Here is a 106,087-nt window from a genome sequence, read left to right as displayed (position 1 = left end):
TATGATCCCAATTTTTTTCAGTGCTCTGTGTGCCTGTGTCATAGAAATGACAAATAATAATGATGCATGCCCAGGCCATATCTGCTCATATACCACTGCTTCACTTTTCTATATTTACATGTGATTTTTCAGAGACTGCTGCACGGTGGATGCTATTGATGGCAGATCACTGCCAAGGTTCATTTCTTTATGCGCATGCTGCATCCTCGCTTCTCCACCCTCCCTCCTGCCCGGGGCAATTAGCTGGTTTTCGGTGTTCAGGAGGCAGGGGAGGGAGGGGGGGCCTGCGCACTGAGTCCTCCCTCCTCCCCCCTCCCTCCTAAACGCTGCAAGCCAGCTAATTGCCTCCAACAGGAGGCAGGGGGAGGAGGGAGCAGGCGCTGATCTGCGGAGTCTGCCGGTAGGTGGGAGGCCCCGGGGGGAAGGGGGCAGCATAGGGATGCTGACAGCTGTGGAGAAAGCAGGCAGCCAAACAACGTAATAGTGGAGCATTGCACAACTTTAAAGGAGCATGTTCCCTAATTGATCATCAACGTAACAATGTTAATCGGGACGACTTTCAGTGAGGAATTACTGTATTTGTAAGAAATACAATCATTGTGCCAAAGTCTGCAACCACGTTCAGCAACTGCGGAAGAGGAAGCGAAGCCTGTATGCTTATGCAAGTAATCCAGAAAGAGAGCACAGGCAACGTCTCAGGAGTTCTATCTAGGGAGCTGTATCTGAAGAGGAAGGAAGAGATGAACGGGCAATTTCCTTAGACACCAATGGGACTCATATAACCTACAAATTGTGCACTGATGCTCAGGCGAATGTTGTTTCAGGTACTACTTTTAAAAGGTTGGAAAAAACTCAGGGAACATGGTGAGCAACAGGTCAAACTGAAAGCTTATAATGGGGGAAAACTCATTCCTACATGTGTACTAGCAGTGACAGTAAAAGATCAAACAGAATTGTTGGACTTTGAGATGCAAGGGAATAAAACATGTACATTGGATTTAAAAACATGCCCAGCCCTTGGGCTGATACAAAGAGTGCACGTGGGAGAGAAAGTAAGGGACACATTATCCAGAACATTTGATAAAACTGTAATAGAAACGGGGGTGGAGTCAGACAGTGCACATCAGACGGATAAAAAAAGAATTGTCCAGACAGGAAGTGGAAAGAATTTTCTCGGGCTACAGCTAATGGTGAGACTTTACAGAGGGTATTAAGGCTGTTACTACAGGGTGGCCAGGACATTATATACCATGTCCCTATTTACAGTTTAAAGCAGAACGATCTGTTATTGATGGCATGTTGTTTAGAGGAAATAGGAGAGTAGTACCTAAGATGTTACAAGCTGACATGCTCACTAGTATACAGGAAGGGTACTTGGGTATAGCAAAAGGTAAATACAGAGCCAGAGAAAGACTGTATTGGCCACAAATGAACAATCAGAGACAAAACTGTTAAAATGTGTTAAATGTGTCAAAAATACCAACGAAAAAGAAAAAAGATCCCAGGTTTTTACACAATGAACAGTTAAGAGCATGGTATGAAATTGTCATGGATTTAGTTACCTATGCTGGTAAAAACAATGTTTTGATGGTCAGGGCCGGCTCCAGACCCCAGCGCGCCAAGTGCGCGCTTGTGGCAGCATTTTGCCGGCAGGGCGGCAGGCGGCTCCGGCGGACCTTCTGCACTCATGCCTACGGGAGGTCCACCGGAGCCGCGGGACCAGCGGACCTCCCGCAGGCATGACTGCGGAGGGTTCGGTGGTCCCGCGGCTCCGGTGGACCTCCTGCAGGCATGACTGCGGAGGGTTCAGTGGTCCCGCGGCTCCGGTGGACCTCCCGCAGGCATGCCTGCGGATGCTCCACCAAAGTCGTGGGACCGGTGACCGGCAACGCACCCCCTGCGGCATGCCGCCGTGCTTGGGGCAGCCAAATTCCTAGAGCCGCCCCTGTTGATGGTGGATTGTTATTCTCATTGGCTTCAGTGAGGATGCTGGTGTTAACGCAGTGATCTTCTCACTTGATGTGAAGGATCTTCCGGAGGCGTCATTGGTGGTACCTCTCCAGACTCTTGAGTTGCTGTCAATAGATCACCCAGGTTTTGCATCCATGAAAGAGCATGGGGGAAAGTGCAGCAGCGGTCAGCTCCCTTGGCCCCGAGTCATAGGTTTATTCCCCACTTTGAACTTTAGCATCCACAAGATGGGGACCTGCATGGACTCCTCTAAACTTAAATCCTAGTTTAGATCTGGTAAAGCTGCCACCAGCTAGAAATTCCAGTGTCTAGCACAATCCCTGTTCCCCCAAACTTTCCCCGGGGAACACAGATCCCAACTTCCTTGGATCTTAACACAAAGGGAAATCATCCATCCCCCCCACCTCCCCCTCCCTTAGCCGTCGGGAGAGATCACCTTGATTCAAACTCCTTGAATCAAAACAAAGAGGGACTCACCTTCCCCCTCCCTCCTCCTCTTCCTCTGAGATTCCAAACAAGGGAAGAAATCAATCAGGTTCTAAAAAGAAAAGATTTTATTAAAAGAAAAAAAAGAAAGTACACGATCTCTGTAACACCAGGCTGAAAAATATACAGGGTCTAGCTTATAAACTTCGAGAGACTTCCTCCCCCCACTCCTTTCTCAGAATAATCAAAGTAACAGCAAATAAAAATAAAGATATTTCTCCAGCAAACACACAATTGCAAATGTAGAAATTAATTATAAGACTAAACCGCCTTTCTAATACTCACTATACTAAATAGAAGAAAATACTTCACGGAACTTGGAGAGCCTGGAAATACGTCTGGCCCCTCTTAGATCCAAAGAGAGAACAAAACCCCAAACAAAGAACACAGACAAAGACTTCCCTCCACAGAGATTTGAAATTATCTTGTCCCCTGATTGGTCCTCTGGTCAGGTGTCCGTCAGGTTACTGAGCTTGTTAACCCTTTACAGGTAAAAGAGACCTTAACCCTTAACTATCTGTTTATGACACCCCGGGATGCAGCAAGAACTGCTGCCTGGTGGCTGTAACACTCCCTGCCATGAAGCAGCGAGCCACTTGCCCACCAGGCTTTCCCAGCCGACCCAGAGCTGGTCACAGCACACCGTCTTGGTGGAAATGTGCCCGACTGGGACAGGGCCGTCCAAGCAGCTCTTCCCTTCTGACACCCGCTGGAGGGAAGGGGGATCTGTTGTCCCGGGTCAGCTGCCTGAACCTGCCAGGTTGAATCCTCCGGGCAGACTGCGTGGACCCCACCCATTTACCTCTTAACAGTTTCATGCCCTCTGAACTCTCTCTTCAAAGTTCTTTTCAACTTTCCCTTATGGTACTTCTTGACTATCAGTCTTGTGCCAGTATTTAGCCTTAGATGGAGTTTACCACCTGCTTTGGGCTGCATTCCCAAGCAACCTGACTCCAAGAAGACCCGGTCCCGGAATGCCAGGGGCCACCACTGGTCTCACACTATCCACAGGCTGTTCCTTGATCAGAAGGACTTAAGCACCCGAAAGCGGCACTAGGGAGTGGGTCATCTGTACACCACATTTCCCTCAGCCCATTGCAGGATGGGGATTCGGTGCTGGGCTCTTTCCTGTTCACTCACCATTACTGAGTGACAAGAGTTCGCCGGGGCTCGACCCTCTCCGGGGCGGTGGGGAGCCACACCGGCTCACTACACCCTGTTAGTTCTGGGAAATTAGTCTGGCCAGGGGGTCTCCCCTCGGTAGCCCTTGCTGTAGCCGGCCGAAATGCGGTTAGCCCGGCCCTAGGTCAGGGCGGGGCAGCAAACGCTGAGTCAGGGGGCTCAGGCCCTCAGGCAGGGCTGAGCAGTAACAACAGGCTCCAGCCTCCTCAGGCCAGGGGGAGGGGGAGATGCCACCCAGGAGTTGGGTGGCAGGGGGGACGCAGGCCCTCCCACTCCACTGCGTCCCAGCCCGGGGCCCTAGCAGCAGCAGAAGACCCGCTGCTTAGTCAGTGGGGATCCTGGCCACAACATACCGACATGGGCTCTGGTAGTGCTGCAGTCAGACTGGGATCGGCTGCCCCCGGGCTACTTCCACGCTCCCCCTCGGGCCCTAACTGGGTCCTGGTGTTGGCCTCTGGGGGATCCAGGAGCATGGGTTCGTCGGGGCAGGGGTTGGTCGGCAGGCTCGGCAACTCCTCGGGATAACGGGCACAGGGTAGGTCCGGTAACTCCTCCGGATAGCAGGTGCAGGCCCGGCCATTCTGGGCAACTGCCTCGAGCCATGGGAGCTTCCCAGTCGCGGGCTCCACTAGGGACATCTGCTCTCTCCAGCGGCTGGGCTCCTACTGAGCGCCGAGGCCCGGCCTTTATAGTTCCGGGTCGCCGCCTGACCCTCTGAGGGGTGGGCTCAGAGCTCCCTAGCTCCGCTCACTCTGGCCTCCAGATGGGCTCTTCCTCCTCCGGGGCAGTGGGGAGCCGCACCGCCTCACTACACACACCTCCCCCTCAAGTCTGGCTCCCACTCTTCGGGGCCAAGCTCTTCCATCCCTCCGAAGCAGGACAGGAAGTCTGCGTTCACATGCTCCTTGCCAGCCCTATGCTGGATGGTGAACGCATAGGGCTGTAAGGCCAGATACCATCGCAGTAATCGGTCATTGTTATTTTTCATTTTCATCAACCATCGGAGGGGGGCATGGTCCGTGACTAGCGTGAACGGAGCCCCAAGGAGATAGTAGGGTAGGGCGTCACAGGCCCACTTTATGGCCAGTGCTTCTTTCTCAACCATGGCGCAGTTCTTCTCCCAGGAAAATAATTTACGGCTGAGGTATAGAACCGGATGGTCCTCTCCATCAACTTCTTGGGACAGGACGGCCCCCAGCCCCACCTCTGAGGCATCCGTCTGCAAGATGAACCCCCGGCGGAAGTCCGGGCTGTATAGGACCGGCTCCTGGCAGAGACACGTCTGGAGTGTCTGGAAGGCATTTTCACAGTCTGGGGATCACCGCACCTGCCAAGGACTATTCTTAATCAACAGTCCTGTTAAGGGCACTGCGATGGAAGCAAACTGGGGGATGAACCGCCGATTGTTCCCGATGAGCCCCAGGAACTGTCGGACATGGCGTTTCGTGGTGGGCATTGGGCAGGCTGCCAAGGCTTGCACTTTCCCGACGAGGGGTTCACTCATCCTCCCCCAATAGTGTATCCTAGGTACGTGGTCTCCTGCCATCCGATGCGGCACTTTTTTGGGTTGGCTGTCAGTCCTGCCTGCCGCAGGGACCTCAGGACCGCTGCTACCTGTTCCAGGTGTTCTTCCCAGTGGCGGCTATAGACCATGACATCATCCAGATAAGCTGCCGCATAGTCTCGATGGGGCCGTAGTAGGCGATCCATTAGCTGCTGGAAAGTCGCCGGGGCCCCATGGAGGCCAAAAGGCATTCGCGTAAACTGGTAGAGTCCCGTCGGAGTGGCGAACGCCATCTTTTCCTTAGAGGGGTCATCGAGCGGGATCTGCCAGTACCCTTTACTGAGGTAGAGGGTGGTGATGAGCCGTGCCTCCCCAAGGCAGCCAAGCAGCTCGTCCACACGGGGCATAGGATAGGCGTCGAACCGTGAGATGGCATACACCCGCCGGAATTCTATACAAAACCGGCGGGTGCCGTCGGGCTTGGGTACCAAGACCACTGGGCTACGTCACTCACTCTGAGACGGCTCGATGACTCCTAAGGCCAGCATGGCCTGTACCTCTTCCTCCGCCTCTTGTCGCATCTGGTACGGCAGTGGCCTGGTCATTTCCCGGATTACTTTCCCTGGCTCGGTCTGGATAGAGTGATAGACCAGGGTCATGTATCCAGGTAGGGCCGTGAAGCTTCCTTGGAAAGCCTGCAGGAGACATTTGGCCTGCTTGCGCTGCTCTTCCATAAGAGTGTCGCCAAGCAGAGGAGCAGCGGGGTCCTCTGTCTGGGGCGCGCGGGGACCCAATTCAGGCTCTGGCGAGTAAGGGTTAATTAACAGGCCCTCCCGCTCCTGCCATGGTTTCAGCAGCTTCACGTGGTATCGCTGGGTCTTCTTGCGCCGGTCGGGTTGGTGGATCTCGTAAGTGACGGGCCCAACCTCCCGAGCTACCTCGTAGGGTCCCTGCCAACGGGCCAGTAGCTTCAACTCGCTCGAGGGCAGGAGGAACAGGACCCGATCTCTGGGTTCAAAGTCACGCACCTGCAGCTCCTGGTTATAAGGTTGTTCCTGCCTGTCCTGGACAGCCTTTAAGTTTCCACGAGCCAGGGCCCCAGCCTGAGCAAAGTACTCCTGCAGCTGGAAGACATACTTCAGGAGCCCCTGGGTTGGAGAGGGGGATTGCTCCCAAGTTTCCCGCATTAAGTCCAACAGGCCCCACGGACGGCGCCCATACAACAGCTCAATGGGGAAAACTTGGTTGATGACTGAGGTACCTCACGGATGGCTAGCAGCAGGGGAGGGAGCAACTGGTCCCACCGGCGTAACTCCTCCAGGGGAAACTTCCGCAGCATCTCCTTGAGGGTCCAGTTGAATCGTTCCACCAGCTCGTCCGTCTGTGGGTGGTAGACGGAGGCGCGTAATTGTTTAACCCCCAGGAGCTTGCAGACCTGCTGTAACAACCTGGAGGTGAAATTGGTGCCTTGATCTGTTAAGAGTTCTCAGGGCAGGCCCACCCGAGCAAAGACCTTCACCAGTTCTCCGGCGATGGTCTGGGCAGTGGTGCTCCGCAATGGAATGGGAAACGGGTGCCTCGGGGAAACGGGTGGCGTAGTCAACGATGACCAGGACATACTGGAACCCTGAAGCACTTTTGGGGAGTGGGCCCACCAGGTCCATGGCCACTCGTTCAAAAGGCGTCTCTATTATAGGCATGGGGACAAGGGGTGCCCTGGGCACTCGCGGGGGAGCGGCTAACTGGCACTCCAGGCAGGAGCTACAATAGTTCCTCACCTCCTGGTGAATGCCGGGCCAGAAGAACCATGTCAAAATCTGGGTGAGGGTCTTCTCATGGCCCAGATGCCCGGCAGCTGGGATGTCATGCGCCAGCTTCATCACAGTTCGCCGGTGACACCGCGGTACCAGCAGCTGTGTTTGGAGTTCCTTCGTGCAGGGGTCACGGTCGATCCGGTAAAGGCAGTCCCAGCATAGTTCGAAGTGGGGCCACTGGGTTGCGCGCTGGGGGTCAATGATGGTCCCATCAACTGCCACTAGCTGTTCATAGGCCCGGCTAAGGGTAGGGTTAGCTCTCTGGTCATGGCAAAAATCAGTATGGAGGAGGGGTTCGACTGCGGGTCCCAGCAGAAGATTATCAGTTTCTTTAGACCCTGCTTTGGTTCCTGGGGTCCCGCACTCCTCTTCCGGTAGGGCCTCCTGGCACTCCCCCTCCAGCTCCGGGTCGACCGGAGGACCTCCTCAAAGGCGGGCCAGTCCCGCCCCAGGATCACCCGGGTACGCCAGTCGAGGGGCTAAGCGAAAAACAATTCGTCGGGTGACACCAGCCACTGTTAACGGGACCAAAGCACTAGGGTAAGGCCGGACATCCCCATGGATGCATTGCAGGTGAATTGTTCCCAGGTGGGGGTCCGCCCGGGGTCCCAAAGCCTGGCGAATCAGTGTCTGGCCGCAGCCAGAGTCGATCAAAGCCTGGGTGGCATGCTCCCCAACCACTACCGGGACCGTGATTTTGGGAGCCTGTGGTAGCCGAGCCCTGGTGTCCCCTGCACAGACCTGCCTGAAGCTGCAGTCCATTTCCGTGCAGTCCCGCTGCAAGTGTCCTGATTTCCCACAACGGAAACAGGGTCCAAGTTCAGAGCGACCACCCCAGGAGGGGGCTCCCCTCGGACTCCTAGGGGGACTCCAGTGGACCCTCGTGACACTCGGCACGGGGGACACCGGTCCAGGCCAAGGGGAAGATTCCGTACATCTGAGCCGAGGTCCAGGGCAGGCCTCCTGCCCGCAGCCAAGGCTCCGTGGCATGGTCGGGGCATCCCCTTTTCTTTCAGCATTAGGGCGTTTGGGTCTGGGGGTTTGAGTTGGAAAGGCGGGCCCCACGTGCATTTCGGCCGCGGGAAAGTCCTCCATCAGCGTGATGGCCGCAGCTAATGTCGCCGGCTGCTGGCGGAGCACCCAGGCCCATCCTCGGGATGGGAGGATGTGCACAAACTGTTCCAGGATGATTTGCTATGTAACCTCCTCTGCCGTCCTCGTCTCGGGCCATAGCCACTGCTTACATGCCTCCTTCAGGGCTTGGGCCACCAGCTGGGGTCTGGTACCCGTGGGGTACATCTGGCTCCGGAACCGCTGCTGAAAATTCTCTGGGCTGACATCTTAGGCATCCAGGATTGCGGCCTTTACCCGGCTGTAATCCCCTGCCTCTTCCATTCCCAGCCCCGGGATGCCGTCTGGGCAGTCCCTGTTAGGTATGGGGCCAAAAGGGTGGCCCATTGGTCCTGGGGCCACCCAGCAACCAGTGCCACCCGTTCGAACGTTACCAAGAATGGCTCGGGGTCATCGTTGGGACCCATCTTGGTTAGTCGCACTGGGGCGGCCGGGCGTGGTGATGAAGCCCGTCCCCTGGCTGCGGGTCTACGGTGTGTGATAATGCTGTCACCAGCTGTTGCAGCTGGGCTCCGACCTGCTGAATGAGCTGCTGCTGCTGCTGGAGTTGGGCGGCCTGCTGCCACTCTGGACTCTCCATCAGCAGCTTAAACAGTCGCTCCATCTCCATGGTTCTCTGGGGGTGGCTCTCCCCCTCCGGCCCCTTCTCACAGGGGTCAAGGGATCAAATCCCCACTTCTGGTACCACGTATACAAGAGTTCACCGGGGCTCAACCCTCTCCGGGGCGGTGGGGAGCCACACCGGCTTACTACACCCCGTTAGTTCTGGGGAATTAGTTTGGCCAGGGGGTCTCCCTCGGTAGCCCTTGCTGTAGCTGGCCGAAATGCGGTTAGTCCAGCCCTAGGTCAGGGCGGGGCAGCAAACGCTGAGTCAGGGGGCTCAGGCCCTCAGGCAGGGCTGAGCAGTAACAACAGGATCCAGCCTCCTCAGGCCAGGGGGAGGGGGAGATGCCACCCAGGAGTTGGGTGGCAGGGGGGACGCAGGCCCTCTCACTCCACTGCGTCCCAGCCCGGGGCCCTAGCAGCAGCAGAAGACCCGCTGCTTAGTCAGTGGGGTTCCTGGCCGCAACACACCGACATGGGCTCTGGTAGTGCTGCAGCCAGACTGGGATCGGCTGCCCCTGGGCTACTTCCACATTCCCTCTGAGGCCCTATCTGGGTCCTGGTGTTGGTCCCTGGGGGATCCAGGAGCATGGGTTCGTCGGGGCAGGAGTTGGTCGGCAGGTCCGGCAACTCCTCCGGGTAACGGGGGCGGGGCAGGTCCGGCAACTCCTCTGGTAGCGGGCACAGGGCAGGTCCGGCAACTCCTCCTGATAGTGGGCGCGGGGCAGGTCCGGCAACTCCTCCAGATAGTGGGCGCGGGGCAGGTCCGGCAACTCCTCCAGATAGCGGGCGCGGGGCAGGTCCGGCAACTCCTCCGTATAGCGGGCGCAGGGCAGGTCCGGCAACTCCTCCGTATAGCGGGTGCAGGGCATGTCCGGCCAGTCTGGGCGACCGCTTCGGGCCATGGGAGCTTCCCAGTCGCGGGCTCCACTAGGGATGTCTGCTCTCTCTGGCGGCTGGGCTCCTGCTGAGCTTTGAGTTCTGGCCCATATAGTTCCGGGTCGCTGCCTGACCTTCTGAGGGGCGGGCTCAGAGCTCCCTAGCTCCGCCTACTCCAGCCTCCGGATGGGCTCTTCCTCCTCTGGGGCGGTGGGGAGCCGCACCGCCTCACTACACTGAGGGAATCCTGATCAGTTTATTTTTCTCCACTGAGTAATATGCTTAAATTCAGCAGGTCGCCACGTCTAATCTGAGGTCACAGTCGGATAGGGATCCAGGGGCAGTTCTCATGTCTGATAATGTTCCACGGTTTGATGGAAACAAATTTAAATAACTGGCTCGAGAAAAAAATAATCAGAGATATGGTATTTGTTGCTTTGATTCTATGAGCTCCGTTCTGTACAGGCCCTGCCCTGCTTTGAGGCAGCGTGGAGCCCTGCCCTCGTGGGAGCTCCCCCTTCCCTCCCCAGGGGCCGCAGGGATATGCTGGCTGCTTCTGGGAGCAGTGTGTGGAGGGGGAAGCGCGCGGAGCCACCTAACCCCGCTTACCTCAGGAGGCTCCCGGTCAGCGGTGTGCAGCGGGGCTAAGGCAGTTTTCCCTTCCTGCCATGAAAAATGGAGGTTTGTAGAAAAAACATGAAACTAGCCATTTGGCATCTCACTTTCATAGATAAAACTGAATCTTGAAAGTGCGTTTTGTCAGTTGGGACTGTCAAACCTATTTTAACAGGAAGATTCCTTTGGCCTGCTTCATTACTGACTTACTCATCGATAAGATCTTAGGTTTTGCTCCTTTCAAGATCATCTACAGCCGTGGTTCTCAACCAGGGGTCTGGCTGGGCCCCTGGGGGGCTGCGAGCTGGTTTTGGGGGTTCCGCCAACATGGCTGGCGTTAGACTCGCTAGGGCCCAGGGCAGAAGGCTGGAGCCTCACTGTGCAGGACTGCAGCCCGGGGCCCTGAGCTCCAGCCGCTGGAGCTGAAACTGAAGCCTGAGCAACTTCGTTTTGTGGTGCCTCCCTTGGTGTGGGCCCCCGGGCAATTGCCTTGCTTCCTACCCCTTAATGTCAGCCATAGATTTTATATGGAGAAAAACAATTGTTGTGGTACAGGTGGGCCATGGAGTTTTCAAAGCATGCGGGCGGGGGCTCAGACAGAAAAAGGTTGAGAACCCCTCATCTTCAGGGTCTTTGGGTTTTATTTGATTGTAAGATCATTTATGGGGTCTCTCACTTTGTTGGTTTGTAGCTCATCTGGTCTTCTGGTGTGCTAGTTTCAAGCAAAGTTTCCCTGGACATAACAGCTACTACCACAGCAGCAACTTGTGTGGTATTGCACAAATGGTTTTCCTGACTTAAACCTTTCCACAATGACAGACTCATCTGCCCTGAATTGAGATGCAGCTCTCACATTTCTACTTTAGACTCCAGGGATTGATCAGGCAGTTTACAAAATGAGAGTTTCTGCTTCTTAGGAGCTTTGGAGGCCGTTTGAAATAACAAAACATCACTTTGTCTTTTTGTTCTCTAAAATCAGACCCGTCTTTTTATTTATGGCTTTCATTTTCAGACCCCATCCAGAATGAGAATAACTAAGCCGGCAGCGTAGGCCTAAATGAAGTGCATTTTTGTGCTGCTTAATTTATCCTTGATTGTGGGGGGGAAATCCTAAAAAAAAAAAAAAAAAAAAAAAAAAAGTTGATTTTCCGTGCAGAAGCTAGCAGAGCTAAGCAAAGCTGGAGTGGGGCTGGGGAGAGGCCGCAGCAGGCAGACACATGCCTCTCAGTGTCCCACTGCATGTGAAGGCTCTAGACACAACACATCCCACCAGCAGCTCCGCCGGCACTGGCGCATACCCAGGGGCTGCGACCCCCTGCAGGATGGGAAAGGAAACGTCTACTCGCAGCAACCATTGCTGGGCATGCCCAGACGCTGTGGAGTTTTCAAAGGCCTTGCAGGGCAGGTGGCTCTGGGTCCCCTGGGAGCAGCGTCGATATGTAGGGGGCTCATGTGAGGCCAAGTGCCCCCCTCCCCCGCCTGGCCTGCCGAGTGATGGGGGAGAGGGGCCCTGTCCTCCTGCTGCGCCTGCCCACCCGGCAGGCTTGGCACCTGTCCCTGGCAGCAGGGCCCAGGCAGGGGGGAACCCGCCGCTGCTGCTACCTGCCCAGCCAAGCTCTCTCAGGCAGCTGCTGTGCTGCAGGGAATAGCGACCTGGAGTGGCCGGCTTCAGCCGGCGTGAGAAGTGGTTCCATCCCGCTCTCCACCCGGCCTGGCTGCCAGGGAGAGTGACTGAACATGCCAGGGGGAGGCACAGTGGGAGGACAGAGCCTCCCATCCCCCACCCTCACCCCAGAGATAATATGGGGCGGGGAAAGCATGGCGGCTGGAACTCCTAGGACAAGCCATCCTGAGCCCCACAGCCCACATTTGAGTTTGCCCAAGGAGGGGGGACTCCAAAAGGATGGCTCTGCCGTGCACTCTGGTGAATGGGACTGCACATGGCAGAGCCTTCATTTCCCTCCCCTCCCGCTGCCTCCTAGAAGCTCCGACTCCAACTCTGCTGGCAGCAGCAGCTGTGGTTTGCGGCTCTGATACCCGCGGCAGCAGGTCTGGCTTTGGGAAGAGCAGTGGTGATGGTTTTTGCAGCAGCAGTGCTGGTGCAGGGCATGGAACCAGGTGGGAGCAGAGCAGGAGGTGCAGAGGCAGCGATGGGAGGGGGTGAGTGAGGGAAGTGAGAACGTGGGACTTAGAATCATAAAATAGAATCATAGAATATCAGGGTTGGAAGGGACCTCAGGAGGTATCTAGTCCAACCCACTGCTCAAAGCAGGACCAATCCCCAACTAAATCATCCCAGCCAGGGCTCTGTCGAGCCTGACCTTAAAAACCTCTAAGGAAGGAGATTCCACCACCTCCCTAGGGAACCCATTCCAATGCTTCACCACCCTCCTAGTGAAAAAGCTTTTCCTAATATCCAACCTAAACCTCCCCCACTGCAACTTGAGACCATTGCTCCTTGTTCTGCCATCAGGTACCACTGAGAACAGTCTAGATCCATCCTCTTTGGAACTCCCTTTCAGGTAGTTGAAAGCAGCTATCAAATCCCCCCTCATACTTCCCTTCTGCAGATTAAACAATCCCAGTTCCCTCAGCCCCTCCTCATAAGTCATGTGCTCCAGCCCCCTAATCATTTTTGTTACCCTCCACTGGACTCTTTCCAATTTTTCCACGTCCTTCTTGTAGTGTGGGGCCCAAAACTGGACACAGTACGCCAGATGAGGCCTCACCAATGTCAAATAGAAGGGAATGATCATGTCCCTTGAGCTGCTGGCAATGCCCCTACTTATACAGCCCAAAATGCCGTTAGCCTTCTTGGCAACAAAGGCACACTGTTGACTCATATCCAGCTTCTCATCCACTGTAACCCCTAGGTCCTTTTCTGCAGAACTGCTGCCTAGCCACTCGGTCTCTAGTCTGTAGCTATGTTTGGGATTCTTCCATCCTAAGTGCAGGACTCTGCAGTTGTCCTTGTTGAACCTCATCAGGTTTCTTTTGGCCCAGCCCTCTAATTTGTCTAGGTCCCTCTGTATCCTATCCCTACCCTCCAGCGTATCTACCACTCCTCCCAGTTTAGTGTCATCTGCAAACTTGCTGAGGGTGCAGTCCACGCCATCCTCCAGATCGTTAATGAAAATATTGAACAAAACCGGCCAAAGGACCAACCCTTGGGGCACTCCACCTGAAACCGGCTACCAACTAAACATGGAGCCATCGATCACTACCCCTTGAGCCCGATGATGTAGCCAGCTTTCTATCCATCCTATAGTCCATTCATCCAGCCCATACTTCTTGAACTTGCTGGCAAGAATACTGTGGGAGACCGTATCAAAAGCTTTGCTAAAGTCAAGGAATAACACATCTACTGCTTTCCCCTCATCCACAGAGCCAGTTATCTCCTCATAGAAGGCAATTAGGTTAGTCAGGCATCACTTGCCCTTGGTGAATCCATGCTGACTGTTCCTGATCACTTCCTTCTCCTCTAAGTGCTTCAGAATTGATGGGCAGAGTGCACAGAGTGTTCCTCTGCCCCAGCACAGGGAGAGGGAGATGGGGGAGTGGGTGGGACTTGCTGGTTGTTAAATCTTCCACTGGGACTCATACCAGCACAAAGAGGGGAGATTGTGGCCTGTTCTGCCTCACAAGGCACAAGCAGGCATGGGCTGAGCGATGGGACTTTCTAGTGCAGGTTTAGCCTGAGATCGTCTCAGTGCTCTTCTGTTTGCACCATCACCCTATTTAGACATGCCCCTTCTGCAGCCACAGCACTGCTGGCAGAGGGAGCGCCCCTCTCTTGTACTCCCCAGGGGAGCCAGACCAATAATGTGCCCGCTGTCCAGGGTGCACTCTGCCCACAGTGTTCACAACGCAGGGCCAGGCACATTTGGGCTTTAATGCTATTGAACTGGCTTGTGTGTACAAACAAATCTGAGACGTGAACTCATTGAGCAGCCTTTGCTTTATTGACAGAGGGGAAGGTTCTCCAGAGGCAGAGGCAGCATCTGAGGGTAGTGAGTCACTAACACCACAGGAAGAATTGCATGGCAGCGGTAGGAGCTGTCTGTGGTGCTTCTGGGAATGGAATCAAGCGAATCAAGTGGTTTGAACTGCAAACCACTTTAAAATTCAATCTTTTCCCCACAAAACTATTCTTATGGTTTTTTTTACCAGCTCTAGTCCTTGTGCCCTGCGCTGGATAAGTGTGTACGATGATGTCTGCCCCCTGGTGGCGGGTGGATAAAGAAAAGATCTTTATTGTCATCTGCAGATTAATGTTCATTATGACAGGCCTATAATTGCTTTATAAGAGCTAAGTATAATTATTACAATTGCCTCCCTGATTAGCTACACGGGCCTCATTTTCATCTCTGCCCTCTTGTAGGAATACGAGTACCCTTTGCCTGTCTGCCAGTTCACCCCATCAGCATAGCTTTCATGGGCTCCTTTCAGATATAATCCGTTCAGGTTGGCCGAATGACATCCTCGGTACCACCAGGCCCCTTTATAGGCTACAGCACAGTTAATCTCAGATATGTCATTGTCCTGGTCGTGGGTTGAAAACATCATGCCGTTGTGGTTAGTTAAGGAATCCCCTGTGGAAACAATTGGGTTTATTTATTACATGTTTTTACAGACACAAGGTGGGTGAGATAATCTCTTACTGTTTATTTTTTACATTTTTACAGTTCAGTTCTCACAGCCTGGTGGTTCTGGAGTGGGGTTTCTAAATTTCTCCCTTTACCAGGCAGCAGAAATCTCCCTGGGGTCCGGAGAGAGACTGCAGTTCTTTTTCCAGAGAGGGACATTTTTCATCAGGCCATATTCTGACTGTATCTCCACACAAGATCACATAGGAAACTCTTCAGCCTGTCATGACTTAAGTCAAAGACCAAAGTCAAAAAGGTGCTAATCAGGGAACTTCTATTCGCTGATGATGCTTCCCTCAGACCCCACAATGAAGATCTATTAAGAACTCATGGACAGCCTTTAAAGTACCTGTCAGGCATTTGCTCTCACCATCAGCATCAATAAAATGGTTGTATTAGGACAGGAGGGTTCAGAAGATCCTTCAATCACCTTAAATGCCAACCAGCTAGATGTCGTCCAAAAAGTTCAGCTATTTAGGTTCTACAGTGACCACAAACCTCTCACTGGATGAAAAACGAAATGTTTCCATTGGAAAGTCTGCCACCTCCTTCAGCAGACTAACTAAAAGAGCATGGAACAACTCACAGCTGACCATCAAGACCAAAATGCTAATGTATCAAACCTGCTTCCTCAGCACTCTCATGTATGGTGGGGAAACATGGACAACTTATGCTCATCAGGAGAAAAGGTTAAACAGTTTCCACTTAGGCTGTTTACGCTGCATACTCAACACCAAATGGGAAGATAAAGTCACCAATGCAAAGGTTCTTCGAAGGGCAAATTTACCAAGTATGACAAGCAAAGATGACTGCACTGGCTGGGCCATATGAGTAGGTTGGAAGATGGACGCATACCCAAGGACATGCTATAAGGGGAGCTATCAGAGGGAACAAGAACAACAGGACGTCCCAAGCTTCGCTATAAAGACAAGCAAACAAGATATGAAAGAATTGGAGTTAATCCTGACCTATAAGGAATCTTAGCAAGTGATTGTAACAATTGGCACCACTGTTTCCATCAGGGTTTCAAAGTCCATGACAGAAGCTGGCTCCTACAGCTTGAAGAGAAAAGAGCCCATAGGAAGCAAGCAGCTCCCAACCAAGATAGATACATTTGCAAAAACTACCAAAGATCATGCAGATCTTGTATTGGACTATTCAGTGACATGAGACATTGCAAACCATCTATATCATAGGCTGCAATTCCCACCATCTCTTGTAGATGAAAGGATGCCAAAAAATGATAGTCTCATCTCAGTTACACCACTATAAATCCAGAGTAACTCATTGCCGACAATGTGCTCAGTCCTTGGGCATCCTGAAATCAGTTTCCACCATTGTGATGGTGTAACGTGAGCCCAATGTGCTCCTAACCTAATAGCTTAGCCTGGAGCCTGCTGTAGATTCAGGATCATAGAATCACAGAAATGTCTCTCTGGAAGGGACCTTGAGCAGTCATCAAGTGCAACCCTCTAGGCTGAGGCAGCACCAAGTAAATCTAGAGCATCCCTGCCAGGTGTTTGCTTAACCTGTTCTTTAAAGCTTCCATTGATGCAGATTTCACAACCTCTGTTAGAAGTCTGTTCCAGAGCTTAACAACCCTTATACTTAGAAATGTAATTCTAATATCTAACCTAGATCTCCTTATCACAGATTAAGCTGGTCACTTCTTGTCCTACCTTCAATGAACATTGATCATAATTGTCTTGGGTCCTGCTAGTGAAGGCACGGGACTGGACTCAATGACCTTTCAAGGTCCCTTCCAGTTCTATGAGATAGGTATATCTCTTTATAACAGTCCTTAACATATTTGAAGACTGTTACCAGATTCCCCCTACCCCCACCCACCAGTTTTTTTTAACTTTTCCTCATAGGTCAGGTTTTCTAAACCTTTTATCATTTTTCTTGCTCTCTTCAGAACTGTCTTCAGGTTTGTCCACATCATTCCTAAAGTGTGGTGCCCAGAATTGGACACTGTTCTCTCTGTGAGGCCTCACCTCTGCTGAGTAGACCAGGACAAGTATCTACTGTTCCTTACATGCCACAGTCTTGTAAACACACCCAGAATGATATTAGCTTTTTGTGAAACTACATCACATTGTTGACTCATATTCAATTTGCGATCCACTCTAAACCCCAATTCTTTTTCAGCAGTACTACCACCAAGCCAGTTATTCCCCATTCTGAAGTTGTGCATTTGATTAGTCTTTCTTAAGTGAATCACTTGCATTTGTCTTTGCTGGATTTCATCTTGCTGAATTCAGATCAGTTCTCCAATTTGCCAAGGTCATTTTGCATTTTAATCCTGTCCTCCAAAGTGCTTACAAACCCTCCCAGCTTCGTGCCATCTGCAGATTTATAAGCATATGCTCCACTCAATTATCCAACTCGTTAATGAAAATATTGACTACTACCAGACTCAGGACTGACCCCTGCAGAACTCCATTAGATACACACTCCCAGCTTACCATTGATAACTACTCTTTGAGCACAGTCTTTCAACCAGTTGTGTACCCACCTTATAGTAATTGCACCCAAACTGCATTTCCCTAGTTTGCTTATTGAGAATGCCATGTGGGATTTTTGTCAAAAGTCTTACTAAAATCAAAATATATCATGTCTACTGCTTTCCCCTTATCCACTAAGCCAATAACCCTGTCAAAGAAGGAAATTAGGCAGGGTTGACATGATTTGTTCATGAGTACTCCATGGTGGATATTGCTAATTAAGCCTACTGTCCTCTAGGTGTTTACAACTTCATTGTTTAATAATTTGAGTGAGTATTTTTCCAGGTATCAAAGTTAGGCTGACTGGCTTAAAGTTCCCCAGGTCCTGTTTGTTTCTCTTTTTAAAGCTAGGTACTATGTTTGCCCTTCTCCAGTGCTCTGGGACCTCACCCATCCTCCAGGAGTTCTCCAGATAATTATTAATGGTTCTGAGATTGTTTCAGCTAGCTATTTTATTCCCTTAGGATGAGTTTTGCCAGGCCCTCCCAACTTGAATATATCTAACTTATCTAAATATTGTTTAACTTTTCCCCCCATTATTTGGGCTTGTTGTTAATAGTGTGTTGAGTATGTCATCACCAGTAACCTTTTGAGTGAAGATTGAAACACACTAGTCACGAAACACCCAAGCCTTCTTGATGTCATCAGTTACTAGCTCTCCATTCCTGTTAAGTAAGGAACTACACTTGCTTTCATCTTTCTCTTACTGCTAATATGTGTAAAGAACCCCTTCCTATGGATTTTTCTGTTCCTTCTTAGGTGTAACTTATTTTGTGCCTTAATCTTTTTGATTTTGTCTCTACATGGATATGCTACTCTTTTGTACTTCTCCTTAACAGTTTGTCCATGCTTCCACTCCTTCCTTTCCCTAGAATAAAGAAATCTGTGATTTCATGATCACTTTCACCCAAATTGTCTTCTGCCTTCAGATTCACTCCCAATTCCTCCTTGTTGATCAGAATTAAGTCTAAAATGGCTGGTCCCCCTGGTTACTTCCTCAACAAAATGGTGTCCCCATTACATTCCAAGGGCTTATCAGAATTTTTTTGTTTTTCTTTATTACTTTTCCAACAAACATCTGGGTAGTTAAAGTCCCTCATTACTATAGTACACCTGTATCAAGAGATCACGTCTATTTATTATGCTTTTTTTCTTTCCTCAGAGACTGTCAGTTGGTCTGCCTCTCGCCTCCTCCTGGAGCAGAGAACAAGTGTATTTACCCTGGGTGTATAATTCAACACCTCCTCCCATTTACCTTGCCTGTCCCACCTAAACAAGCTGTACCCCACTATACCAATAGTCCAGTAATGAGACTCATCCCACCAAGTTTCGGTGATGCCACTTAAGTAGCAAATTTACTATTGTACTAATCCTTCCAGCTCTTCCTATTTATTCCCCATCTGCCTTGCATTTATGTATCGGTATCTGAGATATGCCTCTACTGGTTACTCTCTTCTTCCTCCTCTGACCCTACATGTCCCCGCCCCCCAAAAATCTGGCCCTCTGTTAAGGTGGCCCTTTTTTATGCTTAGCTGTTGGCTTTTGTCCCCTGCCCCTTTTAAACCTAGATACAAGCCCTTCTCCCTAGTTGCCTTGGGGGTCTGCCTAAGCAATCCTGCGGTGATGTGTAGAAGACTCTGCATGGCACAAACTATTTCTGTCTCTGGTATGCGGGGATCTGGATGCATAGTTTGCATGAAATGGGGCATATGTAACCACTCAATGACTTGTACCAATCCTGATGTGCCTATGTAGTTTAATTCAGCTATTTCTATGGGGCATTAAGATCTAACTTAGGAAAGCAACCGGCAGTAGCTGTGCCTACCTCGGCTCATTATTCTGCTTTCACACCTCCTCTAGGCAGGATATCCATATTATACTATATGTTTTGTTGTCACTAAACCTTGTGTTTTTCCTTTAATAGTTCAGCAGGAGAATAACTGGTGTTTCCTGACACATCACTTCCACAGATTACATTGCCTTTTGCTTCTGCCATAGAATACTCTGCATCACTTTTGCTTTCCATTTTTCCATCTGCCACAAAGGGAAAAGGATGAGCTGAGAATCTACCTGCAGTGCCATTAACAAAGGGTCCAGTGAACAGTGTGTAATTCGAAGTCTCTCCTGCAACTCTGAATGACGAGAAGGAAGCAAATTCATAGTTGTTGTCAAAATCTCTGAGATCGATGCGAAGCTCCTGGGGACCTATAGAAAACAATTTGAAAGCAAAATGTTCAGCACCTTCCATTAGTTTTTATTACTATTATTGATTGTTTTTATTGCAGAAGCCCCTGAAGACTCTAAACACGAATCAGGCTCTATTATGCTGGGACCATTATGATCATCTAGTTTAAATTTCCTGCATTACACACATCATAGAATCTCACCCACTGATTCTCGCATCAAACCAATATCTTCATATCGACCTTTATCAATTCAATTTCTGCCCACCAACCTAACCTCCCTATTAAAAACCTGCTCCGTGTTATGCTTTGCTAAGGTAGTTCAGAATCTATGACCTCATCCACGCTGTAACATCCCTTATTGCTGTACTGTGGGCGAACCACCAAAAGACCAAATGCTGCTCCATGAATCATGACTGGAGCCAGCCCAGCTACCACAGCATTCTTGGTTTCAATAGCTTTGTGTGGCAGGACTGGGCTGTAAGGAACAGGAAGGGGTGTCTGGAGCGGACGGGTTACCTCTACCGATAATACAACTTTATACCCTGTATACATGGCTAAAATGTGGGAACAAACCCTGGTGGAGAAGGTTGCTGTAAGGAAAAGAATGCATCAGTGATGTCTTTACCAAGGGATGATAACAGGTGGATATTGTCGTTCCCCAGCCAGAATTCTGACAGCTGGCTGCCAAAACCCCTTTTGTATGAATTCCAGTCACGGTAAAAATCCACAGAACCATCCACCCGTCTCTGGAACACCTGCAGGGAAACAGGAGGTTCTTAGCTGGGAAATCCCACATTGGTTTCCATCCTACGTTGAACAGGAGGCCAGAAACTCTGAGACTGTAAATCACTGGATGAGATTTAATGGGGTCAGATCTATTTCAGCCTCAGGTGACTGTCACGGATGGAGGCTTGTCCCACAGGATCATATTGAATCTTGGCAGCAACTGCACTAGATTAAAGGATCACATGGTCTGAAATCTATAGCACTGGTCTGGCAATCAGGAGACATGGGTTCTATACCGAGTTCTGCCATTTGGGCAAGTCACATCACCTCTGCTTTCTGTCTGGCCGTTTCTCTGCCTTGTCTTTGGAGACTGAGCTGTAAGGGACAGGGGCTGTCTCTCAGTGTGTGTGTTCAGCACTCAGCACAATGGGACCCTGATCTTCATCACATTCTCTAGGCACGACTGGGATATAAATAAGCAGAATAATAAATTGGAAGGTTTGTGAGGTACATACAGGGTTCAAACCCCTCATCTCAGCTCCCTAGAACGCTCTCTCCTCTCAACTGTTTGTTGTTCATGAAAAAATATCCAATGAGTTTCATTATGCTCAGTTCTTACAATCCATCCTCCACCATCTGTCTCCATGTCACACAGCACGGTCATGGCATTACAGTCATGGGGGTAGATGGTGTACCAGCCGCTCATGATGTTCCCTCTGGCTAGCAGTTCCTTGCAGTTCTTTGCTCCTGGTTGAAAGAGAAATTGAAATATGTAAATTGGTTGTATAACTCTCCTTGTACAGGGATTCACAGGCTGCTTTCTGTTGCACTGAGGGTCAGATCAATTGCAGATTTAGGTAACTGGAAAACAATCTTTGAGCCACCATCTCCTCTCCTCCCCACCGTAGTGTTTGGGAATTGGGTAGTATCCCTTTCAATAGTTTGTGGTCCCTTTGTGTTCTATCTTTGGAAACCTACCACGACATCAGCGTATGTACCCATCTAGGCTTGGCATGCTCTCTGTAGTTAGCAAACCAAATTATTTAAACTCCAATGTGCCAGTGTGGTTGTATGAAGTTTGTTTTCAAGAGGAAAAGACACAACCACCTGCCCAACCCCCTGAGTTCTGTGTGAGACCAGCTCAACCTGTTTGCAAGTGAACCCATCAGCTGAGGGAGAAAGATTCACTGGCCAATTGCTAACAGCAAACACCTTCATTTTAAAAGATCCAAGTCTCTTTGCAGATAGTTTGAGAACAGCAAATGTGGTAAATCACAGATGTATTTTTTTGCAATTTGTCTATCTCTAGTGGGTTTTCATGTTTGGGTCTCTGGATGGAATGAGATGACATTTAGTGGTTATAAGAAACACTCACCTTTCTTACACCGTATGTCTTCCAGGTCTTCCTCCACTGGTCATGAAAAGAAACACAATAGAAAGTGAAATGGAACCAGAAAATGTTTTACTGTCTTTTAAACTATGTAATTGGCCAACAGTAGCAGCTGGGATAGCAAAGTATTAGTTATCTTGAAAATGCTCTAGACAGGCTTTTAATTGTGAAAACCAAATGCTAATGGATTCACACACATCTACAGCGAGACAGCTCTCATTATGTAGCCAACACTATTTTGTAACCTTCTCATGAGGCTCCTACTTGCACGGCTAAGAATTGGTCCTTAATAGACTAAATTAATTGCTGGTCAATAACTAGAAGCAATGCCCACCGAGTCAGGGGAGCTGCATATGCTTACACTAGTTGTGAATATGACTCAATATTAAAAAAAAAAAATTCCAAGTGACAATGGCAGAATATCAGTTAAATAAAGTACTGGTAGAAAAGGGGTCATTCCTCTAACGGGACATATAAATAGGATCCATTTCTTGTGGTTCATACTCCCCACTCCCAGTATGTATGAAATATAAGGAGGGATAGGAGAAAGAAGCCTTCTCTAGGATACACATCCAGATCTACAGATTTCACTTACATTTCTACTATTCTCTCTCATACCAAAAGTCATCTGGCTAGCGTTGTTCCAGACATTACAACACATGGATGGGCACCTGTGTTTGTAGGTGGGGCTATTTCTCTTTTTGTAGAGTCCAAAACTTACAGGAGGATTGATATAGATATTGTGGACATGGGGTGGACATGGTAACTATTCAAGTTTTCTAAGCCACTTAATTGTTAGTGCTGCAAAATAAAACTGAAAGGACGTGCTCAGTACAAAGGCGAGTGCAGAGGGTCTCACCAGCTGTTCCAGGGGCTCCCGTAGCTCCCAGGACTCCTTTATCTCCTAAAAAAAGAACTCAGAATAAAATCCTTGTTTTGCCTGTAGCTCAGCTACATAATTCAACATCTCACTACAACAATCGCTTGGGTTTTATTGTGTGGAGGGGCTAGTTCAAGGTCTATGCACCACCTAAACTCTGCACAATCTGTTAAAGTTGGCGTTTTGTGGGACTTAAGTGATGTATGTTGCCAGCTCTCATGATTTTGTCATGACTCTCATGATAATTATTCTTTTCCTTAAAGCCCAAGCTCCTGGGGTCAAGTGCATATGACATAATTACAGCCATCAGCCTCAAAAAAAAGGTAAGCTTCTAACCCTCAAAGCTACGGCAAAAGCTTCAAAATGTGACCCCAGTGCACCCTAAATACTCAAAAAGGCAAATAAAAAGAACACCACATCCAGGGCCGACTCCAGACCCCAGCGTGCCAAGCGCGCGCTTGGGGCGGCATTTTGCCGGCAGGGCGGCAGGCGGCTCCGGCGGACCATCCGCAGTCATGCCGGCGGGAGGTCCACCGGAGCCGCGGGACCAGCGGACCTCCCGCAGGCATGACTGCAAGAGGTCCCCCGGAGCCGCGGGACCGGTGACCGGCAGCACGCCCCCAGTGGCATGCCACCGTGCTTGGGGCGGCCGGATTCCTAGAGCCGCCCCTGACCACATCTATTATTTTTACATAATCTCATGATTCTAAAACCAGTCTCCTGATTTTTGATGAACCTGACTGAAATTTTTCAGAGATTTGGGGCTGGTAGTACTGCATTTATCTCATCTTGTCTTTTGCATTGGCTGACATGAAATAGGCTTCGGCTACGACTCCACTGCAGTTGAGATCTTTTTCCTGTGGCTGCATAGGACTCGTGGCATATCAGACATTATAATTAGAGCTGGGTGAAATTTTTCAGGCTAATATTTTATTCACAAGTTTGAAATGTTCCAACTCCTCATTTCAGAACAACGTTTTGTTTTGTCATTTGTCTATTAAACAAAAACAAAAAGGGGACACTTCTTGTTTAACCGGAACCAATTTCATTTCAGCTTTTTTGTTTGGCAAGAATCTGGAAGGAAAAATTGTACAATGAAACAGGGCGAGAGCCTGGATAGTTGCTCCTAGTTTCTCTATCGCCATGAATAGAACCAAAAAGGGCTCTGCAGTGAGAAGAATCATCCGAGGTCTCTCACCTTTCACTCCAGGGGCGCCAGCAGGACCTCTTTCTCCTGATTGAACAAAAAATAAGATAGTAAAGACTGATCACAGATACCGACATCTTGACAGTGGATCAGAACTGAAGTTCTTTTGCAATAATAAATCCTTTATTGTCAAATATAGAGTGAAGGGAAGCTATGGTGGTTTTTCGAGCCCAGATATTAGAGGAATTGGTGTTTTATAACTAGCTCTAATTGATATTTGATTAAAAACTTATTTCCTGTTCTTAGGTCACCTGTAGGAAAACACAGTTCTCTGCCCTTTGTTACCTTACCTTTTGAGCCAGTTAGTCCCGCCTTTCCAGGGATCCCCCAAGGTCCCAGTTGTCCTGCAAACACAGAAAACTGACTGAATAGTTTCCAAGGTAGCACAAATATTGAGTACATAATCTCCACCCACTACCCCAACCTGGAATTACAATAACCCATCTGTGTCGAAATTCACATAATGTCTCCGCATCTGGCTTGCTGAGTCCCTGATCTCACATCAGGATCCCCTAGCATGGACTCTTGCATGGAGGCCCATTGAAGTCAAAGGGACAAGCACATCTTGCTGCCAGGTGAGAACAGATCAATGAAATGTGCCTCAGATTCTCATTCAGTGCCTGAGAACGTACCTCGCGTTCCTGGATTTCCTGAGTCTCCTCTGGGTCCTGTGGCACCTGGAATTCCAGGGCAGCCTTGGAGAATGGAGAGTTTATCGGTACTGTTGAAACCCTCTAAGCTCACGTCTGGGGAAAGAAATGAACCCATAATCAATTATTGTTAGGTTCTCAGGATCTGAAACATTCTGCAGAAATCCAGAGGGAGAACCCCAGCAAATGAAAGCCTAGATAGTTCCTTGGTTTTCTTTTCTCTATTAGTGACAAATCCAACATTTTCTTCAGTTCAGAGACAATGCCCTAATATGAAAAGTTGGGGGTTATTACTATTAGTCTTTGTTTTAAGTTATTGTGAAAACAAAAGTTAAAAAGAAATGATTAAATATGTGTATTTAAAAGAAATCATTGCAAAGTTCATTTTGATGTACACATCCGTCTGCAATGTTTGCAACCCAATCCTTGCAGCTTGTGTCAGTTCATGAGAATCTTTTAACGAAATTAACTACACAGAAAAAAAAGTGGAATGAAACGCAGAGGAAGAACAAATAGCTGCCATTCAGTGAAGAAATTGTGCAAAAGTAAAATAATTTTAAAAACAGTTGCTCTTAGAAACTCAGGAAATACATTTTAAAGAACTAAATATGTTTTTAACCTAACAGTCCCCTCTCTATATTATACACATTGTGAGATTTAAAATTATTTATAGGGACATCACTGGAGAAAAATAGGGACATGCCTGTTAACTCCATTGAGCTCTATTGATGTGGAAATTTTTGAGGTAAACAAAATGTGGGTGGACATGGTTAATATTCCCAGTGACATAGGAACTCTACCTCCAAATATGGAACATTTGGGCATAAACTGTACATAGCAAATGATTTTCAAAATGATCATGAATGTAAGGAGATGAAACGAGACAGCAATACTGCTCTGAAATAATATATTAATTTATGCATAAGATGGCAAAGCCTGTATTCAATCCTTATTTAGCAAACGACACATTTCCTTCAAAGAGACCATTTGCCTGAATGATGTCTGCACAAATTTGACTAAATCTTGCATAAGGATTTCCAGGATTTCATGATGAACTTCAAATGCTGCTGGATTCTCAGTGTGAATGTGTTGACATTGAAAGAGTTGTGTAGTGGATTTGTGGTGATAGATACACAACAGTTGCGATTTTACAAATAATCATCTTAATTTGGTCAACGTGAATTTTAAAAAGCAGAGGGATCTGAAATCATAGGCTGACTCTGAGCTTTGTAGATTGAGATTTAATTTTCCAGAATTTAGGTCATCTGCCTGTGTGGGTTGGTCAGTCGCCAGATTGGAAATGCTTTGGCCCCAATATGGAGAGGAGATGGGAGCTTTAGACAGAGAGATTCCAGCAGCAACGTAGAGAGGTTAGAAGACAGTAAATGAACATGAGGGAGAGGAGGTCAAGTCAATTTTTGAAGATTCTCAATAAAGACAAGAAACAACAATTTCACAACATTTTTTGCAAAAACTGTGTCCTTTTTTTGAACACCTCTAATCTGTGATGGGCACTTCTGCAATATAGAGTAATTTCTACAAAGGAATTTTGTACAGAGAAGCTGTTCTTTTTAGTATTTAAAAAGCACCATAAGCAAGCAAAGCACTTTATAGACATGTAGGACAAGAAACATTCCTGAACAGTTCCCAGTTCCCCAGGGTCCAGGTTGGCAAGAACCACACTATGAAACGCAGTTGGGAACAGGATTGTCTTTCACTCACCTGGGCAGGTGTCCTGAGCCTGACAAACCGCTGCTGCTAGACAGAGTAAAGAGAGGAGGGTTTTCTGGGCAGCTCTCCCCATGGCTAGTGCTGGGCTCTGCAATGGCAGCTCCACTTGTCTTCTCCCCACCTCCTCCTCTACTTTAGTATTTCAGTCCCTGTAAGCCTTTTATATGCAATAACGAAGAGCCTACAGCAAATAAAGCTCTCTGCCTCCGGCATCTCAGCGCCTCCTTCCCACTCTCCACATTCCAGCAGTTTCCGCTGAGATGTTTATGCTGCAGCGGGCACAACTGTAGCTGATAAAATGGCCTGATAGGACATGTTCAGTACTGGACTGGCAGCCGTTGCTTCCCCGCACAGCAAACATGGTATCGTGCAATGACGATTATTGAACGGAGCCAGTCTGAACCTTTGCTCGCAAAGTTAAGTCATGTGAATGTGTCTTCTGAAATATTAAAATACGGTGCCAAATAATGAGCCCAAGCTGACTTTCTCCTTCCCTTCAAAGCCCCGTGTTGGCTTCAGTGGGAACCTTTGGGTGAACAAGGAGAGCAGGATTGGGTGAATTTACTAGCCAAATACTCTGTTATTATTATTTGTATGACAGTAGCTACAAGAGACCTCGCGTCAGATTGGACCCCTCTCTGCAAACCCATAGTAGGAGACAGTAATAGAGGGATAGGTTCCAAGACCAGAAGTGACCATTGTGATCATCTTGTTTCACCTCCTCTATAACACAGGCCACAGCACTTCCGAAAAATAATTCCTAGGGCAGAGCATTTAGAAAAACATCCAATCTAGATTTTAAAATGGTCAGTGATGGAGAATCCACCAAAACCTTGGGAAATGGCTCCAGTGGTTAATCACGCTCACCGTTAAATATTTACAACTTCATTTCCAGTCTCAATGTGTCCAGCTTCAACTTCCAGCCATCTCTTTCCCAAACACCTTACAAACTAAATAGCCAAGACAAGTGAAGGGTGGGAGAAAAGAATTATGATCCCAATTTTTTTCAGTGCTCTGTGTGCCTGTGTCATAGAAATGACAAATAATAATGATGCATGCCCAGGCCATATCTGCTCATATACCACTGCTGCAATTTTCTATATTTACATGTGATTTTTCAGTGACTGCTGCACGGCGGATGCTATTGATGGCAGATCACTGCCGAGGTTCATTTCTTTATGCGCATTCTGCATCCTCGCTTCTCCACCCTCCCTCCTGCCCGGGGCAATCAGCTGGTTTGCGGTGTTCAGGAGGCAGGGGAGGGAGGGGGGGCCTGCGCAGGGGAGGGGGGGGGCCTGCGCACTGAGTCCTCCCTCCTCCCCCCTCCCTCCTAAATGCTGCAAGCCAGCTAATTGCCTCCGACAGGAGGAAGGGGGAGGAGGGGGCAGGCGCTGATCGGCGGAGTCTGCCGGTAGGTGGGAGGCCCTGGGGGGAAGGGGGCAGCATAGGGATGCTGACAGCTGTGGAGAAAGCAGGCAGCCAAACAACGTAATAGTGGAGCATTGCACAACTTTAAAGGAGCATGTTCCCTAATTGATCAGCAACGTAACAATGTTAACCTGGACGACTTTCAGTGAGGAATTACTGTTTTTGTAAGAAATACAATCATTGTGCCAAAGTCTGCAACCACGTTCAGCAACTGCGGAAGACGAAGCGAAGCCTGTATGCTTATGCAAGTAATCCAGGAAGAGAGCCCAGGCAACGTCTCAGGAGTTCTATCTAGGGAGCTGTATCTGAAGAGGAAGGAAGAGATGAACGGGCAATTTCCTTAGACACCAATGGGACTCATATAACCTATAAATTGTGCACTGATGCTCAGGCGAATGTTGTTTCAGGAATAACTGTTAAAAGGTTGGAAAAAACTCAGGGAACATGGTGAGCAAACAGGTCAAACTGAAAGCTTATAGTGGGGGAAAACTCATTCCTACATGTGTACTAGCAGTGACAGTAAAAGATCAAACAGAATTGTTGGACTTTGAGGGAATAAAACATGTACATTGGATTTAAAAACATGCCCAGCCCTTGGGCTGATACAAAGAGTGCACGTGGGAGAGAAAGTAAGGGACACATTATCCAGAACATTTGATACAACTGTAATAGAAACGGGGGTGGAGTCAGACAGTGCACATCAGACGGATAAAAAAAGAATTGTCCAGCCTCAGACAGGAAGTGGAAAGAATTTTCTCGGGCTACAGCTAATGGTGAGACTTTACAGAGGGTATTAAGGCTGTTACTACAGGGTGGCCAGGACATTATATACCATGTCCCTATTTACAGTTTAAAGCAGAACGATCTGTTATTGATGGCATGTTGTTTAGAGGAAATAGGAGAGTAGTACCTAAGATGTTACAAGCTGACATGCTCACTAGTATACAGGAAGGGTACTTGGGTATAGCAAAAGGTAAATTCAGAGCCAGAGAAAGACTGTATTGGCCACAAATGAACAATCAGAGACAAAACTGTTAAAATGTGTTAAATGTGTCAAAAATACCAATGAAAAAGAAAAAAGATCCCAGGTTTTTACACAATGAACAGTTAAGAGCATGGTATGAAATTGTCATGGGTTTAGTTACCTATGCTGGTAAAAACAATGTTTTGATGGTCAGGGCCGGCTCCAGACCCCAGCGCGCCAAGCGCGCGCTTGGGGCGGCATTTTGCCGGGAGGGCGGTAGGCGGCTCTGACGGAGCTTCCGCAGTCATGCCTGCGGGAGGTCCACCGGAGCCGCGGGACCAGCGGACCTCCCGCAGGCATGACTGCGGAGGGTTCAGTGGTCCCGCGGCTCCGGTGGACCTCCCTGTGGCATGCCGCCGTGCTTGGGGCAGCCAAATTCCTAGAGCCGCCCGTGTTGATGGTGGATTGTTATTCTCATTGGCTTCAGTGAGGATGCTGGTGTTAACGCAGTGATCTTCTCACTTGATGTGAAGGATCTTCCGGAGGCGTCATTGGTGGTACCTCTCCAGACTCTTGAGTTGCTGTCGATAGATCACCCAGGTTTTGCATCCATGAAAGAGCATGGGGGAAAGTGCAGCAGCGGTCATCTCCCTTGGCCCCGTGTCATAGGTTTATTCCCCACTTTGAACTTTAGCGTCCACAAGATGGGGACCTGCATGGACTCCTCTAAACTTAAATCCTAGTTTAGATCTGGTAAAGCTGCGACCAGCTAGAAATTCCAGTGTCTAGCACACTCCCTGTTCCCCCAAACTTTCCCTGGGGAACACAGATCCCAACTTCCTTGGATCTTAACACAAAGGGAAATAATCCATTCCCCCCACCTCCCCCTCCCTTAGCCGTCAGGAGAGATCACCTTGATTCAAACTCCTTGAATCAAAACAAGGAGGGACTCACCTTCCCCCTCCCTCCTCCTCTTCCTCTGAGATTCCAAACAAGGGAAGAAATCAATCAGGTTCTAAAAAGAAAAGATTTTATTAAAAGAAAAAAAAGAAAGTACACTATCTCTGTAACACCAGGCTGAAAAATATACAGGGTCTAGCTTATAAACTTGGAGACACTTCCTCCCCCCACTCCTTTTTCAGAATAATCAAAGTAACAGCAAATAAAAATAAAGATATTTCTCCAGCAAACACACAATTGCAAATGTAGAAATTAATTATAAGACTAAACCGCCTTTCTAATACTCACTATACTAAATAGAAGAAAATACTTCACGGAACTTGGAGAGCCTGGAAATACGTCTGGCCCCTCTTAGATCCAAAGAGAGAACAAAACCCCAAACAAAGAACACAGACAAAGACTTCCCTCCACAGAGATTTGAAATTATCTTGTCCCCTGATTGGTCCTCTGGTCAGGTGTCCGTCAGGTTACTGAGCTTGTTAACCCTTTACCGGTAAAAGAGACCTTAACCCTTAACTATCTGTTTATGACACCCCGGGACGCAGCAAGAACTGCTGCCTGGTGGCTGTAACACTCCCTGCCATGAAGCAGCAAGCCACTTGCCCACCAGGCTTTCCCAGCCGACCCAGAGCTGGTCACGGCACACCGTCTTGGTGGAAATGTGCCCGACTGGGACAGGGCCGTCCAAGCAGCTCTTCCCTTCTGACACCCGCTGGAGAGAAGGGGGATCTGTTGTCCCGGGTCAGCTGCCTGAACCTGCCAGGTTGAATCCTCCGGGCAGACTGCGTGGACCCCACCCATTTACCTCTTAACAGTTTCATGCCCTCTGAACTCTCTCTTCAAAGTTCTTTTCAACTTTCCCTTATGGTACTTCTTGACTATCAGTCTTGTGCCAGTATTTAGCCTTAGATGGAGTTTACCACCTGCTTTGGGCTGCATTCCCAAGCAACCTGACTCCAAGAAGACCCGGTCCCGGAATGCCAGGGGCCACCACTGGTCTCACACTATCCACAGGCTGTTCCTTGATCAGAAGGACTTAAGCACCCGAGAGCGGCACTAGGGAGTGGGTCATCTGTACACCACATTTCCCTCAGCCCATTGCAGGATGGGGATTCGGTGCTGAGCTCTTTCCTGTTCACTCACCATTACTAAGTGACAAGAGTTCGCCGGGGCTCGACCCTCTCCAGGGCGGTGGGGAGCCACACCGGCTCACTACACCCTGTTAGTTCTGGGGAATTAGTCTGGCCAGGGGGTCTCCCCTCGGTAGCCCTTGCTGTAGCCGGCCGAAATGCGGTTAGCCCAGCCCTAGGTCAGGGCGGAACAGCAAACACTGAGTCAGGGGGCTCAGGCCCTCAGGCAGGGCTGAGCAGTAACAACAGGCTCCAGCCTCCTCAGGCCTGGGAGAGGGGGAGATGCCACCCATGAGTGGGGTGGCAGGGGGGACGCAGGCCCTCCCACTCCACTGCGTCCCAGCCCGGGGCCCTGGCAGCAGCTGAAGATCCGCTACTTAGTCAGTGGGGATCCTGGCTGCAACACACCGACATGGGCTCTGGTAGTGCTGCAGCCAGACTGGGGTTGGCTGCCCCCGGCTACTTCCACACTCCCCCTCGGGCCCGACCTGGGTCCTGGTGTTGGCCTCTGGGGGATCCAGGAGCATGGGTTCGTCGGGGCAGGGGTTGGTCGGCAGGCTCGGCAACTCCTCGGGATAACGGGCACAGGGTAGGTCCGGTAACTCCTCTGGATAGCAGGCGCAGGCCCGGCCATTCTGGGCGACTGCCTCGAGCCATGGGAGCTTCCCAGTCGCGGGCTCCACTAGGGACGTCTGCTCTCTTCAGCGGCTGGGCTCCTACTGAGCGCCGAGGCCCGGCCTTTATAGTTCCGGGTCGCCGCCTGACCCTCTGAGGGGTGGGCTCAGAGCTCCCTAGCTCCGCTCACTCTGGCCTCCAGATGGGCTCTTCCTCCTCCGGGGCAGTGGGGAGCCGCACCGCCTCACTACACACACCTCCCCCTCAAGTCTGGCTCCCGCTCGTCAGGGCCAGGCTCTTCCATCCCTCCGAAGCAGGACAGGAAGTCTGCATTCACATGCTCCTTGCCAGCCCTATGCTGGATGGTGAACGCATAGAGCTGTAAGGCCAGATACCATCGCAGTAATCGGTCGTTGTTATTTTTCATTTTCATCAACCATCGGAGGGGGCATGGTCCGTGACTAGCGTGAATGGAGCCCCAAGGAGGTAGTAGGGTAGGGCGTCACAGGCCCACTTTATGGCCAGTGCTTCTTTCTCAACCACGGCGCAGTTCTTCTCCCAGGAAAATAATTTACGGCTGAGGTATAGAACCGGGTGGTCCTCTCCATCAACTTCTTGGGACAGGACGGACCCCAGCCCCACCTCTGAGGCATCCGTCTGCAAGATGAACCCCCGGCGGAAGTCCGGGCTGTATAGGACCGGCTCCTGGCAGAGACGCGTCTGGAGTGTCTGGAAGGCATTTTCACAGTCTGGGGATCACCGCACCTGCCAAGGACTATTCTTCGTCAACAGTCCTGTTAAGGGCACTGCGATGGAAGCAAACTGGGGGATGAACCGCCGATTGTTCCCGATGAGCCCCAGGAACTGTCGGACATGGCGTTTCGTGGTGGGCGTTGGGCAGGCTGCCAAGGCTTGCACTTTCCCGACGAGGGGTTCACTCATCCTCCCCCAATAGTGTATCCTAGGTACGTGGTCTCCTGCCATCCGATGCGGCACTTTTTTGGGTTGGCTGTCAGTCTCGCCTGCCGCAGGGACATCAGGACCGCTGCTACCTGTTCCAGGTGTTCTTCCCAGTGGCGGCTATAGACCATGACATCATCCAGATAAGCTGCCGCATAGTCTCGATGGGGCCGCCGTAGTAGGCGATCCATTAGCTGCTGGAAAGTCGCCGGGGCCCCATGGAGGCCAAAAGGCATTCGCGTAAACTGGTAGAGTCCCGTCGGAGTGGCGAACGCCATCTTTTCCTTAGAAGGGTCATCGAGCGGGATCTGCCAGTACCCTTTACTGAGGTAGAGGGTGGTGATGAACCGTGCCTCCCCAAGGCGGCCAAGCAGGTCGTCCACACGGGGCATAGGATAGGCGTCAAACCGTGAGATGGCATACACCCGCCGGAATTCTATACAAAACCGGCGGGTGCCGTCGTGCTTGGGTACCAAGACCACTGGGCTACGTCACTCACTCTGAGACGGCTCGATGACTCCTAAGGCCAGCATGGCCTGTACCTCTTCCTCCGCCTCTTGTCACATCTGGTACGGCAGTGGCCTGGTCATTTCCCGGATTACTTTCCCTGGCTCGGTCTGGATAGAGTGATAGACCAGGGTCGTGTATCCAGGTAGGGCCGTGAAGCTTCCTTGGAAAGCCTGCAGGAGACATTTGGCCAGCTTGCGCTGCTCTTCCATAAGAGTGTCGCCAAGCAGGGGAGCAGCGGGGTCCTCTGTCTGGGGCGCGCGGGAACCCAATTCACTCTCTGGCAGGTAAGGGTTAATTAACAGGCCCTCCCGCTCCTGCCACGATTTCAGCAGATTCACGTGGTATCGCTGGGTCTTCTTGCGCCGGTCGGGTTGGTGGATCTCGTAAGTGACGGGCCCAACCTTCTGAGCTACCTTGTAGGGTCCCTGCCAACTGGCCAGTAGCTTCAACTCGCTCAAGGGCAGGAGGAACAGGACCCGATCTCTGGGTTCAAAGTCACGCACCTGCAGCTCCTGGTTATAAGGTTGTTCCTGCCTGTCCTGGACAGCCTTTAAGTTTCCACGAGCCAGGGCCCCAGCCTGAGCAAAGTACTCCTGCAGCTGGAAGACATACTTCAGGAGCCCCTGGGTTGGAGAGGGGGATTGCTCCCAAGTTTCCCGCTCACAGACCTGCTGTAAAAACCTGGAGGTGAAATTGGTGCCTTGATCTGTTAAGATTTCTCAGGGCAGGCCCCACAGACGGCGCCCATACAACAGCTCAATGGGGAAAACTTGGTTGATGACTGAGGTACCTCACGGATGGCTAGCAGCAGGGGAGGGAGCAACTGGTCCCACCGGCATAGCTCCTCCAGGGGAAACTTCCGCAGCATCTCCTTGAGGGTCCGGTTGAATCGTTCCACCAGCCCGTCCGTCTGTGGGTGGTAGACGGAGGCGCGTAATTGTTTAACCCCCAGGAGCTCGCAGACCTGCTGTAACAACCTGGAGGTGAAATTGGTGCCTTCATCTGTTAAGATTTCTCAGGGCAGGCCCACCCGAGCAAAGACCTTCACCAGTTCTCCGGCGATGGTCTGGGCAGTGGTGCTCCGCAATGGAATGGCCTCGGGGAAACGGGTGGTGTAGTCAACGATGACCAGGACATACTGGAACCCTGAAGCACTTTTGGGGAGCGGGCCCACCAGGTCCATGGCCACTCGTTCAAAAGGCATCTCTATTATAGGCATGGGGACAAGGGGTGCCCTGGGCACTCGCGGGGGAGCGGCTAACTGGCACTCCAGGCAGGAGCTACAATAGTTCCTCACCTCCTGGTGAACGCCGGGCCAGAAGAAGCATGTCAAAATCCGGGCGAGGGTCTTCTCATGGCCCAGATGCCCGGCAGCTGGGATGTCATGCGCCAGCTTCATCACAGTTCGCCGGTGACACCGCGGTACCAGCAGCTGTGTTTGGGGTTCCTTCGTGCAGGGGTCACGGTCGATCCGGTAAAGGCAGTCCCGGCATAGTTCGAAGTGGGGCCACTGGGTTGCACGCTGGGGGTCAATGATGGTCCCATCAACTGCCGCTAGCTGTTCATAGGCCCGGGTAGGGTTAGCTCTCTGGTCATGGCAAAAATCAGTATGGAGGAGGGGTTCGACTGCGGGTCCCAGCAGAAGATTATCAGTTTCTTTAGACCCTGCTTTGGTTCCTGGGGTCCCGCACTCCTCTTCCGGTAGGGCCTCCTGGCACTCCCCCTCCAGTGCCTGGGTCGACTGGAGGACCTCCTCAAAGGCGGGCCAGTTCCGCCCCAGGATCACCCGGGTACGCCAGTCGAGGGGCTAAGCCAAAAACGATTCGTCGGGTGACACCAGCCACTGTTAACGGGACCAATGCACTAGGGTAAGGCCGGACATCCCCATGGATGCATTGCAGGTGAATTGTTCCCAGGTGGGGGTCCGCCCGGGGTCCCAAAGCCTGGCGAATCAGTGTCTGGCCGCAGGCAGAGTCGATCAAAGCCTGGGTGGTCCAGGGCAGGCCTCCTGCCCACAGCCAAGGCTCCGCGGCCTGGTCGGGGCATCCCCTTTTCTTTCAGCATTAGGGCGTTTGGGTCCGGGGGTTTGAATTGGGAAGGCAGGCCCCACGGGCGTTTCGGCCGCAAGAAAGTCCTCCATCAGCATGATGGCCGCAGCTAATGTCGCCGGCTGATGGCGGAGCACCCAGGCCCATCCTTGGGCCGGGAGGATGTGCACAAACTGTTCCAGGATGACTTGCTCCGTAACCTCCTCTGCCGTCCTCGTCTCTGGCCATAGCCACTGCCTACATGCCTCCTTCAGGGCTTGGGCCACCAGCTGGGGTCTGGTACCCGTGGGGTACATCTGGCTCTGGAACCGCTGCTGAAAAGTCTCTGGGCTGACATCTAAGGCATCCAGGATTGCGGCCTTTACCCGGCTATAATCCCTTGCCTCTTCCATTGCCAGCCCTGGGATGCCGTCTGGGCAGTCCCTGTTAGGTATGGGGCCAAAAGGGTGACCCATTGGTCCTGGGGCCACCCAGCAACCAGTGCCACCCGTTCAAACGTTACCAAGAATGCCTCGGGGTCATCGTTGAGACCCATCTTGGTTAGTCGCACTGGGGCGGCCGAGCGTGGTGACCAAGCCCGTCCCCTGGCTGCAGGTCTACGGTGTGTGATAATGCTGTCACCAGCTGTTGCAGCTGGGATCCGACCTGCTGAATGAGCTGCTGCTGCTGCTGCTGGAGTTGGGCGGCCAGCTGCCACTCTGGACTCTCCATCAGCAGCTTAAACAGTCGCTCCATCTCCATGGTTCTCTGGGGGTGGCTCTCCCCCTCCGGCCCCTTCTCACAGGGGTCAAGGGATCAAATCCCCACTTCTGATACCACGTTTTCAAGAGTTCACCGGGGCTCAACCCTCTCCGGGGTGGTGGGGAGCCACACCGGCTCACTACACCCCGTTAGTTCTGGGGAATTAGTTTGGCCAGGGGGTCTCCCTCGGTAGACCTTGCTGTAGCCGGCCGAAATGCGGTTAGCCCGGCCCTAGGTCAGGGCAGGGCAACAAACGCTGGGTCAGGGGGCTCAGGCCCTCAGGCAGGGCTGAGCAGTAACAACAGGCTCCAGCCTCCTCAGGCCTGGGAGAGGGGGAGATGCCACCCAGGAGTTGGGTGGCAGGGGGGACGCAGGCCCTCCCACTCCACTGCGTCCCAGCCCGGGGCCCTAGCAGCAGCAGAAGACCCGCTGCTTAGTCAGTGGGGATCCTGGCTGCAACACACCGACATGGGCTCTGGTAGTGCTGCAGTCAGACTGGGATCGGCTGCCCCCGGGCTACTTCCACGCTCCCCCTCGGGCCCTTCCTGGGTCCTGGTGTTGGCCTCTGGGGGATCCAGGAGCATGGGTTCGTCGGGGCAGGGGTTGGTCGGCAGGTCCGGCAACTCCTCCGGGTAACGGGCGCGGGGCAGGTCCGGCAGCTCCTCCGGATAGCGGGCGCGGGACAGGTCCGGCAACTCCTCCTGATACTGGGCGCAGGGCAGGTCCGGCAATTCCTCCGAATAGTGGGCGCAGGGTAGGCCCGGCCAGTCTGGGCGACCGCTTTGGGCCATGGGAGCTTCCCAGTCGCGGGCTCCACTAGGGACGTCTGCTCTCTCCGGCGGCTGGGCTCCTGCTGAGCTTTGAGGCCCGGCCTTTATAGTTCCGGGTCGCTGCCTGACCTTCTGAGGGGCGGGCTCAGAGCTCCCTAGCTCCGCCTACTCCGGCCTCCGGATGGGCTCTTCCTCCTCTGGGGCGGTGGGGAGCCGCACCGCCTCACTACACTGAGGGAATCCTGATCAGTTTATTTTTCTCCACTGAGTAATATGCTTAAATTCAGCAGGTCGCCACGTCTGATCTGAGGTCACAGTCGGATAGGGACCCAGGGGCAGTTCTCATGTCTGATAATGTTCCAGAGTTTGATGGAAACAAATTTAAATAATTGGCTCGAGAAAAAAATAATCAGAGATATGGTATTTGTTGCTTTGATTCTATGAGCTCCGTTCTGTATAGGCCCTGCCCTGCTTTGAGGCAGCGTGGAGCCCTGCCCTCGTGGGAGCTCCCTGCATATCAGGGAAGTGCAGGGCCCCAGAGATTTTTAAGAGTCCACTTGCTCTTACACACATGAAGGTGACACAACATGTCCCTGCGGCCCTTGGGGGAGGGTGGGGGCAGGGGTCTCCCTGCATTGCCCGAGCGCCAATTCTGCAGCTTCCATTGGCTGGGAACTGTGTCCATGGGAACTGTGGGGGCGGTGCCTGCAGTCAGGGGCTGCGTACGGAACCCCCTTCCCTCCCCAGGGGCTGCAGGGACATGCTGGCTGCTTCTGGGAGCAGTGCATGGAGGGGAAGCGCGCGGAGCCACCTAACCCCGCTTACCTCAGGAGGCTCCCGGCCAGCGGTGTGCAGCGGGGCTAAGGCAGGTTCCCTTCCTGCCATGAAAAATGGAGGTTTGTAGAAAAAACATGAAACTAGCCATTTGGTATCTCACTTTCATTGATAAAACTGAAACTTGAAAGTGCGTTTTGTCAGTTGGGACCTTCAAACCTATTTTAACAGGAAGATTCCTCTGGCCTGCTTCATTACTGACTTACTCATCTATAAGATCTTAGGTTTTGCTCCTTTCAAGGTCATCTACAACAGTGGTTCTCAACCAGGGGTCTGGTTGGGCCCCTGGGGGGCTGTGAGCTAGTTTTGGGGGTTCCACCATCATTGCTGGCATTAGACTCGCTACGGCCCAGGGCAGCAGGCTGGAGCCTCACTGTGCAGGACTGCAGCCCGGGGCCCTGAGCTCCAGCAGCTGGAGCTGAAACTGAAGCCTGAGCAACTTAGTTTTGTGGTGCCTCCCTTGGTGTGGGGCCCCCGGGCAATTGCCTTGCTTCCTACCCCTTAATGCCAGCCATAGATTTTATATGGAGAAAAACAATTGTTGTGGTACAGGTGGGCCATGGAGTTTTCAAAGCATGGGCGGGGGCTCAGAAAGAAAAAGGTTGAGAACCCCTCATCTACAGGGTCTTTGGGTTTTATTTGATTGTAAGATCATTTATGGGATCTCTCACTTTGTTGGTTTGTAGCTCATCTGGTCTTCTGGTGTGCTAGTTTCAAGCAAAGTTTCTCTGGACATATCAGCTACTACCACAGCAGCAACTTGTGTGGTATTGCACAAATGGTTTTCCTGACTTAAACCTTTCCACAATGACAGACTCATCTGCCCTGAATTGAGATGCAGCTCACACATTTCTACTTTAGACTCCAGGGATTGATCAGGCAGTTTAGAAAATGAGAGTTTCAGCTTCTTAGGAGCTTTGGAGGCCATTTGAAATAACAAAACATCACTTTTTCTTTTTGTTCTCTAAAATCAGACCCATCTTTTTATTTATGGCTTTCATTTTCAGACCCCATCCAGAATGAGAATAACTAAGCCGGCAGCGTAGGCCTAAATGAAGTGCATTTTTGTGCTGCTTAATTTATCCTTGATTGTGGGGGGGAAATCCAAAAAAAAAAAAAAAAAGTTGATTTTCCGTGCAGAAGCTAGCAGAGCTAAGCAAAGCTGGAGTGGGGCTGAGGAGAGGCCGCAGCAGGCAGACACATACCTCTCAGTGTCCCACCCATGAGAAGGCTCTAGACACAACACATCCCACCAGCAGCTCCGCCGGCACTGGCGCATACCCAGGGGCTGCGACCCCCTGCAGGATGGGAAAGGAAACATCTACTCGCAGCAGCCATCGCTGGGCATGCCCAGACGCTGTGGAGTTTTCAAAGGCCTTGCAGGGCAGGTGGCTCTGGGTGCCCTGGGAGCAGCGGCGATATGTAGGGGGCTCATGTGAGGCCAAGTGTCCCCCTCCCCCGCCTGGCCTGCCGAGTGATGGGGGAGAGGGGCCCTGTCCTCCTGCTGCGCCTGCCCACCCGGCAGGCTTGGCGCCTGTCCCTGGCAGCAGGGCCCGGGCAGGGGGGAACCTGCCGCTGCTGCCACCTGCCCAGCCAAGCTCTCTCAGGCAGCTGCTGTGCTGCATGGAATAGCGACCTGGAGCGGCCAGCTTCAGCCGGCGTGAGAAGTGGTTCCATCCCGCTCTCCACCCGGCCTGGCTGCCAGGGGGAGGCACAGTGGGAGGACAGAGCCTCCCGTCCCCCACCCTCACCCCAGAGATGATATGGGGTGGGGAAAGCATGGCGGCCCCGCGCTGGGCATAGGAAAATGGGGGCGTTCACTTGACAGAGATGATACGTGGGGCGGTCACGTGTCCTCCCCTTTAGGTTGTGCCCCCCCCACTGTGGGGGAGGAGCATAGGCGGCAAGTTATAGGGGTCTGTGGTGCCCGTGCTCCACCAATATTTGAGAATGTGGGCCTGGCTCCACCAATGTTTGGGCTTCAGGGGAATGTGGGGTCCAGGGCAGTGTGGGGGATTAGGAGGGGGCGTGGCACTGGCAGCAGCAAAAGACCCAGCCCCAGCCTGCCTCTGCTCCACTCTGTCCCACCCAGTGTCTCTTGGGGGAGGGGATGGAAGCCGGAAAGAGGTGGGGCAGGGGCTTGCGGGAAGGGGTGGAATGTGGGGGTGGGGAGGGAGTGGAGCAGGGGCAGGTTGGGGCCGGATCACTCGCTGCTGCCGGCACCAGGCTCCCCACTAATCTCTCATGTCGCCCTGAACCCCGTGTTCCCTGGAAGCACAGGGCCTCTCAAAGCACAAGGCAGTTGGCCTGGTCCGTCCTATGGATGGGACGGCTCTGCTTGGACCTGTTCTGGGCACCACCAAAAATTATATAAACTTGATGCCCATGGGAAGGAGCATGAGTTGTCTGTGCCTGGGAGCCCATTAAGAATTGGGCTGACTGCCGGGGATGGGGTTAGACACGTGCAACCCATGCAATTGCCTCAACCCTGAGCCAGCAAAGGGGCCCCCTGCCACGGTGACTGAGAGGGGTACTTGTGAAGGTGGGTGCAGGAATCAAGCAGGAGAAGGTAGACCACAGGGGCAGAAGAATAGCTGGTGCAGGCTCAGGGCTGCTTGGCCGTACAACATATGTCCAGCGCAGGTCACAGCTGTTGTTTGGGGCCTGCTGGAAACCCTAGGAAAAGCCAGACTGAGCCCCACAGCCCACATTTGAGTTTGCTCAGGGAGGGGAGACTCCAAAAAGTATGGCTCTGCCATGCACTCTGCTGAATGGGACCGCCCATGGCAGCGCCTTCAATTAGGTTGGAGACCCCCCCACCTCCTCCCTCCCCCCCTGCTGCCTCCTAGAAGCTCGGACTGCAACTCTGCTGGCAGCAGCAGCTGTGGTTTGTGGCTCTGACTCCCGTGGCAGCAGGTCTGGCTTTGGCAGGAGCAGTGGTGATGGCTCTTGCAGCAGCAGTGCTGGTGCAGGGCATGGAATTGGGTGGGAGCAGAGCAGGAGGTGCAGAGGCAGCGATGGGAGGGGGTGAGTGAGGGAAGTGAGAATGTGGGACTTAGAATCATAGAATAGAATCATAGAATATCAGGGTTGGAAGGGACCTCAGGAGGTATCTAGTCCAACCCACTGCTCAAAGCAGGACCAATCATAAGATCCCAGCCAGGGCTCTGTCAAGCCTGACCTAAAAACCTCTAAGGAAGAGGATTCCACCACCTCCCTAGGTAACCCATTCCAGTGCTTCACCACCCTCCTAGTGAAAAGGTTTTTCCTAATAGCCAACCTAAACCTCCCCCACTGCAACTTGAGACCATTGCTCCTTGTTCTGCCATCAGGTACCACTGAGAACAGTCTAGATCCATCCTCTTTGGAACCCCCTTTCAAGTAGTTGAAAGCATCTATCAAATCCCCCCTCATTCTTCTCTTCTGCAGACTAAACAATCCCAGTTCCCTCAGACCCTCCTCATAAGTCATGTGCTCCAGCCCCCTAATCATTTTTGTTACCCTCCACTGGACTCTTTCCAATTTTTCCATGTCCTTCTTGTAGTGTGGGGCCCAAAACTGGACACAGTACTCCAGATGAGGCCTCACCAATGTCAAATAGAAGAGAATGATCATGTCCCTTGATCTGCTGGCAATGCCCCTACTTATACAGCCCAAAATGCCGTTAGCCTTCTTGGCAACAAGGGCACACTGTTGACTCATATCCAGCTTCTCATCCACTGTAACCCCTAGGTTCTTTTCTGCAGAACTGCTGCCTAGCCATTCAGTCCCTAGTCTGTAACAGTGAATGGGTTTCTTCTGTCCTAAGTGCAGGACTCTACACTTGTCCTTGTTGAACCTCATCAGGTTTCTTTTGGCCCAATTCTCTAATTTGTCTAGGTCCCTCTGTATGCTATCCCTACTCTCCAGCATATCTACCACTCCTCCCAGTTTAGTGTCATCTGCAAACTTGCTGAGGGTGCAGTCCACGCCACCCTCCAGCTCATTAATGAAAATATTGAACAAAACCAGCCCCAGGACCAACCCTTGGGGCACTCCACCTGAAACCGGCTACCAGCTAAACATGGAGCCATCAATCACTACCCATTGAGCCTGACGATCTAGCCAGCTTTCTATCCATCCTATAATCCATTCTTCCAGCCCATACTTCTTGAACCATCACCCTATTTAGGCATGCCCCTTCGGCAGCCACAGCACTGCTGGCAGAGGGAGCACCCCTCTCTTGTACTCCCCAGGGGAGCCAGATCAATAATGTGCCCGCTACCCAGGGTGTACTCTGCCCACAGGGGGCCAGACACATTTGGGCTTTAATGCTATTGAACTGGCTTGTGTGTACAAACAAATCTGCGACGGGAAATAATTGAGCAGCCTTCGCTTTATTGACAGAGGGGAAGGTTCTCCAGAGGCAGAGGCAGCATCTGAGGGTAGTGAGTCACTAACACCACAGGAAGAATTGCATGGCAGCGGTAGGAGCTGTCTGTGGTGCTTCTGGGAATGGAATCAAGCGACAGCAGAGTCATGTAGGAGAGGAGACATAACCCAGACAGAGCTGGCTGACATTTTTCAAACTAGGAGTTTTTCTGTGGACAAACAGCTTTTGAGAAAACATATGAAAATGTTCAGGAAATGTCATTGATGTGGTTGTAATGTTTTGTTTGGCAGGAAAAAAATCATATATATTGTAATGTTTTCAGCAATTCTATTTTCATTCTATTTTTTATTTTATTCTAAATATTCTCGTGTCAATGACCACTTATTTTCTTTATAGAAAATCAGGATTTTGGTAAACGAGAAAATAAACTAACATTTTCAGATACTATATATCAGGGAGAGGAATTTAAAAAAATAAACACACAAAATCAAAACTGGGTTAATTTAGAATCCTTTGAACTGCAAACCACTTTAAAATTCAATCTTTTCCCCACAAAACTATTCTTATGTTTTTTTTTGTTTTTTTTTTTTTTTTTACCAGCTCTAGTCCTTGTGCCCTGCGCTGGATAAGTGTGTACGATGATGTCTGCCCCCTGGTGGCGGGTGGATAAAGAAAAGATCTTTATTGTCATCTGCAGATTAATGTTCATTATGACAGGCCTATAATTGCTAAATAAGAGCTAAGTATAATTATTACAATTGCCTCCCTGACTAGCTACACGGGCCTCATTTTCATCTCTGCCCTCTTGTAGGAATACCAGTGCCCTTTGCCTGTCTGCCAGTTCACCCCATCAGCATAGCTTTCATGGGCTCCTTTCAGGTATAATCCGTTGAGGTTGGCCGAATGACATGCTCCGTACCACCAGGCCCCTTTAAAGGCTAGAGCACAGCTCCACTCAGATACGTCATTGTCCTGGTCGTGGGTTGAAAACATCATGCCGTTGTGGTTAGTTAAGGAATCCCCTGTGGAAACAATTGGGTTTATTTATTACATATTTTTACAGACACAAGGTGGGTGAGATAATCTCTTACTGTTTATTTTTTACATTTTTACAGTTCAGTTCCCACAGCCCAGCCTGGTGGTTCTGGAGTGGGGTTTCTAAATTTTTCCCTGCACCAGGCAGCAGAAATCTCCCTGGGGTCAGGAGAGAGACTGCAGTTCTATTTCCAGAGAGGGACATTTTTCATCAGGCCATATTCTGACTGTATCTCTACACAAGATCACATAAGTCATGACAGGCTGAAGAGTTTCCTAAGTCAAAGACCAAAGTCAAAAAGGTGCTAATCAGGGAACTTCTATTCGCTGATGATGCTTCCCTCAGACCCCACAATGAAGATCTATTAAGAACTCATGGACAGCCTTTAAAGTACCTGTCAGGCATTTGCTCTCACCATCAGCATCAATAAAATGGTTGTATTAGGACAGGAGGGTTCAGAAGATCCTTCAATCACCTTAAATGCCAACCAGCTAGATGTCGTCCAAAAAGTTCAGCTATTTAGGTTCTACAGTGACCACAAACCTCTCACTGGATGAAAAACGAAATGTTTCCATTGGAAAGTCTGCCACCTCCTTCAGCAGACTAACTAAAAGAGCATGGAACAACTCACAGCTGACCATCAAGACCAAAATGCTAATGTATCAAACCTGCTTCCTCAGCACTCTCATGTATGGTGGGGAAACATGGACAACTTATGCTCATCAGGAGAAAAGGTTAAACAGTTTCCACTTAGGCTGTTTACGCTGCATACTCAACACCAAATGGAAAGATAAAGTCACCAATGCAAAGGTTCTTCGAAGGGCAAATTTACCAAGTATGACAAGCAAAGATGACTGCACTGGCTGGGCCATATGAGTAGGTTGGAAGATGGACGCATACCCAAGGACATGCTATAAGGGGAGCTAGCAGAGGGAACAAGAACAACAGGACGTCCCAAGCTTCGCTATAAAGACAAGCAAACAAGATATGAAAGAATTGGAGTTAATCCTGACCTATGAGGAATCTTAGCAAGTGATTGTAACAAGTGGCACCACTGTTTCCATCAGGGTTTCAAAGTCCATGACAGAAGCTGGCTCCTACAGCTTGAAGAGAAAAGAGCCCGTAGGAAGCAAGCAGCTCCCAACCAAGATAGATACATTTCTTGCTCTCCTCTACTCTCTTCAGTTCGTCCACATCATTCCTAAAGTGTGGTGCCCAGAATTGGACACTGTTCTCTCTCTGAGGCCTCACTCGTGCTGAGTAGACCAGGACAAGTATCTACTGTTCCTTACATGCCACAGTCTTATAAACATATCCAGAATGACATCAGCTTTTTGTGAAACTACATCACATTGTTGACTCATATTCAATTTGCGATCCACTCTAAACCCCAGTTCTTTTTCAGCAGTACTACCACCAAGCCAGTTATTCCCCACTCTGGAGATGTGCATTTGATTAGTCTTTCTTAAGTGAATCACTTTCCATTTGTCTTTGCTGGATTTCATCTTGCTGAATTCAAATCAGTTCTCCAATTTGCCAAGGTCATTTTGCATTTTAATCCTGTCCTCCAAAGTGCTTACAAACCCTCCCAGCTTGGTGCCATCTGGAGATTTATAAGCATATGCTCCACTCAATTATCCAACTCATTAATGAAAATATTGACTACTACCAGACTCAGGACTGACCCCTGCAGAACTCCATTAGATACACGCTCCCAGCTTACCAATGATAACTACTCTTTGAGCACAGTCTTTCAAGCAGTTGTGTACCCACCTTATAGTAATTGCGCCCAAACTGCATTTCCCTAGTTTGCTTATTGAGAATGCCATGTGGGATTTTTGTCAAAAGTCTTACTAAAATCAAAATATATCATGTCTACTGCTTTCCCCTTATCCACTAAGCCAATAACCCTGTCAAAGAAGGAAATTAGGCAGGGTTGACATGATTTGTTCATGAGAACTCCATGGTGCATATTGCTAATTAATCCTACCGTCCTCTAGGTGTTTACAACTTGATTGTTTAATAATTTGAGTATTTTTCCAGGTATCAAAGTTAGGCTGACTGGCCTAAAGTTCCCCAGGTCCCGTTTGTTTCTCTTTTTAAAGATAGGTACTATGTTTGCCCTTCTCCAGTGGTCTGGGACCTCACCCATCCTCCAGGAGTTCTCCAGATAATTATTAATGGTTCTGAGATTGTTTCAGCTAGCTATTTTATTCCCTTAGGATGAGTTTTGCCAGGCCCTCCCAACTTGAATATATCTAACTTATCTAAATATTGTTTAACTTTTCCCCCAGTATTTGGGCTTGTTGTTAATAGTGTGTTGAGTATGTCATCACCAGTAACCTTTTGAGTGAAGATTGAAACACACTAGTCACAAAACACCCAAGCCTTCTTGATGTCATCACTTATTAGCTCTCCATTCCTGTTAAGTAAGGAACTACACTTGCTTTCATCTTTCTCTGCTAATATATGTAAAGAACCCCTTCCTATGGATTTTTCTGTTCCTTCTTAGATGTAACTTATTTTGTGCCTTAATCTTTTTTATTTTGTCCCTACATAAGAGTATGCTACTCTTTTGTACTTCTCCTTAACAGTTTGTCCATGTTTCCACTCGTTCCTTTCCTTAGAATAAAGAAATCTGTGATTTCATGATCACTTTCTCCCAAATTGTCTTCTGCCTTCAGATTCGCTCCCAATTCCTCCTTCTTGGTCAGAATTAAGTCTAAAATGGCTGGTCCCCCTGGTTACTTCCTCCACAAAATGGTGTCCCCATTACATTCCAAGGGCTTATCAGAAGTTGTGTGTTTTTCTTTATTACTTTTCCAACAAACATCAGGGATGTTGAAGTCCTTCATTACTATAGTACACCTGTATCAAGAGATCACGTCTATTTATTATGCTTTTTTTCTTTCCCCAGAGACTGTCAGTTGGTCTGCCTCTCGCCTCCTCCTGGAGCAGAGAACAAGTGTATTTACTCTGGCTGTATAATTCAACACCTCCTCCCATTTACCTTGCCTGTCCCTCCTAAACAAGCTGTACCCCACTATACCAATAGTCCAGTAATGAGACTCATCCCACCAAGTTTCGGTGATGCCACTTAAGTAGTAAATTTACTATTGTACTAATCCTTCCAGCTCTTCCCGTTTATTCCCCATCCGTCCTGCATTTATGTATCGGTATCTGAGATATGCCTCTACTGGTTACTCTCTTCTTCCTCCTCTGACCCTACATGTCCCCGCCCCCAAAAAATCTGGCCCTCTGTTAAGGTGGCCCTTTTTTATGCTTAGCTGTTGGCTTTTGTCCCCTGCCCCTTTTAAACCTAGTTAAAAGCCCTTCTCCCTAGTTGCCTTGGGGGTCTGCCTAAGCAATCCTGCGATGATGTGTAGAAGACTCTGCATGGCACAAACTATTTCTGTCTCTGGTATGCGGGGGTCTGGATGCATAGTTTGCATGAAATGGGGCATATGTAACCACTCAATGACTTGTACCACTCCTGATGTGCCTACGTCGTTTAATTCAGATATTTCTATAGGGCATTAAGATCTAATTTAGGGAAGCAACCAGCAGTAGCTGTGCCTACCTCGGCTCATTATTCTGCTTTCAGACCTCCACTAGGCAGGATATCCATATTATACTATATGTTTTGTTGTCACTAAACCTTGTGTTTTTCCTTTAATAGTTCAACAGGAGAATAACTGATGTTTCCTGACACATCACTTCCACAGATTACATTGCCTTTTGCTTCTGCCATAGAATACTCTGCATCACTTTTGCTTTCCATTTTTCCATCTGCCACAAAGGGAAAAGGATGAGCTGAGAATCTACCTGCAGTGCCATTAACAAAGGGTCCAATGAATAGCATGTATTTTGAAGCCTCTCCTGAAACTCTGAATGACGAGAAGGAAGCAAATACATAGTTGTCGTCAAAATCTCTGAGATCGACGCGAAGCTCCTGGGGACCTTTAGAAAACAATTTGAAAGCAAAATGTTCAGCACCTTCCATTAGTTTTTATTACTATTACTGATTGTTTTTATTGCAGAAGCCCCTGAAGACTCTAAACACGAATCAGGCTCTATTATGCTGGGACCATTATGATCATCTAGTTTAAATTGCCTGCATTACACACATCATAGAATCTCACCCACTGATTCTCGCATCAAACCAATATCTTCATATCGAACTTAATCAATTCAATTTCTGCCCACCAACCTAACCTCCCTATTAAAAATCTGCTCCGTGTTATGCTTTGCTAAGGTAGTTCAGAATCTATGACCTCATCCACGCTGTAACATCCCTTATTGCTGTACTGTGGGTGAACCACCAAACGACCAAATGCTGCTCCATGAATCATGACTGGAGCCAGCCCAGCTACCACAGCATTCTTGGTTTCAATAGCTTTGTGTGGCAGGACTGGGCTGTAAGGAACAGGAAGGGGTGTCTGGAGCAGACGAGTTACCTCTACCGATACCATGTATCCATGGTTAAAATATGGGAACAAATCTTGGTGGAGAAGGTTGCTGTAAGGAAAAGAATGCGTCAGTGATGTCTTTACCAAGGAATGATAACAGATGGATATTGTCATTCCCCAGCCAGAATTCTGACAGCCGGCTGCCAAAACCTCTTTTGTATGAATTCCAGTCACGGTAAAAATCCACAGAACCATCCACCCGTCTCTGGAACACCTGCAGGGAAACAGGAGGTTCTTAGCTGGGAAATCCCACATTGGTTTCCATCCTATGTTGAGCAAGAGGCCAGAAACTCTGAGACTGTAAATCACTGGATGAGATTTAACAGGGTCAGATCTATTTCAGCCTCAGGTGACTATCGCAGATGGAGGCTTGTCCCACAGGATCTTATTAAATCTTGGCAGCAACAGCACTAGATTTAAAGATCACATGGTCTGAAAACTACAGCACTGGGCTGGCAATCAGGAGGCCTGGGTTCTATGCCCAGTTCTGCCACTTGGGCAAGTCACATCACCTCTGCTTTCTGAGCGGCCCTTTCTCTGCCTTGTCTATGGACAGAGTATGAGCTGTAAGGGAAAGGGGTTGTCTCTCAGTGTGTGTTCAGCACCCAGCACAATGGGACCCTGATCTTCATCAGATTCTCTAGGCACTACTGGGATATAAATAAGCAGAATAATAAATTGAAAGGTTTAAATGTGAGGTACATACAGGGTTCAAACCCCTCAGCTCCCTAGAACGCTCTTTCCACTCATACTCAGGGGCTGCCTGAGCAATAGAGCAGCTGAGGCACCAGGCCTGTGACAGAAGTGGAAGGAAGAAGGAATTCTGGTTCCAGAGTCTAGGCAGCTATTGAGGAGGCTCTGAGATCCAGACAGAGAATAGCCAGGAGAAGGGAAACCTCGTTAACTGTGTCAGACCAGTGACAAATGTCCCCTCAGACTGGGTCTTTTAGAGTCTAAAGCTCTGGGTTCCCTCCATGAAACCCACTGTGTTCACAACCAAGCTATCCCCACAACCAAGGATTAGGGAGGATTAAAAGGGCTCAGGAAGTGTCTGGTTTTTATTTCAGCTAACCATGGTGAGCTAACAGCTTCAGGAGTTTCTGTCCTCATGCTTTTCTCCTAGCTACAACCCACTGGGTAAGGGCCACCTCCCATTTCTGGGACAGAAAACTGTTTGTTGTTCAATAAATAATGTCCAATGAGCTTCATTATGCTTGGTTCTTACAATCCATCCTCCACCATCTGTGTCCATGTCACACAGCACGGTCATGGCGTTACAGTCACGGGGGTAGATGGTGTACCAGCCGCTCAGGATTTTCCCTCTAGCTAACAGCTCCTTGCAGTTCTTTGCTCCTGGTTGAAAGAGGAATTGAAATATGTAAATTGGTTGTATAACTCTCCTTGTACAGGGAGTCATAGGCTGCTTTATGTTGCACTGAGGGCCAGCTCAATTGCAGAATTAGGTAACGGGAAAACAATCTTTGAGCCACCATCTCCTCTCCTCCCCACTGTAGTGTTTGGGAATTGGGTACTATCCCTTTCAATAGTTTGTGGTCCCTCTGTGTTCTATCTTTGGAAACCTACCACGACAGCAGCGTATGTACCCATCTAGGCTTGGCATGCTCTCTGTAGTTAGCAAACCAAATTATTTAGACTCCAATGTGCCAATCCGGTTGTATGAAGTTTGTTTGCAAGAGGAAAAGACACAACCACCTGCCCAACCCCATGTGTTCTGTGTGAGACCAGCCCAACCTGAACAGAGGATTGGCTCAAAGCATCTTGAAAACTCATGGAAACTGAAATGTGCACGAAGATTTGTACTGCAAGTACCTAGGCAGCATTTTGAAATTTCTCTGTGAGTCACAGGGGCTTCCAGTCATTATGTGACTGGGTGAGCACTCACCCTGAAAAAATATCAGATACTCACAGGAATACTCACATCAAACAGTTTGCAAGCGAACCCATCAGCTGAAGGAGAAAGATTCGCTAGCCAATTGCTAACAGCAAACACCTTCATTTTAAAAGATCCAAGTCTCTTTGCAGATAGTTTGAGAACAGCAAATGTGGTAAATCACAGATGTATTTTTTTACAATTTGTTTATCTCTAATGGGTTTTCATGTTTGGGTCTCTGGATGGAATGAGATGACATTTAGTGGTTATAAGAAACACTCACCTTTCTTACACTGTTTGTCTTCCAGGACTTCCTCCACTGGTCATGAAAAGAAACACAATAGAAAGTGAAATGGAACCAGAAAATGTTTTACTGTCTTTTAAACTATGTAATTGGCCAACAGTGGCAGCTGCGATAGCAAAGTATTAGTTATATTGAAAGTGCTCTAGACAGGCTTTTAATTGTGAAAACCAAATGCTAATGGATTCACACACATCTCTGATCTGAGCCTTCCAGCCTGAACCAGCGAGACGGCTCTCATTATGTAGCCAACACTATTTTGTAAGCCTCTCATAAGGCACCTACTTGCAGGGCTAAGAACTGGTCCTTAATGGACTAAATTAATTGCTGGTCAATAACTAGAAGCAATGCCCACCAAGTCAGGGGAGTTATAATAATAATAATAATAATAATAGGAGAAATACCTATCTCCTAGAACTGGAAGGGACCTTCAAAGATCACTGAGTCTGGCCCCCTGCCTTCACTAGCAGGCCCAATACCCAGACAGATTTTTGCCCCAGATCCCTAAATGGCCCCCTCAAGGACTGAACTCCCAACCCTGAGCAAACCACTGAGCTATCCCTCCCCATATGCTTACACTGCCTGTGAATGAGACTCAATATTTAAAAAAAAAAAATTCCAAGTGACAAAAAGGATCATTCCTCTAACAGATCCATTTCTTGTGGTTCATACTCCCCACTCCCAGTATGTATGAAATATAAGGAGGCATAGGAGAAAGAAGCCTTCTCTAGGATACACATCCAGATCTGCAGATTTCACTTACATTTCTACTATTCTCTCTCATACCAAAGGTCATCTGGCTAGCGTTGTTCCAGACATTACAACACATGGATGGGCACCTGTGTTTGTAGGTGGGGCTATTTCTCTCTTTGTAAAGTCCAAATCTTACAGGAGGATTGATATAGATATTGTGGACATGGGGTGGACATGGTAACTATTCAAGCTTTCTAAGCCACTTAATTGTTAGTGCTGCAAAAATAAAACTGAAAGGACGTGCTCAGTATAAAGGAGAGTGCAGAGGGTCTCACCAGCTGTTCCAGGGGCTCCCGTAGCTCCCAGGGCTCCTTTATCTCCTAAAAAAAGAACTCAGAATAAAATCCTTGTTTTGCCTGTAGGTCAGCTACATAATACAACATCTCACTACAACAATCGCTTGGGTTTAATTGTGTGGAGGGGCTAGTTCAAGGTCTATGTACAACCTACATGTTGCACAATCTGTTAAAGTTGGCGTTTTGTGGGACTTAAGTGATGTATGTGCCAGCTCTCATGATTTTGTCATGACTCTCATGATAATTATTCTTTTCCTTAAAGCCCAAGCTCCTGGGTTCAAGTGGATATGACATAATTACAGCCATCAGCCTCAGTAAAAAGGAAAGTTTCTAACCCTCAAAGCTACAGCGAAAGCCTCAAAATGTGACCCCAGTGCACCCTAAATACTCAAAAAGGCAAATAAAAAGAACACCACATCTATTATTTTTACATAATCTCATGATTCTAAAACCAGTCTCCTGATTTTTGATGAACCTGACTGAAATTTTTCAGAGATTTGGGGCTGGTAGTACTGCATTTATCTTATCTTGTCTTTTGCATTGGCTGACATGAAATAGGCTTCGGCTACGTCCCCACTGCAGTTGAGATCTATTTCCTGTGGCTGCATAGGACTCGTGGCATATCAGACATTATAATTAGAGCTGGGTGAAATTTTTCAGGCTAATATTTTATTCACAATTTTGAAATGTTCCAACTCCTCATTTCAGAACAACGTTTTGTTTTGTCATTTGTCTATTAAACAAAACCAAAAAGGGGACACTTCTTGTTTAACCGGAACCAATTTCATTTCAGCTTTTTTGTTTGGCAAGAAGCTGGAAGAAAAAATTGTACAATGAAACAGGGCGGGAGGAGGAATTGTTGCTCCCAATTTCTCTATCACCATGAATAGCACCAAAAAGGGCTCTCCCAGGGCCGGTGCAACCATTTAGGCAACCTAGGTGGTCGCCTAGGGCGCTGGGATGTGGGGGGCGCCATTTTCTTCGGCAGCGACCACGGTAGCTGGATCTTCGACCGCCCCAGTCGCCGCTGGCATTTAGGCGGAGGGAGCTGGGGCAGGGGAGCGCGGGGAGGGCCGCCTGCAGCAAGTAAGGGGGGGGGCGGCATGCATGGGAACTCCCTGCCCCAGCTCACCCCTGTCCCGCCTCCTCCCCGAGCACGCTGTGGCTGCTTCACTTCTCCCGCCTAAGCTGATTGGCCCTGCAAGCCTGGGAGGTGGGAGAAGTGAAGCAGCCACGGTGTGCTCAGGGTGCTCGTGCTCATGCGCGAAGCAGGGGTGAGCTGGGGCGGGGGGGGTTGCCTCAAGGCGGGGGGGGAGCGCCTCAGGGCGAAGAGGGGGAGCTGCAGCCGTGGGGGGCACCTCAGGGCGGGGGTGTGGGGGTGGTCTGCAAGGTGGAAGTTTCACCTAGGGTCCAAAACATCCTTGCACCGGCCCTGGGCTCTGCAGTGAGAAGAATCGTCTGAGGTCTCTCACCTTTCACTCCAGGGGGGCCAGCAGGACCTCTTTCTCCTGATTGAACAAAAAATAAGATAGTAAAGACTGATCAGAGATACCGAGATCTTGACAGTGGATCAAAACTGAAGTTCTGTTGCAATAATAAACCCTTTATTGTCAAATATAGAGTGAAGGGAAGTTATGGTGGTTTTTCAAGCCCAGATATTAGAGGAATTGGTGCTTTATAACTAGCTCTAATTGATATTTGATTAAAAACTTATATCCTGTTCTTAGGTCACCTGTAGGAAAACACAGTTCTCTGCCCTTTGTTACTTTACCTTTTGGGCCAGTTACTCCCACCTTTCCAGCGATCCCCTGTGGTCCCTGTTGTCCTGAAAACACAGAAAACTGACTGAATAGTTTCCAAGGTAGCACAAATATTGAGTACATAATCCCCACCACCCCAACCTGGAATTACAATAACCCATCTGTGTCGAAATTCACATAATGTATCTGCATCTGGCTCGCTGACTCCCTGATCTCACATCAGGATCCCAGAACATGGGCTCTTGCATAGAGGCCAATTGAAGTCAAAGGAACAAGCACATTTTTCTGCCAGGTGAGAACCAAAGCTGGTAAACAACCATTTTATACATGCTACCATTAAAAATGTCATGGCTCATGATAATAATTATGATTTCCTCCTCTCTAGCCCCTCTCATCCAAACTTCTCAAAGCGCTTTACACAGATCAATGAAATGTGCCTCAGATAACCTCTGGGAGGTAAAGGACCATTATAGCCATTATACTGAGGAGAAAACTGAGGCTCAAAGAGTGATTTGACTAAGGTCAGACAGCGAGTCAGTGACAGAGATGGGGAAAGAACCAGACGACTTGGTTGCCAATCTGACAGTCCAAAGGGAATGGACAATATTTCAGAGCTTGCTTATTCTGCATCTCCAATCCCTTGCCACAGGATACGGAAGATGCCATGTGAGTTTCCTCATATCAGGGTTGAGGAGAATCTCCAAAGTCTGAGCATGTTACAAAAGTAATTCCCATTTACCTCAGTACCCAGACATCCCTGATTCCCATTCAGTGCCTGAGAATGTACCTCGCGTTCCTGGATTTCCTGAGTCTCCTCTGGGTCCTGTGGCACCTGGAATTCCAGGGCAGCCTTGGAGAATGGAGAGTTTATCGGTACTGTTGAAACCCACTAAGCTCACGTCTGGGGAAAGAAATGATCCATAATCAATGATTGTTAGGTTCTCAGGATCTGAAACATTTTGCAGAAATCCAGAGGGAGAACCCCAGCAAATGAAAGCCTAGATAGTTCCTTGGTTTTCTTTTCTCTATTAGTGACAAATCCAACATTTTCTTCAGTTTTAAGCATTTCAGAGACAATGCCCTAATATGAAAAGTTGGGGGTTATTACTATTAGTCTTTGTTTTAAGTTATTGTGAAAACAAAAGTTAAAAAGAAATGATTAAATATTTGTATTTTTAAAAAAAATCACATCAAAGATAATTTTGATGTACACCTTCTGCTGCAGTGTTTGTAACCCAACCATTGTAGCATTGTGCCTGTTCATGAGAATCTTTTAACAAAATTAACTACAGAGAAAAAAAAGTGGAATGAAATGCAGAGGAAGAACAAATAGCTGCCATTCAGTGAAGAAATTGTGCAAAAGAAAAATAATTTTTAAAACAGTTGCTCTTAGAAGCTCAGGAAATACATTTTAAAGAACTAAATATGTTTTTAACCTAATAGTCCCCTCTCTATATTATACACATTGTGAGATTTAAAATTATTTATAGGGACATCACTGGAGAAAAATAGGGACATGCCTGTTAACTCCACTGAGTTCTATTGATGTGGAAATTTTTGAGGTAAACAAGATGTGGGTGGACATGGTTAATATGCCCAGTGACATAGGAACTCTACCTCCAAATATGGAACATTTGGGCATAAACTGTACATAGCAAATGATTTTCAAAATGATCATGAATGTAAGGAGATGAAACGAGACAGCAATACTGCTCTGAAATAATATATTTATTTATGCATAAGATGGCAAAGCCTGTATTCAATCCTTATTTAGCAAACGACACATTTCCTTCAAAGAGATCATTTGCCTGAATGATATCTGCACAAATTTAACTAAATCTTGCATAAGAATTTCCAGGATTTCATGATGAACTAAAATAAACCTTAAATGCTGCTGGATTCTCAATGTGAATGTGTTGACATGGAAAGAGTTGTGTAGCGGATTTGTGGTGATAGATACACAACAGTTGCGATTTTACAAATAATCATCTTAATTTGGTCAACGTGAATTTTAAAAAGCAGAGGGATCTGAAATCATAGGCTGACTCTGAGCTTTGTAGATTGAGATTTAATTTTCCAGAATTTAGGTCATCTGCCTGTGTGGGTCGGTCAGTCACCAGATTGGAAATGCTTTGGCCCCAATATGCAGAGGAGATGGGAGCTTTAGACAGAGAGATTCCAGCAGCAGTGTAGAGAGGTTAGAAGACAGTAAATGGACATGAGGGAGAGGAGGTCAAGTCAATTTTTTAAGATTCTCAATGAAGGCAAGAGACAACAATTTCAGAACATTTTTTGCAAAAACCGTGTCCTTTTTTTGAACACCTCCAGTCTGTGACGGGCACTTCTGCAATATAGAGTAATTTCTACAAAGGAATTTTGTACAGAGAAGCTGTTCTTTTTAGTATTTAAAAAGCACCATAAGCAGGCAAAGCACTTTATAGACATGTAGGATAAGAAACATTCCTGAACAGTTCCCAGTTCCCCCAGGGTCCAGGTTGGCAAGAACCACACTATGAAACGCAGTTTGGAACAGGATTGTCTTTCACTCACCTGGGCAGGTGTCCTGAGCCTGACAAACCGCTGCTGCTAGACAGAGTAAAGAGAGGAGGGTTTTCTGGGCAGCTCTCCCCATGGCTAGTGCTGGGCTCTGCAATGGCAGCTCCACTTGTCTTCTCCCCACCTCCTCTTCTACTTTAGTATTTCAGTCCCTGTAAGCCTTTTATATGCAATAACGAAGAGCCTACAGCAAATAAAGCTCTCTGCCTCCGGCATCTCAGCGCCTCCTTCCCACTCGCCACATTCCAGTAGTTTCCACTGAGATGTTTATGCTGCAGCGATCACAACCGTAGCTGATAAAATGGTCTGATAGAACATGTTCAGTACTGGACTGGCAGCCGTTGCTTCCCCGCACAGCAAACACGGTATCGTGCAATGACGATTATTGAACGGAGCCAGTCTGAACCTTTGCTCACAAAGTTAAGTCATGTGAATGTGTCTTCTGAAATATTAAAATATGGTGCCAAATAATGAGCCCAAGCTGACTTTCTCCATCCCTTCAAAGCCCCCTGTTGGCTTCAGTGGGAACCTTTGGGTGAACAAGGAGAGCAGGATTGGGTGAATTTACTAGCCAACTGCTCTGTTATTATTATTTGTATGACAGTAGCCACAGGAGACTTCGCGTCAGATTGGACCCCTCTGTGCAAACCCATAGTAGGAGACAGTAATAGAGCGATAGGTTCCAAGACCAGAAGTGACCATTGTGATCATCTAGTCTGACCTCCTGTATAACACGGGCTACAGCACTTCCCAAAGACAAGTGAAGAGTGGGAGAAAAGAATTATTATCCTGATTTTTGCCGTGCTCTGTGTGCCTGTGTCATAGAAATGATAAATAATAATGATGCATGCCCAGGCCATATCTGCTCATATACCACTGCTGCATTTTTCTATATGTACATGTGATTTTTCAATGATTGCTACACGGCGGATGCTATTGATAGCAGATCACTGCTGAGGATCATTTCTTTATGTGCATATGTGTTTGCATGATTCCAGTCCATACAGCAAGAAGGCAGATGCTGTTCTACCTCTGTGCAAAGGATATTTCCTCTCTTCCCAATGTGGTATTGTGGTTTGTAATTGGAATCAGAGACCCAAAGCTGCAAAAGAGACTATTGGAAGATATGGTTCTTTGAATGATTGCTCATTTTGATTCCAATTAGGTGTGTGCGTGCCGTGTGCACAGTCTTCGGAAGGTTTTTCCCCTAGCTGCCCTCATCACATCGGCCGTGGAGCCCCCTGGAGTGACGCCTTCATGGCGGTGAATATATGCCCCTGCCAGCCTGCCACCTCTTCATTCCTTCTTACCACCAGTGACGGTCGTTGGAGCTATGGTCGCTTAGCTTAGCAAGTGCTTCCCCTAGTATTTGTACTTAGCTCTCTGTAAATAGTTGTTTAGTTAGTAAGTTAGTTTGTTAGCTAGGAGTGGGGGAGGGGGTTCCTCTCTCCAGTTTGTCTCCTCTGAGGTCTGGGGTATGCCTCGATCCCAAGGGTTCAAACTCTGCGGAACCTGCCACAAGCCCATGCCAATAGGCGATCCCCACGACTCTCGTCTCAAGTATCTGGGGGTGAGGGGAGGGCCTACCAAGCAGATTGATGCAAGATTTGTAAAGAGTTCCACCTGAGGACTAAGAAAGAAGGGACTTCAGGCTGAAGCAGATCCTGATGGAAGCAGCCCTCCGTCCCCAGCTGGCTTCGGGCCAACTGGTTCCAGCATCGAGCACCTCTGTGCGGAGCGCTCCAGCCTCCGTGCAAGAAACGGTGCCAAGGAAGGACTCTGGTCATAGAGACCCTCAGCGCCGACACTTCCCGGTACCGAAGCTCGCGGAGGCAGCCCGGCGCTGCTCGCGCTCCCCAGTGCCGCATGAGCGGTACAAGAATGTGGACAGCGGGTGCTCGCCTGCACCAAGAGAGGCAGGGTCAGACAGTGCCACTGGGGTGTGTCCTGCGCAGGAGCACCTGGTGCTGATTTCACAGGAGCCAGCGCTGTCAACTTCAGTCTTGCAAGGGGCTCATCAAGTCCGGTGCTGTTGGACTGTCCTCACTGAGTGTGCCAGGTGGAGGAGCTAGAGCTCTCTTCCATCCCAGACACTTTCGAGGCGGCAAGGGACTTGATTGCCATGACAGCTCCATAGACTCCCGTCATCCGGGATAGACCTCTGGGGCCGCACTGCGTGGCACCGTCCAGAGGCAAGCCTGCAATGAGGAGGCACCAGTCACCATCTCCGCAGCACTGCTCTCCACGGCACCGGTCTCCAGCACCATCTGCCCGGCACCGGTCCCGCCACTGCAGCACCGCTCTACAGCATCTTCCTCGCAGCACCACCATGGTCTTCGCACTCAAGAGCCTGATCATCGGACTCCGAGGCGGAGTCCTGTTACTCAAGGCGCAGCCAGCACCGATCAGACTGCTGCAGATATAGACAGGACGTAAGGATTGTGCCATGGCAAACACAGAGGCAAGGGCCCGAGCAATGGCCATTCTGGACTCCATGGGCCTACCACCAAGCCTAGGGCACGCACTCAAGGGTTCCCACTCGGTGGTGTCGGAAGCACAGATGCCTCCACCAGCCATGGACCGTCCCGCCCCTCAGGGCTCCGAAAGAGCATCAGTGCGAGCCATGTCCAGATCCTGGGCCTACCACCAGCACCAAGGAGCGTGGCACCGAGCAGGACGAGTCCAGGGGGCCAGGAAAGCCCGGTGCCGCCTCTGACCTCATTGCCGTCCTCTCCGGATGAATCGGTGGCAGTGTCTTCCTCCTCTGGGCCACCCACTATTGACAGTAGAGCACACCAGGGCCTTCTGCATAGGGTAGCTCACAATATGGGGCGTCAGGCTGAAGAGGTAGTCGAGTGATAAGACCCTGGAGGGGCTGTCTTGGGTGGCTTTGCCTCTCAACAAGGCTATTCAGTACACTACAAAAAACTCTGTAGCAAACCCCTCCCTCCATTCTCCCTACACAGAAGGGGTTGGACAGGAAGTATTTTGTCCCCTCTAAGGAGTGCGAGTACTTAGCTACTCACTCGCAGCCCTGTTCGCTTGTTGTGGACGCAGTGAATGAAAGAGAGGCAGGGGCAGCAAGGGCCGACTCTGATGTCTGGAAGGTTTACTCGACCTGAGGGCTCCAACCAACAGGCAATCCTGAGCAGATACATTTCAACTCATGGACCTCCATGCTGAAATTCAAGGAGTTCGTTCCATCTGAATCCAAAACAGAATTTGGGGCCAGAGTGGACAAGGGAAAGGCAGTGGAACGGACCTCTTTACAGGCCTCACTGGATGCTGCAGACTCAGCTGCGCAAACCTTGTCCTCAGGAATAGCCACAAGGAGGAGTTCGTGGCTCCAAGCATCCGGCCTTCCTCCTGAAGTACAAAAAACAATTCAGGACCTGCCTTTTGATGGCACGGGCCTTTTTGCAGAGCAAACAGACTCCAGGCTTCACGCCCTAAAAGATTTGCGGCTGTATTAAAGTCACTGGGCCTACATACCCCTGCAACCCAGCGAAAACATTTTAAACCTCAGCCGCCACAGAGCTTCTACCCTCCCCATCCCAGGCAGGACTTCTCAAGGAAGCGGGGCAGGAATGGTAGGCGCAAGCCTCTCCATCCTCCACCCAGCCAAGGCCAGCACTTGGCAAGGCAGTCAGGCTCTAAGCAGACCTTCTGAAGGTGCGCCCGGGGACAATGCACTGGTTTCATTACCGGATCCTTCTCCCTGTTTTCTGAATCATCTGTCCCCCTTTTACCATGCTTGGTCCCAGATAACTTCGGACCGCTAGGTCCTTTGCACGGTAGAAGTGGGATATTCTCTCCAATTCTGCTCCTCCCCTCCTTCCCACCCCCCTTCCCCATGCCTCTTCAGGGACCCTTCCCATGAGCATCTCCTCATGCAGGAGGTCCAAACGCTCCTCGCAGTGGGAGCAGTGGAGGAGCTATGGGGCAAAGGGTTCTATTCCCGTTACTTCCTAATCCCCAAAGCCAAAGTGGGTCTCAGACCCATCCTCAGTCTGCAAGGTCTCAACAGACTCTAAACACAATCATTCCATCTCTGGATCTGGAAGACTAGTACTCCGCCCTCAACCTCAAGGACGCGTACTTCCACATAGCTATAATTCCAGCTCACAGGCATTTTCTCAGGTTTGTGGTCAACCGCAACCATTTCCAATTTACGCTCCTCCCCTTTGGTCTGTCAGCGGCCCCTCGAGTGTTTACCAAATGCCTGGCAGTCGTAGCCACCTTCCTACAACGGAGACAGGTGCAAGTATTCCCATACCTTGATGACTGGCTACTCAGGGGACGATCTGTGGAGCCCCAGGTCAGCTTCATAATATCCACCTTCGACATCTGGGTATCCTTCTCAACAAGCACAAATCAACTCTATCCCCTGCGCAGAGAATAGAGTTTATCAAAGCAGTATTGGACTCAGGTCAGGCCAGGACATCCCTGCCGGAGTCTTGGTTTCGGACAATGACAGACATCATACAAAGCTTCAAGCGGTACTCCACCACCACAGCAAGGAACTGCTTGAAGCTCCTCAGCCACATGGTAGCATGTACATATGTGGTACAGCATGTGAGGCAGAGGCTCAGGCTTCCCTAGGCCTGGCTGGCGTCAGCCTATCGGCCAGAGCATGACAGTCTGGACAAGGTGGTCACCCTCCCGGCGCCAGTTCTCGAGTTGTTCGTCTGGTGGCTCAGCCCACAGACAGTACGTGCAGGAGTCCCCTTCGCAAAGCCCCAGATCTCCCTATCCCTGGTGACAGATGCATCAGCATTGGGATGGAGTGTTCACCTGGGAGATCTTCAGACCCAAGGTCTCTGGTCACAAGACAAGCTCTCACTCCACATCAACATCAAGGAGCTGAGAATGGTCCGCCTGGCATGCCAGACTTTCCAGGCCCACTTGCAAGGGAAATGCACAGAGGGGATGATGGACAACACAATTGCAATGTTTTTTATAAACAAGCAGGGTGGAGCTTGTTCCTCTCCTCTATGTCGGGAAACCCTCAAACTGCGTCTGACCCACATGCATCTGATGAAGTGGGTATTCACCCACAAAAGCTTATGCTCCAACAAAACATCAGGGCCTCTCAGTATCATCTCTCCGGGTCCATCTGACTGCCATTTTGTCCTTCCACCCGGGAGCAGCCAGCTGTTCAGTCTTCACCAACCCGATGGTCAGTCATTTCCTGAAAGGTCTGGACAGGCTATACCCACAGGTTAAGCAACCAATCCCGGCATGGGACCTTAAACTGGTCCTTTCCAGGCTAATGTCCCCACCCCTTAGAATCCCTAGCAACTTGTTCATTGCTCTACCCATCATGGAAGGTGGCTTTCCTAGTTGCCATAACATCAGGAAGGAGAGTGTCTGAGCCTTAACATCTGATCTCCTTATACCGTTTTTTATAAGGACAAGGTGGGACTTAGGCCTCATCCAGCCTTTCTTCCAAAGGCTGTCTCCCAATTCCGTGCCAATCAGGACATTTTTCTACCAGTCTTTTACCCTAAGCCTCATACGGATGCTCATGAGCAAAGGCTTCACTCATTGGACATTCAGCGAGCTCTGGCTTTTTACACTGAACGCACAAAGCCATTCCGTAAGTCGAACCAGTTATTTGTGGCAGTTGTGGATAGAATGAAAGGCCTTCTGGTGTCATCACAGACAATTTCATGGTGGATCATGTCCTGTATCTGGGCATATTATGACCTGGCAAAAGTTCCGGCCTCTACTCTAATGGCACATTCTACAAGAGCACAGGCCTCCTCAGCAGCGTTCCTGGCCCAGGTTCCGATCCAGGAGATCTGCAGGGGGGCGACATGGTCCTCGGTTCATGCTTTCACCTCTCATTATTCTATTACCCAGCATGCCAGGGACGATGCAGCGTTTGGCAGAGCGGTGACTCAATCGGCGACGCCACAAGCTCCGACCCCACCTCCTAGTTAGGGCTTGGGAGTCACCTAATTGGAATCGACATGAGCAAGCACTTGAGGAAGAAAAAACGGTAACTCACCTTCTTGTAACTCTTGTTCTTCGAGATGTGTTGCTCATATCCATTCCAAACCCGCCCGCCTTCCCCTCTGTCAGAGTATCCGGCAAGGAGGAACTGAAGAGGTGGTGGGTCGGCAGGGACCTATATTCACCGCCATGAAGGCGCAACTCCAGGGGGCTCCACAGCTGACCCAACGGGGGCTGCTAGGGGAAAAACCTGCTGACAACTGTGCATGTGGCACGCACACACCTAACTGGAATGGACACGAGCAACACATCTCGAGGAACAACAGTTACGAGAAGGTGAGTAACCATTTTATCTCACTTTGGATAAAGCAGTAAGACTGTGTCAGGCAACAGAAATCCTTCAACGGCATAAAAATAATGGAAGGGAAAGAGGACACTGCCACTCTAGATAGAGTGACAAGAAAGACAAAAAACTGGCAAGAAGTCAGTCAGTACAAAACAAAAAACATAGAGAAGTATGAAAAAGGCAAAGCACAAGGGTTTGCAAGAGAAAGCTTCAAGGATTGCTCAAGATGTGGACAAAAAATGACCTCAACATTGCCCAGTTTTTGGTAAGCACTGCAATATTTGTAAGAAATACAATAATTGTGCCAAAGTCTGCAACCAGGATCAGCAACTGCGGAAGCCTGCATGCTTATGCCGTAATCCAGGAAGAGAGCACAGACAACATCTCAGGAGTTCTATTATCTAGGAGCTGTATCTGAAGAGGAAGGAAGAGATGAATGGGCAATTTCCTTAGACACTAATGGGACTCTTATAACCTACAAATTGTGCACTGATGCTCAGGTAAATGTTCTTTCAGATATTAGTGCTAAAAGTTTGAAAAAAATAGGGAACATTGTTAGCAAACAGATCAAACTGAAAGCTTATAATGGGGGAAACAATTCCTACATGTGTACTAGCAGTGACAATAAAAGATCAAACAGAGCTGATAAACTTTGAGGGAATAAAGCACGTACATTGGATTTAAAAACAGGCCCAGCCCTTGGGCTGATACAAAGAGTGCATGTGGGAGAGGAAGTACGGGACACATTATCCTGAACATTTGATAAAACTGTAATAAAAACAGCGGTGAAGTCAGACATGTGAGACTAATACAAACAAATTGTCCAGCCTCAGACAGGAAGTGGAAAGAGTTTTCTCGGGCTACAGCTAATGGTGAGACTTTACAGAGGGTATTAAGGCTATTACTGCAGGGTGGCCAGGACATTACCTACCATGTCCCTATTAACAGTTTAAAGCAGAACGATCTGTTATTGATGACATGTTGTTTGGAGGAAATCGGAGAGTAGTACCTAAGATGTTACAAGCTGACATGCTTACTAGTATACAGGAAGGGTACTTGGGTATGGCAAAAGGTAAATGCAGAGCTAGAGAGAGACTGTATTGGCCACAAATGAACAATGAGAGACAAAATTGTTAAAATGTGTTAAACATGTCAAAAATACCAACAAAACAGAAAAAAGAGCCTAGGTTGATAAATAATGAACAGTTAAGAGCATGGTCTGAAGTTGGTGTGGATTTATTTACCTATGCTGGTAAAAACAATGTTTTGATGGTAGATTGTTATTCATTATCCAGAGGTTCTTTGATGAGAAAATACCACATCAAAACATGTAATGTGCATGAAAACCATATTTTCCAGGCATGGACTGCCTGAAGATCTCATGTCTGGTAATTGTCCACAGTTTGATGGCCATTAATTTAAATAATTGGGTAGAGAGTATGGGTTTAAGCATATAACTTTGAGTCCCAGGTATCCTCAGTTCAATGGTCTTGTAGAGAATGGCGTGAAAATTGTGAAAACAGCTTTTGAGAAAGGCCACTGCCATGGGTACAGATCCATACTTGGCTATTCTGAACTATAGAGCAGCACCAGTTAATCATGGACTGTCACCTGCAGAGAGACTGTTTGGCAGGAAGCTGAGAACAAGACGCTCTAACTCGGCAGGGATCCCTATTGGCAATACTGACTTAGATCCCCATCTATAAAAAGGGAAATAAGGACAACACAGGGAATTACAGACCAGTCAGCTTAACTTCAGTACCCAAAAAGATAATAACCTGGAGCAAATAATTAAGAAATCAATTTGCAAATACATATCTTATTAGTGTCTAGGTAACAGTCAGCAAGAATCTGTCAAGAACCAAGTGTGTCAAATCTACCTAACAGCTTTTTTTGACAGGGTAACACGACTTAGGAGTGGGGGGAAGCTGTAGGTGTGGTATATCTTGACTTTAGTAAGGCTTTTGATACTGTCTTGCATGACTTTCTCATAAACAAACAGGGGAAATACTGTCTAGATGGAGCTACTAGACGGTGGATGCATAACTGGTTGGAAAACTGTTCCCAGAGAGTAGTTATCAGTGGTTCACCATCATGCTGGAATGACATATCAAGTGGGGTCCCACAGCAATCAGTTCTGGGTCTAGTTCTGTTCAGTATCTTCATCAATGATTTAGATAATGGCATAGAGAGTACACTTATAAAATTTGCGGCTGATACCAAGCGGGGATGGGTTGCAACTGCTTTGGAGGATAGGATTAAAATTCAAAATGATCTGGACAAACTGGAGAAATGATCTGATGTCAATTGGATGAAATTCCATAATGACAAATGCAAAGCACTCCACTTAGGAAGGAACAATCAGTTGCACACATACAAAGTGGGAAATGACTGCCTAGGAAGGAGCACTGCAGAAAGGGATCTGGGGTCATAGTAGATCACAGGCTAAATATGAGTCAACAGTGTAACACTGTGGCAAAGAAAGCAAACATCATTCTGAGAGGTATTAGCAGGAATGTTGTAAGCAAGACACAAGAAGTAATTCTTCTGCTCTACCCTGCACTGATTAGGCCTCAACCAGAGTATTGTGTCCAGTTCTGGGAGCCACTTTTCAGGAAAGATGTGGACAAATTGGAGAAAGTCCAGGGAAGAGCAACAAAAATTATTAAAGGTCTAGAAAACATGACCTATGAGGGAAGACTGAAAGAATTGGGCTTGTTTAGTCTGGAGAAGAGAAGACTGAGCAGGGACATAACAGTTTTCAAGTACACAAAAGGTTGAGGAGGGAGAAATTTTTTTGTCCTTAACCTCTGAGGCTTGGACAAGAAGCAATGGGGTTAAATTGCAGCATGGGCAGTTTTGGTTGGACATTAGGAAAAACTTCCTAACTGTCAGAGTGGTTAAGCACTGGAATAAATTGCCCAGGGGTTGTAGAATCTCCATCATTGGAGATTTTAAAGAGCAGGTTGGACAAACACCTGTGAGGGATGGTCTAGATAATGCTTAGCCCTGCCTTGAGTGCAGGGGACTGGACTAGATGACCTCTCAAGGTCCCTTCCAGTCCTACAGTGCTATGATTCTGTGTGTATAACCAATGTAAGTGTAAACAAAAGATATCTTATGATGGAGGGTCCAGTGTGTTGGTGCTTTTGAAACCTAGAGATACTGTGGGGATTCACGATGGTACTTGCTGGGCACTGAGGGCAGTAGAGACTCATGAGGTCACCCCACAATCTTATGACGTACAGACTCCTGAAGGACATACGATTTGGAGGAACAGGCGTCATCTGCAACTGCATCTTCCTTATTGAGGAAGACCAGGGCTCAACAATTCACCTGGGACACCTGCCCGCCAATTGGGAAGCTGCCCACAGCACAGACAGTGATGCTAACCTGCTCTCGAGCTCCAGCTTCACTGCCCCTGAAGGTATTGTAGTTGTAGGTTTTAATGTACTGTTGTAACACAGGTTGGGAAGCCATTTAGTCACCATCCCTAAATCTTTCTCCTGCTCCCCTCCCCTTCCCTCTCTTAGCTGCCCCTTTTCCTGTTCCAGGAAACAAACAAATGACATCCTTAGGAGGGTCTGATTAGTTATTTATCCAAGAAGCCTGGTGGTGTTAGCCATCTGCACATCCAGCTACTAAGTGAGTCACCAATCATCAGGGACCCAGGGCTTATTGGTCCCAAAGGGGGATCATCAATTACTCAAGGAGATAGCCTCCACCAACTTTAGTAATCAGGGGTGCACCAGAAGGGGGCTACAGTAAAATAAATCCCAAGTAACTCGCTGCAGTCAGGGGGTCAATCCTTGGGTGCACCAGTTTGCACCATTGTGATGGTGTTATGGGAGCACAATGGAATCCCATTAGCTTATCACTGAGCCTACTGAGGCATCATGCTGTGCCTAAGTACTCCTCCAGTGCGGACTCTGCAGTCCAGAGCATATTTCTGCCTCTTGTGTGTGGGAGTTAGGATGTGCAGTTTGCATAAAAGTGGTCATGTCCACCCACTCAGTGATGTGTACCAATCCTGATGTTCCTGCTTCAAATAATTCAGATGTTTCTCAAGGGCATTAAGATCTAATTTAGGAAAACAATCAGCAATAGGTTTCAGAGTGGTAGCCGTGTTAGTCTGTATCAGCAAAAAGAACGAGGAGTACGTGTGGCACCTTAGAGCCTAACAAATTTATTTTGGCATAAGCTTTCGTGGGCTAAATCCCACTTCATCAGATGCATGGAGTGGAAAATACAGTAGGAAGAGATAGATAGATAGAACATGAAAAGATGGGGTTTCCCATACCAACTCTAACAAGACAAATCAATTAAGCTGGGCTATTAGCAGCAGGAGAAAAAAAAAGTTTGTAGTGATAGTGATAATCAGGATGGCCCATTTCAAACAGTTGACAAGAAAGTGTGAGTAATAGTGGGGGGGGGGGGGGAAATTAGGAAGGGGAAATAGTTTTTAGTTTGTGTGATGAACTAACCACTCCCAGTCTTTATTCAAGCCTAATTTAATGGTGTCCAGTTTGCAAATTAATTCCAGTTCTGCAGTTTCTCGTTGGAGTCTGGTTTTGAAGTTTTTGTGTTGAAGAATTGCCACTTTTAGGTCTGTAATTGAGTGACCAGGGAGGGTGAAGTGTTCTCCGACTGGTTTTTGAACGTTATAATTCTTGACGTCTGATTTGTGTCCATTTATTCTTTTGCGTGGAGACTGTCCGGTTTGGCCAGTGTACATGGCAGCGGGGCTATTTCCCCATGCTAATTTTTCCCCCTACTGTTACTCAGACCTTCTTGTTAACTGTTTGAAATGGGCCATCCTGATTATCACTACAAAAGTTTTTTTTCTCCTGCTGCTAATTGCCCACCTTAATTGATTGGTCTTGTTAGAGTTAGTATGGCAACCCCCATCTTTTCATGTTCTCTGTATATATCTTCCTACTGTATTTTCCACTCCATGCGTCTGATGAAGTGGGTTTTAGCCCACGAAAGCTTATGCTCAAATAAATGTGTTAGTCTCTAAGGTGCCACAAGTAATCAGCAGTAGCTGTCCCTATCTCTGCTTTCAGTCGCTTCACTTGGCAGGATATCCAAACTACAGCACAGCTGACTCTGTGCTCCTGCAATGCCGCCACAGGAGCAGAATAAACAGTATTTCTTGAAAGAGCGAGCTCACTTCCATGGATTAGATCACCTTTCGCTTATTCAATCAGCCTCTGCATATAGACGCAGTGGCAAAGGGTGATTACTACAGTAGCCCATCGTGAGACTCCTGGTGTATGAAAGGGACAGTATTTAATAGACATTTCATGTTGTAATTGGAGTGGGATGTATTTGGCTTCTGCAATAGAATATTCTACATCTCTTTGCCTTGCCATGGTTTTCCTCTGCCATAATGGGTACAACAGGAGCTTCCCAGAACCCACCCACACTGCCGGCAACAAAGGCTTCACGGATCACCTTGTATTTCTCACTGTGCCCTGCAATTTCAAACGAGGTGCACTTGGCAAATTAAGAGTTGTTGTAAAAAATCTAAGCATTAGACCCAAAGTTTGTTGGTTTCTTTTGAAAATAATCTGAAAGCAAAATATGCAGCATATCCCATTAGCGTTTATTACTCATATTGATTGTTTATATTACAGAAGCCCTTGGAGGCCCCCATTATGCTAGACACTGTCCACACCTCTGTGACCCTAAGCACCCCTGTTTTTACCCCCTACTTACTACAGTGATAATCATTGTACAACGTGTGCCTTGTGAAGTGTCATTTACAAACTAACAACTTCCTAGTCAACAACAACATGGTAAGATGTAGGCAGCAACATTATATGTAAAGTTATTAACTGGCCCATGTGATGTAACTCAAACATATTCCAGACCACATGGCTTCCCTAGGTAAAGATGTTAAATAGGTTTGTCCTAAACAAAGGACTGGGGGTTTGCCTCAATTTACATGTAAGCAATAACACAGGCACTGACTTTTGTTTTTGCCGGTGGGTGCTTTCCGCCTTCTCTGTCTTAACCTACGTCCCATTGTTATTCTGGTTTCACTGTGCACCATGTATGTGCTCCTGCCACCTACCCGTGGCTCAGGGAAACAAACATGGAGCTTCCTTCACTACCAGATGCCTTCCTCACCGCTTGAATAAACTTTACTTTGAAGAGTAACCTTCAACTGAATCCATTTAAAAGATTCACTGATCTATAAAGACAGGAGCCCTGAACCTCAAGTGATAAGCAATTGAACCAACTGATTGCTTGTATACGATGTCACTGTATTATGAAAGTGTATAGTCTTCTCTGAGAGCTAATGGCACACTGGTGGTGGATATCGTTGTGAAATGTCTGTATTAACACTGTATGAGGAAATATGGATACATAGTGATACTAGGATCAGGAAGTCCCTATATTTTCTTCAGCTAATCAGGCTGAGCAAACAGCTCCTTGTTTGAGTTTCTGTTTTCATATTTATTTCCAAACTGAAACCCACTGATTAAGGGGCATCTCTCTTTGTTGGGACAGAAACCTACTGTGCAAGAAGAAAAGTGTCCGAAGAGCTTCATTATGCTCTGTTCTTACAATCCAGCCTCCACCATCTGTGTCCATGTCACACAGCACGGTCAGCGTTACAGTCATGGGGGGTAGAGGAGGTGCCCTCTGGCTAATAGCTCCTTGCAGTTCTTTGCTCCTGGATGAATGAAGAATTGAAAGAGGGAAATTAGTTCTATAACTGCCCTGAGAGCAGGCACTCATTGGCTACTGTACATTACACTGAGGGAGGAATCAGCCGCAAGTTCAAGTAAGTGGAAAGATGTCTTTGAGCTACCCTCTCCTCCCCCAACTTGACACAGTGTGTGAGAGCGCCCTCTGGTGGTTCTGTGTTTAAAAACCTACAAGAGCGTGTGGCTCTAGCTAGGCCTCACGTGTTGTGCACAGTTAGCAAACACAGCCATTTCGGCTCCATCGTGCACATGCAGCTCCTCCATATTAAATTTGAGGTGTAAAGAATAAAAGACACTCTACCCCGTCCAGCCCCGTGGGTTCTGTGCAAGAACATTTCAGCCAGAGCCGAGGGTCTGGCTCAAAGTGACCCGTGTACTCATGGATCGGAAAATTTTCTTAAAACTTCCAATGGAAGTGCCTGTGCAGCCTTGAAATCTCTCTCCGAGACAGAAGATCTTCCAGTTAGGGAGGAGAAATATCACCACATGATGTGGGTGAGCAATTACACTGAGAGAATATCAAATGATTACACCTATACTTGCAGCAAGCAGTTTGCAAGCAAGCCTAGTGTTTAATTTGTGCCAGGGGTTGGCCATTCATAACCCCGGTACCTCTGGGCTTGGTCGTTCATAGCCCTGGCACCACTGGGCTTGTCACCTCGGATATGAAAGTAAAAAAATTGCTTGAGCCCTGACACCTCTTTCATTATAAATTAAGCACTGAGCAAACCCATTGGCAGAACTGTAATCCACAATCGATTCACTGACCAACTGCTAACAGCAAACACGTTCATTTTAAAAACAACAAAGTCTCTTTGGCGATGGTCTGAGACCAGGAAAAGGGTAAATCACAGATTTATTCTTTGCAACTTGTTTGTTCACCTCTATTATGCTTTCAGGTCTGGGTTCCCTGGACGGAACAAGATGACATTTAGTGGTACTAAGAAATGCTCACCTTTCTTGCACTATATATCATCCTTCTCCTCCGCCCCTGGGAATGAAGAGAAACATCATGGAAGTGAAATTAAACCAGAAAAAAATGTGTTTCCTTTTAAACTACATAACCATCCCAGCAGTGACAGCTGGGATAGCAAAGTATTAGCCATAAAAGGTTTGCAGCTGTGCAAACTACGTTCAGACAACAGCACAAACATCTGTTACCTGAGCCATCCAGTCTGAAGTAGCAGGATGCTTCCAAGTGAAAAGGGGAGAATATTGGTCAAATGAAGGGGAAAATATCAAGGTTTGTATCTCACTCACCTGGGCAGGTGTCTGTCTGCACAAACCACTGCGGTTATGCAGAGTAAAGAGAGGAGGGTTTTCTGGGCAGCTATTCCCATGGTTGGTGCTGGTCTCTGCAACGGCAGCTCCACCATGTCTTCTCTTCCCCTTCTCTTCTTTCAAATTTCATCACTTGCAGCTGTGAAGAAGCAATAAAGCACAGATACAATCTCCACCTCGTCACACTCAATTTCTCAACTGTGGGGATAGTTTCTCCACTGTGGCTCTTCACAAGTTCTGAGTTGAGATTTTCACCGTATCAAACCCATAGTAACTCCTCTGTTTAATATGCCTGGATTTCCTTCAGGAGACAGGGTCATAGATTGCTCTTGCAGAGCAAAGTTTCTCCAGGTGGTGACCCATTTTTACAAAGCATGATGTAAAACACCTAAACCTGATGGACTGAATGTTAAACGCTCAAAGTTGCAAATCCACCTTTCATATTATTTATATTCCTGAGGCCAAAGAATCAAACTAGCTTTAACTCAAACTTCTTGGTATCACATCACTATCTTTCATCAGTTGCACCAGAGCTCAGGAAGCAGCAGTTGTAGATTTACTCTAGTCTGACTAAGCGGTTCTCAACATTTGAGGTCCAAGATACTGTTACTCAAGAGACCCCCAACTTTAGAAACAAATCAGAATATAAAGTTTGATTCTAATATACTCAGAGAACCTAGATTTGCAGATCCAACCCCACAAACTCTGCAAGTATTTTTAATCTGGATCCAGACCAGAATTTTGAGCCTGAGCCCCCTCTCAGTATTTATTAACTGAATACTGTTACATATTTCCCCCCCAGATTAGCAGAATTTGGAATTATTCTGTCTTCCTTTGCAGCCACAGGTCACTTGCTAGGCTCACCTGGCCATACCTCATTTAAATCGATCCCCACCGTTGCCGGGACCTCAGCTACTGGTGCACCTTGGACCCTCCTGTTCTCTGCCTGTTGTACGCAATAGTATCCTGAGGGCTGTAATACTTTGGTCTAATTCTGGTAGTTGGGCTTGGGGTGGGGGCGGTTGGGTAGCATTTAGTGGCTGTGATATACAAGAGGGCAGACTAGCTCTGGTGGTCCCTTCTGGCCTTAAACTCTACGGTTTTAGACTCATAGACTTTAAGGTCAGAAGGGACCATTATGATCATCTAGTCTGACCTCCTGCACAACGCAGGCCACAGAATCTCACCCATCCACTTCTATAACAAACCCCTAGCCTATGTCTGAGTTATTGAAGTCCCCAAATTGCGGTTTGAAGACCTCAAGCTACAGAGAATCCTCCAGCAAGTGACCCGTGCCCCATGCTGCAGAGGAAGGTAAAAACCTCCAGGGCCTCTGCCAATCTGCCCTGGAGGAAAATTCCTTCCTGACCTCAAATATGGTGATCAGTTAAACCCTGAGCATGTGGGCAAGATTCACCAGCCAGCACCCAGAAAAGAATTCTCTGTAGTAACTCAGATCCCAACCCATCTAACATCCCATCACAGACCACTGGGCATACTGACCTGCTGATAATCAAAGATCAATTGCCAAATTAATTGCCAGAATTAGGCTATCCCATCATACCATCCCCTCCATAAACTTATCAAGCTTAGTCTTAAAGCCAGATATGTCTTTTGCCCACACTACTCCCCTTGGAAGGCTGTTCCAGAACTTCACTCCTCTAATGGTTAGAAACCTTCGTCTAATTTCAAGTCTAAACTTCCTAGTGTCCAGTTTATATCCATTTGTTCTTGTTCTTGGAGTAGATCAATGTGAGGAGTGCACTCCTCCCAATGTGACCTCTGCCCATTCTGGGTAGAAGTGAAGCCGTGGGGGGGGGCGCAGAAAAATCGCCCTTTTGAAGTGAGAGACAAATCACATTTTTACTCGTGGGGGAATTCTGCACCACTGCACACATGCAGAATTCATGTGCGATTCAGATTTTTTTTCTCCACAAAAAAATAAATTCTGCCAGAGAAGTGTTGCAGTTATGCCTTTCGCCCACCAGGGGCTGCTGTAGTACGACAACAGAGCAGCCACTCCCTGGCGGGAGCAACCTCAGCTAGGGATAGGGAAGAGAAGAGGCCGGGTTCCTCACAGTGCCCTGCCTGGGGGCCAGGGCAGGAGGCATGGGATATTGGCGGGGGGGGTGGGGCGGACAGCGTGGGGCACATGGGGGTCATAGGCTGGGGTGAAGGCTGAATAGGAGAGGGGGTGCAAGGACACATGGGGACAGGGGAGAGGAGAGTGGCTAAGTACGGGTGCAAGGACACATGGAGACGGGGCAGATGTGCCTGACTGAATGAGAGAGGATAGGGGTTAGCCTGGGTCTGTATGGGGAGGCTCCCCAACTCCCTACCAATCCCCCCCAAAAAACCCACTGTTCCATACTTCTCCCAGCCACACACACACCCACCCACCCCCAACCCTCCAGGTTCACTCCCAGGGTCCTTCCCTCTCCCTCAGCTCCTTCATTACCCCTGACTCCCCGAAGCCTTTGCACGGCTTCGGAGGGGTGTGGGAAATATTAATATGCCTAGTAAAGAATCTATTTGTCAAAAAACTTTTCCTGACTCTTTTTTGTTGCCTGTATTGTTACAGACATACTTGTTGATAGGTATTTCGAAATAAATTACCAAAATAATTGTAACTGGTGTGATTATAGTGTTACTTTGACAAATAAATCATGCAGAAATTTAAAATATTGGGCACAGAATTTTTAATTTTTGGTGCAGAATTCCCCCAGGAGTAACGTTTTCTATGCTGTTGGCAAACTCCAGCATTCTCTGTATGCTCTCCACGGGAAGGAGGAATGGTCCTGTGGTTAGGGCACTAGCCTGAGACTCAGGAAACCTCTGTTAAATTGCCTGCTCCACCACAGACTTCCTGTGTGACCCTGAGCAAATCACTCAGTCTGAGCCTCAGTTCCCTGCCTGTGAAATGGGGACAAATTAAATTAATGGAGATATACCTATCTCCTAGAACTGGAAGGGACCCTGAAGGGTCATTGAGTCCAGCCTCCTGCCTTCACTAGCAGGACCAAGTACTGATTTTTGCCCCAGATCCCTAAGGGGCCCCCCTCAAGGATTGAACTCACAACCCTGGGTTTATCAGGCCAATGTTGAATGACTCGTACTTGGCAAAGTAGGTCCTGTTTTCGACGTCCCTGGGGTCAAGATGCAGCTTGTTATTTGCTGGTGAACACAGGAGTAATGTGAAATATTCACTACATGCCATGAACACTTTGCACAATGCTGGGTTTCTTTGTGGTGACCCTCACCCACCTGGGCTTGACTCACCAGCCTGTCACCTCTCTGGGTGACTCTGGGACTGCCTTAGCTAACCCAGTTTCCATCCCCCACTCTCATCTTTCCAGTAGCAAAGAGAACCCACATCTAACCCCCTTCTCCCAGGCAGATCAGAATCTATAGCATCCATCCCTCTACGGCCTCCACCAACCCCAGTCCTGTGGCAAGCCAGCAAGACACAAATGCATTTTCTGTCCTGGCTCCATTGGTTCACATGAGACTCCCTGACCAGTGATTAGGACAGAATTCTGGATCTCAGGGTCACATGGGAGCTGGAGAGAACCATCAGGAACAAGGGGAAGGGCAGGGAGAGGGAATGTGACAAGAGACATTGCTGAGCAGAGCTGCAAAGGTTGGGTGCCTTGTGGAATCCCACAATGGAGCTGGGTATTTAGCTATGTGCTGACTCTTCTGGCCAGCAAGGCTTGCTTGTATGATCTTGGGCAAGTTACTTCATGTCTCTGTGCCTTGGTTTATGTGCAGTGATACTTGGTAAAGCACTCTGAGATCTACCAATGAACATTACTGTGTAAGAGCTACAGGAATTGTTATGATCACTCTAAGCCATGTTACAAAGGGGTTGGCAGGAAGGAGCTCTTAAGAAAAAGTGAGCCAGTAATGTCTTTACCAAGTGATGTCAGCATGTGACTAGTACCATTTCCCAACCAAAATTCTGGCAGCTGTCTCCCAAAGCCTCTCTTGTATGAATCCCAGTTACAATGGCCCGTCCATCCATTTCTAGAAACCTGCAGGGGAAAAGGTGGGAGGCTGGTCACATTCATTTTTGTTTTCTGTGACTAGCAGCTCAGGTCCCTCCAGGGCAAGTTGCTCATATCATGTATATTACGATCAATCAGAATTACCCAGCCCATCGTTGTAACTTTCTTATCATGAGCTCTTCTAGAGAGGAGAGAATTTTCAATAGGCCACATCTTGAGATCCTTATTCAATATCCTTGGGCATATTCTAGTTCTATTCCGCGAGAACTTCCTTTAGGAGTTTCCAAGTTAAAAAAAATATATCTGGCAAACTTCCACTGTATAGAACTGTTATCTGGTCGAGTAAATATTGAATGAGGATCTCAAGATTTGGGCCAGTGTAAACTAAAATTGAGAAAAAAAGCCAAATCAACCCACAATTACAAAAAGATTCAATTCTATTCAATACTGGGTTGCTCATGTAACTCCCATCCTCTTATACAAACAAGATTTTATTGTTGTTCCAAATTAAGGGAGGGCCGTGGTGGGGAAGAGGAATAGATTTGCTGGAAGGTTGCAAAGTCAAGCACTCAAAAGTTAGGACATGTAAGAACATAAGAATGGCCAGACTGGGTCAGACCAAAACTCCATCTAGCTCAGTGCCCTGTCTTCCAACAGTGGCCAATGTCAGGTGCCCCAGAGGGAACAAACAGAACAGTAACCATCAAGATTTAAGATGCAACCTTAATTCAGGTCTCGAGTCCAATTTATGAGCTGAATTAGGCACAGAACTCACAGGGGGAAATGTTATTTGATTTGGGTTATTACGTTGCTCGGGGTGTGAAAAAGACACACACGCACACACCCCTGAGCGACACAAGTTACATCAACTTAAGTGGTGTCTTCGCCAGATGTGCTACAGCAGCGCAGCTGCGCCAATGTAGCCTTGCCGTGTAGACTAGCCCTGAGTGTGTGGGTTAAACCCCCTATTTATAACTATAGTACAAACTTGTCACCCAACCCAGCAGATGAGACTCGGCTATACACACACGGAGCACAGCTGCTGCTGAGTAAGAAGGGGCACTACATAGCCAGTGTTCAGTACAGAACCACATTTAAAGCGCAGGCATGAGTGTGCCAGAAAAAAAATCCCTTCTGACTGCAATGTGCTTTCCCCAACGTGTCTCTAAACTTCGTAACCGACGTGGGACCTGACGAGCGCAATGCTTAACGTCATAACCGTGCCAACGTGCAGCCAGCCAAGTTTACAACAGCAGGATTAGAACTTCTTGTCCAGTATTAGAACTTAGTGATATTTGTAACTTACAACCCAGCAGTCAGATTTAAACCAGGACTGTGTACATCTTTCAGTTCTTTCCATTTAAATAAAAAGACCACTATGGAAAAGCTAGGGGGGCTCCATGCAGGCTAAAGCTGTTCAGTGACTTTGCGCTCAATATGTCAGTGGCCCAGTCATAGATCCGGAAGCCAGTGTGCTAGGTGCTGCACAGCCAGAACAAAGGCATCCCTTCCCCAAGGAGCTGACAACCTAAGGTTCCACTCCCCAGTGGGATAAAGGGCATGGGACACACCACCACAGGTGAAATACTGCTCCAGGCACAGAGCCTCACATCACAAGGGATGTAAATATCATTGCCCCTTTTTGTCCTGAGCGGTTCACCAATACTCAGGGCTTTGCTGGGGTGTCTTTATTAGGAGGAGAAATGATTGATGCAAGTCAGGTATTTCTTTGGTGTGGTTCTGGTTGCCTACAGAGCATGTACACAAAGCCCCGTTTCCCGGAACACAGCAAAATCAAACTACCGGCAGTTTCCTTGTTCAGAAATCCGGGTCTGTTTTCCAACATGTCCTGCACCCAAAAGAAGTTCTCTTGGTTTCCTCTAGCACCACTCACCATTGATTCTCTGGCTTTCTGCTCACACAGACGCAGCCATAACCAGAGAGTCACCCAGCACCTGCATTTGTAGTCAGTCCCCAGGAAAGCTCTTAGCTACCCATCTGCCATGCAGCTCCTTGCCTTGGGTGCCTGTGACCCTAGGCCACCCCCTCCCCTGTATTCACACCTTACACACCACTGCCTTGTGAGGTGTCACTTTAAAACTCATAACTCACAGGCTGATGCCATTGTAAAATGCATGTGTTAGTGTTATATGTGAAGTTATGGATTTTCTCTGTATGATGTTACTAGAACATGTTTAAGACCAGACAGACTAACCTACATAAAGGTGATACACAGGTCTGTCCTAGACAAAGGAAGGTGGGTTTACCTCAGTTACAGCAAGCTAAACTAGTGGGGGTTATCTTGCTCCCAAACTTGAGACAGAGAATTAATATGGCTCCTGCACCCCAGAAAGACACAGGAGATGGAATCCCCAGGAGGTTTTCCTGGTTTGTAAGACAAAGACCGTTCCTTTGGGGATAAGGAACAGATTTCATCCTTATCCGTCACCTTAGGAGACAACGGAATCAAGGGATTTGATCTCTGATGGATCCTGGCCAGGGTGGCCAGTAAAAGCTAGAAAAGGAGACCGGGCGAGAAACCATTTTGAACAGACTCTCTTGCTAGAATATGTTTGTCTTTTAGAAGCATGGCCTCATTTTCAGACGTTCATAACCATTTCTACCTTTATCCCTGCTCCTTGGCATCCCTTAACCTATGTCCTTTTGTGACTAGATTTGTTTTATTTCTACTATAAACCAACTCATTTCTGTGCTTGAAGGGAAGGGTGCACTTACCCCAGTTAAGTTAAGAAGCTGTAATGTACTGACCCTTTAAGAGAACAGCAAACGTAATATCATCAGTGAATGAGCAGTGATATGGGCTGTGCATTGCAAAGAAACATCTGAGGAACCCAGGGGCTGGAGTTCACTGGTTGTTACCTGCTAGACAAGGTCTGGGCCAGGATAAACTTGAGGAGTGTTGCTGGTGAGGAAGACAAACTGGAGCGGCAGGGAGCTGACAAGCCTCGTCTCCAGCAAAGCTCACTCTTGCTGAGGCAGAGGGGCAGCAATGCTACTTTGGTATTGTTACAGAGATTTATGCTTCCAGCACTGCTAAGACAGCCTTGCGTGACCCTCAAGGGCAGAGGCTGGGAAAAGTTCCAGAAAGGTTACAGTTATTTTCTGTTTATTTCAGGTGAGGAAACAGAACCACGGAAGTGTAAAAGTGAGTGGACATGCTGAAGGCAGTGAGGGCAAAGACAGAGCCCTCAGTGAGCACACAACTCAAACTAGCCGAGATAGAGTTACAGGCGTCAGAGGCGGGAGTCTGGGAGAGTGGGACAAAAGGATGGAAATGACTAATAGAGAAAAGGACTGTGACCCCCCCAGATGTAAGAAGGAAACCAGCAAGCCAGAGAACCGGACCTGAGAGCCAAGGAAAAGGAGGCAGAAAACCAGCAGCATGGTACAGGGCTGGTTTATGCTGTCAGCTATCACAACAGAAAGGTAAATTGAATTGTTCCATCCATTTAGCCCGAATGAAAGAGCTCTAATCAGAACTGTGTCTTTGAGCTACAGAGCAGTCATGCTTGCTGGCAGCCATTAACACCTTTCAGCACACGAATTATAAATATGATCAGAGGTAGAGGTAGTTTGTGTCTCGAACCACATGGGATATACAAAGAAGAGTCGAGCTACCACCATCATCACCACTTACATCTCTGTATGGGCGACCTGGATCTGGACACTGCTCCTGCTACTTCCACAGTCCTACCAGAGCAGGTGGAAAGAGTGGATAGAACAGAGGCCTCATAGGGACCAGCACAGCTGATCTGATGCAAAGGGTGTTGTAATTTGCTGCTGGCACAGATGACAGTTGGGCCAATAAAAGCAAAGACAATGATCGGCCTGTGCTATCAACCTATGTTAACCAAAAGGGAGCCCAAATTGTTTAACAGGAAATTGTGAGCTACACATCGATCTTTGAGTTTTGACAGCAAATAGTTTGCCAAGTACAGATAATTCAGAACTTCAGGAGAGAGAGAAATACAAGCTGGAGCCTCTGCTAAGGGTCAGTCGGGTATGTTCTACGCACATTCTGATCCTTTCATAAAGGAGGGGAAAGCCAACAATGATGCAAGACATCCCGTTACGGGGGGCGGGGAGAGTCCTCCCTGTTTGCCAGAACTGTGAATATCTTAGAACAAAAGTGAGCAATTAAGCAACTGGATTAAGTTTCTTTCCAGTATCTGGAAACTCTGTCCCAGCCAGTGAACTGGGCAAACATCAGGAATTTTCAACAATGAGGCAAATTTGTCACCTTTACCCCCGGCGCAATCCCACTGACTTCAGTGTGGGGGTTGTGGCAGAAGTTAACTCTGCTTTGTTGATTTCTCCCACTGCTGGTCCACCAAATGCCTGTGTCACAGATCCACCGGATCTGTGCTACGTCCCAGCTTTTGAACAGTCCCTTGAGGAGCTCCTTCAGCGTGCCAGAGCGACAAGGAGTCCCGCTCTTCTGCGAGGGTTGGCCATGCAGCCTCAATTCCTCTGAGGCTAAGCCTCTGGACTCCAGAACTCCTGTTTCGCACCATGCCCAAAGAGTCCAACTGAGATAAGCTCCTGTTCAGACACTTTTTGCCCTGCCCCAGGATCAATGCACTTCAGCAATATTTGCAGTGACACCAGGCAGCCTTTCAAAACGGAGCAGGGTTTATTAGTTACTGAACTCCAGCCCTGGGAAGTCCTTAGGGAAGTCCACAGAGAAACAAAGATGAAGACAGGGTTCAGACTGGCCAGCACCAGGGGTCTCTCCAGCCAAGCTCAGTCTCCCTCTGGGTCAGTCTCTCAGTGCCAGGGGGGAGTCCCTGTGTCTCTCCAAAGGCAAACTCTTCACACAGCTCCTTGATACCTTTTGGTCCATTGTCCTTCTCCGGCAGAACCTGTGCTGAGTTTACATGTTCCCCGTTGTTAGGGGTCATTTGTTCAGTCCTGGGGTGGCGGGGGGGTTCCCATTGTCTTTCCATAGCAATGGAGGATCTGGGTGAGTTTCTGCCAGTCCTTAAGGTTCCATTCATGACCCAAGCACCTCATGTGTCCTGTTCTGCCTTGGAAGCATTTTAATCCTTTCTGCACCCACAAGGCAGCAATCCCTAGTCAAGGAAGTCATTGTCATGCATATCATTCATATGTATGTTACAGAAAATTCCCACTTTGTCACAGCCCTCTGTTCTCAGAAGTCTCCTTAGAGCACACTTCTTCCAGAAGCTCTTCCTAGACCAACATTCTTGTTTAAATGAACTAGTTCCCGCTGTCACCTTTTCCTTATCAGTTTCACAGTGTAAGTGTATTGGGGTGGAGAGCTTATCTTACGCTGTGGTTTGCAAAGTACTGTGTACATTTATTACACTACAAAAATGTTTAGTAATAGTGATAACACATGAAAAAGTATCCTTCATGCAGTAAAAGTTAGATGTGGTCTGACTCTCATAGCTGAAACTCTCCTATAAAGCACACCCAAAGCCAGATTTACAGGAACATAAGTGGGTCTGAGTTTTAAAATTAGGTCATCATGGCTATTGAGTGACTACATCTGTGTAATTTTCCCCGACACAATCTCACGGGAAAGAGAATGTGGAGGATGAAAGGGTGAGGAATTGGGAGGTGGAGTTTACTATTTTATTTATTGCCAATATAAGGCTTGTGTTGCTCTGAAATGCTGAAGCAGAGAGACGAGGACAAGAACACAATTGGAGCTGCCTTTGCAGAGGAAGCATCTGCCATGGGGACAGCAACACAGCAAACCCTCATCACTTTACTCTCCATAGCAGCAGTGGTTGCCAAGGCAGAAGACACCTGCCCAGGTGAGACATAAATCTGCTACTTTCAAAGACATAGTCCTTCCTACTTCTTCCTTTGCACTATTGAGAGCAAAGTAGATTTGAATGGACTCTTTATAGACTTTATTTTATAACCTCTCTCCATCGTGGCTGGCCTCTTCAGATAGGAGAGTGGCCCCAGGGTATGTAGAATTAATAATTATCAGATTTTCCAGTGCAAAAATAAATTCTGAATAGAAGGTAGTTTGCAGTTGTTGTATAATTGCAGCATTTCATCGTCTAACCCTCTCTAATCGAGATCAGAGCTGTTCAAAGCATATTGCTGGCATGCTGTATTAGACAACAGATCTGTGGGACTCTATACACAGGCATTTTGACGTCTTTCTTGAACATGCTATCAACAGAAGAGTGCTGCAATTTATATAAGTTGAGTCTAACGGTATTAAAAATTGCTCACAGCCTTCCATTTAAATACCATAACAATATTTGAATTGCTACAATAGAGAAACACAGAATTAAATCCCATCCTTCATGAGGTCTCTTGTGCCTCAAGATTGCAACACGTCAGCAAGTTAGGAAAGGCCCATATGGTTTTGGATAAATAAGAGCCAGCCTGAGTGTGTGTGTACACGTGTATCAGTGAGTACAAGAAATCTCAGCAGCTCTTGCTTAATTTCAGGACCTAGGAGATTGATACATTTCAGAGAACCACCCATGATCTGTGGTTCTCCCACTGCTATTTTAGGATCAGCCTATCTTTGAAGTGGAACCAGTTTAATAAATACATGTAGATATAGGAGTAATTTATCTGTATAAACAGTTCTTTTATCATCATCTTCACAGCAGTATATTGTGTATTTCATTTCTGAGAGTGAGATGATTATTTTTGCATTTATAGCTAACAAAGGAGATTGGTGGGTTCTGATCGGTATTTGATCAGGAGGCTGGATGGTCCCATGGTTTGGTCACTAACCTAGGAGGTCAGAGACCATGGTTAAGTCCCTGCCATGTCACAGGAAGTCTGAGACATTAGGCAGGACCTACCTCACAAGGGGGATTAATATATTAGACTGAAGTGCTCAGATGCTGGGGCAATAGGACCCTACAAGTACCCAGAAATGGGTCTGGTGAGGTTCCCCACCACCACCCTTTGAAGACTGTTTCAGCTCCTGAGACTCTTACAGGAGTCATTTGTTGGTTTGTTTGTTACTCCAGATGTGAGAATAGTAGGACTCAGTGGTTCCGATAAACTCGCCGTTCTCCAAGGATGCCCTGGCATGGCTGGTGCTGCAGGACCCAAAGGTGACCCAGGAGCTGCAGGAATGAAAGGTACATTCCCAGGCACTGAATGGGAACCTGATTTGAGTGATGAGGCGGATGGATAGAAGAGTGAATGAATGATTTCTCTATTTTTTCTTCATTTTAATAGCTTCTTGACATGAACCAGCAGAGAAGGCTGGTATCAGAACTGTTCATGTCACCTTAGTTTTGGTATTTCTATGATTTGATGTTTGGGTTACTTAGGGATCTATGTATGTCATGTCTTCTCATGGCCAGCATTTAGCAACACTATCTGTAACTCAGCTCTCTTTTGGACACGGTTTTGTTTGTTTTAAAGAGTAGCTGCACGAGGATTAGGGTTGCCAACCCCCCAGGATTGTCCTGGAGTCTCTGGGAATTCAAGATTAATCTTTAATTAAAGATGGTCATGGGATGAAACCTCCAGGAATACGTCCAACCAAAATTGGCAACCCTAACTAGGATGTTTATAACAAAAGTAGCCAAGCTATGTAGAAAACAGTCAGTCACACCAAACAACTCCCACATCTCGACCTTCCTAAAACCTCAGCTAACCCTGACTGGAGTTTGTACGTTCAATAACCTGGCTGGCTGAGCCCAACAGCACAAACTGAAGCTTACCAGCCTGCATATCTCACAGCCCCTGAGGAGGACTGCTTTCCAAAGGCAGGAGCCAGTTACAGAAGGTTTGCCAAGACTAGACTGTGGTCCTGTTTTAACTAGAGTTAACTGATTAATAGCAGTTAACTGGCAATTAGTGCAACGTGGGCACTAGTCTAAATGCTCCACAAATGTTTGTGGCTCAGCTTAGGGTGAATGACAAATAGTTGTGCCCAGTAAACAGGTGATCATGCCCAGCTTCCTCAGTGCCTCTTCCACCCCAAAGAGTGACTTAACTGAACACCGTCCAAGATAAGCCATGCCCATGGTCATCTCCTGCTCTGACATGGACTCTGGAGCATGTGCCAAATGCTCTTGATATGGATTTCCATAGATGGAACAGTCCTCACCCTGAAAGAAGTGCTATTCTGTCCCAGAGGGAAAGATTCTGGATGTATTCATCTGCCTTACACCCTGAATAACCCTGCTGGTGGAGGTCTCCTGGGTGCTTTAGTAGAGCAGGAGAAGGGTCTCTCTTTGCTAGCACTGTGGTTGAAGCTAAGAAATGCTAAAGTCTCTGCAGTCTGGGTCCATTAGATGCAGTCTGGGTCCAGCACTAAAGGCACTCTCGTCACCTCCCCTTCTAGTACATCCATCACAAGCCTCATGGTGACTTGTGAGGACCTCTGGGCAACAATCTGTCAATGATTGGGCAACAGAGCGATTATCATTCTTCACTAAGCCACTGGCAGAGTTGACCCATAGTTGAATAATACAGAGTCCCGCTTGGTCCATCAACTTTTGCTATCAGGCCATGCACAGAGGTACACCCCCACCAGTGGCATGGGAGTAGTCCCCTCAATGGTGTCACCCTCCATTTCCAACACCATCCCAAAGACAACATCCAGAGCATGCCTGTAAAGAGGCGTTTAGCCCCCAAACCATCTGGTGTAATAATCCATGTCATGGAAGCCTTGGGATCCGGAGCCAATACACTAGAGTTAGCATGGATCTGCCCTCTGAGGCCACCAAGGACAATAATAAATGTTCAGTCCTTGGAGATAAAGCAATTATTCCTATGATGGGGGTTAACTATCCCAATTACAATGCAAGACACTCACTCTGCAACAGACATGGGCTTAAAAGAACTCTGTTCTCAGAGTGTCCATTTCCCCCGATTGGCACTTCACAACGGAAACACAAGGGGTGCCATGTATAGAGAAATGAGCTGTTTGTCTTCTAGGTCCCACGTGGTGGGGACAATACACTATACATGAATGTCATCCCCAAGAAACTCTAGGTAATAAATATTGGCGCTGCTAAATCTTTGAGATGTTCATAGGGTCAGATTTACAAAAGAGCTCAGCTATCACTAAGGTGTTGAACTAAGTGGCCAAGAAGGGGGGGAGGGTTGTTTGTTTTTAAAGCCCAGAATGCTGGATGTGAGCTATTTTGAAATTTAGCCCATCAAGATTAAACCTTCAAGGTTACTCAAACTTCCCACTGTGTGGGAGTGTTGCTGTGAAATCAAAAATTTTGCTGCCAGAACATTTTTCAGACAGGCAGTCATTTGACCAAAAATAGCAAGTATAGCATTTCAATTCATTTCTCTATTGCACCCATCACCATGGTATCTGGGCACAGTTTACATAGCTTAACAAGGTCATTAATGTCTCGAGTACGAGCAACTTCTCCCTACACCCTCTGGCTTTAAGGCAGAGCACAAAGAGGGAACTCCCAAATGTAACATGTCAACATTTGTCTTGTAAGATATTTACTCTCTTTCTGTGTTGTGTAGGTGTTCAGGGAACACAGGGAATCCCTGGGAAGGCAGGACCACAGGGGCTGAAAGGTAAAGTAACCAGTAGAAAACCTTGTGCTCTTGGAAGGTAATAGAGATAACAGCCTCTGTCCTAAAAGCATTTGTGTCTTCTCTCCAAGGAGTATGTGCTCCTTTTGGGGCACCTGGCACTGGCCACTGTCAGAAGACAGGATACTGGGCTAGATGGATCTTTGGTCTGACCTAGTATGGCCGTTCTTATGCTCCTTTGACTGTACAAAGTAGCTAAATCCCAGCCCCTCTTTTGTAGCCATGAAGGGCCATGCCCAGAAATGAACGGGTGCAATTTTCTGCCCAGGTAGCAGGGGCAGAATACCAAGAACCCACACAGGGCTATAAATGACCTGTGCCTCATAGAACCCTGCTCCAGAGGATCTCCTGCTATGGAGGGAGAGTAGGGACAGGACAGGGAGGGTGTGGGCAAGGGCAAGATTGAGGGTAGATCTAGCAGATCAATGGAGTGGTGGAACCACTGGCCATTCCCCAGGCCGGGAGAAGGACCAACAGCTGGATTGGAGGCTGCTCCTGGTCTGAGGACGCAGTAGTGATCAGAGAACACTCCATGGCCTGGCGAGGATGCGGTGAGCTCCTAAGCCAAACCTTTGCCATAGGTCTTGATCAGGGGAACAGGATTTGCCTTCAGATGTTTATCCTAAAAGAAATTCAGCTCTGAGCTCACAACTCAGATGCCTGCAACTCTACTAATCCTTTCCATTCTCTTATCAGGGGACAGAGGTGTTGCTGGTCCCACAGGTCCAAAAGGTGAGAGCTCAAATCATTCTTCTTGTTTGATTTTATGAAGCCATATTATCTAAGGTGATGGACTGTGACAGCTAGTAGAGTCCAGGATGAGCCCAATTTTCACATGTGCCAGGCCTTCCAAGTCCTGCCTTTGGAGATTGACATCAACACCTAGGCAGGCAGAGGAGGCCCTCTGAAATCCTTCCTGGTGGACACATTCAGCAGAATCCTGCTGAAGTATCTTGCTTCAGTAATTCCATTCATAGCACATCCATGTCATATACTGGGGCCATGTTTCCTCGCTTTAAGGCATACAAGCTTGGCATTGCTTAAGCCCTACACAGATCAGGGTGTCATCTCCAAGTATCAAGGATTTGACCCTGTGTTCTTTCTTTAGGCGATAAAGGATCTCCTGGAGCACCCGGAACACTAGGTGAGAACCTCTGCCCTCTTTCATGCCAAGAGCTCTGGGAGTTTCATCTTTAAAGTGCAGCTCTGAGCTAAAAAGGAATTCCTTTGAAGTAACACAGTGGGGTCCTATCTCTCAAGGGTTCCATTGGAAATCTGATTAGTTTACAAGTAAAATGTTCCCCCCACCCCGCCCCTTACCAGCCTTGCAAACTCAGCCTGAGATCTGAGAGTCATGCTGGGTTCTTCCCTTTTTGTTCATTACCACCTGTAACAAGTGCCTTCATTTATACCTGGGGAATACTATAGTGTTCAAGTTGTGCCCTTAATAAATGCTATGCAGTCCTATAGAATTGTATCAGAGGATTCTTTGCTGCTTCTATAGAATTGTGTAATCCCAACAAAATCAAAGTGATCAGAGTTTAGTAAACAGTATTGTTGATGTGGCACCAGAAGAAGAGTCTAACACCCTCTACCACAGAGATGGTCACATGAATAAAGAGCAATTTTAAGAAGTTTGTGTATTCAGAATAATATCTATTGAGGTGTTGACAGTCAGAAAGGGCCATTTGTACATAGTCACTCTTCAGAGTAGAACTGTATTTAAAAAGCATAGGACACAAACAAACTGATTCCCCTTCCCCCTCCCCCCACAATATTTCTGTAACATTCATAACTGAAGTGAAGCCTGCAGAGTGAAACATTTTTTAGTGTAACAAACATGTCAACATGCGGCCATCCAAGTGTTGCAACAGCTCCCCTAATTACACACAGATGACTTTTTGGCCAGTGCCAGAACTCAAGTACCAGGAATATTTCTAACGTACAAATTAATCAGATTGGAGCCAGTACCATTCTGCATAAGGGTCTCACTTAAGATGACCCAGTTAGCCCATAATTCCCATCCCCATGCGAATCCTGGGAGAAAGGCCAGTTCCCTGCTTAAATAAAGAAGTCTCCTTCTATAAGAGATGGGATGACTAATAACAACCCTTTGCTCCCCTATGTAATCCTTGGCGGGAAGGAGCTAAAGAGTAATTAATCGATCTAAATTCTTAGAATACCCCACCCACGTTCCCTAGTGCACAGGGAGGGATGCTACATTCTGAGGGTCCCAGGTGGAGGAGGGCTGGTGCAACCTGCTTCACCATTCATGGCTGGCCTGCTCCATGGTCCAGCAAAAAGAGGATGAGCTCAGTGCCTGCTTTTTACCCAGCTCATTGGAAGCTATTTGCATCCTCTGGTGTGTGTGTGGAGAATTCCCACAAGTGCACAGACTAAAATTGACCCTGGCTGTTGCCTGGCCCTAGGACGCCCTTCTCTTCTAAGGAGGGCAGGCGTCTTGCAACTCTTCTCCCTTGGTGGGAATGCATCATCCAGTTGACCGTGAAAGAACCACCAAGGAATCATGGCTCATGAAAATATAAAGCCAGCAAACTTAACACTGAACTTATGGCACTGTTTGTGCATCTCAAACCCAGAGGCACGTAGTCATAATTGACAAGCATTTTTATGCTAGACACTATGAGCAGTTTATCCACTCACTCCTTTCCGATTTCATTTTCCTGCACAGGAGAGCTGGACAGCGTCCAGTGTAAGAAAGGTGAGTGTTTCCTGGAATTTCTGATCAGCCAGTTCATTCTGCTCCGGGGACACGGAACCTCGCTTCAGAGTCACATTTGATTCTCCCCCAGCTGTCGTAGGGGTCGTGGTGTTTGTCACAATATCCCTGGCCCTGATAAACACACATACCCAATGGCGAAGCTCATTTGAAATGGATATTGTCTTTGAAGAACCTGCCTCGATTTCAGAGCTAAAACCACTGAGTGGAGTTTTCAGTTATTGCACTCACCCAAGGTATGAGAAGATTAATAAAGCCAGGGTTTATTGTTCTAGACAGGTTTTAGCCAGGTTTTTGTTCTAGACAGCTTGCAATCATGTTGACTTTTAATAAGTATTTTAAATTCTGGTTTTGTCCAGGAGCAAAGAACTGCAAGGAGCTGTTAGCTAGAGGGAATGCCCTGAGCGGCTGGTACACCATCTACCCCAGTGACTGTAATGCCAGGACTGTGCTGTGTGACATGGACACAGATGGTGGGGGATGGCTTGTAAGTGAGAATAAAGTGTGCACAACTATCAGAGACAGAAGCTCGTTCTGCAGGAGGGTCCCAGGATGTGAGAAAGTGGGTTCGTTGCAAGCTAATCAATAGCCCAGGACACTGAATTACATTCCTATGGGTTTCACTGATGTTAGGTTTAAATTCTTTTGAAGAGACTAGTTTAATTCACTCTTTTTGTAAGAGTTGATGCAAAGGACTTTAAAGTTATTGAATGCTGCCACTAAGCTATTGCCTGGCGGGCCACAGTGGCCTGACCACCAAAGGGGGCGGAAGCCAGAGAAGACATAGGAGCTGTATCAATATTTACTTTATCATCATCATCTACACCAAAAGTCCTTAGTCCCTTTTCCCCATAAATTCTCCTGCCTTGCATGCTAGTCCAAAGTTTCCTAGGGAAGCAGCCCCCGCCTGTACCCAGCTCTCCCCAGCCTTAGTACCTTCCCCCCACCCACCCCTGGAGGCAATTGCCTCTCCTGCTGCTCCTTTCTGAGACTGTTTTCCCTGCAGCACTCCTTCAGCATCCCACTGCCCCTGCACATTGTCACTCCTCCGCTGAGGTTAGCTGGGTCTGGATTATATAGGCCCAGATCCCGCCTACTCCCAGCAGTCTGAGGGGATTGGTTAAATGGAATCAGCTGCTTAGGTCCCCCCCCCCATGTGACAGTTCACTCTGTCAGATATACTTTCAATGCTGTGGATAGGGGATTTAGATGCACCATTCTCCACCGTGAACATTAACCACTCAGCCCCTCTGGGGTATTCACCTGAGACTGAAATGGGTTGACGCTATTTACACATGAGTAGTTGATGTACCTTTGGAGACTGGGGGAGGGGTCTTTCCCCCTCCTTTGCCCAGCTTTTATTAAAGGCGGACACCGCTCTTCAGTTTCCTACATGAGCTCCTCTCCTTTCCCTGTAGGTTTTCCAAAAACGGGCAGATGGATCTGAGAACTTTTTCCACGACTGGGATTCATACAAGAGAGGTTTTGGCAGCCAGCGGTCAGAATTCTGGCTGGGGAATGACAATATCCACCTGCTGACATCCCTTGGTAAGAAATCCCTGATGTGGTTTTTCAGTCTAATCCCTCCTCATTACAGAGAACAGTGAGACACACTAACAATGGTGAAAATAGTGAGAAGGGGACTGAGCCTGTTTTTGACAACCCTTCTGGGAAAAGCTGCTGGAGCAGAGATCGCTGTATCTCTAATGGAGAGGATGGATCATTTAAAACCTAGAAAGGTCTTTAAACAGGCTGTCAGCTATCTGATGGCTGAAGCATGCAGTGCCACTAGTGAACTTCAGGGAAGGAGATGGCTCTGGATACTCCAGGCCAGAATCTTCTTTGCTCTGCAATGCAAAAAATGAATGTAAAATGCTCTCGTTCTGATTTGCATAGGTGTGAACGGTTACAGAAGGGGCAAAGTGATGGAAAATCTCTTCTAAGCACGGGGGCAGATGCTGTGGCACTGTTTGCTACTAGGGTAGAAGTCAGTTTGGTAACACCAGCCCTACTGCAAATATCAGGCTGATTCAGGTGCAAGAAGATAGTGCAAAAGCAGAATGTGCTCAGTGTTTCACAATAACATCATTTTTCAACAGGAAACCATGAACTCCGCATTGACCTCCAAGACTTTGAAAACAACACGCAGTTTGCCAAGTACAAGTCATTCAAGATTGCAGGAGAGACGGAGAAATACAAACTGGTTCTTGGAGACTTTATTGGAGGCACTGCAGGTAGGTTCTGGACACATCTTATACCTTTCATAGCCCAAGAAAAACAGGCCCAACCAACAGAGAAAGAGGACACCTTGTGGCAAAAGCAAAATAAATTCCTCCCTGATTGTCATAATCGTTTAATCTCTTGGGGGCGGGGGAAAATGTGCATCTAAGACACCAGATCAAATTTATTTACAGCATCTGGAAACTCAGTTCCAGGCAAGGAAAAACTGACAGAGGGACTGAAGAACAGGAATCTTCCCTATAGCACTGGAACAAATGCTGTATTGATTAATACTGTGCAATCAGGGGGTTGCAGAGGTTGTAAATCAGCACCCAATGCAGCCCATTGTTTTTGTATTTAGCCTCCAAATCTAAGTTGATTTCACTAGCGACAACTGCAATTTTAGGAATTCTGAACCCGTTTGAACATCATTGATGTGAAATTCCACCAGGGCTCTAGTAGCCAGTTGTCTGGCTAGGGACACCTGTCCTTAAAGAGCACCAGAGAAGAAACCCTAAGGCAGTGAGGTGGGAGGCCAGTCGGGTCTCTGCTCTAAGCTACAGCATTCATGTTCTCCCACTACCACCACAGACATGCTGGAGATGCAATGCAATAGCATTCCCAAAGCACCACGTTCTTCTAGTGACCTCACTCCCAAAGCACCTCTTGTAATGGTGTGACATCACGGGCCAATGTGGTCATGCTGCCACGTGAGAAGACCCAGCGTTCCCCCCATTGAGATGAGTATATTTAAGAGTTGTGGAGTTACCAGTACAGTCCCCACTAGAAGTACGTGTAACCCGCACACCTCCTTGGGTGTGGTGTTCTGTCCCATCGAGCGGCACCAAGACCATTTAAAGAGAGGGTGACCATATTGCCCTATGCTGAATACAGGACACCTTGTAAAATTGCTCGTATTCAACAGCAATCAGAACTATGCAGTACCCCCCCCCCACCCCATGGTATAAAACTCTAGAGCCCAGCAGGGCAAGGGGGGCCTCAGTGTCTGGGGGCAGCCTTGGGCAGAGGTGTAGTAAGACTTCTATTTGGGGGGCCAGGGGCCAGCAGGGCTCAAGCCAGCTCCACATGGCACGTCCAGGGAGGGAGCGCCGCCTTCACCCCCGACTCACCTCAGGAGGCCACCCAGCCTGTCTGGGCTGTGATGGGAGAGAGGCACAACCAAAAATTATAATTCAAAGGTGGGGGGGGGAAATCTGCTCAAAAAGTTTGAAAACAGTTCAGGGTGCAGGGAGGGGGGTAGCTGGGGGCTGCGTGCAGGATGGGGGCTGCGTGGGGGATGGAGGGAGGGGACAGCTAGGGGCTGTGTGCAGGCAAGGGGGTAGCTCAGGATGGAGGGAGGGGGTAGCTGGGGGCAGCTCATGGTGCAGGATGGAGGGGGGGGTAACTCATGGTGCAGGGTGCGGTCCCTGTTCCCTGAGGGCTTGGCCAGCCCCCTCCCCCCACAGCTCTCCAGCTGTGTGAGAAACAGGGGCTGGGAGCTGCAGAGCAGCCAGCAGGAGAGGAGGGAACACCATGGCTGCCTGCTCCATGGCAGTTGCCCTGCACTGCTTGGCTCCAGCTTCCCGCCTCTGAACTGGCCAGGGGGCAGAGAGAGAGAGAAGGAGGTGTGTGGGGCGGGGGTGGCGCTGACCTTAGGATACCCCTTCACGTGCACTGCTGTTTGGGGTGGCAACATTCCTGGTGCCCCCCAGCTCTACCCATGGGCTCAAGGGGCTTCTGCCCCATGGAGAGCACTGGGGATCCAAGATTCTGCCCCACGGCTCCTGCCTTCAGCCTCACGGAGGTCGCCAGGGCTCAAGCATTCAGCCCCATGGCTCCGGCTTCAGCCCCGCAGCGGGCACTAGGAATCAGGGCTTCAGTCCCCCCCGCTCCCTCCCCAGCTCTGGCTTCAGCCCTGCGCATCAGAGTTTTAAACCACCCCTCCCCTGTGGCTCTGGCTTCAGCCCTGCAGTGAGCACTGGGAATCGGGGCCTCCAGCCTCTCTGCAGCTCCAGCTTCAGCTCTGGAGTGAGCACTGGGGGCTCCAGCCTCCCTGTGGCTCTGGCTTCAGCCCTACAGCAGGAGCCAGCGATCGGGGCATCAGTCCCACATCTCCAGCTTCAGCCCCACGGTGGGTGCCGGGGATCAAGGTTGCAGCCCCATGGGGGGCTCAGGCTCTGGGTTTCAGCATCGGTGCCCAGTGACCCCCATTGAGAACTCCTGCTTGAGGTTTCACATGGCGAGAGGTGACACACACCCCTAGCCCCTCACACATGGGGCTGCCTCTCGTCCTACGTGAGGTGTCATCTTCCTGCCTCTCCACCCGGCCTGAGGCCGCCACGTGCTCTCACTGACAAGCCACCACCTGCCTGCACTCACCAGCCACAAACAAGACACGGCTGGGGCTTCGCTGACTGACCAGCCGGGGGACCAGAAAATAGGGGACAATTTGCCTGTTTTTTTAAACAAAGCCAAGACACCTGCAATAGGGCTTAAATACGGGACTGTCCTGTTAAAAACAGGATGGATGGTCATCCTACTTAAAGAGAAAGATTGAGTCTGCGCTACAGCCTTTGCTAACAGGCAGTCGGCTTTTAGCTCATGTGATAGAGGCTCATGCACTAAGCTCCAGAGGTCCTAGGTTCAGTGCTGGCGACCAGGGTCTGTTGGCGTTACATGTGTTTGTAGGTGTAATTTCCTAGGTGCTGCCTTCTCCTCCTTCCTCCACTAAGCATAAGAGCCTTTCTCCTGCACTGCAAGGGTTTCCTGGTGCCTGGTAGTGAAATAAGCCATCCCGTGGCAGACCACACTGGCTGGGATTTGGGGAATTAAGCAGGTGATCACATGAAACAGCGCAGCATATGGTACTGTAATGCCAAGTGCCCTGTCCTGAAATCCCTGGAAAGACCCCCATCCACATCAATGGGCTTGAGATCAGGCCCTGGCAAGACAAGAAACTGTAACATCTTTGTGACAAAGTAACACAATTATTTTCCACAGGTGATTCACTAACCTCGCACAAGGACATGCCGTTTTCAACCAGAGACCATGACAACGACCTGGCTTCAAACGCTCGAAACTGTGCTGCAATCTACAAGGGGGGCTGGTGGTATAAGGACTGTCACTGGTCCAACCTGAATGGGATGTACTTGGCTGGTGCCCATGCCAGCTTTGCAGATGGCGTGAACTGGAGGACGGGCAAAGGATATAATTATTCCTACAAACAATCAGAAATGAAATTTAGGTCTGTCTAGCTCAGCCAGCAGGCACATGATGAGAGAGAATTGCTCTCTGGTTCTTGCCTGTAACATATTTCTGCCAGCTGGATTTTCCTGGCACTGCCTTCTCTCTCCCTCCAATGCCTGGGTCCTAAGTATGGCTAATGCTCTGATCTTCATTTTGGTACCACCGATTTCACTCGTTTCCTTTGGCTCCTACCTGTGACTGCCTTGGCTGCCCAACTAACAGAGCTGCTTCACGTGCTACAGGGTTCATGGCCGGGGATACAAGCCAAAGTGGCACTTCTTTCTAGACATTAAGTAGCAACAAGCTTAATCTCCACTGAGTCAGGTTTAGAAGCCTGCTCCTGTCGTTAAGGGAGTGGGCTAGGACTCCAGAGATGGGGGTTCAGGTATTGCTTCTGCAATCCATTTCCTGTGTCAGCTTTGGCAAGTAACGTAGGAGACGACTGCACTGCAGCTGGGAGGTGTAATTCCCAGCGTGGGTAGATGTACATGCACTAGCTCTGATCAGCAGCAGTTTGGCTGTGACACCTTGGGCTTGCCACCCGAGGGCAGGGCTCGGACCTTGGACAGGCTTGGGTCTGCTCAAAAGCGTCTCTCTCACCAAACACAAGTTGTACTTGTGCAGTTTGCCTGAACCTCTGCTCGCATCGCCACAGCCACACTGCTACTTTTAGTGCACTAGCTCGATCAGAGCTACAGCGCGGACATCTCCCGGGGCTGGGAAGAAGTGCATCTCCAGCTCTAGTGCAGAATCTCTCGCTGCAACATGAGGACTGGACTGCTGCATTTGCCCATTCTTTGTCTGTGTAGTTTGCAAGCTCTTTGGGGCAGGGACTCTGTCCAGGTGTGCAAGGGGGTCCCCATTCCACATTCCTGTAATGCAAATAATAATGGGAGTCCTTAGACTTCTCTCAACCCCAGAACCACACCTTCCTCTGCCTTTGCCTGCTCCCCCTACCATGAGACAGGGCTCTCAGATAACCCATCACTTCTCTTCTAAATAAACATTCGCCAAGTGCATGTCTAGGGAGTAGAGTCTTCTCTGCAGGAGAAAAGAGGCTGTAAAATCATCATTGTTCTATCTATTTATGGAGCACCCCATCACTATGAGATCCAAGCATTTCCAGCTACCCCCGGGTTTAATTTGGTTAATATTTTCCAGCATTAATCCTCTCACAGATCACAGCTGAGTCGAGTCTCTGCTTTGAGAGCAGCTCTCCGAGCACCTTTCTACTGTTTCTGGCTCCTGCTGATGTTGGTGCTGGTTCCATCCAGACCCCTCTGGAGCATGGCATCGTTTGTATAGACTCCCTTGCCTGGAGGCTGCTGCCCCACTGAATGACAGCTGTGGTTTAGGGCTGTTTTGTTCCCGGGCGTTTCTTCATGTTCATCCAAAGCCACAGAAGCCGTCACTGTGTTGTGGGAAACAGAGCCGGGACGGCAGGGAGTGAGAACAATGGAAATTCCTACCACCCTGACTGCGCCATATCACTGATCATTTTAAACTCTAAATAAAACACTATTGTACATCAAATCTCCTTTTCTGCGTGTTCCTGAGGAGCATCCTGGCACCTCTAGTCTCACCCTAGAAAGGGACAGTGGCTGTAGCCAAAACCAAAATGCAGACCTGCAGCAAAGCAACATATCCAACCTCAGGCTATACAAAGTGCTGCACATGTGCACAACACCATAGAAGTGCTAACTAGTAATACTCACAGGCTGTACGCTTTGTTTGGTCTGTCACCTGAGTGCATTGCACACACCAGGGATTCTGCATCCTTCCATTCTCCCCTCACACACACACACGAGCTCCCTGCATGCCAGCCTGGCAGCTCTGTTTCAGGGACTCACTGCAACCCCTCCATCCATATGCCAGGTGCTCTGTGTCCCCCACCCTTTACACCCATACCATTGTCCCCATTCTGCCCCACACCAGGAGGTTTGTGGCCCCATGGCACCCTTTCCCCACTATCCCTGCCCCAACAGTGGTTCCATGTGCTGCCCATTTCCCCATGCCAGTGTCCCCCATTCTCCCCTCCATACCAGGGGCTCAATATGCACCTCCACTCACCCTCCCTCCTTCCCATTCCCACCATTCTTATGGCTGCTGTCTAGGCTACAAGTCAGTCACTCTGGCTATCGACATTTTGGAAGAGCTGAGATGGAGGGCGGGGGGTACTGTTATGATATAGTGCTAATGGCTGCCAGAAACCATTTTTTCAGATCTGTAGACATTTACTGGGGTGGTTGAAGCTGGGGGCGGGGGTCTGCTAACCAGATGCCAGGGGCCCTGTGTACCTCATATTTCCTCCCTTCTGGTTTTCCCCATTTGTCACAAAAAAAAAAATCAATAAGGTTCTGCCTTCCCCGAAATTTTGCAATTGATTGGATGCAGTGCTCAAAAGTTATTGCCTTACAGCCTAAAAGGGGGAAAGAGCCATTGAGAAGAGCATCAGACATTGCTTTGCTCAGGTGAATAATAATATCATCAATGCTAAACATATGCCGGGGTCCTACTATGGCCAACGTTCAGTTCTGCGTGAGTCCTATGGTCATTTTTCTCTCTCTCTCTCCTGTAGAAGGCACAGCCAATGTGTATTGTACAAAACAGACACTTGTGGCTGATATTTTTGATGTCTTGGTGGATGAGGTTTTAACAAGTGTAGAGACAGCACATCAATCCTGGTTAAAGATAAACAGCTTTGGGAAACTGAGCTAAAGGTAGCCTCACTGGAACACCCCATGCAGGAAACTCAGGCAGATTACATAAGAAAATGGATTTTGAAATGGCATGCGAGCAGCCCTCCTGGGCCACTGCATCTATTTAATTTTCCACAGCGCAACCTCACAGCAAATAGTATGCGGCGACCGAGTGGGATTCTTCCAGAAGATTTTATTGGGAGTTGGATCATGCCCGCCAGGTTAAATTCACCCTGTGTAGACAGTCAGTGAAGGGTCTATACACCACTTACATCCTGCTTCAGCTTTATTTCGTGGGCTCAAGCTCTGCCTAGACCTTTTCACCCTAGGCAGGCAGCCAGCAGTTCACCCTTATTGAGCAAATAATTATCCGTTAGATCCTTTTGGCCAAACGCACCCTGCTTTGGAATTAGCAGGATTCTTTTTTCCCCTGGAGTACTGGTAAATGGACTTGATGCTGGGAAAACCCCACCCCTCCAGGACAGGGTTAGCACCAAGATGAGCACAATGAGCAAAGTGTGACTGATGCGTCCAACGAGGATTTTGGGCCATTTTCTTTCTTTAGGAGAAAGAGGAGTCCCTGGAACACTTGGGGCTACAGGTAAGAACCCCTGCCCTCGCCTGTATACCAAGAGAGCTATTTAAGATTCATTTTTAAAGCACTAGAGTAACATGGAAACAGGACATTCTTTGTACACGATTGTCTCCGCTATTCCTCTAAGTGATATTTTTCCTGAACGGTGAAACTCTTGAGCCGATTAAAGATACCAGCATGGGGCTGTGTAGATAACGCATCTGCAAGAATTGCTCACAGGTTATATTTGGCCCATGTCAGTGTAAGCTAGAATGTAACTAAAACCCCAGCTATACAGGATATGGCACAATAGGGATGTGTGTATTTTACAAGCCTATAACAGGTAAACCTCACCTCCCACGCAGCACCGATGGTATGGAGCAGTTAGTGAATGCAGCCTGAGGTTGCATTTACTTTCTGCTAGTGCACAGCGGAGAGAATATGTGCTCACCTGACCTAGTGCTAGTGTAAGGGAAATTATGCTGCAATCAGCTGTCCCTAACCATCTTCAGCAGGCAGATCTCTTCTGCCCAGTGAGATCCAGCTCATCTACTAAAGTTAGGGGTACAACTGGGACCTTAACTCCAAATAACCAGGCTTAAAGGCCTTGTTTACAGTGCCCTTTTTTCTTAAGCTTTCCCCATTGATGTGGGTTCGCCAGTAGAAGCAGCAGTGGAAGCACTATGTACACAGGTCACGGCCCATGGGTTGTCTAGACAGGCTTTGAGTGGGGTCAGAAGACATGGTGCCAAGAACTCTTGCACAGCTGCTCTACGTTAGTGCTCTCACCATTGGGGGGGTGCATCACTAGAAGTATAGTGGTAGGCAAACAGTTTTCCCATCCCATGAAAATTTGAGGCTTCAGAAAAACAATTTCCTATCCCAGATTGGGATGAAAAGTTGAAGTCTCAGAATTTCAGTTTTGTGGAAAAAAATTTGTAAATGTTGGTTAGGGACTGTCAGGCTCTGGGTTCTAGGTGGTCTTGTCTGGTGGTTGGTGGTCAAGCACAGGTACCAAGGATTGAAGCCAGCTGTAGAGTCAGGACCAGGCCAAGGACTGTCCAAGGACTGGCTGTGGGTGAGAAACAAGGCCAGAGTCCATAGGCAAATCAAATCAGGATGCGAGTCAGAGTCTGGATGCAGGCTGAAGGTTGAAGCTGGGGTGGAGTCAGTCCCAGAGCCTGAGGTCAGGAAGCTGGTGCAGGCTGGAGCCTTAGGGTTGCCAACTTCCTAATAGCAGAAAACTGCTTCATCCCCTCTCACTGTTCCCCCCCCTTCACTCACTAGCTCATTTTTATTAGGCTGGGGCAGGGGGTTGGGGTGCAGGAGGGTGTGAGGGCTCCAGCTGGGGGTGTGGGCCCTGGGCTGTGGCCAGAAAGGAGGGGTTCTGGGGGCAGGGAGGGGGCTCCAGGCTGGAGCAGGGGTGCGAGAGGTGCAGGCTCTGGGAAGCTCTTACCTCAGGCAGCTCCCCAGCAGCAGTGACATGTTCCTTTGACTCGTAGGTGGAGGCACAGCCAGGCAGCTCTGCACACTACCCCTCACCCACAAGTGCTGCCCCCCCTTCCACAAATCTATGTGCTTAAACTTTTAAGGGAAAAAACCATACAGTTGATGCACCAGGTTAGGTTACATTACAGCATCTGGAAACTCAGTCCCCTACAGTGCAGTGGGAAAGTGCATCCTCGACATGTGTGACAACTCCTGGGTGGATTGTCTGTCGTGATTGGAAGGAGGATCTCTGGATCTAAAAGCATGAGCCTCCAGTACCCTTAAAGAATTAGCTCTGAAAGCATGGAGAGAACAGCAAACTCAAAAGCCTGTGTACAAGGCCCAGCCGCTAGAGGGAGTCAAAACTCCATATTTGGTTAACATAAGCTACACCCGGGGATTTGAATCTTCAGCAGCAGGGTCCCAAGAATAGCAGCGTGTTCCTGGTGATGTAATCCCAGTGCTGATCTCACCCAGATGTGGTGCCATTCAGTTATCTTGTCTAATCACTGAAAGCAAAGTTCCCAGCTCTTCCTCCTTTGGGAGATCCAGAGTTAATCTTCTGGGCTCTTTGCTTTACGAGCACAACCCCCAGTACTGAGAGGGGGATGCATTTTAAAACGATTCCCTGCCTCGTGCTTTCAGAATTTATCCTCCCTTCCCAAAGGAACTCAAAACGTAACTGCAGCCTCTCTGCATTACTGCGAGGGACCCCTGGAGCTCAGTGAAATGGGCAATCCCAGTGCAGAACTGGGGAACGAAACTGCCCACTTGGACTAGATCAGCAAAATTGCTTTGATACAGGAGATTCCTTCAGCTATAACATGCCATTTACAACAATCACAATTCCAGCAACTGCACTGCAGGATGCAAGGGAGCCTGGTGGTACAACAGTTGTCATTTCTCCAGCCTAAATGGGCAGTGCTGGCTGGGAGCCCATGAGAGCAATGCAGACAGCGTGAACTGGAAAACAGGCAAAGGGTGCAAGTATTCCCACAGGCTGTCAGAGAGGACATTCAGGCCTGTGGCACCTGACAGGAAAGCCAGTCATGCTGACATGTGGCATCAGGGCTGCCTGGGGGGGCGCCAAGTGGGGCAATTTGCCCCAGGCCTGCCGCCCCCCCCCCCCCCCGAGAGTTTTTCAGGGGCCCTGGAGCAGGGTCCTTCACTTGCTCCCGAAGCTCCGGAAAACTCTCGTGGGGCCCAGGCCCCTGGAGCTTCTTCTGCTCTGGGTTTTCAGTGGTGGGGGGTCCTTCTGCTTGGGAACCCACCGCTGAAGTGCCCTGAAGACCTGCGGCGGGGGTCCTTTCGCCACCAGACCAACTGCCGGGTCTTCCGTGGCAATTCGGCAGCGGGGGCCAAAGACCCCAGGCCCCCTGAATCCTCTAGGCGCCCCTGTGTGGCATGATCCGAGCAAGCGTACTTTGGTATTTGTCTTTTCCATGCTGTATCTAATGTCTCTTTTCCATCTGCTCTGTTATTATTTTGCTCCTGCCCGAGCCCACAGCCTACCCCTGTGTTCATTTGGGGACCATGCCTTTCCCCTTGGTAAATTCCCACCCCTCCTCCTTCTCCCACCAACTCTGCTGTGACCCTCAAGAATAGCAAGTGCTCCAGACCTTAGTTTGTGAGCGTGTTAGAGGGAGTTACAGAGAGAGCAACATGGCACATCACCTTTTGCAATAAACTTAATCCTCCCTGACTCAGAGTGGGTTTCCCCAAGCGGCCCTGAAACAAGTCTCGACACCTATATCTGTCGGCCTTCCATTGCCACCATAGCAGACCCTACCTCTCACTTAACACCACATGTTGGATGGGTGGCTGGGCTCAGCAGCTGAAGCCATGCTGGAAGAGTGATAGTTTTCCCTTCTGAAACTATGCTAAACAAAGGACACATGATTCACTTTTATATGGCTGATGTTTCCTGGCCCTGATCCTCTCATGATATAAACCTACAGAGATTTTCTGCCCTGAGAGCTGCTCCTTGTTATAGACTCGAAGAGTTAGTGTTTCTGATGCTGTTGGTTTTAGAGAGTCATTTCTGGATCATTGCAGCTGCATGGTAGGGATGTTTCCCTTGTGCAAGGTGTAAGAAGCACATCCCCCCCAATGGGAAACAGAAGGGAGCGAGAGCAACTGACATGCTACACAGGCAATTTTTGTAACTACTGTAATTAAAATAGAGCATTGTAGGAAATCACACTGGGCTGTGTTATTAATAGGAGTTGTGGATTTAAATCGCTTAGGTTATGTCTACACTTATGGTGGAGTGCGAAGTACAGGCTCTCCATGTGTAGCTACACGCTGCAGTGAACAGTGGGCTGCATCCACACTGGTCACTGCAGCGTGAACCTACATAGCACAGTGAACGGTTCAGGCAATGGGGAGCTGCCAGCGCCTTTCCCTGCCACTGGAGCCTTTCACTGCAGTAGAGAAAGGCTCCCACAGAAGCAGGCAGTGGGACACTACACTGCTAAGAAGAGCAATGTGGATGTGGGGCAGCACTGCTGGGGTGTGTAGAGAGCTGAGTAAGGTACATACCCTGGGGATTCCCAAGCTATGCTAAGCTATGTCCCACCAGCTCCACTGCTCTTTATACCCATGCTAGCTGGGTGTGCGGCGTCTGTTCTCTGCACACTGCCGGAAGTGTGGCTGTAGCCTAAATCAGCTTTGGGAATCTCCACCCATGCATCTCTTCATGTGTAAGGAAGATGAGAATCCAAAGCCCCCATACTTGAAAGTACAATTAATACGATGCCAAACAACTCTTTTGAACCTTCCTAGAGGGTTCCAGGGCAGCTAAGGAGCAGAGCAAGTGCTAGCAGCCAGATGGGAAAGTCACACTGTCCTGAATGTGTTCAGGGGTCATACCCAACTGGATACAATCTAATGGTGAGGAAATAGAGGTGCTACCCTCCAGACATCTTTAGTTGTAGGTGCCACCTGGTCCCTCAAAATGCTGAGCCCAAACTCTGCAAGGGAGAGAAGGGACCATTAGATCTAGTCTGACCTCCTGTACATTGCAGGCCCTTACATGTCACCCAGTTATTCCTCTGTGGAGCCCAACAGCATGAGTTAGACTAAAAGCATTTCAGCCCTCAGGAGGCTCAAGTGTGGAGTGCCACACACGGAACAGGAGAGAGCATGATGCCAACTAGGCCTCTGCAGTGGCAGAGAATTAGGTAGGTGAGAGAACTGATGAAGTGAGATAGGCCCACCTGGGCCTAGTGATCCATACCCCATGCTGCAGAGGAAGGTGAAAAAAAAAAAATCACAAAGCTACTTGGCAATCTGGGGGAAATTCCTTCTTGACCCCAACTCTGGCAATCAGCTTGAACCCAGGCAGGAAGACTCGCAAGCCATGGATCTGAGAAACAGGGCTCTCTGTACCACCCCAGAGCACTGACCCACCCCATCCAGTATCCTGTCTCAAGCTGTGGCCAATCTCTGATGCTTCAGAGGAATGACAAAACAGAATACAATTGAGCCAATTGCATATCAGGGGGGGGAAAAACCCTTCCTGACCCCTGAAGATGCCAATGGAAGCTCACACATGAAATGTGATTAGTTGCTGTCTTAGCGCAGAGCTGCAAGTGTTCTGAATATCCTGAGGGTAACGCAGCTTCCCTTTCTCTCGAAGGCCCATGAAGGAAGGGAATGAACAGGGGCGTCAGAAGCTGCCATGTTCCCATCAGCAATTAAATAAGGGGCACTGTGTTTTAACATCAGATAGCCTGTCAGTGTAGGTAGATCTCATTCCCAAAATGAGATCTTGCAACAATTAGTCTGTCAATCTCAGCCATTCAGCATTTTCCCCGGACGCACAACGTCCAGCAATAAAAGCCAGAAGGTGCAGCCCACTGCTCTTGGGCACCTCGGGGGATGAGCACAGGATAGGTAGGGAGACAAGTGGTTGAAGTCTGCAGCCTTCCTGTGAACCTGCCCCTTTGTTCTGACTTATCCTTGTGTTCTCAGCCCTGCTGATATCTCCCTCCCTAACACGGATGATAGTTAGGTGAAGACGACCTCCTCATGTGCTATCTAATTAGGCTGTAATACCCCCAATGACTTTGTTAATCTGACAGGAAGGAACTATACTGTGTTGTTTTTATTTGTTCTGTAGAGGGCCTGGTGCATTTCTAGGTGCTTTATACAGAATCATCATCAATCATCATCGTCTCTGGTGTCAAACCACAGGGATGAAAGTTTTCTGTGTAGCTACAACCTCCTGACTGGACAGCAACCTTTTGGTGGTCAGTTCGGCTCCCTGCTATTCATCAGCACCCAAAGGGATGGTTGACATTTAAAACTAACATGGAAAGCACCTTAGTTGTGGGTTTGACTCTCAGTAGTCAATGTCTTTGGAGCAGAGTCCTTTGAAAACTCTTCCAGTGAAGATTGAGATCTGTCTCTTTCTCACCTCCTGAAATGGTATTTGACACCCTCCCAACATTTTCAAGAGCAGATCCTCCAGTACCAGTTTCAGCCTGGATATAGCAAATCTAGTTCTACATGTTTACAGCAAAGACAAACAACTGAAACAACTTACGTGTCACCTTACGTGAGTCATTCTGTTTATTACCGCTCCTTGCTCCTAAGATTTTGAACAAAACATCCTTACTCAATATTTTGTCAAACCATCTTATTTTGTACTAAATTGAAATGTATCTGTATTCGCTAGAATACATTTAATACACTTCTACCCTGATATAACGCAACCTGATACAACAGGAGTTTGGATATAATGTGGTAAAGCAGCACTGGCTGTGGGTTGTGCGCTCTGGCAGATCAAAGCAAGTTCAATATAATGTGGTTTCACCTATAACGCGGTAAGATTTTTTGGCTCCTGAGGACAGTGTTATATCGGGGTAGAGGTGCATCTAGTGCCATACTCTAGCAACAACTTCGCCAAGTTCATGTATTTTGCTTTAATACATGGCCTGACTTTGGTTCATAGCCTCCAGTTCAAGTCTTGAGCCCAATGCTTCCTGCTGTCTGTGTCTCTCTCTATTACAATGAGAGATGAATGCAACGTTCACACTGAAATGCAATGAATGGCATTTCATTATGAATGCAGAAAACAGGCCAATTTTCATAAGAAAATCACTTGGGTATATGAATTTCTCATGTGAAATTGGGCCATTTTACAGCAAAATAATCCCACTTTGAGTAGAGGTGCTTCAGAATGAAAATTTACCAGTTTGATTTATTGAGGTAGAGGGATACAATCCAGGGAACAGTTTGTGTGAAATAAAATTTGTCAATTTCCCACAGTTCAGGGACATACACATTTTTTAATCATTTATTTAGCTAAGCATCTTATTGTAAAATCCCAAGTTAGTGAACTAGAATATCTGGTAACCAAGTAATTCACTTAGAAGGAAGGATGATCTTCCAGTTAAGGCACTAAACTGGCCTTCTGAAGATGTGGGTTTAAAATCTCACCCCTTCCACAGACTTCCTGTCTGACCTTAATCTGTGTCTTAGTTCCTGTAATGGTGCCAGACATGGCATTGCCTCCTGCTGGCTGGTTTGGGAATTAGCTCTTTCGGCAGTGTGCCTTCACTAGTGGTCTCTCCCCCCCGTTACTCTATTGGTCTTCACCATCCTCACAGTGGGACCCATGTCACTCCTCGACTGCGGCATCTGATTCTGGATGCTGCCCTCCAGCTGTGCCCGCTCTGCTGGCTCTCCCCTGCTTCCAGGGGACTGGCAGCTTCTGGTTCTAGCACTTGCCTCAGTCGCTCACTATCATCCTCCTCATCTATCCCCTTCCTCCAAGGGGGAACGGCAGCCTGGCTTAGCCACTTATCACTGGCAAGTCGGGGGGGAGGGGCGGCACAGGCCTACCTGCTACTCTGGGCCCCAAACTAGGGACCTTCTAGTGGCAGCCACTGACTGCCCTCCTCCAACTCTCCTCTACTGCCTGCTTCCCTGGGCCACTTCCCTGTTGCCCCAGGATCTTCTCTGCCCCATTGTGTCAGAGCCCCAGTCTGGCAGTCGTCAGCCAGAGCTCCCCCAGCCTCAACTGACCCTGCTCAGCCCTGCTCTAAGAACCAGTTCTTCTCCCTCCAGGGAGAGACTGCCTTCCTCTCTGCCCTGCAGCCTTCTTATAGGGCCCAGCCTGGCCCTGATTGGCTGCTGTCAAGCTTCCACTTGATTGGCTGGGGTTATGCACAGCCTCTCTGGCTTGCTTTAACCCCTTCCACACCAGAGTGGGGCAGCTGCCCCACTACAGTTCCCAGTCTGTAATGTGAGGATATTCATGCTTTTCTTCTCTCTTTTCTATTTAGATTATTAAATGGGCTGTCACTGCCCCAAGTGTTTATGTGTGCGCATGTACACTGCCTAGAACAATGGCACATGACAATGTTCCTTTAGTTGTGAAGATTCATTTAATTCCTCCTCCAGTCAACTTCTGTAGCATTCATAAGCAGCCCAAAACAAAGTGTACGTTCTAATTTACTGAGCCCCCCCTTGTCCTGAGGGAGTTAGCAAAACATTTCTGATCCTAAAACCTTTGCCATTGTTCTTTATTGCCTTCATTCTTATAATCGTGATGTTTGTATATTACAAACTTCACTCCTAGAGCTTGACAGTTACTAGATTTATAGCCAATGAACAGGACAAAGAGAAGCTTGCTTCTGAGATTATTCCAGCTCCTGCAACCCTTCCTGTACCATTTATTTTCCCCAGGGGGTGAGGATTGTGGGTCTCTGTGTCCTGATAAACTCTCCAGTCTCCATGGATGCCGTGGGATACCCAGTGCTGCAGGTCCCAAAGGAGAACCTGGAGCTGTAGAAATGGGAGGAGGAACCTCCCCAGGCACTGAGTGAGAATTAGACAATTCCAGCAGTTGAGGCTAGAGCCCCAAAGGTATTTAGGTGCCTTACTGCCTTTTAAGGCACCCAAATCCACCATGTAGGTGCCACTGACATCCTCAAAAATCACCGCTCAGCGGCTTCCTACCCTCAAGGTGCTTAAGTTGCCACCAGTAATCACATGCAAAGCCACCCAAATAATTGATGCCTCCCCAGAGCTAACAAGGGAATTCTCCAGCTTCTCACACTAGGAGCTCCCCTCACAGCTGACCCGTGGGGCCCAATCATATAGGCATGGTCAGAGTACACCTCACCAACACTGGGGTATTGGTGCTCCCATCTATCCCTTTGCCTAGTAGTCAGGGGGTAGGAGATCTAAGATCAAATCCCTCCCCTGCCTGATTTGGAGCAGAGACTTGAGTGCAGATCTCCTCCATCCCAAGTGAGCATCCTAAGCACCCGGCTTTACTGCAGCGGGTGTCAATTTTGCTAGTCCACTTTGGCCCAATATTTATTTTATACAAAGAGCAACAATGACTCTACAGTGCAATGGTTAGGGTAGGAGAGGAGTCAGGTTTGAGTCCCTGCTCCAATTAATATGCAATTATTTATGCAAAGTGGGACAGCACCACCAGGAGAGGTTGAGAGAGGCCTACCCCAGAACAGCCAACAGCCTGCTGCTGATTAAGGCGTCCAGCTGGGATGCGAGCGCAAGTCCCCACTCCAAATCAAGCTCATCCTGACAAACACTCTGAGGAGGAGAATTGAGGTAAAGGAGGACGACCCCTCCATTCCACAGCCCACTCCCTCCCAAGAAGCCTGGGGGAGAGGGGGTTTGCAGCATGCCTGAGAGCTTAACAAATCCAAGGTAGGGGTTGAATCTCCTAATTGAGAGATTCTGAGAGCCTGCCCAGAGCTCCTACCTTCTCCTGGGGAGGAGGCTGATCTCTGCTATAGCGGTAGGGCCCAGTGGAGGGACAGTCTCTCAGGGAACCAGGTTCCAGACCTCAGGACTTTATGGGTTAATACACACACACTTTGAATTCCATCCAGAAGCCAGGCCGGATCCCAGAATGCCAATATCAAGTTCTCCTGTCATGGAACTCCATTTAACACAAGTTATCCAGAGAACCCAGGAGGACCCTGGAAATATGTGCAGGGAATGCTAAAAAACATCCTGATCACAGCACAAACCTCTCTCGCCCTGCAGCGAAGGACACAAACTGCACAATGACCCTGCTCTGAAACACTGTCTGTTTCCGTTCCTTTATCATGCCACAGAACAATAGAAGTATGAGGGGTGCTGCTTAGAGGCAGGCTGCTTGCGTATCTGATGCCAGAACACTCTGGCTAAGGTTTTTCAGAGCAATCTATGGAGTTTGAAGATTCCTGCCTACAAGTTTTTTTTTTTTTGTGAAAAACTGATCTTTATTTTCCAGAAATATACAAACTTATTCTCTCATTTCCCCATCTTCTTCTTCTTCCTCTACTCCTCTGATGTACAGGACATTGTTACACCTTATCAAAACTTCACCAAGGTGTCCTGACAATGCACCATCGATGTATTCTTCTGTGTTTGCAAGCTGCATGTTCATGTAGCCGTCGACAGACACCAGGTAGCCCTTGTACTCCATCCCCCACTTCAGCTTCACCATCACCGGCTTCCCGGTCAGCCCGTTCAGGAAGGGCTTGGGGTTCAGGGGCAAGCTCATGGTAACGCGGCCTGGCACAAGGCAGCAGTAAAAACAAAAATTACTCGCAGGGCCGCACGTGCGCCCGCCGGAGTCCAAGAGAAAAGCAGGAAGTGACGTCCGCGCCTCCCAGGCAGGAGACTAGACAAAACAGGAAGTTAGTTGCACAAATGTGCTACTAGCTGTGCCTTTTGAGAAGAACATTCCCTATTTTAACCATTACCATTATTATTAACCATTTTCCAACCTGCTCTTTTAAAAGGGTCTGTTTCCCCACATCTACTGTATTTCAGTCTTAGACATACATCCCTGCTCTTCTCCTGTGCCTTTATTTGTAGTATTAGCATGTACTGAAACGTCATCCATCTGCTAGAGACTCTCATAGCAGTTAGTCTGTAGGACTCCCAGCTAAAGGGGCTCATCCTTAGCTCACATAGTGGTTTGCACAGGTTTTTACAGTGGAGTTACACTGGGTAAAGACGACCAGAGTGAGGCCAGGGGACAGCAGACCTGGGAGCGTGCTTCATTTTCAGTTGGTGCATGTAAAGTTTTCATCTTTGTTATTTTCCACAGCTTACACACAGAACTAGATAAAAACATAAGACTCTTGTAACATAGTGATGTTGTTTTGAATTCTTAGAAGCAACACAAGAACCCCAAAACAGAGAAAGACAAAGCAGGCTGCTCCCTAAAACAGAGAGGCACAATGTACCCCACCTTGCTTTTGGTGGCCTGCCTGCAAGCTGACTGCTGCTTGGCCTAGATTGCACACTTCCCTACAGAGCATGTCAGGAGCAGGAAAACCCTGGAAAATGATCGGTCAATCATTTCAATACACCACAAGCATCATAAAATATTTGATTCTTCATCTGCCTTTCAGGAGATAGAGTTGCTCAGAAGATCCCAGGCAAGGTGGGGCCAGCAGAGCAGAAAGGTAAAAGTAACAAAGAACAGATAACGGTGTTTGTGGAGTACGTGCTTGAAATACCAGGAGAGATTTGTAAATATTTGGATGCACCCTCCAGGGCACATTTTTGCCAAGTGTTTTATTCTCAGGGAGGCGGAGCCTCTCCCTGGTGGCCGTGGAGGGCTGCTTGGCAGCAGAACCACTGCAGTAACCCTCAGCGAGGAGGAAAGATTCGGAGAGGTGCAGAGAGGCAGGTCATGGGGCAGTGACAGCCTCAGGGTGCAGACAGTTCATTTGCCCCCACCCCAACATGGCTGGCCTGACCCCTGAGCTCCAGGCTGCCGACTGGAGCTGAGCCCACCCCGGCTTCAGGAAAGCGAGGCAGGGCCTTGGGGCGGAGCATGGGCAGGGCCACAGCCTGAGTGAAGGCCTGAAATACCCTTTGGGGAGCAGATCTGCTGGTTCCCTGGATCTCCTGCCCAGCTACTCTGGCTGGGTCCTGGCATGAAGATTTAGCCTGATCTCAGTTGTGAGCCTTCCCCTCCCCTCACTGATATTTCTGCATCTTTTCTCTTTATCAGGAGTAAAAGTGGATGGTGGCTCCTTTGGACTGAAAGGCAAGGAAGTGCAAGTAATCCAGAGCTTGTCTACACAGCCCCATAGTGAGGACTGCGTGGGTGTGATTTGCAGTGCGCACTGAAGCGTTGCACTTTAACCACAGACCTTGCTAGCCTGAGCTAAAACAATCCTATCAGAAACAGGACCATGTTAACGTGAACTAGGGCTGGTCCACACCAAGAAGCGGGGTCGAACTAGGGTACGCAAATTCAGCTACGTGAATAGCGTAGCTGAATTCGAAGTACCCTAGTTCGAACTACTCACCCATCCAGACGCCGCGGAATCGAAGTCCGCGGCTCCAAGGTCGACTCCGCCACCGCCGTTTGCAGTGGTGGAGTACCGGAGTCGACCGCGGCGCTTCCGGAGTTTGAACTATCGCGTCCAGATTAGATGTGATAGTTCGAACTCCGAGAAGTTGAACTCACCGCATCGACCCGGCTGGTAAGTGTAGACTAGCCCCTAGATACCTTTGAGTCTGAGCTAGCAGCGTCTACATGGTGCAGTTATACAGCAACACTTTGGTACGCACTACAAATCACACCCATGTAGTCCTCACTACAGAGACGTGTAGACAAACCCGTGTCTTGATTTGAAGACTTCAAGCAATAGAGAATCACCACTTCACTTGGTAGTTTCTTCCATTGGTTAATCACCCTCACTGTAAAAGTTTGTGCCTTATTTGAATTTGTCAGGCCGAAATTTCCAGCCATTTGTTTTTGTT

General features: G+C 48.6%; 4 protein-coding genes across 5 annotated transcripts; 1 reads left to right on the top strand and 3 right to left on the bottom strand.

The window, feature by feature from the left end:
* Nucleotides 1–14,407: 14,407 nt before the first annotated feature.
* LOC123352496 (ficolin-2-like) lies at nucleotides 14,408–26,181 on the bottom strand. Its single transcript, XM_044992697.1, has 10 exons — nucleotides 26,100–26,181; nucleotides 24,360–24,473; nucleotides 24,018–24,071; nucleotides 23,719–23,754; nucleotides 22,500–22,544; nucleotides 21,626–21,661; nucleotides 20,870–20,997; nucleotides 20,150–20,279; nucleotides 19,409–19,543; nucleotides 14,408–14,777 (listed from the first exon to the last, which is right to left on the bottom strand). Exons 1-10 carry the CDS (start codon nucleotides 26,179–26,181, stop codon nucleotides 14,530–14,532), a joined length of 1,008 nt encoding a protein of 335 aa, XP_044848632.1. The 3' UTR covers nucleotides 14,408–14,529.
* A 15,280-nt stretch (nucleotides 26,182–41,461) lies between these two features.
* On the bottom strand, nucleotides 41,462–67,485 carry LOC123352494 (ficolin-1-like). 2 transcript variants are annotated; one of them, XM_044992694.1, is made up of 10 exons: nucleotides 67,334–67,485; nucleotides 52,734–52,847; nucleotides 51,958–52,011; nucleotides 51,659–51,694; nucleotides 50,166–50,210; nucleotides 49,120–49,155; nucleotides 48,171–48,298; nucleotides 47,030–47,159; nucleotides 46,302–46,436; nucleotides 41,462–42,462 (listed from the first exon to the last, which is right to left on the bottom strand). In XM_044992694.1, exons 1-10 carry the CDS (start codon nucleotides 67,437–67,439, stop codon nucleotides 42,215–42,217), a joined length of 1,032 nt encoding a protein of 343 aa, XP_044848629.1. In that variant the 5' UTR covers nucleotides 67,440–67,485; the 3' UTR covers nucleotides 41,462–42,214. The 2 variants fall into 2 exon arrangements, with proteins under 2 accessions (XP_044848629.1, XP_044848630.1); XM_044992695.1 differs by lacking the exon at nucleotides 67,334–67,485 and adding an exon at nucleotides 54,497–54,579.
* Nucleotides 67,486–78,334: 10,849 nt separating this feature from the next.
* LOC123352492 (ficolin-2-like) lies at nucleotides 78,335–91,418 on the top strand. Its single transcript, XM_044992692.1, has 10 exons — nucleotides 78,335–78,617; nucleotides 79,809–79,922; nucleotides 82,291–82,344; nucleotides 83,059–83,094; nucleotides 83,471–83,506; nucleotides 85,055–85,084; nucleotides 85,462–85,589; nucleotides 86,521–86,650; nucleotides 87,202–87,336; nucleotides 90,323–91,418. The coding sequence occupies exons 1-10, from the start codon at nucleotides 78,470–78,472 to the stop codon at nucleotides 90,574–90,576; spliced, it is 1,065 nt and encodes a 354-aa protein (XP_044848627.1). The 5' UTR covers nucleotides 78,335–78,469; the 3' UTR covers nucleotides 90,577–91,418.
* Nucleotides 91,419–103,550: 12,132 nt separating this feature from the next.
* On the bottom strand, nucleotides 103,551–103,932 carry LOC123352499 (small nuclear ribonucleoprotein F). Its single transcript, XM_044992701.1, has one exon. The coding sequence runs from the start codon at nucleotides 103,860–103,862 to the stop codon at nucleotides 103,602–103,604; it is 261 nt and encodes an 86-aa protein (XP_044848636.1). The 5' UTR covers nucleotides 103,863–103,932; the 3' UTR covers nucleotides 103,551–103,601.
* Nucleotides 103,933–106,087: the final 2,155 nt, after the last annotated feature.

Source organism: Mauremys mutica, chromosome 18 (assembly GCF_020497125.1).
Source record: "Mauremys mutica isolate MM-2020 ecotype Southern chromosome 18, ASM2049712v1, whole genome shotgun sequence".
NCBI lineage: Eukaryota > Metazoa > Chordata > Testudines > Geoemydidae > Mauremys > Mauremys mutica.
This window is presented reverse-complemented; position numbering and strand designations above follow the sequence as displayed.

Excerpts from the sequence above, each read along its gene's own strand:
- LOC123352496 (XM_044992697.1), bottom strand. The coding sequence starts at position 26,181 with ATGGGGAGAGCTGCCCAGAAAACCCTCCTCTCTTTACTCTGTCTAGCA. Across the intron at positions 24,072-24,359 it reads AGGAAATCCAGGAACGCGAG|GACAACTGGGACCTTGGGGG; the intron begins GTACGTTCTCAG and ends CTGTGTTTGCAG. Across the intron at positions 22,545-23,718 it reads TGGCGCCCCTGGAGTGAAAG|GAGATAAAGGAGTCCTGGGA; the intron begins GTGAGAGACCTC and ends TTCTTTTTTTAG.
- LOC123352494 (XM_044992694.1), bottom strand. The coding sequence starts at position 67,439 with ATGACTGTAACGCTGACCGTGCTGTGTGACATGGACACAGATGGTGGA. Across the intron at positions 52,012-52,733 it reads AGGAAATCCAGGAACGCGAG|GACAACAGGGACCACAGGGG; the intron begins GTACATTCTCAG and ends CTGTGTTTTCAG. Across the intron at positions 48,299-49,119 it reads AGACAAACAGTGTAAGAAAG|GAGCAAAGAACTGCAAGGAG; the intron begins GTGAGTGTTTCT and ends TCTTTCAACCAG.
- LOC123352492 (XM_044992692.1), top strand. The coding sequence starts at position 78,470 with ATGCTGAAGCAGAGAGACGAGGACAAGAACACAATTGGAGCTGCCTTT. Across the intron at positions 79,923-82,290 it reads AGGAGCTGCAGGAATGAAAG|GTGTTCAGGGAACACAGGGA; the intron begins GTACATTCCCAG and ends TGTGTTGTGTAG. Across the intron at positions 83,095-83,470 it reads TGGTCCCACAGGTCCAAAAG|GCGATAAAGGATCTCCTGGA; the intron begins GTGAGAGCTCAA and ends TTCTTTCTTTAG.
- LOC123352499 (XM_044992701.1), bottom strand. The coding sequence starts at position 103,862 with ATGAGCTTGCCCCTGAACCCCAAGCCCTTCCTGAACGGGCTGACCGGG.